Below are 113,829 nucleotides of genomic sequence, written 5' to 3'. Positions count from 1 at the left end.
ACAGAAAACATTTGTGATGCACAAGTAACAGCCAATGCAAGGTTTCCTTTCCCAGCTGACTTTGTGTTATAAATATGAAAAACAGGTTGTGTTGAGTCTTTTGAGTCACACTTGGCAAAAATATTTGCACCCAAAGTATTTGTTGCCCAATGAGACTTCTTTTTGCTATGCATGCGTGTTAGGATGGGCAGATTTGTGACCAGCTAACATTTGTGTTCACACACAGGCATATACACACACACATCCATACCACACACCAGAAGCATACTCCACATGTTTTAGTATACCCCTGATTTACTACCTCCTGTCTCCATGCATTTTATATTCCATTCTCATCTCTTCCTGCCCAGCTCATATTTTCTTGCTTGTTCAGAAAATCTTTTTTTAATGAAACTGCATGTTGTTGCTTGTTCTTATATGCTGAATTTGATAGGTTGAATGACAGAGGCCAGTAAATGTTTAGTACAATAAAATCACATGGCAAGAAAGCATAACACAACACAAAAGGTTGGGGATCAGGTTTTTACATTGTCTCAGCTGATATGTATATGTCACATTCTCTTATACTAACTGAAGATGCTGTAAAGGGTTATAACCCAACAGTGAATGGTTGATGTCTTGCATGTGGAAACTGCTGAGTGCAGCATCTGGATTAAGATTGTATCTGAATGATCATCTGTTTTATGTTTGACAAAATGACAAACAGCTTCAAGGATGTCACAGACATGTCCAAGCCAGCACTAATCTAACAAACTCTCCATAGTCACTCATTATGTCCTGATAGCTCAGCTTTTTGCAGAGATTATCCTGCAGAGTGAAGGCAGCATATGTGATAGGAAAAGTCAGGTGTGTGAGGCCTTCTCCAGTATGTGACGTAAAAAAAAAAAAGGGACCATAGTGGGGCAGAATTTCTTCTTTTCAGTCATGCTGCATTCTGAACTTAAAGGTAGTTAATGCTTTTTCTGACTGGGCATCAGGTTACCATTTTTAGTTTGTTTTCTTTTCACTCATAGTCAATCATCCTTGAAGCCTTTCTCACCCCTCTTAGGACTTCGTATTTTGACCTTCGACCTCTATACCCAGAACATGCAGACCTTCTTCCCAGGGGGATGGCTAAGACCTGGACTGAAATATAAACCACAGAATGACAAACTCAGTGGAACAACGCCATAGTAAACAGATGAAACAAAAAGTGACAAACAAGGCATCTCTCTCTTTTTCTTCTTTATTCTCTTTTAATTATTGATTCCAACTCATCGTTTGGCACTTATTTCTACACATCTCCACGTTTTTCCAAGGGGACTGACTTATCAGTTCAATCTGACTCGCTTGATCAGACCTGGGCTCACTGTAGCCAACCGAGAACCCCACAGACAAAGCCTCCTCTCTCACATGGGGCTAACACACAAACAAGTAAATCAATAGATGAATAAATAGCTCTCTTCACCACAAGAGGACCCAAAGGAGAAATAGAGGAGGGGAAGGAGAAGGGCAAGTGTGCATCTCGTAAAAGAAAACTTGCCCTGAACCAAAGACATGCAGGGTAGTTTTGCTTTGATGAAGAGAGGCTCTCTCTCTGAATTGAACTAAGGAAGAGAGAAAGAAAAGGTTAGCAACCAAGAAGAGGAGAATCACCTCAGACAAATAGATTACTTCATGACTTATTCATGCACCCTGTGTGGCTGGTTAGAGTCCCGGGGGAAGAATTAGATGGGAGGCAGTGAACTGTCGATGTGTCCAGCACCATGAGGTCACATGTGACGCAGCTAGCAGGCAGCTAGGTCTGCCCTCCACCGACCTGTAATACCAAACCGGCTAGACAGCACATCAGAAAACAGAATTACATCCTCATAGATATACAGTACAATATCTCTTTGGGATTTGCAGTTGACCACAAATTCAACACCATCTCTTTGTTCAGCAGATGCCTCTCCAGATCCGTGTCAACTTAATGAGCGTTTCATTCATTTTATGAATTATTTGTATGCATGAAAAAGTCTTTGTTCAATGCCCAGCAACTCCAATTCCTCCCTTTGGTGTCTGTTATTTGAACGTCAAACAAACCTAACATCAAAAATGGACAATGTTTGTTTAGACAAACAAAAACATGGCCTCCGTTGGCTAGGGGCTTCAGCGCATGCCTGGGAGTTAGCCCAGTGATTGCACTGGCTGCAGAGTGTGACAATCCAAACCATACCATGCAGGGTGAGGCAGAGGAAGGCATCATGCTGGAATGACATTAGCAGATGGATATAATTCACTGTGTAGGAGCTCCCTTGGTTGACAAAACGTGGATTCAAATGGCTCTTGGTCCAACTCCAGCAGCCCTAGAGCTGCAGTGCTTTTTATCCCAGTGAGAATTTCATGGGACTCAAAACTGTGGTGTTGACTCAGTCAGATTGTCTTGGTTTACTGTGGTAACCATTCATTTTGGTAGGGCCTTGTGAGTGCAGACAGCACTCAACTATTCGTTTGTCGAATTGATTGGAATATTTAATGCTGCTGTGTTACTCTGTGGTTGTTTGCTCTGCTGGGAAGCGCACAGAGTTAAAAACAAATATGTCTTTGATAAATGTTGTCTTGGCCTCAGAGACAAGCATTTATATGATGCAACCTCAGAAAACAGTGAAGACGTAATCAAATTAGTATCTTCAAGGCACTTAAATGAAGGGACATAAATCATGCCTTTGCCCCAGAACACATGCTTTCTTTGTTCCCTGTGACTCAGGCCTAATAAAAAAGTATTCCAATGTTTTTTTGGCATTTGTCTCTTAGCACCTCCCTTTATTGCTCCTTCTGTCTTCCCATATCACATTTATCAATGAGTGTTTAGTATAGGAAGAGAACGTGGAAATAACTACTGGTATAAAACACACATGCACAAATACTGACGAAATAAGTAATAATATTGCTTTCATCTAATTCTTAATCATTTAAGGAGGACAGGCATAGAAATAATGGCAGCAAGATAAAAGGATAAAATCATTTATAGTTTTAACATGTTAACATACAAATAGCTTTAACTATTGTTACTTCATTATTATTCTCCTCAAAAGTGGAAGGTTCAATTCACTTTTAGACCGGCAACAATCAAATTATATTCAATTCCAAACAGGAACAGACAACAACCATCTACCAATAACAATGAGGAGGCTGAGGCAACATTTTAGATAAAAATGATTTCAGTACACATCAATAAAAAACAAACCCAAGTGTTACATATGAGAGGGATCAGATCTGGCCTTTACTAGGGACATTTTAACTCATAACACCACAGGACAGTTTTATTTGCAACCAGAGAGAGAGAGCTATGGGGGGAATAAATACAGTATAGCCCGCTCACATTCTAGTCAAGTCTCTGAAGCTCCAATAAAGAGAATCTGTGCTAGGGATAGGAGATACAGAGAAAAGTCTCGGATGAGAGGGAAGGATGGATAGAAAGAGAAGGGCAATAAAAGTGTTCAGGAGGGATCTTTATTTAGTTTAGGACTCAGACTCTAAAGTGAAAGCAGATGGGACTCTAGTCTGGAATAGTTTCCACTTGAAGTCTTGGACTCGTGTTTGCTCTGCTCGCTGTTTCTGAGCCCATTCCAGTTTTCTTCAACCTGTGTTTCTGGGCCTTCAACACGAGGTTTTGAACCACAGATAGGAACATAACACACAAACCCTGCCTGCGCTTACAAGAATGTAGATATGCGCACAAATGTACACAGACTTTTGAGCATTCCCTGCAATGTGTACAAAGATGTGCATGAGGCATAATGCTTTACAACAAAGCCAGAGTTCGCCGTGTGAGGTCAGCTGAGTGGTATTGGAAAGACCCTCCGCAGTGACAGGGTGAGCGTGAGAGAAATCCGAAAAAGCAGAAACAATAAGATGTCTGGCTCAACACTGCAGCTAAACAATGCTGAGTGAGGTTCATGAGAGGTCAGTTGACAATATTGCTGGGTTGGCACACAATAACTTACAGTAACAGCTTACAATACTGAGGCAGTTTATTTTTTTCCCCCTTTAGATGACAAGAATGATGTTTGCAACATGCACATCTGTAATGTGACCCAGAGTAGCAAAGTCAGGGAAATAACCATATTTATCTTTGTATAAATGCACAATGCACTTTTTCATCAGGCTGTGCAAAGTGTCCAAGCCAGCTGTGTGATCTCGCCTCGCAGAGTTCCCAAAACAAGTATCTAAATGATATGTCCTTCATCTGCATCCTCCATCTGACAGGCCTGAGAGTGAAGAGCGCATGGGTGTCCCAGAGCCCGCTTTCAGTTTTGACTGTAAAAAGATCCATATATGTATTTATAGCTAACTGTAAATAAAGTACAATCAGCGCCTGTTGGATTCTCCAAACACGCACAGGCTGGGCCATGAGTGATAGTCTCAATCTACAGTTTTGCTCAGTTTGGCTCTTTGAAACCCACTCATTGTATGTGCACTGAATAGCCACATGCATTGCAGACACAGCCAGACACACACACACACACACACACACACACACACACACACACACACACACACACACACACACACACACACACACACACACACAGTGTAGGGAATGATTAAGCTGTTTTCAACATCTCTTGCTGTACTCTCTAGAGAGTCACTGTTTTGGTCACCTTCTCCATCACTTAGAGCTGTGCTTGTGTAAGTTTTATTTTTAGCCAGTGATTAATGGCACAAGCGTTTCTTTTGTGAGCACCCTCCCATATACCCATTATTCAGTGGAAAACAAGAGCACAGAAATAAAGTAATTCTGCTGCTGTGTGTCTGAATTCAGACAGAACAACTCTTTTCACATACGATTCAGGAGGTCGGGCGACTTGGCTCTAGCTGAAGCTTAACCTCATGGTATGCATTTTTCACAAATCCGAGAATCTGCTGCCCCGAGGATTACATTGTCCATCAGCCTCAATGTTTTTTCCATGTCAAAGGCCAGAGTTTGTGTTATGCCAACCTTGGTTTTGACTGTTTTTCTGCTCTTCTACTATTTTAAAAGATGCAGTAAGTAGTTTAGTAGAAAATAGAAATTCTATTCAGGTATCAGTCAATCAAGCAGACCTTATTTGTAAAGCACTTCATTATACAAACATGCAATGCAAAGTGCTTCACACAGTAAACCCAAACTTAGAATTTAAACATTTAAAATTGGTCTTAAATATATCCTCTTACAGTATATCAAATTTGTAATATAATTAATGTTGGAAAATATATGCACAGGTATTTTAACATTAGTGTGCCTATACTTTAACCCTGTGATGTTTTACTTTTTCTTCAAACGTGGCCATGTAGAAAAATGACTCCATGACTGTAGGTACAGTTTGCACCTTTGCATCAGTATAGAGTATAGAGTAGTATAGAATATGACCTGTAACACATAAGTCAACTTATAAATCCACTTAGACTATATTAACAGAATACAAAAATGCCCAACTATTGCTTTAAACTGTATTCATCACAAGTGTTAGCCGCTGAACATCTTTTGTGGCAAATTAAAATGCTGGGATTGCCTGATGTTGAAACACAGCTGCTGATTTAGACGTTCACTATCTGCAGATGTGGAAAAAAATTCATAGTAAGCTGAAAATACTTTATGCCAAAATAGTAAGAAAAAAAAAACTCTTTCCCTCTGACCAGCTTCTGTAATGAAATGGAATTCTCACCTCATCTATCTTATTCCAACATACAATCTCTTGGGCTACATTTTTTTCCTTCTCTCTCCCTTCTTCATTCATGGCTCGCTGGCCTTGACATCTTACTGTTCCTCAGAGTGACATGCCACTCTGCCAGGAATTCAGTTCATCTGAGCTATGTACAACCACAAACCGTATCCTTTACAACCTGGACGACTCACACAGCGGGGGCCAGGAGAAGCGAGAGAAAGAGGCGGACTGAGGTTCAGTGCTAAGAGGGGGGTAGAAGAAAACTTGCCTCCTGTCAAAATCCCCCCCCCGGAGTTCCTCTGCAATGTGAGGGGAGATAGTGTTTTGTATTTACTTGTATGTCTACAAATAGCAACCGCATGTGCTGAGCATTGGTGTTCTGACCGCTGCTCAACAGAGAGAGGTGGAAAGAATGTCACAAGGCTGATAGAGAAACTTGGACGTTGCTTATTGTTTTTCTGTTAGCCGGTCACCATGGATGTTATTATGTAGTTCACAATAGTCTAAGATTAAAGTTTCTGACCTCTCAAATCAGTAGACAATCTTTCTCTTCAAGATTAGACCAAGAACTGACAACTTTGGCAGGACAAATCTGAACAAGTTTTACCTACTGTAGTTAAAGAACCAATGTGTAAGATTCAGTGGCATCTAGTAGTACAGTTGCAGATTGCCACCATAATGCAGCTCAGTCTGCCAAGCGTGTTGGAGAAATAGCAGTCGCCACGAAAGGCCCTATCTAGGGCCAGAGTTTGGTTTGTCTGTTCTGGGCTGCTGTAGAAACATGGCAGTTCAACATCGGCCGCAGTGGTAGAGCACTCACTCCCTCCAGATACAGAACGGCTCAATTTAAGTTCACAAAAACAAAACCATTCTGTGATTATATATTAATGAACATACTATTACATTAATTTTCTGCCAATGGCTCCTACATGTTACACATTGGACCGTGAACATCCACATTTTTATTTCTAATTTATTTGTATATATGTCCAACAAAGCCTTTTCACTGTCAGTCAAGATTTTACATTTGAAAAGTCCTACTTTTCATGTCTTAAGACCAGGATTGTAACCATAATCCTAAATAAACCCTTAAATAAACAGTATTTGGGGAGGTTTGGTGAGGAAAAAAGGGATTAACAAGAGTGATGTTTCCTGTGTGAGAAAAAATGTGTCTTGTCAAGGGAGTAAATTCATATACTTCCAACTTTCTCAATGTCAGCATGACCTACCAAATAGTTTAATCAAGAATAAGATAGACACATGGACCTGCGTGCACTGTGTGTCCACTCCCCTGCTGGCACTATGTCATGTTTATGTTTGACTATTAAAGGCACACTATGCAAGATTTTTACCCTTCAGACCCTGTGTCCATTACAATGGACGTCACATGACAGGGGCTTCTTTTTTACTTTTTGCAACATTTAACACCACTTGAACCCTCAAGTCCATTGACTTGAACGTTTAACAACCAATCAAATGGCAGTATAGCTTTGCTTGTTGATGTATGAAAAAAATCTACCACACGGAAGAGAGGCATGGCAGGGCTTCACCCCACACGTCGAAGTAAGGATCATTTTCAACAGTTTACTCACATTTATAGATATTTGTGCCAAGATTTCATAGTTTTGATATAATATTGAAAGATGGAATGTATGAACAGAAGTGTAATATCACATGTTTCAGTGCAAGTCCTTACACAGGATCTTTTCAAATAGAAACCATGTTATTGAACTCAATTGGCCAGTATTGATGAATGACCTTATTACTATAAAAACAGTACATCAGAACAAGAAAATGAGTTGATCAGTTGAGAATATTCCAAATGCAGAACAAACAAACAAACAGAAAAAAAAAAGAAGAAAAAAAAAGAAAATTAAAAAAAATTATATTTTAAAACTGTTTGGGCCTTACAAAATAAACATCATTTGAACTGTTCAAGTTCATGTTCCATGTGATGTCAATAATTATAAGACAAAAAATAGGTATGATGTTGTCATATGATGTTGGTATTTTAACAACTGTTTGGACCCGATGTCCATTGAAATGGACAAGAAAAATAACAATTAAAGAGTTTTGATAAAAAAGATGGAACATAAGGCGGGTCTGAAGGCTTAGCTTCTAAGTCATTTCGATGGTAAACGAACTCGTAGTATAGCGAATCATCCCGATAGCAAAGCAGGAGAGGGCAGAACCAGCAATGCAAGTCTGAAAGGTGGCGTCCCGCCAAATCTCGCAAGAATCACAAATTGCTTTACGGCGCGACGTCACATACATCAGCGACATAAGAAGCAGCCTCAATGGAAGACACTAGCAGGCATTCACTCAGACGTTACCTGGTCAGTAGACATCTTTGGAGTCTATCTTTGCCTGCTCGATGTCCAACGCTTCCATCCTACTGAACATGTACCGGTATAGAGGGGGGAGGGGATCAGGCCGTGAGTGCAGAGACGCAGAGCCATATATAGAGACGGCTCTGGTGAGTGGTATTTACGACAGTTAACATTAAATACAAGTACTCGGCAGCGACTCTAGGGGTAGCTATTTGACAAAACCGGAAAACTGCATAGTATGCCCTTAACAATTTGGCCAATAAAGCCCACATCCAAATTGTCCAGGGGAAAGAGTAACTGTGCAGCCATCTTTCACACTGACATTGCTGGAAAACAAACCTTGAAGCACTGGTACAATCTTCATTGTGTAAAGACTTAAAAATGAAAGATGGCTGAGAAAAAACCAACCAGTGTCAAGTGACTGTTAGGGTTAGGGTTATCAGAAGGAGATAAGAATCAATCAAAACACTGCAAGCAGCACAATGACTTGCAAAAATAAGTGTTTTTTCCCCATTTTTCCTTCCTTCCCTGCCACCAGAGTCAGCCAATACTTGTTTTTCCTCAATCAGCAAGTGTTTCGGCCTGTGTTTTTCCACACTAGATATAATTCAAAATGACAGTGCACTGTAAGTATGATAGAAAGGGGCTTTGGAAAGGTGCAATACCCTGATGCATCTATCTAAATCTCTATAACTATCAGAGTTTGAGGAGAGGGGAGGTAAAGGGAAGCTGCTGAGGACACAGTAGGGGAGGTGGCCATGAAGAGAGTGAACTCTCATGCTAAGGTTATGGAGGGAGTCTACTTACTGGACATGACAGAAAAGGTGGGAGTCATGGGGGATACCTCGAAGATATCCAGAGCGCCCCCGTAAATCTTCATCATTCACAGCTCACTGTGCCTGATATCTCTATTATGTGGTCTGTCATTGGTAAATAATCCAAACCAATTCATCCAGAGTTCAACCATTCATTATAATGGTAAAATGAAGTCTAATGTGACTCATTTTATCTGTAGCTACGCCACCCACTTTGACTGGGACAATCCATTCGGATCTTTAGACCTTTCAATCACGTAAATAGCTGCGGAATAAGCCTCATGCAAAGCTTAACACTGTCATAAATCAATGAAAGTAATCCATGTTTTTATCAGCCAGAAAACAACATTTTTGGAAGTAGCAAAACCCTAAACCTTGCTAATTTATATGGATATTCTCTTTCTCTACTCCCTCTCTCACTCCTTTCCGTGCAAGAGAGAAGAAATGTGGTTTCATTACTCATGTGGGCCAAAACAGATTGTCCTTTTTTTCGTATTTTATTCACTGAAACAGCCTGTGAGAGACACCCTGGGAGACATGTGGAGCCCTGAGACACAGGGTTATAATCAAACACAGGAACCACAGTATCCTGACTCAGCTACTACTACTACTGACAGCTGCAGTGACTCAGTCCTTTCAAAGAAACACTTAGCTGGCATTTACAGTAATGATTTATTATATAATGAGCCCCCTGGACCACTCCCTGCTGATTTTCTTAAAGGTGGTACCCCATGATGCCACATTTCAGTGTATCATCAGTCTTACCTGCATCAGTACAATAATGAGATACAAACAACATGTTCAAAGAAATGTGTGCTTTGATAATACTCGCCAGCTTGGTTTCAGTCTCTATGAATCATGACCACACCTATAGTTACTGGATGTGGACCAACCTCCCAATTGGTTCCCAAATGTCTGATTGAATCGTCCACAGATCTACTGACGTTGCCAACCAGAATACAAGGAGGCAACAAAATGGCAGCAAAGCTGAGATGTTTGGGATTTTACTGGTAGAAAGCCAAATCTTGCATTGTTAGCTCTGTAGAAATGTAAAAACAGCTAAAATAATAAAATAATTTGGACAAGCAATGATTGTGCTAAATGCTAAGTGTAGCTCAAAGGAAATAAAAATCGTTCAGTTTTTAACAGTGTTATATGCTGTGTGTTTGCAATATACTTTAGAGCAACCATAACCATAACTGTCATTATACCCAATGTAGTTTTAAAAAGTGTGATATAAACTAAATAACTGAACCACAGAAAAAGTGTAATCCGTTAACCCATACTGCAGGGAGCATGATGCTGCTGCTTGTAAGTGTGTCTGTCAAACCTTGGAGTCAATTTATCCAACTGCAACTAATGTGGATATAAGCCATGCTGCTTAGCAATACTTTTTCCCTCCAACTTAATCTAAACAAAGTGTTGAGCAAATTTTTTATGCCTAGAGTACTTAAGCAGTCAGATGCTTTAAGCTGAAACGACAAGCATTTGGCTTGTCTCAATGATAAGCCTGATCCACGTTTCTTCTTTGCCAAAAACTTCCATACAACTGATCTCCCTCTTACTGTAAATACTCCCTAATTCCCTGTTTTACTTCTCCACTTTGGGCGGACTCATCTGAAGCTATAAGACTTGTCCGTGTTGAAGACGGAAAGACGAGCAGTTCTTCTCAGCCGCAGGAGGTTTGCAAGATTGAGATTTTTTGGGGGGTCTGAAGACAAGCAGAACGAGTGAGAAACAGTTTGGAAACACATTCTGATCTGTGAAGTTTGTCAAAACAACAATAACTAATTTTGTTCTATGAAACATATTGAATTTCTACATGTTATAGACATTTCTGTTATTAACACAGAGGGGACACTTGTAAGAAATATACCCTGCTATTGAAAATGAAAGTTATGTATGGTTTTAATCAATTTCAAATGACAGTGTTTCATTTTCATACATACATTTTCAGACTTTAACTATATTTAGATCACTCTAGAGACTACATTTATTTTGTGTGGGTAAAAAACAAAATAGTCTTTTTACCAAAATCACAAAGAAATCTGAATTGGTGCATGATACCTGAACTATGGCAAAAACCACCCCGACTTTATTACTTACTACTGAACAGCCTTCTCACTCTTGCTCTCTGTTGTATGGATATCACACTACTTCCTGCACTGGCAATGAACACTACCATCAAATGTAAATCACTGCTGCAGGATAGATGCATATGAATGTAATTCACATGGGACATGGTTTGGAGAATTGCCAGAGAAGGAAGGAGAAACAGAGACCTGACCAATTTTTTTCTAATTTTAAAGTAAATCTGAATGCAAATCATCATAAAAATAACTTTGTTTCAAAGTTAAGCTTCATGTGGTTTGATGTGAAGCAACATCTCTGTGGCTTACACTGACAGGTCTGATTTTGAAGGATTGGTGCAGTTAATAAAAGTATAGAATAGTATAGGGGTTCCTTTGCCTTATGCCCATGGTATGTTATCAAGGAATATTTATTACCCTTGTAAATTATAATGATTAGCGGGTGAACTACTGGCTGTGTCTCTGGTAATGCTCTTCTTTTGACTGCCTCTGTATCTGAGCACATGCACTATAATACAAGTCATAAAACAGCTGTACTTCTCACAGTCTCATGGAGAGACTCTTGCTTCAGGCTGACGGGCACATGCCGGTAAATTTACAAGTTCAGAAAGCCAGAAGTTGTTTACAAATGCCAGTGAATAAATCAAATAATTAGAGAAGAATCATAATAGAACTGAGTGAACAGAACACTGTAAGCTGGTGCACTGCTGGAAACTAATTATGCATGGCTTGAGTTTCTCTGAATAAATTCTTGTCAGATAGCAGTCATGGAAGATTAGAATAAAATGGGAAGTTAATTAAAAAGGAACTTTCAGAGAACACTGTGACTTTGTAGAGCAACTACTTTCTGCTATTGTTTTCACCGTGCATGGCCAAAATGCAAAACAATAAGTGAATGCTCTGAGATCGGCTGTCTCCACTGATTTGCTCTGCTCTTATTGAATCTATTACGATGGTTTACATGCGTGAGATTTTGCTCAGGAGTGAGTAGCAGACGAATAATCTGGATGGAATGCCGGTTGTAACCCCACAAGTAAAGCTTGCCATTATTGTTTTTATTTGAAAAATCTGCCGAGGATAATGCCTGATGTTTCCTTGACAGTGAGGGGTCAGTGGCCTGCACCTCCTTACAGAGCTCTGGGGTGAGCTCCACACACAGTTGAAAAACATCAGGTGTGCACGTGATATGCAGAGCCACAGGGAAATAAATGGGCAACTGTGGTGTTTTAAATTGCTGAAAACGCTCGGCGCAGAATATAGAATTTTTCCCTCTTAGAAAAATCTTGACTTGCAGTCTATCAATCTATCAATCAGCATAATGGCTTGTAATGTGAAACATATTTTGCCTCCACCACATTCAATCTTTCCCTTTTAAAGGCTTGGTGTAGCCCTGTTTTTATTTGCAGTACTGGAAAGAAGTGGTTTTGTTGTCCTGTTGCTTTCCTTCACTGCCTATGGTGTTGGTTTAACCTTTCTTATTGAGGGCCAAGAGTGTTTTCTTAAGTTCGGTATCTCCGTCAGACCTCTGGCTCACATCTTGAACACAAACACAAAGGGCAAAGATAAATTGAGGCTGGGAGAGAACAAGAGAGGGTGATGGGATTTTGACAGTGGGATGGATAGAGAGAAATGTCGAGGCATCATAACTGATGCATGGGCGCAAAAGCATACGTGAAATGAAGAAAAAAGGTGAGCCAGGAGTCCAAACCTTGCTGTGAACTCAGAGTAAGCTGCTGCTGACATTCTGACAATCCTCACTGACTAACAGGCTGACAGGCAGTCGGACCGGGACCAGCTCTCCTGCTGCAGTCGCCTACCGTAGAAACACATAATGAGAGAGAAAGCAGAAGAGAGTGAACAGAGAGAAGGGATGAGGGAGAGAAAGAGGTATGGAGTCCATTAGAGCTTTTGCAGAGCAGGGAAGATTGAATAATCCTGGCTCACTCAGCTTCCCTCCCTTTCCTCTATACCTTCCATCTGGGTGCCATCCACACGACCTTTGAACTCTGTTATTCATGGCCCGTAATTCGTGCAAAAAAAGAATTACTAACTAGAAAGGGCACCCCACCCTATAATGTGTTGGCTGGCGACACCACAGCCTGAGCAGGGTTGAATGGCCCATTCAGGCACAGAGCATGAGATCATGAATAACTGGGTTGCTGCTCTTCATTCTTCACAATCAGTAAAAGCAGTGGATGGCTGCAATACATGGCTCTGAAAGTTTAATGTATTTAGACTTTAGGGTGATGTACTAGGTACATCACCTGACCTTATTCCAATCATTTACTTAACACATAAGATGAAAAATCTTAACCACAGGATTGTTTGAAATGCTACTAATCAAGAAAGCAATACAAGTCAGATTATCAGCAGACCATGGAAGCTGAGAGTGGCTGTGATAGATATACATTCATTTAGGTTCATTATGTCAAGATCTAGTAACTATCTTATGAGCTTAATTAATTTAATAAATTCACATCCCCACTGTTAGTCAGTGATGGCTAATGATGGCAAACAGGAAATGGTTATTGCTGTGTAACTGACATCACTGAGTCAGTCCACTGATTTCAGGACTCCTTTCTACTGGTGCCACTAATACTCAAAAGAATATTGGAAAGTAAAGTAAACCTTTATGACCAGCTTGTTGAGATCCATAGTTGATAATATGTTGTTCACTTAGGAACATGTAACAGTATAAATGTATTTCTGAATATCAATCAACATTAAGATACCATAACTTGGTTGTGTAGCATTTCCCAACCTGAAGATAAACTGACCAAACTATTAGACAGTCTGTCATTGTTGTTAAGCTCATAACTTGATATTTGCACTCTAAAAGTCTCAACATAGCTGTAACATTTGTACACTCATTAATAGTTCTTGGAACTATTTGAATGTAGTTCATATTTCATGTCTTGCCTGAGGTACTTTAGCCTCCTGAAAGCCAACAGATTGATTGACTAACCATAAACTGAAATGTTTGAGTTTGAGTATCTGACACCTGCACACTCTCACACGGAAACATTCAGGAGCTGTGGGGAAGTGAGCGTTTTTTAGAAGCACTCTGTATTTTTCATACATTTATACTTTGCCTAGCTGACTGATTGCTCCGTGCTGCAAACCAAAGAAGAGTTTATTTTTTTAAGATTTAAAGACTTGATTAATGGTGCTATTTTTAAATTACGTACAAACAACGTGCATTAAACACTCCATCAAAATGGCAATTAGAAAGGCTAAAATGACAGCAAACTCTCAGTGGAATTATTCCCTTCAATTCTTGTAATTTCTCACTAATTAACAATGTGGCAGAGTTCAAACACTAGCCCGTTATTTTGGCTCTATAGCACTATAGTCTGATTGCATTTCTACATCCAAACAAGTACTGCGATAAACTACGTTTTGTTTCTCTATCATTCTCCCCTCCATTTCACTCTCCTCCCTCCTGCAGCGTAAAGTGTGAGTGACACTAGTGAGGGAGTCCTGTAACACAAGGTCAGCACAAATGAGAACCAGGCTCACACTGACTCAGCTGGCTCCTTTCTCCTGACATTTTTTCTCCGCTTGATGCCGCAGAAAAAAGTGAAAAATCACTAAAAATAGCAAGTGGCCATGAGCCAAACAGCCCCAGTGACTGTTTTTCCTCCACGAATCCTGTTGGTCACGCAAGCGGCTCAGCACAAAAGGGAGGCAGAAATTACCTCAAAGTTGCTTCAGTTTTGCTAAATTTAAGTTTTTTCAACTTTGGACTGTGGTTGAGACAATTCTGCAACTCTTCCGGTTCACAAAACTCAAGTGACCCGATCACGATGATCAATTGTAAATCAAGGTTGTTTCTCAAAAATTGATATGTGGAAGTTTACCACATGCCAGCGACCACAGACAGGAAGGCATACGGCTTGTGCACAAGCATCACACTTTCTCAGCACATGTGTGCACAGAACACACGCTAACAACATTGCAATGGAAAACAGTGAGAAGCTTTTCCTCTGCCAGCAGAGATAACAACTGACAAACAGCATGAAATTGGATCTTGGCACCAGAGGTACTGCTGAAAGCCTTTGAATGTCAGTATGTTGGGATGTATGTGTTCATGGTAATTTCCTGGTATGGGAGATGCCAGAGAGGGAGAACAGATTCACTGGGGCCCACCTGACCTTTGAGTAAAAGTTGTCTTAGCCAACTTCCACAGGTCCTGTTTGTAGTTCTGGGAAACTCTTCAAAGAGATTTCTTGGGTGAATGGGTCACTATGAATAGATTTTTAAACTGAGATAGTCTTATCTAACCTTACATGGAAATTTAACATTGCTGACTTGAATAAAGTGAAAGGCAAAATGATGGACAATCTCCTGATTGTTAGTGCAGTCAGCCCAGTTCAAATAGACCCTTTCAGTGAGGGAGCATGTACAATACAGAGCACTGGAACTAGCTCACCTAAATGTAATGCAGCCATCATTGTTATAAATTCCAACTGTTCTTTTCCTGCTTTGACAGTGTCTGCATTGAGAAGAGACTATTGATACTCTTGATGTCATGAAATGTCTTAACTTTTTTTTTTTAAAGTATATTTTTTGGGCTTTTATTGCCTTTATTATAGTGACAGCTGAAGGCAGACAGGAAAGGAGGGCAGAGAGTGAGGATGACACGCAGCAAAGGGCCGCAGGTCAGACTCGAACCCTGGGCCACTCTGTACATTTATTTTTGCACTTCCATAAAGTTAGTGGACTCACAAGAGACACATTTAATAAATAACAGTCAAAATCTGTGTGGCACAGGCTGATATATCCTTTTAGTCCCATTATGGGTCAAGCAGCAATAACACTGATCCTACATTTCCCATTGTGCAATTAGACTCTCCCCTGCCTCTGAAAGGCCCACTTCTTTCAAGCATCACATCTCCAGTTTTTTTAATGCAGACTTTTTGTTATTGTGATTTAAAAAATCAGATCTCTGATGATATCATCAATGGTATTCTTTTCAAACTTTGGAAAGCTCCCTCTAGAGTCACAGAGGACATTATAGAAAATTTAACTTTTTATCAGAATGAATTCAGTTTAAGCATTAAGAAGGGGCTGGTCTATAAAAAAAATATTCACATCTCTCAGATGCTTTCAGTCTTTTTCACAATAACAACAAACTCACACAATATTGCTACATGTGTACCACAGACACTGCATTTGGGTCTTATTTTAACAACAGTAATGGAAACTTTACACTGCTTCTGACAAATAGCAGTCCAGAAAAGTCCCTGCAGGAATCGTTTTTTTCTTTTGCTCTCTTTCTCTCACTGACCTACATTCCTGAATACTGTATCTGGTGCCATGCATCAATATTTGTCTCTAACATACAGTACACAATACTTCATATTTAGCAGCTGCATGCATATTTTGTGTTTTAGTAGCTGTACATTAATGTGCATGCACTGATTCATCATTTAATACTGATCAAAGTCGGAATGAAAGAGCACCTGGATACTAACTACAGTGTGGGCCAAGTCTAATACGATGTTTACAGGCTTGATTCCCAGAGAGTGCAGCTGCAGATTACGCAGACCCACTGGAAAGAAAACGAGGTCTTCAACAGAGTGTGCTTTCTTGGAATGTTTTTTGGAGACTGACATTTGTGGAGAATAAGATTTATCAACATACATAATTGTGTTTTCTGCAAAGCCTTCACTTCTGCTCCAAACTCTTAGGATGACTTTCCTGGCAATTACAATTAAACAAATTCCCACAGCTGTCAGTGAAAGTGATGCTTGAACTTTTGTATTTGTTTGTTTGCAAACAGTGATACATTAAAATGGATCCATTCTCTTGTTTGTCATTTGAAGTCAAATTTAGTGAAATTGTCTTTATCGACTATTTAAAACATTTACAAATATCTGTCTGATCCTAGACTATATAGTAAATTTGGCATTTTACAGTAATGTTGACACTAGAAGGATACTTTCACATTCTGAAAGTGGAAAGTTTCTCTGCACTCTGTGCTTGGGGCGGGGCCTATGAGCATGGTTTGTGACATCACAAATCATTTTGAAGTCAATTCTGGTTCAATTTGCAACTTATACAAGTGTGAAGCTGCCAGTGCACATACACTAAGAATGGTCTTTGCAGTGAAATCTGAGACATCTTGTGTCCAGCGGGAAAACTTTAGAAATGAACAAAAGTTGCATATTTATAGATTCTGGAATTTTTTAATGAGGTAAAAGGAGCACATGCCCTTTTAAGGATTGTAATGTATGAATTATCCTTTTTGTGTAAAAAAACATATCACGCAGATTATTGTCCCAAACAGATTATTTGTGAGTACACTGTATTGTGTCTGTCTTGTTCGCCAATACTGTCTCACAGACTCAACATTACGGTAATCACACACACACACACACACACACACACACACACACACACACACATCATAGAGTACCAGTAAGGATTTCATATTTGGCATACAACTTCTCCAGGGCATACACTTTTGCTCCACACAGATTTCTCCCAGATTTTGTAACTAAAGAACCTGCCAAGTATGTGCCTCTAGGAGCTGGACCCGGGCCAATATCAGCTGGGGAGATTGTTGTGGGCCATGCGTGTCACTGTGTAGTAGCCTCTAAGTATGTGTGTTTGTGCATGCATGTGTGTGCTTGTGATTATTTGGAGTTGTGTGAGGTTCATGAAGGAGTAGGCTGCAAAAGCAGTCCTGTGACAGCAGGCTGTAAACACAGCTGTGTGTTGAGGTGAACGTGTAAGTGAGTGCAGCAACCTTTTTTCCTTTTTTTTTCAGAGGCAAGACTTTAGTTTAATTATGTTCTTAAATTAGCCAGATGAGTTACAATTGTTTGTATAATGTAGGAAGAATACATACCATGTGTAATCATCCTGTGAATTGTACAATTGATTCTCACCTGAATACAAATGTAATTTTGTTCACTATATAAATTACATAATCAAAATTACTGTATTTCAAATATGTCATTCAAAATCACCTCTCATTTCAAGTCTTGCGTGTCACATTGGTACCACAGGAGCTTCTGTTTCTTGCACCTTGTCAAAAATCCCATGTCCAGCTCCTCCTGTACATAACAATAACAAAGAAACACTTCACGGCTGTGTGTGATGACCAAATGAGGCTGAAATCCCCAGCAGCTATACAAACACGTCTGTGTTTCACATGAAATAAATGTTTTGCAATTATTCAGCTACATCCACATCATATGCCTTTATATGAGCTGGAAGATCTGAATCCACTGTATCTTGGCTAGGTCTCAGGTTCATCGACACCAGTAAAAGCTAACCTTTACTGTATCTTGTGATAGAAAAATTATTTTCCCTCAACTTTATCCAAGACGGTTGCAAGTGAAAAACAATTATGGGCAGGAGAGTGTTCTGAGGTGAGCATTTTTCAGAATGGGAAATTAATTCAGTTTCAATTCAATTCAACTGAAATTAGTGTAAGAACTTATGGAATCCATCTAGCCATCCATCCATTATCTGTACCTGCTTATCCTCAATTTATGGAACATAAAACTAAGATCAAATGTCATCTTGATACCAAGTTATACACATAGGGTTTCAATGTACAGATAATATCAGTCATTGTTGTATTTTACAGTTATATTTTATTGTGTGATCTATTTTTCTTTTAGATGTTATATATATATTTATCTGTCTTGGTTTTCTAACATCTTACAAATAAGGCTTCTTTTTTCTTAAATGTTACCCTTGGATTAAACAAAACCAAATAATAAATCAAATATAACAATGCTAAAATACTGTATTAAGTAATGCATGTAGAGCTCCTGTTAAGTTTTACCTTCAGGTGAATATGTGCTGCTCTTGAAAGCCAGATGGTGACCATACTGGATGTAGGTCTCTGTGTCCTGGCACTCTGCCCTCATAAGGTCTGCTGTGATTCTGCCCAAAGCCAAGTCTGCCCCTCCCTTTAGTAACAGCCATCTCATAAATGACTGAAGTTAACTCCAGCTCTTCAAAGTTACCATTCACAGCCCAGATAACTGGAACACTGAACACTTTAATTACTTTTCAGTTCTTCCCTCAAAGTCTTGGTTTGAATTCTGAAAAAAGATGAAGACTGACTCCAGTTTGTCAAAAGAGATCAGTAGGAATTTATTATTTGCTTTAAATACATGTACAGCTCTTTTTCTTCTGCCACTGCTCCACTGATCAGTCACTGGCAGTCATCTCAAACTGAACTCCAAATGGAGGTGCTCCAACACAGAAATGTTTCTGAAACAGCATAATTATGAGTCAAGAGCATGTTGTGCTGAAGTTAGGCTCATGGCATGTTTAGCTTTTAGCTGCAGTGCCAGCTTTGCATCAGGCAATTTGTAGGGGTATGTTGAACAAAGAACAGAGGTAGAAGCCATCTTTTGAAAACAAGAGGACATCCAATCACTGCAGTTACCCCCCAAAAGTTAAAAACAGGCCAGAAGGATACATACACATAGAAGAATGACAAAGACAGTCTCATAGCTTTTTGTTACACAAGCAGATTGCTAAAACTGGATCTGAATCAATGAGAGAAAAGAAAGAAGGTACAGATGATTAGTTAAACACATGGAAAAACCCATCACCAGTTTGCTGGCAGTCATGAACGAATCACAGAAATAAAATGCACAGAATAGAGAGTTAACATGGAATATAAATACTCCACTGGTTGCTAGATCGTACATTCATCAGGGCTCATGCATTCAGACTTTTGCTTCCCACTTGTCTGGCTCATGTGCTACATTGCCATTTATGCCACTTTCCTTTAAGTATCATTCATTGCATGCTATTTTTGTTGTGCTGAGATGAACAGCTTCACAGTAAAATGCATTTAAGTTCATGACTGATGTAATTGACTTCAGGAAGCACTTTCTTTCAAAGACACAGAGGTGATCAGAAAATTGAGTTTCCCTGAATAACAAAGGGAATGTGCTGTTGTCCATAACTGCACCTCACAACTGAGTGCTGAACTGCTGGAGAAGCAGGCATTTAGATTGATCACAGGTTTTCATCTAGTTGCTGTTTTGGATTTGGGATCTACAATTTGACAAAAAAAAAAGAAAAACGCTTAAGGTAACAACACAGCATAGCATGAGCTGTGTTTGTTTTCCTACTGTCAAAATGTGGCAGAAAGTCCTCTTTTCATATAAATAATGCTAAAAACACAAGTCTCCCTCTCACACACATCAGAACTGTCACAAGAGTCTCTAAAAACCTAGGAGACACATACAGTACATAGCATAGCCTGCATACATACAAATATACATATATGCAAATACACAAAAACAATAACCTCTCCATGTGGAATAATGGCATTTCTGGATCTGAAATCATAATTTCATACAAAAATATATAAAAATAAAAGTAAAAATCAAAAGAAGTGTCATCTGAATAGGTGAGAAAAACAATAATCTCCATTGCTCAATTCAATGAATCAGTGTCTTTGTGAACACACACCGTTTTTCAGTCCATGGGATTCACACACATGTCCAGAGGCCATTTTAGAAGCAGCCAATAGATAAGTTTAATACTGGAGTGTAAAAATGTCCACAGACACAAAGAGAGGAACAAGGTCCTTAGCTCTCTGGCCAGCCAGCGAGGTAACATGAAAACTACACATTTATCTATCTACACACTAAGGGATCTCTGACTGCAGGGCATGGTACAGTACGAGCACATTCCCATGAGGAGGTCAGTTTACCTCTTAACCCTGTTCAGTTCATGGAGACCTGCGTCACTGTTGACATGGAAGGGTGGGCTGGTCCTGTCAACCCAGGCACATGTTCCACTATTCCTGTATTTCTGTAACACTGTCGACCAATGGAAATCCTTCAAAGAATGCAAATATTCTACCAGGAGAAGGTTAAGTATGTTTTTGCAGGTGTGTTTATTGTAAAAAATTCATATGGTCGGAAACTTGAAACAAATGTCACTATCTGGACATTTGCGAGACCTTCAATCTTATGATGACAACAGTTACTTCGGAGAACGACAGTACAACTGACATCTCTACTTGTTTTCTTTTGTTCCATTAAAAAGAACAGCCAAAAGGATGCTCTTTCATGCTTTGTTCAGGTTGTCTGTCTTCTTTCTTCCATAAATAGTTTTTAAATGTTTCCATCATATTCTCATCTCATGATCAGGACTCTGGTCCAGTGAGGGCTCCCTGGTGCTAATCATGGATGCTGAGGGCCCTTGGTTGACTCCAAAGGGCGAAACAGCTGGAGATCGAGCTGCCAGAGGGGACAGAGATGGGGAGAAGCTGGGGGACATTGCTGCTGATGAAATGGATCCCTCATGACTGATAGGGGACCTGCGGAGTGAGGCTAAGTGGGGGAATGTCCGTCCAATCACAGGGACTTTGGGGGGAACTGACATGGCCCCTGGGTGGGCCACTGACGTGATGAGTGGTGGAGGGTCAATTCTAGGTTTGGGATCCATTTTGTGCTTTGGCTGGAAAGGTTGGCGAGGGTTCTGGTTCTGCTGGGCAGTTTCATCTTTGAGCCTGGCGATCTCTGTGAAGACATTAGCCAGGGGCTGGAACTGAGGGCACCAGTTGAGCAGGTAATCCCAGTTATAGCTTCCACGGAGCTCCTCATCACTGGCAACAATCGCTGTGAGGGAGCCATCCACTGAAGGTTTACCATCCTCAGGGAAGGCGTAATCCTTGGGGAGGGAAATGTTGAGGCCACGGCCTACTCCTAAGTACCCACCTCCCTCATCCCTATAGACTGGTAGCTGGCCAGAGAGCAAGGTTCCACTGAGACTGCTTCCCAGTTTCTTTCCTTTGAACCAGGTGCTACCCTCCAAAGCTGCAGGCTCACAGGAGATATCAGAGAGCTGGTCAGCATCCTGCTGAATTCCAGAGTCTGGTCCTCTGGCTGAGATGTGCTCCTGCATGGAAGAGGTGATGGAGGCGACACGGGGATACTCGTTTATCATCCTGATCTCATCATCCTCCGCTGCCTCAGCTGACCCTCTTCCACTGGAGTGAGAAGGATCCAGAGAGCCACCTCTAGTGTAGGGACCACCACCGGCCCCACCCTGATCTCCAGCATAGCCTGGCAAGGCCTGGTGGTAGATCCTCTCCCCTCCTGGTCCTGACTTGCAATCATCCAATTTCTGCAGGGCAGTTCCTGAGGCAACAGTTCTATTTCCTGCCTCCTGGCCTTTCTTTCTCCTGCGTGACTTGACAAGGAACACCACCACAGCCATGACCACAAGCAACACGATAAAACCAAGAGACACAGCAATGATGCTAATCAGCAGGACATTCACATCGGGGGCCAGGCCAAAGTTGGTGTTTGTGACGTCAATGGAGACCAGGGCTGTAGTGGTGCGAGACGCATCTAGAGGACTGTGAGCTCTCACATCCAGGGTCATCAGCCTGGGTTCCTGTTTGTTCCCGCCAGAGCCGCTGCTACTGCTGCTGCCTGAACCGTCCAACTTCAGGAAAATCACTCCAGTGGTTTTGTTTACATCAAAGAACGGAGAGCTGGTTGGAAGAGAATAGAGAACAATACCATCCACCCCTCCATCTTCATCATTTGCTTGGACCTGGCCAATGCTCTGGCCTTTCTTAGCTCCCTCTGGGACTTCAAAGGAGAAATCAGAGGATGTGAAGAGTGGGTCATACTCATCCTCACCTGTGACAAACACTTGTACAGTTACAGTGGCTGAGTGGTTGCCTGAATCAACTGCCATGGCTACAAAGTTAAAGGAGTTGATCTTCTCAAAGTCAAAGGGAATTCTGCTTTTGATTTCTCCTGAATTCTGGTCCACAGTGAAGCTGTCCTTTCCTGCACCAGACCGCTCCACCATGTAGTACTTGAGCTGGCCAAAAACTCCTGTATCATGGTCTATGGCATGCAGAACAGTCACAGCTGAGTTTGCTGGTTGGTTTTCTCTGATGCTGGCTGTCAGGACTTCAACAGGGAAGAACGGATGATTGTCATTTACATCTTTGACATCAACAATGACTGGAGCAAGTGCAAAGTGACCATGTCCATCTGTGGCCTGGATAATCACAATATGCGTTGACTGGTGCTCACGGTCGAGTGCTTGCTGAAGTCGCAAGGCTCCAGTCCACTGGTCCATGGTAAATAAGTTCACCTCATCACCAGAGCTGATAGTATACTGGACCTCAGCGTTGGGAGTTGAGTCTGTGTCTGGCAAAAAGACAACAACAGAGTACAATGAACTAACTGAGAGACAAAGTAACTGGAATAACAAGAGAGAAAATGAGAAATAGCCAGACAATGAGAGAAGACTTTTTCCCACCTGTAGCAGTCAGTCGTATGATCTCAGTCCCAGCGGCAGCTCCCTCACTCAGTGACACAGTATATTCTGCTCTACTGAACACTGGAGGATTATCATTCACATCACCAATGGTTATCACTGCAGCAACACTAGAGCTCCTCTGGGGCACACCACGGTCTGACACCACCACAGTGAGATTGTAAAGTGGCTTGGTTTCGAAGTCAAGCCCCTCGGCTAACAGCAGAGTCCCAACTGTCTGAAAGCCCCGCCCCTCCAGGAACCGCACACTGCTTTCAATCTGGAATGCATTTCCTTCATTCCCATTGGCAATAGCAAAGTCAAAGCCACAGTTTTCTCGAGAGAGGTCACTGTCAAAGGCCTCAAAAGTCAGAACTGTTGACCCCGGAATGGTATCCTCAGAAACTGTAGCCCTGCAGACAGAAGAACATTATATATGTAAGGACCACTGTTGAGGTTATACCATAGTACATCTATAATCTAATGACTGTAGACTGACCTATATTCTGATTGGTGAAACACAGGAGCATTGTCATTGACGTCAGAGATTTGGACTTGGACAGTGGTGAGGGAGGAGAGTGAAGGCGAGCCTCCATCACAAGCTTCAATAACAATACTGACTGACGGACGTTCAGGGTCAAACTCAGCTCGGTGATTGATGAACAGGGTTCCTGGATACAAAGGGCATTGAGAGGGAGTCAGACATTGTGTTGGCAAAGTTACTTTTAAAATGTAATGAATCACTTTCTTTTGAAACTGGAGCTACACTATAACAAGAAGGAAGGCAAGGTTGTCTACCATTTTTGGGGTCAATATAGAAACCCTCCTGGGTTGATGACATCACTCTGTAGGTGATCTTTCCGTTCTCTCCAGAGTCCCTGTCAGTTGCTGTTACTGTGACAACTGCACTTCCTGGTGGCGTGTGCTCAGGCAGAGTTACCTGGGGTGCAGAGATATTAATAACAACATTTGAATATCAAAAGAAACAAATACAACAACGGCTCACAAATAAAATTCCCTAACTCATGGTAAGGATGTGACTGAAAATTGCATTTTATATTGTCGTTCCTGTTTTTCCTGAGCTTGTGCTAATGTTGAGGTTATTTCCTGAGACACAGAAGTACATATTATACAGGCTCATCTCTGCAACAATTCCCCAGTCAATATTGGGCAGTTAACTTTTATCACCTCTACTGTACTCTACTCACTTGCACATGATGTGTGTTTTTCACAGTATGTGTACTTGTCTACGAGTGCAATTTTCTCGCTAATGATGAAGTAGTCTTCTAGAGAGAAACTGTTTCTTAAGTAATTCAGTTCCCTATCAAACTTTACTAGGCAAGAAATAATAAAAAAAATTAAACACATATTTGGTGCATTTCCTCAGCTGGCAAGTAGCATGCAATGGACACATCAGATTTCAGATTTAGTGTAGTTACAGTGTACATTAACATAAAATACACAACAACTAGGGATTTGAATGAATGTCAAGCAATTGTCTTTTAAGATGTATATATGATTATGTGAGAAAAAGATATGCATGACACACATTTAATTTGGTACCATGAATTATAAGCCATCCTACCTGATAGAGATCATGGGTGAACGCAGGTGCATTGTCATTAATATCTTCCACCAGTATTGTAATGTTTGCCTCAGTTTGGTGCTGGCTGTCTGTGGCTCTGACAGTCAAGGTGTACCACGTCTTCTCCTCAAAGTCTAGAGGGGCGTTGAGTGATACGCCTCCACTGTAGCGGTGAATCCCAAACTTGCCTAAGGCTGTTGGGTCCAGCTGCAAGGAGTACGAGAGGGCAGGACTGGAGTCGACATCGTTACCCGTCACAAGAGTGATCTCTGTGCCAATTAACATATCTGATAGATAGAGAAAGAGCAAAAAAAGAATTATTATGCTTTTTGTAGTTTTGCACAGCCATGGTGCACAACTACATATCCTTAGACAGGGTTTGTCAGGTGACGAAATGTATTTTGTTAATTGAATGGACTGGAATATTAAGATACAAAGCCAGAAAGTACAACATTCCTGAAAATTAAAGCACTTACTCTCTGGGATGCGGACCTCTTGGGGCAAGGGTATAGTGGGACTGTTGTCGTTCTGGTCAACAATAATCACTGTCAGTGTGGCTGAACCAGCCAATCGTGGGCTTCCTCTATCAGTTGCTGTAACTACTAGCCTGTAGGTGGGCAGAAAAAACGAGGTTGTCCAAATGAGTCTTCCTTTCTCTTATTACATGTGTAGTTTAAAAGTTTAATTTTAATGTTGGGGATGATAGAGAAAATGTAAACATATAATAATGTCTGCTTGATTTTACATTTGTTGCCTTTTATATTGTTACGAAAGCAACACACAAAATGTTACAGTGAACAGGAGTTCAAGTGAAGAAATTGCTGCTTTGATACATCTGGCATGCAGATATAAGTTTGCACTGGCGCTTATATCTTCAGCAGACTATATAAACCTCCTCACCAGCTATATAAACACAAACTAGCAGAGTGAATATGATTCATGATGTGCTACATTTCATTTTTTCCTTCTATACATGTTTATCTGCGTGTATACATACACTGTAATGGACTTCTTTGTACAACACCATGCAGCAGCTCAAACATTTATCACAGGTAAAATGTATATCCATCTTCAAAATGTGCACTTAGAATGGTTCTTGGTGAAGTTTATTCAACCACAGATCTGTTCTCACTTGGTCTGGGTAAAGATCTCCCGGTCCATGATGGCTGCTGTGGTGATGCTTCCTGTCATCGGGTCAATCTTGAACAGGCCGCTCATGCCTGATGACTGGATGGAGTAGGTCACCTGACCATTTTGGCCCTGATCCACATCCTCAGCCATCACCTGGGAAAAGGTGGAGGAAGGAAAAGGGAAAATTATGAGAATGTGTCTTTACCCTTAGCAAAAGTTCAGTAGTCAAAATACTTCTGTGATTTTATATTATCTATTGTGCAGTTTTTATATTTGGAAGTACCTGTATGATTGGCATTTCATATCCCTGTGCTTCTCTCATGTAGGCTACATAATTTTGCAGCTGGAAGCGAGGAAGGTTGTCATTAACATCCTGCAGAATCAAGTTTATAGCCATGAAAGAAGTAGAGGACAGAGTTTCAGCCTTCACAACCAGACGGAGTCTGGGGGTGTCTTCAAAGTCCAGCCCATTGGAGCTCTGCACCCTTATTTCACCTGGAGGACACACATATTTAATTTATTATAAAATGAGGATCATGAGATCATCAAATGACAGATTAAACAGATATGTTTGTGTATCTGTAATCAAACCTGAATTCACATCCTTTAGGACATAATACTTTATGATGGTGTTTTATTATATTTTTCACCTGTTGAGGAGCTGATAGTGAAGACTCTCTTTCTGTTCCCACTGAAGAGGCTGTAGGTGATACCCATACGTGTGCCATCTGGGTGTTGAGCCTGAGCCTGAGCCACAGCTGTGCCTGAAGGTTTGAAGTAAAGCAGAAAAAATATTCCTTAGCTGTGACAGCAATGAGATCTTCAAAGTGTATAGAGGGACAAATTGACTGAGATAGTGAAGTACCGTATTAATGGCAGACCTTTTGCTGCGTTCTCCTGTATGCTGACGTCTCTGGCATTCCTAGAGAAGCGAATGCCGCTGTACTCCACCTCCTTCACATAAATCACCACCACTCCCTGTGCAGATTGAGCTGGACTGCCCTGGTCCATGGCCTCTACTATCAGGGTCCTCTGAGCCTGGGTCAGATCCCCCAGTGGCTCGGTGGCCTGGATCTCGCCAGTCAAGGAGTTGATGCTAAAGCCCTTCACTGGTGTGGCAAAACGGTAAAACACAGAACCGTTGGCTCCAAAGTCCTTGTCCTCAGCCTTCATGGTGGCTAGAACCCGCTGGGAACGCCTGCTGGACACTTCAATGACCAGCGGATCCTGGATGAAGAAGGGAGTGTTGTCGTTGACATCTAGGATGGTGACTGTCACCTAGAAGGAAGAGGTCACATGATGTAAGTGCAAAATGTATTGCTAATGTGATGGACATAATCTTTTCCTAAATCCAACATGTAAATCATAAATTCAAGGCATTTTTTATCAGTCACCCGAACACCTGTAACATCTAACCCTTAATTTACCTGAGCAGAGGCGTTCCTGGGTGCAGCAGGTGAAAGGTCAACAGCAAACACCTGGAAGCTGTATGACGCCCATTTTTCCCGGTCTAAAGGTGCTGATGTGGTGACAATACCCGTATTCTCATCCACAGTGAATGCTCCATGTGCTTCTCGGCTCAGGAAATACAGAACCTTCCCATTCAGGTCATCATCAGCATCTATGGCTGAAACCTGAAAATAGATACATAATTTTTTAGGAATAAATTAGTATTATTGACATATGAAGTGATATATACAGTTTGTTTGAAAAAAGCACTGATTCTCTGATCATTTAAATTCCCATTTCTACTGACCTCCACAACTTTGGACCCCTCTGCAGCATCCTCTGACACTTCAACAGAGTAGCTAGTTTTGCTGAAGACAGGGCTGTTGTCATTGACATCCAGCACTTTGACTTCCACTGTGACAGTAGCGCTGAGTGAAGGGCTTCCTCGATCCGTGGCCACCACCTCCAGAGTATATTCAGCCTTTGTCTCCCTGTCTAGGCCATGGGAAGTGGAAAGGGCTCCTGTGCTGGCGTGGAGGTGGAAATCTCCATCAGGGTCCCCAGCTGGATGGGGAGTTCATGAAGCAAAAGAAAGAACATCTTTAAAATTCAAGGCTTTTCTGTGGATTGAGTGTTAAAAGAAGACTGGAACATTTGTGCCAACTCTGCACTTAAGTCTGAATGTGCTCAAGATAGGTATAAGGAATGCACTATAATTGAAATAAGAAGTATATCAGGGGTAGCTGCATACAGATCTGTTCATATGAGAAGAATAGGGCACTGTCCGAAGAAATAATTGGTCCAAACGCTGCATGTATGCCCTCCTTACAAGTCCTGCACACTGTCAGTACAACTTCAGATGTCACAAAAAATTGTCAAAGCAACAAGTGTGATCTAACTGAAATCATCACATAAATATACACTGAGCGCCAATTGCAATAATCTGTCAACAATCTGTAAATTTAAACTTGACCATTTTAAGCATTAAAAAACACCACAAATGACAAAAATTCACTGCCTCTCCCAAAATATTGTTATTTTCACATTTGACACACCCTGAAACAGCAATTACAGCAATTGTGGCAAACTAAATTGCTCTTTAAATCTATTCTAATAAAACACTTAGGGTTAGACACACAACACTTTCTCACCAGTGATCCTGTACTCCAGCTCTCCACCAGGACCAGAATCAGGGTCTGTGGCCTTAAGAAAGCAAAGCTCTACAGGGCTCTGGTTCTCTGGCACATCCAGCCCATACCATAGCTTTGCAAAGACCGGAGCATTGTCATTCACATCCTGCACCTCCACACGGACAACAGCCTTGGCAAAGTTAGGAGGCAGCCCTCCATCCCTGGCATACACTGAAAAGAGATGGAAATTGTTAGGCTGATGAGATGTTGGATCCTGTACTAAAGGTTAAACTGAAGTACTTGAGGTGATCTGTGGAAATAAATGAGCTCATTTAGTATATGATAAGGAGAATAGACCATGGATATAGAAGTACCAGTGAGTGTGTAGTGGTCCCGTAGCTCTGTGTCCAGTTCCTTCGTGGTGGTAATGACTCCTGTCACCGGGTTGATGATGAAGCCTTCCTCTGTCACACCTCCATATGTCACTTGGCCATTGGAACCTGCATTGAAACACAAAACAGACACAAATAAAAATAAATGGCTGGGCACGCTACAAAAAAGCAATAAAGAAAATAGGCAACATTCAATGTAAGAAGGCATTTATATTAATGAATCCAAATCTGCACAGAACCACTGGCAAGTCCTAATGAAAGCTCCAGGAATACAACGCTATGGACGATGACTGTAACCACACATTTTTATTAGCATGAGCTTGTGGTTTGGTTTAAAGGGATTTGGTTTCTCAAAACCATTTATGTTTCTCTATTGTTTAGTTCTCTGAACTTCCTAATGGAAGCACATGTGCTGTATATCAGCTGTACACTTTTACTCATTCTTCCTGCAGTGAACTTTGGAAACTTTCTTCTTTTCTTTATATCTTTTTTTATTTTATCCGACCTTCATGCTTTCTGACATTATTCATAATTCTTACCGGCTTTACTTGTTCCTTTGGAGGCTCATATGAAAACTAAAGACACTACTTTAACGTTTTGTTGAAACATGTAAACCAACCTTGATCCCGGTCAGTTGCAGTAACTGTCAATACGGTTGTTCCTGGTCCTTGATTTTCCATCACCTGGACTTCAAATTCCGCTCGCTGGAACACTGGAGCTTCATCGTTCACATCAATCACCTGCACAGACAACACCTGAGAGGTGGAAAGCTGGGGTATCCCATGATCCTCTGCTACAATGGTCAGATTGAAGACTTCCTGCTCCTCCCGGTCTAAGGCTTTAAGGATGAAGAGAGAGCCTACAAGAGAGAAAACGATTCAGGGAACACTAAATAAGAACTTTCTAACACTTTCCAGATTACTTCACTTTAAACCTTTATTCTCATTTGTTTGTCTGTTTTTGGCTCTTGAAGATGTGTACGTATTTTTGCGTCTGAGTGTGTTTGGATTATTTTTGGGAACATGTAATCTTGTGAATAGTTAAAAGAGTCACTAAAGGACCAGTAAAAACAAAACCCTTGCAGCTTTGCTTTATGAGAGTTTCCACAGTTACTTCACACTAGCTATTCTATTCTGCCGCTGTTTGAATCCGTGTACTGCAGTTCTTTATCACTGAACGTGTATGACTACTGCATGGTTGCCAACTCATAGCAAACTATGACCTCCCCTGAAATTTGGTTAATGTTTTTTTTTTCATATCTGTTTGCAGCATTAATGGCTCAGATAAAGTCTGTGAATGAGACCACCACTTCCCAGTCTTTCTCTGGTTTCAGTTACTTTCCTACCTTTTAACGTCTACACCCCACACCTTTGTCATCACCCAAGCTACAAGCAGGGTCAGCCAAAGTGAGAGGAAATATGAGTGTTTGTTTTCTGTGTGTGTGTGTGTGTGTGTGTGTGTGTGTGTGTGTGTGTGTGTGTGTGTGTACTGTTCAGTGTACAAGTTTAGCTGGCATGCGGTGCCTGAGAGATGTGCATAATTTATAAATGCCACAGCATGCCAAATACATATATTGTGTGTTGACTGTTCTGTGAGGCTGAGGCTCAGATGTTCCAGTGAGGTTTTGTTGCTCCCATGTTTTGGCCAAATGCTAACAGATGCAAAACATTTTCTGTACTATTCCATCCTCCTCGGTTGCCAATTTCATTTTACTGATACAGTATCAACCATGTGATAAAAGTGCTTTTACCCTCTCTGGATTAGCTTTGCTCAAACTCACATGAAACTTTATTTTAATTCTACCAAAGATCTTAAGCTTTGCAAAGATAAAAAAATACGACATAGGAAAATAAGCATAATATACTGCACAAGACAGACATAGAAATAGTCATAAAAAAATATGTCTAGGATTTGATTCTTTTATACTGTAAGTAGGACAACGATTTAATGATAGAACAAGCAGTCATAAAAATATATATATAATCTCAAACAGCATGAATAAAATGTTTTGTCTAGTGAATAAATGAGGAGACATATAAGAAACATTAGCTTTTAAGTGGTTAATAAAGCTAGCAGTAAAGAAGCCGTAATGGGAAATAACAGAAAGTTCATGTTGGCAGCGCAGACATATAATTTATAAGCAGTAATCAGGCTAATGATACCCCCCACATTAGCCAGACAGTTTGGTAAATGTCCTCTCAATACAATGATAATCTACAGTTACAGCTATTATTAACCATAAGCTTAACACCACACTGTCTGAGAAACAAACCAGAAGTGAAATCAACCCAAGCTAATACACCCGACACTTGACAGTAATGAAGTAAAGACTTTCTTCCATCTGGAAGCTGCATTAAGTGTCTGTCTTATGGTTCTTAATCCCATCTCAGCCAGATCAGAGCACGCCCACACCACCAAGCTCTGATGATGAAGAGATTACACATACACACATATATATAAAATATCAAAGGTTGTCCACGTCCCCGGCCCAAATCGGTTCCCATGAACAAATCCGTCAAGAAAAGAAAACCAAAGCATTATTCAAGTGAAATATTGCTCTAAGGCATTGAAAGATCGTCTATTAAAGAGGGTTATGAGGGTTATGAGTGTTTTAGCAGTTGAGACCCTGTAGGCGCAGCACTTCAGTGGATAATTACGATCTTCTGGAAAGTTTTGTTCATCCAGGGGGCTTCTATGGGTGGGATGCTGATTATCTATCAATCATGAAACTCCACAGAAAAAGGCCACATAGTACTCCTGCTGTGTTAAATCACTCAAAGCAGGGTTGTAAATGCATGAAATGATGTGAATTTTACCCTAATCATTTCTTGATGGAGTGTAAATTGGGTATTTATGGGAAATCCCCAGTCTGCACAGACCCTTTACATTAATGTAACATTACTATATTTTTAGATGCTATGTCTAATGCCTAAATATAAGCTTACCAGTGTTGGGGTTCAGGCTAAAGCGACCAGCGCTGTTGCCTGTCTGGATTCTGTATGACACTCTGCCATTTTCTCCTTCATCTTCATCTCGAGCCATCACGTACAAAATCACAAACCTGCCGATAAGGATACAAACAAAAAGTCAGAAGACCACTTCTACTTGCTTGGAGGCATGAAGTCAATCTATTTAATTATTTTTTAACAGGCTTCTTGGATGTTCTTCTTTTGCAGCCTAATGGATGAAATCGAACAGAAATGTTTGTTAAGGTATCAAAAACAGGCCACTCACCCTACAGGCTGATCCTCCATGACGCTGACTGCAGATGGAGAGCTGAAGACCGGAGCATTGTCGTTTTCATCAGTCACAAACACTCGGGCAGTGACTGAACCCCAGCGCCTCTGAGAAGGATCCACTGCCTGGTCTGTGGCCCGCACCACAAGGTAGAGGGACGGTGTTGACTCACGATCTAACTGCTGCCCCAGGGACAGGACTCCACTGGTGGGGTCGAGGTTAAGGAGGTCAGGTGTGTCAGGCCAGTAGTGTTCGATGGAGTAACGTAGCTCACTGTTGGGTCCACTGCCATCCTATAAAAAAAGGAAAGGAGGATGAATTATACAATGAATGGAACTTTTGATCCGGCAAGGAAAAACACTTAAAATCACAGCATGAAAGCAAGAAAGGTCATTCTTATCCTTGGAAATAGACGTTATACAAAATAATCTTAACTCATGGTCTACTAACTAGTTTCCAGAGCATTTAACCACATCTCACAGTGTTCATTTGTGAATGACGTTTGCTTTATATAATTAGGTCACATGTTGACAATTGGGCAAATTCCATCCTCTGACTGTGAGACGCAGTTGAAAGCAGGGGAAAAAAAACTTTAGTTGAGAACCTTGAGTTAAGATTATTTTGTAAAACTTAAAATCATGTCGTGGTAGTGTAAAATGATTAGTTGATCCACAGAAAATGAATCTTCAACAATAGCTTTTTCAACAGCTTAAAAAGATGAAATCATTTGTAAGGCAAATATTTAAAGGTTCCAGCCTCTCAAATGTGATTCTTTTCTCTGTTATATAGCATTTAAATTGAATATCTGTCTAACAGTCAGACAAAACAATCAAAGATGTTATCTTAGACACCGTTGTAGGGAGCTTTTTCCTCTGTTTTCTGAATCAATTGGTCAGAAAAATAATAAATTGACTAATCAATAATAATTTCATTTTGTTCTAACAAATGATGGCAGATCAACTAGATCTGATTTATGGTGTTTGTTCAAAAATATATCCATCTTATACATAACAACAAGCATGAATCATTGGTCAACATCATAACTTTGCTTGCTAATATATTCAGTTTCACACCTGATCCAAAGCCTGGAAGGTATATATGGAAGCCCCTGGCTCTATGTTCTCTGGGATCACAATGGTAACAGGATCCTCTGTGAACTTGGGGGCATGGTCATTGCTGTCCTGGACGTTGATATCCAGCTGCACCAGGTGGCTGCTGGGAAAAGCCTGGGAGAAGTCAGAAACCTCGATGTGCAGCGTGTACCTCGACCCCTTTTCATAGTCGAGCTCACGTACCAGGTACACGTCACCCTTTAAACGGTCCACCATGAAAGTCCCATCTCGGTCAGTTCCCCCCACTACCAGGTACGTCACCTGGCCTTCCAATAAAGCAGATTCCTGCTGGTCATGTGGGCGGACAGAGCCAATAATGGAGCCTGGAGCAGTCCCTTCGACTGTGTTTAGGGTCATGGAGAGCATGTTGGGTTTGGGGTTGGACCTGGAAGAGCTAAGAACCTGAAGGAAAGGAAACTAGGGTCAAAAAGGCTCATTTTAATGTCAGCATTTGTTGTAACTTTCTACTTTCTAAATCAAACTGTGAAAACTTGTCAATATACAGAATTATTTCAACCAAGCATAGAAGGAATCTGTTAAGGCTGTGCTGTGTATGTTACTGGATCTAATTTGCTTTGGTATTCTGCAGACAATGGAGCTATATGGCTCTCACCCCAGCCCATCCCTAAACATAGCCTTGGTCTGTAGTCTGTTTCTGTTTTGTTGCTATTACTATAATAACCCTCACAGGCATTTTCATTGTGCATGGAGACATTATGTACAATCATTCCAGTAAATATCTTGACACTGCAGCATTCTGGCTTTAAGATGAGAGTCAAAGTTTGTGACCTGTGACAAAATAAGGAAGGGTGTAATGGGTAGAAAAAATGTAAATATTCAATTTCAAATAATGCAGGGCAATAAGTGCAGCCTCCATATGCCGCAGTCTGGTCAGATGGGAAACAAGTGTGTGCCAGAGGGCTTTCGCCACTCTGAGCAATAGCCTCAGGGTTCAATATTGTTCTGGGACAGATCAAAGAGCTCTGAAGACAGCAAACAAAAGCAGATTTTAACAAGCTCTGGAATCATCATCAAATAACTCATACATACACCATCCCTCGCTTTCATTACCGAAATCTGTTGCAATGACTTGCATCTCTCTAGTGTCTTTCTAAAACATGAATAGCAAGGATAAATCTAGAAGCAGAGGAAGGTGATGTGGATAATGTACATAATTTTGCCTCATTTGCTGACTACAAAGACGGACTCTATTTGCAGACATTTGCAAAGGTTGCAAAGGACATCCTGTTACTGACTTCTATTTTTAATAAAGGCTACATAACTGTGTTTCACTGCAGTGATGCAGCAAATAAAAAATACCACCATATATTTTCCAAATGTGTTGATTTGAATTACTTTCAAACTGGATGTTATTTAAATATTAATCATATAAAAGTGCATATAAAAGTTGATGCACAATTGAACTGTATGTTCAATTGTATAATGTTTAGTTTGATTCGGTCATGTTTGCATTCATACTACAACCAGAAAAAGCTGAATTCTCCAACCATTTATCTACTACTTTTAGTGATCTATTTCAATTATTATCCAAACTATCATCTCCTCACTTTGCTAAGTAACTAGTTTTCGAAGCATTCTTAATGGCAATAACACCTAAATTAATTGTCATAGCTCATTCAATATGTCAAGGTATTTTTTCAAATTAGCTGAGCTACTCTTCAATTTCTTCACGTAACGCCTGGCAACAGCAGAGGTACCCCCGGTTAGGAATCACTGCTTTACCAGACAGTCACAGCAACTTTACTGTACTGTACTATTTGTACTTTTCCTTGATTTGCCCTAATGCCATTTTCCTATATAAGCCAGCTAGTGTGTGTACTATAGTACTTGTGGTGTACAACAGTATCCCTGTGTCTGATTTTACCCACAGCTATGTGAAATGTTATCTCTAAATCATTATCTGGAAATGTTACCTCATGAGTGCTTGAACGTGTCGATACAGGGAGCGTGCCTGTGTGCGTGCATGTACCACTGCCTGCTACCGTACAGTGGTGTATTCCCTTTCTCTCTGTGTGATTTGATGCAGCTGGCTCTCATCAAATCTCATCTGGGAGCATTTGATTCCAAGGTGCCTGTTTCCCCTCTGTCTAATCTCAGTGTTGCACAAGCAGGGCGCAGGCGAAATCTAAGGCAAGCACTCCCACTGTAATTAGCATCCTTTTCCTTTCTGAAATCACATCACATAAAAACACTGAGCTCAAAGCTCCACAGGCAAAGCAACCACCACCCTTCTCTGGCCAAATGCCTCTGTGGCAGACCTTTTATTCCTTGCTTTTAAATTCCTGATATTGTATGTTGATATGCAGGATTGACCTCCAACAGAAAGTTCAGAACAATAACTCAGTCCAGACCAGCTCCCACGTGCAGCTCAGAGTTTCTCACCTTGGGTTTTGGTTACCCCACTAACTTTTGGAGCAGGAAACACGCACTAGATTGGATAGATGCTTTTGTTTGTATAGGCACAGGTTCAGTTTCTCTCCTTCTCATATTTACCTCCTTTTCCAGTTCCTCTGACAGTTATACTGTTCACTTTGAGCACAGTTTGAGGAAATTACTCGCAGCAAGGAATGTGAAAGGACTGAGGTAATGTGTAGATGTGACAGTTTTAGGTTTGGTCACCAGATTGCCCTTTGTTTCCAATTGTCTAATGCCTTGAAATGTTTTGGAGACAAAACAAATGTAAAGGCGCTTGTGCACGCAGCTGGAGGAAGGATGATGACTATGAAATTGTATGGATTATGTTTACCTGTATCTGTAGCTGGCAGGTGGAGCTGAGGCCTGGGGTGCCGTGGTCAGCAGCAGTCACTGTGAAGGTGTACTCGGCTCTCTCCGCCCATCTCAGGGGGGAAGCACTTCTCAGCTCGCCACTGGTCGGGTTAAGGGAGAAACGCTCTGCTCTAGGGCCTTCAGAGGATGCGATATATATCAACTCAAAGTTAAGGTGATAATGATGAAACAATACATAAACATACTTTAACAATTGGATGGTTATGTGGTTAACTATAAGAGGCTTCCCGGCACTCACCAGATAAAGAGTAGTATATGGTCCCATTCTCTCCCTCGTCTGGGTCTTTAGCTGTCACTGTCCCTAGGACTGTCCCAGATGGAAGCCCCTCCATCACCTACAATGGAGAAGGATTGTTATTCATATCAAAGTCTTTCTACAACAAACTTTGTCTTTTCTACATCAAATTCGTCCTATTATGTTTTTATGTATTCCTATTCCTTATCTTGTCTTTGTTTCTTTTCTAGCACTGTGATAGTTATGCTATGAAAGGAAACTGAGAATTGTTACTCATACATCAGGAGGATTAGACTTTACAGCCTTCAAAAATGAAACGTAAGTTTAAAAAACTGTAGCTTTTTTTCAGATATTTATTGGAGAAATCATAGAGTAGGTCTAAACCTTGATTCTCACCTGAAGGAGCAGCTCCCTGTCTGGCATGCCATGAGTGAAAATGGGGGCGTGGTCGTTTTCGTCCAACACAGTGATATGAGCTGTGCCAGTGGCGCTGCGAGGAGGCGTACCCCCATCCTGTACGACCACAACAAGCTGGTAGCTGGAATGCTGCTCTCTGTCCAGGGCAAGACGGGTACTGATCTCACCTGAAGAAATACAGAAAGAGAAAAGGCCCTTCAATAAAAGCTACAGAACAATCCTATTTTTTTGTCTGTGTTTCACTGCAGTGATGTAGCAAGTAATCAATATCACCATTTAGTTTCCAAATGTGTTAATTTGAATTACTTTCAAACTGGATGTTATTTAACTATTATTCATATAAAAGTGGATAAACTTGTAGATGTTACAATTAAATCGTAATTGAAAATTGAACATACGGTTGAATTGTGAAATGTTTAGTTTGGTTTAGTCAAGTTTGCGTTCATATTACAACAAGAAAACACCGGATGCTCCAACCACTTATCTATTACTTTTAGTGATCAATTTCAATTATTTATCCACTACCTTTACTAGTTTTCATGCACTCTTAATGGCAATAACACCTAAACGAATTGCTATAACTCATTCAATATGTCAAGGTATTGTTTTGATCAACTCATTGATTTATTTTTTTCAAATTAGTTGAGCTACTCTTCAGTCTCTCCATGTACCCTCTGGCAACAGCAGAAGTACCTTCTGGGGTACAAGTAGCTGATTGGGAATCACTGCTTTACCGGACAGTGCCAGCAACTTTGCTGTGCTATACTATTTGTACTTTTCCTTGGTTTTCCCAAATGCCTTTTTCCTATATAAGCTAGGTAGCTATGCCTTGCAGTACTTCCAATAGTCAGGGGTAATTACAATGTGAATTTAATTGACCAACAGCAAACTATTAATTGCTCAAGGGAAATCATGCTGGTATTAGTGCTGCTTATGTAGTACTACATTTTATCCAGGGCAACACAATTACAGCTAACCGCTTCAAGAGTAGTATTGCTGTTCTTAAATTCAAGTAAATGTCAGAGTGTCTATCTTTACCTGTTTGTGAGTTAATCTGAAAGTGCCTGTCCGTATGCAGAAGCCTGTAGGTGAGTCGAGCATTTAGTCCTGCATCTCTGTCTGTTGCAGACACTCTGCCGAAGCCTGTCCCTGGCAGCAGGTTTTCTCTAACAGCCAGGAACACCCTCTCCTGGCTCAGTCTTGGGGAATTGTCATTCTCATCGGTTACCGTCACCCTGACAGTGGCACTGCCAGTTCTTCCTGTCCCTCCGAGGCCTGAAGTGGCCAAGACGGTCAACAGGTACATGTCTTTGACCTCTCGGTCCAGAGAGCTACGAACAAACAGCCAACCGCTATCTGGCATTATACCAAAACCGGCAGCGTCACCATCAGGCCTAAGGCGGTAGGAAATAGAGGAGGAGGAAGATGAGGAGGAGCTTCCACCATTCCCAGAAGCCTCTATGTTGAGTGCTCGAACCTGTAGGAAACGTGTGTTGAGAGGTGTATTTTCCCGTAGCTCCACACGGTAGGTCAAGGTGTCAAAGTTGGGGCCTTGTGCATCTTGTGCTTGGATGTGGACCACAAGGGTGAAGGTGGAGCTAAGTTGAGGTGCGCCGCCGTCCTTGGAAACCACCTGAAGGTCATAGCGTGGGACAGTTTCGTATGACAGACTCCCAATCAGACGCACCTCCCCGCTGCCCCGGTCAACACCAAACGTCCTCTGGCCAGTACTGCCTGCAGCCCCAGCAGACACCAGATCGAAGCTGAGCTGACCGTTATGACCAGAGTCCTTGTCGGTGGCCTGAATGGTGTAGATAACAGTCCCCATTTTGGTGATCTCGGGTAAAAGGAGGGACTCTGATGAGGAGGGGAGGAAGGTAGGGGCGTTGTCATTGACGTCTGAAATGGTTATTCGTACGCGGCTGGTTCCATATGCTGGAGGAGAGCCAGAGCGTGCCTGGATCTCCAGGTCAAGGCTGGAGCAGGTTTCATGGTCCAGAGGAAGGGCCGTGCGAATGGTACCAGAGGCACTGTCCACGGTGAAGTAACCATCAGGGTCGCCGGAGGAAATGGAGTAGAAGATATCCTTAGAAACACCTGCATGGAAGACAGAGAAACAGCAAAAGAAACAAAGGGAGAGTGAGAAAAAGGTAGTGACAAAGGGGCTGCAAAATTTCATAAAATAGTTCTCAAGCTAAATGAATACATGCCAGACACATAAAAAATCCTGTGACAGATCCATATCCACTTTTAGTTAGTAGACAGGGATGAGGTGTATTTAGTTCTCATCTAAGTGTTAATGGATTCACTCAAAGTGGGTGAAGAGGTAGAATCACTGAAAGCCTTGTACAGTTACACAGACAGAGATAAGTGTTCCTCTGTCCACTACACCGCTTAGTACACTTCATTCTGACTCCCACTCAGAATTACAGCCCCATCCAAATCCATTTCTCCATCATTAATACTGAGACAAAATAAAAGTCTGGCCATAGTGAAAATAATCCCCAGTCAAGCCCACGCTGTGTGATGGATGTGATTTCTTAATGGAGGGTATATGCTCTTGTTGCTTGCGTATTTGTACAACTGTTGGAGTGAGAGGTAAGACATCATAGACTCTCCAGCCCATTAGTGCATTTTTGTCCTGGTACTTGTCAGAAAGATGAAGCCGGGCAAATCACATAAAACAGGTTCCCCTTGGCAAATCATGTAAAGTCAGCACAGGCTTCCTCACCCGTCTTAGCAGCAGCACGGACCACTCCCACCGCCGTCCCCCTGAGAACGTCCTCGGACACAGTGAAGAAATACTGGGCCTGTTCAAACACGGGAGACGCCACTGAGCCTCCTACCACGCTCACGTTTACCCTTGCATTGACCGGTGCCGTCAGACCGCCACCGTCCTCGGCTGATATCACCATGGAGATGACCGTGTTGGCTTTGCCATGGAGTGAGCGAGAGAGAGAAATCACACCTGTAGCATAAAAAAGGTAAGTATAAAAGACAAATTACTCTGTATTCTTTGGTTTTTAGACAAACCAGGCATGACTCACAATATCAATAGCTACTTTGTATGTGTGTTAGTATATACACATTGTATCACATGCTTTTACATGCCACATATTACACACACACACACACACACAAACACACACACACACACACACACACCTGTGTCCTTGTTGAGAGTGAAGAAAGCAGAGCCCCCTCCAGGTACAGTGCGGTAGGTCACCCTGCCGTTTTCCCCAGAATCAGGATCATTGGCTGTTACCTTGACAACGGAGGTTCCTGGGGCACTATGGGTACTGAGACTGACTGTGTAGAGGACTGGATAGAAGGCGGGCCGGTTGTCATTAATGTCCACCACCGAGACTCGCACACGGGCTACTGAGCTCAAACCACCCTGAACAGACAATTCTTCAGGTTAGATTCAAGGTTTGATTCAAGATTTTTGCATTAAAATATAATGTTAACAGAGGTCACATCAGCAGGCACCAATGATGTAATGGTATTATGAACCTTAAGTGACTATTTCACCAAGACAAAGGGAGACATAGGGGAATCATAAGAATACCTATTTTAGTTAAAACCACATCCTCCCTCCCTTCCTGAGCTGTATATCCCTGAAGACAACATTCAATTTGTTTTCTAGCCCTTGGTGAAAAGCGACAGTCCAGGACTTTCATGTTATGAAACTGTGACAATAGATTTATGTCACACTGTAAAGATGAAGCAGCTGTAGACGAGAAAGGATGAGTTCTCTGTTGAAGATCCCCAAAGAAATATGGAGCCAATCAACCGTAGTATGCATTTGTCAGCGAGGAGAAGAGTTTGCACTCATTACACTGTATCTGCGGGCTTAGTTTTATGAGCCCATTAAAAACAGGGATAGTCGAGACGAAGGGAACAGACACTAGCTGAATTGAGCTGGGAATGTGCAGGGGGTGGGGGAGAAAGATGCATTGCGGGGGTTGGCTGGTAAATTATAGACCTGAATTAAATCTTTACGTGAACAGGGGTAAATAAAGAGAATAAAAAGCAGGAATACTACCAGTACTACGTCTAACAATGGTTGTGTACATTATTCTATTTTTTCATGTAACCTAAGTATACACAAGAGAATGAATGCTTTATTGCGCCTTATGTCGAGTTTCAATGCCTATTTAAGTGCATCTAGAGTGATTAATTGATACTTTAAATGTGCATGGGTCTACTGGGAAGATCCTACAGCAAAGAGTGTGTAAATGTGGTCAAGTAAGGCTTCATATTTAACTTAAATAGTATCCTACAGTAAGAGTTCATTTAAACTGGCTGGATCTGTTTTCCTACTTCTTTACCTTTTACCTCCCCACACTCTCTCTCTGTTTGCTCTGATTGCTTTGCCATGCTGCTGCGGTTCCCCTTGATTTTCTGAAGACACACAGTAAGAGACAGGTCGCTGTCTTCTTCAAACATGTCTCTTTGATCAGATTTATTTTCGCGCAGCTGTACACATCTTTAATTTGCCTTGAGCTTGAAGCTTTGATCAGAAGGAGCATTACACAGTTAGCAAGCAATGTGTTTGACCATGGAGCAGAACTAGGGCTTTGACTTTAGCCTAGTTTGTGGTTTTATTTTCATTCAGAAGCACAGATTGCGCAACAAAGGTGCAAGGATAAAGGAATTATTTTTTTGGAGATAAGAAATATGTTGCTCTGTTACCGAGAGTTGGATGACAAGATGCCATGCAAATTTTTCAAAATGTCTATTACTACTCTTTTAGGGATTCATTTGTCGGTATGAAAGGCTTACAGTTACTTCCATTACTTATTGATATTCCTTAGAATTTAGGGTAAGAGTGTTCTTACCCCATCCATTGCAGTGACGGTCAAGTCAAACTTGTCCAATCCCTCATCCCGGTCCAGAGCTGTGCGGGTGCAAAGCTGGCCAGTCTCCTTGTCAATGGTAAAGTGGGTTGGTACTGCACTTCCAGAGACAGAACCAAGGGTGTAGGATATAGCACCAAAGGAACCACGATCCTCATCTGTGGCCGTGACCTGGAGGGAAAGAGACATATAAAAGGTAAGACATAGATGGTCCACTGTTACCAAACAGCCTGTCAGACATAAAGTCTGCGTTGAAGAAAACCTACATGTGTCATAATTATTATATACGAGCTGAGGGCCTTTCTGTTATCACAATAATGTCCCATAATGCAGTCACCTCACAGGCCCATACATCTGCACTTGTCCAAATATCACACACCATAGCACTACTTGTTATGATTTCCAGGGTACTATAAAAACCCCGAGAGCATCTGCAAGAGCAATTCACTTTTATATATCACAGATATTGTTAAAAAAATGGATAGATCTTCCTTGTGGTGTAGAGACAGGTGGTGCAGTGTAACCATGGATACTGACGGGTAACCTTTAGTAAAAGAGAGAAGATTTTATACAGAAGGTGCGAGTTTGGTTCATGGGTCAACAGACATACTTTAAAGAATGCTAAAAGGTCAAGTGACACATTCTGGTTCTTAAATACTCCAACTGGCATTTAAATAAGAAACAGACTGACTGACTGGGAGAGCCACTTAAACACACCACCTCAGACATTAATCCTTACTCCATATTTCTCCTACAAAGGACTTAAACCAGTTTACACAAAGACTCGCAACAGATGGAGGTCTTGACCCGACCTTTGACCTCATTTGCCTGCCCAACATCCTTCTTTCTACTGCTCACACACACACACGCACACACAAATATACATTGCATGTTCCAACTAAATCTATTAAAACACTCAAAAATCCAATAATACAACAAAAATTTCCTTGCAAAACACAAAAGGGAAATGTCCTCTGTGCCCTAGGGTCCTGCCTCTGACTGAAGTTTTACACTGGTCCATAACATTGTTTGGTGGCGTTTATGGTGCTTGTTAAAAGTAGCATTCTCCCTCAGATCTCAAAGCCTTGAAGGTGAGCCAAGATCCATGAGGCTTCATGACATCACTCCCTCTCGGTCATACAGTTTCTTCTCAAAAGGCAGTAGTAAGATATCTGAAGTGTTTGATTTCCTAGAAACATTTACAGTGGTTTCCATTTTGTTTTTGTGTGAATACTGTTTAAAATATTTCTGACGTAGAAGGATATTGTGTCCAACTGAAATAATATTTGTGATAACAACAATGCAATATACAAAGATAGAACAATGAAGATAAAAGACAGGTTGGTAGTGTATGTAATACGTCTGAGTATTTGTATGTTCTGAGATTTCAAGTCAAATAAAGTCAGATTGTATTTTTATAGCGCAAAATCACAAATCACAACTTCCCTCAGGGGGCTTTACAATCTGAATAATATTCAACACCCTCTGTCCTTAGACCCTCGATTCGGGTAAGGTAAAAAATGTTTAAGTATACATAGCGATATCACAATATATACAAATTTTATAGAGATTTTAGGATTAAATATTTTTTTAAAAAAAGTCAGAATATGTGGAGAATTAACTTGGGGACACAAAAACTGATGTCTCATATAATGAATCTTTTTTTTAAATGACATTATTTGAGACTTAATTTATTCTCGTAATAGGGTGAGTATAGAGAAAATATTGTTACATTATTCTCAAAATCCCTGGTTCTCCTTTTCAACAGTGCCCCAATATTCTGTTGTAGATTAATATCCTCATACAGTTCAAAGTGCATGGAGGGCTGCTTTCCATAGATACAAATCCACTGATGTTGTCATACTGTTTTCCACTCCAATTAACTTCTCAAAAAAAGGTTTAAATTGAAAAAGATTAGGAAAGTCTGTGCTTGTTGTTTAATGATTTCATCATATGTCTGAATCCTACATCTAAACTTTCTCTGGCCCTGAACCCCACAGAGCAGAAGACCACCATAGCAGACATCCGCCAACGAACTTCCTTCCGTCCCACCAACACATGTCTTCACCATTACACTTACCTACTGGCTACAGACAGGACAAACAGACAGAAACATTACCACCTTGACTCATACTATTGCTCCTATAGGATATTAAAACATAGGAATATTAGAATGGCCCCTTCAGGGTGTTTTATTTTAGTGTTACCATGGCTAGACGATTGTGGTTTCTGAGGGGTCACGCTGTACCTCCTCCTTTGGTCAGTGTTTACAGCTGGGGGTTTTAGATCATTACTTCCTAGAGAGTACAGTGTTGAGACTAACACTATCTTTGGGATCTAGGCTCATGTTTTTTGACTGTCTGTGATGGATTAGCCACCTGTGGTGATGAGAACTGGATGTACGTGTTCAGGGTCACACACACACACACACACACACACACACACACACACACACACACACACACACACACACACACATACACTCACATATATGATGACCCCATCCTTTTCACTAAATCTAATTAAAGAGGCTTAAACACCCATGACCGCCCACCTGGCCATAGGGTGATTTCATCCTCACATCAATCTTTAACCTAAAAAGTCTGTAGATCACAAACAAAGGCCAGGGAATGGGTGTTCTACCCTGGATAAGGCAGCGAAGGAGACTGTTTGTTGGGTTTATATGAAATATAAGAGTTGGGAACAGTATAAATGAATACACTTGGAAGTCGTTTCTGAAAGGAAGTTTACGCTGGGAACAAGAAGAAGAGCAGGACATTGATTCTCCACACGCTTTAAAATTTAAAAACCCTCTGCAGTATGGTATGAATTCTTCATGCTGGAAAAATATGCAAGACAAACAGAAGGTTGCACTAAGACAACGCCTATGTAAGCACACTTTCATGGAAACCTTGGGAGCTATAAAATAAAAGATGTAATGATTCCACGTTTTCTGCTGCAACATACTACATACAGTGGTTATGTGGTTCTGTACTTAAAATGCCAAAGTAGAACATTAAAAGAATGCACTGGGACAACAGACAGACAAACCTCTTGGGCTGGAATACGACAGAGTTGTCAAAAACAAGAGTCTAAAATGTGTAGCGGAAGAAAATCATATCAACCCTCCTGAAAAGACAGGAGCTTCTAAGGATCAACTCTGTCATCAGTGAATTTCCCTCCTGTCAACCCATCTGACAACACAGCACCGATGTTCATTTTACACTATACAGGCCATAAGGTTGAGTCAAACTGACATGCCGATTCGATAACAAAACCCTTTCCCACAATTCGTTACCGTATCCTTACAGAACTTATCTCGACTAAAAATAAAGTAGCACAGTTTTAAAGCCAATAAGATAATCTAGTAAACACACACACACACACACACACTCGACACGTCTTCTTAAATCAAGAGATCTGGTAGCCCAGACGAGGGTGTTTGCCAGGGAGAAAATTCCTCCCACGCTGGAGTCTGTTCTCTGATCCATGACCAGCCAGCCAGCCTCGGCTCTGCACACCTATTCCTCATCGTACTCTCTGGAGGTATCCCGCCTTGATAAACATACAAGTACATAGCAACACATACGCAGACAACAGTCCATAGCTTTCAACATCTAAATCTCTTGCTGTTAAGTATATACTTGTGTAATGCTTGTCTCTGAGATGTTTGTGGTTACAACTTTATCTTTTTTCACATTTACCAAGACTTTTGGATGTGGGTGTATTGTCGATGGCAGGCGGGGTCGAGCAGTCAGAAAGCCTGTTTTTTAACTGAAAGGTCAAAAGTTTGGTCCTCATGTTTTTGTAAGGCTCCAGAGCGGACCACTGAACCTCTCCAATGCATCATTACTCACTGTAACTTGTTTTGGATAATGCAGCATTTACAGATATGAGCTGTAGTTGAGTAATACATTCATATCCTATGGTGGTCATTATTATATTAAAGGACCATAATGGTGGTTTTGCAAGTAGATTTTCACACAGTATTGGCAAGAGTTGAAACTAATGGCTGCCTTAAGGTGGTAAATGCCTGGAGTGTGGTTCTCTTTGGAATATGATCTGCAGTAATGCTAAGTATACACAATTTGCAGTTAATGGGCTTTAACGTGCAAAACCGCCAATGTGGTTCTTTTCTGTGGGCGCTATGATATCCCACCTGGTGGGAAATGCAGCAGTGTGTGAAGACAACATTTCATTTTTGATCAATGACAAAAGGTTAAATCAAAGGGAAGACAGATATCAAGTCTATAAAAATTCAAAATGTTATGTTTATTCCAGTACAATTAACTGTAACTATGAAAAACAAGGTGATAGTTTATTGTGATCCATCCTAAATAAAAAAATCTATTGGATGTGGGTATTCAAAGACCATGGCTCAAACATGTCATGTAAATGATAACTGACCTGCTGAAGAAGAATTTAAACTTGATAATCACTTCTAATATGCATTATTTGACATACCAGCTGTGTAGTTTCCTTTTTCACTTTGAGGATATGTACTGGCGTTTCAGAGAATTCATCAACGGAAAAATCATCAAGTGCACTGCACTTCAGTTAAGCATCTGCCAACTATCTGAACTTGTACTACATGAAGTATAAATTCATCCAGCATGCTTTCAGCTTAAGATTTTCATACAGTACTTGATTTACCTATCGCATAGTGCATTGACCGGTTACACAGCCTAAGTCTCACACAGCACACGTCAGCCTGGTAAGGACTATGTGAAAAACAGTCAGGAAGAGCGTGCCGAGTATCAGATTCAGCCAGCACTCAGGCCCGGAGCTTTTTCGTCCATAGAGAGCCATTCATCCCTGGCTGGGACGGTAGAGGAGCGATCACTCACTGGAGCATTAGCAAAAAGATCCAGACCTCATCATTCATTTACCTCACTCCTCTTCACAACACGCTCTCTCTTTTTGTCTCTTTGTCTCCCTACATTTCCACTTAGCCTTGCTCTATCGTATTCTCCCACTGTCACTCTGATTCTCCTTCTGCAGATTCATGGGTGGATGGCTCTCCAAGGGTCCACTTAGATCTCAGACACACCCTTTCCTATTTGAAACTCAAGGCTCACGCACATCACCCACAGTCATCTATCAGTGCTATTTAATGCTGCAGCGAAGGAGCGGTCTCCTGTCTGGGATGTGGTTCAGATTAACAGGTAGTGTCTAATGTCACCAGTGGGCCTTCTCCAAACCCTATGAGTGACAGGTATGACATCACCTGACTTGTTTTGATTTCTAGGCTAGATTATGTTTTTTGTCTTTTGTCCTTGTTCACCCTTTTTCTTTCTCTCTTTCATTATACTCATAATTTTCTCCCCTTTGCAGTATTGCATCTCCTCTCTCCTTTTCTCTTCCCTATTCTCATCTTCTCCAGATGTGGGCGCTGGTCCAGGCGGATCCTGCTGTTCTCTGCAGTTTGTCTCTGTAAAACATCAGTTAGTGTCAGAGGGAGTCTGCGCACGGCTTCTCAGATGCAGCTGCAGTTCTGCTGCGGCTCTGGACTTTTATAGCTTCTCATGAAAAAGAGGGAGAGAGAGATTCTATAGGCTTTCATAATAAAACCTGTAAAACACAGAGAGTTGTCCCAATCTACTCTTCCTCTGATGTTTACAAACCTAATATTAATACAAATGTTGTGCCACCATATGCAGAATTAAAGGATAATTCTATTCTTTTAATAGGTTTATTACAACTTGGATGTTACTTGAGTAGCTTTGGCCATCATTTCCATTGGTTATGCGGTTATGATGACACTGTTCTTGCATTGAACTGGAACAGATTTTTAATCTTGTTTACTTAACCTTTGATCAGATCTTTTTAAATTTATTTTAGACTGTATTTTTTGCAGTTTAACTTTTTTTTTTTTAAGTTTGGCAAATCTGGGAGTTTGTTTAAAATCTGGTTTCCTTTCCTTTTTTTAGGGATGTCACTGTATTCCCAGATCTCAGAAAACAACTTGATGAGCATAATCGTATTATTACTGATTTAAACAATGGCAGAAACAATGAAAATTAGACCCAAGATGTAATAAACCTGAATTATCCTTTAAAGCCACAGGAATTGCCATAAAAGAGCATGACAGACCTGGTGCTTGTGAACTGAATGCATCATTGTTGGATAATTGCACACAAGCTGAAGTTATTTACAACAAACTGAAATAGAGGTCTAGATTTAAAGGCAATAACTGTGTTGGAGTGTAAGATAGAGCTAAAACATTCATTTAACTTTGTTGCTCTTTTTCCACTGACACATTCCTTTGCTCTCCAGTGAGCTGCAATCCTCATATTAGGCATTCTGAAGTCTCCAAATCAATTTCTGCCTTTCTGTTGCCGATGAGTTGAGGCACTATGGGTACAATTAAGATATATTGCAGGGAAGGGGAGAAGGGAGGGGAAGGTGGGAGAGAAGGGGGGAAATAGTTGGCAAAGGAACAAAAGGCAGGGCTAATGATAACATGAGACCTTGAAATGGGAACGAGGAGGACTGAGAATTCATCTTGCTTCTTGTTCAATCTCCATTCCTCCCTTGACCTCCCCTTTATTTTAGCGTCTCCCCTCTTTTCTGTCCTCTCCCTCACTCGTTCTTTCGGCACCCTATTACAGCAAGTGCTTGTTGTCTTTCATGTGGAGTTCACGGCTGGAAATGATTAGGAACATCAAACCACTGAAGGGAAGCGGAGGGGAGGGAGGTGAAAGAGACGGAGCGAGAGAGATTGACTTCTATATTTGGAAGAAAGAACGCTAATATTATTAATGAACATAATAAGGGGTGATGGCCACTAAAATTCTCTCTGCCTCCTTCTCTCTATCTTTCCTACAAATGTGCACACTTGTGCATGCATACACTCAGTAGGACACATTTGTAGATGTTCCACATTCAAAGCTAAACAATAAACTATACCATAGAGTTACAGCTGTAGCCCATGGAGTTTAACATGCAGACATGTGGTGTGTGTTAGGAAGTTTATCTTTGGGCTGCATCTCATGTTAAAGGACACAGAAGTCGTTGTTCAAGCATTTTCACAGTTTGTTTTTTTCAGTTATGTGTCTGCTATGTTTTACCTCCAGTCGCACTCAGACAAATCCTTCAAATTGAAATGTGTAACTGGAAGATAGTGAATCATCAGCAGCAAAATCTGTTCTAAACTAGAAATCCCCAAGACTACAACCCAGCAGTTATACCAGGTCTGTCACCATTAGCTCTATGTATCAGGAACAAGCTGTCATCTCTTTTCTGAAAACAGGTACAGGAAGAAAGAAGAGAGAGTGGACTGTGAATGGAGGTTAAAAGTGAGGTCAGAGGGAGATAAAAAGCTAGTTACAGGGATGGACAGAGGGATAGAGGATAAGAGGAACACAATGTGGGATGACATCACCTTACTGGACTCTGGAGAGTGATAAGAGACGCCGGGGATTTAGATGGTAGTGATCCTATCTTGTGCAAAGCCCTATGTGGCAACTCTTAACCCGGGTGTGCAATTGTGTGTGCCTACTGTATGTGTGTTTCAGTGTCTCCTCTACCCTCCCATTTAAAGGATTCTCTTCAAAGTGAATCCTGTGGGTCCTGACTGACAGCTGGCCTAATCAGCACTGAAATCGGCCCTATTTTTTACTTACTGTTAAATATTTATAGCCATTAAAACCCTGTCTCTCTGTCTGTGTCCGAGGCCTCAGCGAGACTCACTGTGGCTGGTGCAGCAGCTGCTAGCAACTGATCTGCATATCTGTGAAATGCCATGGGGATTTTATTGTCGCTATCTGCTAACAGAGAAGCTAATGAGGTGCTTAAGGTCAGGTGTCAAAGTTGAAAAGGGAATGTGCACATTCACCACCCACAGAGACGAATAAAAATTGTCACCATATATTCACGGTTGTGGTCATTAAATGCATGGTCTGCACATGATAGAAGCAATATGGCCCACAATAATCGAGGTCCTTCTAAATCAGCGGAGAAGCAAAGTTGTTTTTTGTCAAAGCATAATTAGGGAAATCAACATTGTGCCCCTGTAAATGATCCTTGGTCAGCAATCAAATTCAGACATTCATGCGCTTAATGAGGCTCAACGCTGTTACATTGTTGATGAGCAGTGCAACCTTTCTATTTGATCTATTCCAAAAAATATAGCAAAATACTGTAAAAATGAAGCAAAGATTGCTGAAACAGAGAGAACAAAATGCATGAAAGAACAGCTTTCTCTAGGCCGTCATCTCTTGATTTACACAGTGAGGTCTGCCATATGAAGTGATGATTGTCATTTATTGTCTTCCAGTTGTAATTTTTGCTCCAGAGATGAAGAAAAAAACAGTAATTAAGGAGTGAGAGAGCACAAAGACGGACTGGAGCTGAACCTCAGACGTGGGACCGCTGTCTGAGACTGTCTGAGCTTTTGGGTTTTTGGATGAATGAGAGGATGAGTAATTGAGAGTGAGCAGCCCATGGTTGCTCCGGGGACACCACTCTGGGTAATTTCAAATGCTCTAACTAGCTAAAACAGCAGTGTGTGTTTAGGAGGATGCATCTGTGTTCCTGTTGCAGCATTTCTCTCTCTGTGTGTGTGTGTGTGTGTGTGTGTGTGTGTGTGTGTTGTGTGTGTGTGTGTGTGTGTGTGTGATATATATATATAAATTTTGGGCATTTCAGTGGTTTATCCAATACAAACATGACAAAGAGATGGAGAGAGTGTGGAATCTGTTTTGTTTTTTTTCCTCCACTGAGACACCACAGGATTTTATTTTCTCTTTGATGAGTGTGTGACTCTATGACCATTGTTAAAAGTATATCATTGGGAGCGGGCACTTGGAATTTGAGGGTTAGCATCTTGTTGACGGTTATTGTTTCTAATTTGTATTTTATGTTCAAAGCATGTCTGCATGGAAAGAGAGGGAGGGAAGGAAAGGGGAGAGGGTAAGATGGCTCATACTGAAGCACAAGAATAAACTCCGTCATCTACTCGGTTGGACATCTTTAAGTTTGTGGGCATTGCAAATTAACAAATGTTGTGTTATGACACCTAATCTATGTGTGTGTGTGTGTGTGTGTGTGTGTGTGTGTGTGTGTGTGTGTTTTTCTGCACAGACACAGTGAGCAGTTCTGATTATGAGTATTGATTAGTCCATCTGTCAGAGCAAAAAAGCACACAAAAGAGGAGATCAATAGGTGTGATTTGAACAATCTATCATGAAGACAGCTGCTGAAGGAGTGAAGAAAGTCAATGTCAACATCCTTCAGAGATCTAAAATATTCTAAATAAGATTCTGTCATCAGCAAGACTTCAAAGTCTTATCAAAGTGGAGGCCAAATGTTTAACAGAAGTTAGCGTAAAGCTTTGAACTGGTAGTAAATCGGGTATGTGCTGCTGAGAAAACCATCTGTTATCTTCAAGTTTACATTCTGTGGCTGAGTTTTTTTCTGATAAAGCTGATGTCTTACAGTCTTAAAATAAACATTATTACCACCATCACTATATTAGTCTGAGATGTTTAGACAAAGTTTTCCAATCTGGTACCAACAGGCAAAAACTCCTGCCCTCTCAATAACATGGTTCAAGTTGACACGCAAATAGAGATACACACAATACCTTCTAAACGTGCTACACATAGGTTCAGGCTTATCCCTGTTGATTGCACGGCTTCGCTCTACTAAACCAAAATAGTGTCTCTAAGCCTCTGTAGCTCTCCACTCATTTAGTCATGCTTCCTGGATGTGATCCCTGAGGCCATGGGACATTTTCAACATGGCCCCATCAGTCACCATGTTAACAGTAAGCTCTAACAATAGGGACAATGGAAGGAAATTAATTGACACCAGACTTCAGCCAAATAATGCATAATTTTGGTTGTGGCGGGTACATTTCTTTAAAAGCCACAATGTTACCACGTCACCATTTAGCCTTACAAGTGGGGCTGGGCCATAATTCAATATCATTATTACTTTCAGTGAATCATGATGTGATTATATGGTCGTATTATTTACTATTGCAGTCCACTATCCAAGCAAGTTGTGAGTGAAAACAAACAAAATTATTCACTGAAGGTAAAGAGGTTTTTGTTCACACATTCGACGAGTTTTGTCCAGTGTGAAATATAGCATTAGCTTTGTAATGTGCTAATTTGAAAATCATGCTGGTAAAACTGCAAAGCAACTTGGGAATTTCTGGATGTATCAATTCACTGTGGCCACTAGACAAAAAAATAGTTTTGTCTAGTAGAGTTTTCTTATGAGGTGCACACTTGTTTGAGAGAAGAACCCAAACATGAATCACTGAAAAACCACAAACTTCTCTTTACCACTCCCCACTATCCACCAAAAACTCAAAACATGGCAGATAAAAATGGCTGACCTCATTCAAACACAGAGGTAAACTCCAGAAATCATTTGTCACTGCCACAATGATTTCTTGTATCTTACGCCTACGGCAGTGCCACGGTTAGGGTATTGTTGTAAGTTGCCATATGGAAGCCTTTAACTCAAAGACTTATTACATTATTTATCTATTACTATCTCTGCCCAGGGGCTAAGAATACAATGAATCTAGCCAAACTTGAGTTAAAGGATTCTACACTGACATGTTTCCAATTCAAACTAAATCACAGGTTTATAAAGTAAATCTGAGTGAAACCAAGTCCCCCTCTGTGGAGCAGCAGCAGGCTCTTTGTAGATGCATACAGACTTCCAGGCTAGCCTGATTTTCTCCATATAAACATTTATGTTTCAGTGTCATTTTATTTCTCGGTCTGTAAACCAACATGCAGCTATGTGGGAGGTTTGCACTAATAAGGCAGAGTGTGTTTATCATTATAAGTAACATAGCTAGGCTAGCTTTATTTGTGAATCACTAAAACACTTTTTCTGCCCTCCAGAAATGGTCAAACCAAGATCCAATACTCATCTGACAATATTAGTTTCGGGGACTACAAAAACTCCCTGTCTATGCCCATTTGTGTGTCTGTGTGATCAAATCAATGTGAGTCTTAAGGGTCAAAGGTGAACCAAACTTCCAGCTGCGCCTTTCTTTTCTTCACCCCTAGAGACAAGTGTGTGAATGTGTGTTTGTGTGTGTGTGTGTGTGTGTGTGTGTGTGTGTGTGTGTGTGTGTGTGTGTGTGTGTGGTGTGCGTAACAGGTCACCCATGATGGTTCATGAATGTGTCACTGACAAAATAGGAGAGAGTAACACCTGTTATCTTTGTACAAAAGGACAATCTGTTTTCAAGAATTGATTTCAGGGAATCAAATGGAAATCTGTGTGACACTCCATGGTTTAGCAGGATTAATCTCACTTGATGAATGGCAGATCAGCACACAGAACAGATTTCTCTCTCTCTGCTTTTTACACCTACATACACCTGAAACCTTTGTCTACATGTGTAGTTTCTCCCTCTTTCCCTTGTTCTGCCTGAGGTCAGACATTTGGCGACCTCCACCTCAGGGAAGTGACAATAGTAAAAGATAGCAGGAGCACCCCTTGAGCTTTGAGCTTACATCTGGTGTTGAGTTGCTCTGGTAGTTGTTGACTGCAGAGAGGCAGAGCAGCTCCAGACCAGAGGTTCTGTGTGTGTTTGTGTGTGTTTGTGCACAGTTTTACACAAAGTCTGCACACTTCAACAGTAAAGCAGAAAACAAAACAATGTGGAATGTAATCCTATAGTGTCCGTGTATTAAAGCAGTCACATCTTCAGGAAGAATATACACAGTACATAGCATTGATAAACAAGGGTGAAAAGTAGGTCAGGATAAATAAGTAAACCACTGTAAGGACTGTATATGACAGCCACATGTGATAGGTCACTCGCTCTTTGTTCCTGCAAACACGTACACATATAGCCGTGCAACCACAGGCATATTTTAACACCAGTGATTATTAGACAAATTGAGAGCTCCATAAATGAAAAAAAGGCAGATTTACACCGAAACAGACATGAATTAAATGTGAGATATTTAAATAAGCTACTTAAGACAGTTGGCCTTTCAAAACCCTTCAAAACATTTTACTCAATAAAAAGTAAGTAAAAATAGCAAGTTGCCACACAGAGCAAGGCAATTCTTCTCAGCTCTCATAAAGGCAAACAATCAGCTAATGAAGTAGAATAGCACACAATCAGCTTTTGGGCAGTGCTGTGGGATATGACCATATGCTCTGTAGCTCCATGTGACACTTTTAGTTAAATGATTCACAATACAAACATTTACATTTTTCAAAGGTGTTCTTGCCCGCTGTTGATGCCTCAGTATCGTTGCTCCCCTACAGATGTTTGTATTTTGAATGAATGCAGGCATCTGTTAGTGGTAGACGAGATCTGCACCAACGGTAATAACGTATAACCGAAACTCATGTGCATTCATGCGTGTCTCATCGTTTTTTCGGCTACAGCACTGTATGTTACTGTGCACAACCTTGACCTTTTGCATTTTCTGTAGTCATGTGTAAGATAACAGTCAACCAACATGCAGCAAAGCTTAAAGGCTGCTAATATTGGACCTCAGACTGACAATGGAGCTAAGTTGATTGTGCAGTTAGGAGTCACAGGCAGCTATGATAACTGGATTACCCTCTCATTGACCTCGACCTGAACCATAGCCAGAGTCAGAGATGGGTCACCCGCTTGGTGACTGTTGAGAGAAAAATATAGAGGTTCTTCTGTCTGCGTTAATGCTCATTAGCATCAGGGTCGACGTTCAAGATGAAACTTAACACGGTTAGCAAATGTAATGTTGAGAAGGCTAAACTACATGGGTCCCGTGCAAGACCCTGAAGGTCACGAACTCCAGCAGCTATGCATGGTGTGTGTTGCTGATTTAAAGACAAATGAGTGCAGTTAAAACACATAACTCTCATTAACCCACACACACGCGCAAAGACACACACACATGCACACTATGCACTCATACTGACAGAACTGCTGAATGGTCAGCTTGCAGTCAAAGCAATCACATCTTAATGAATTCTATTGATTCAATTTATTCTGCTGAAGGTTCAGGAGCCAAATCCTTGTCTGTTCTACACACACACGCTGACACACACACATGTGCCTACACTATAACTAAGTTCTGCCTAATTGACCCACAGAGACACAAAATGCCTCCATGTGTATGTGCGGGAGGAGGATATTAGACACTGCGATTACATATTCATACACAGCCTGGGGGGGTGAAAAACTAGCTTATCCTTGTTAAATTAATTTCCTGACTCTGCACATGTGAGGTGAATATGAGGAAGTAGTGAGAAACACAGTCCGGATTCCTAAAGCACCTGTTAAATCACAGTTCGTGTGGGACCAAAGCCTGATACCCAGAATTTGGGCCCTGCTTAGAAGAGGCAGCCAAGTTGTTCTCGGGATAAACCGTTCTGTCTAAAGCTACTTTAGCTGCTTAAATCATCTTTGTCTTTCGCTGTTGTTTTTACTTTATTCGGTACTCACGGTTTTCATCTCCTCTCATCACTTTCTTGAGAGAGGATTAAAGTTAATTGTCCCTTTGGGTCGGCAACTTTCCCTCTCATTTGTTTCTCTGTCCCTTTGATTTCAGCGCACACAAAAGACAGTCAGTGTGGACAGTGATGGCTCTGGCAAACAGCAGGGAACCTATCAGATTAAAGTGAGCACCGGAGGCCTCATAAAACCCAAAACACACTTGGTAAACCAGGTTGTCAGTGATGTAGGGCACTCATTAAAGCCACATTCATGTGCACAGGGCTAGCGCACATGTGCGCAGTCTTCCTCCCCATTATGATCCCATCCTCCACAGCTAGCTCAGCCAACTGGAATTTCCAAGAAAAACAGGTTGGATAGGCATGATGCAGCCCTGGGGTCAGAGACACAGCCAACTCCTGCAGGGAGCGAATCAGGCAGGGATGAGGAAAAGGGAAAAGAGAGAAAAAAAGAAGAGGGAGAAGGGGGTTTGCGTTGCACACCTACAGACGTGTGGAAAGAAGTCTTAAATCAGCTGCACGTCCGCACTTCATCAGTCAGCTCACTGGGAAATGACTTCTCAACACAAAGACCCACTGCAAGCACTGTACAGCACAGTAGTAGCTTCAAACACAAACACTGGAGACATGAACTGGGCAGACAGGGCCCGAGCCACAGATTACTCCATTGTCTATAATAAAAAACTATAAGAGCACACCACAGGTATTCAAAGGAATGTTGAACGCTTACACAGTTGCTTTATCTGAATGTTGGGAAAATGAAAATCTTAATTGCTCGAACAGAGGTGAAGAAGCGGAGATAAGCTGGGATGAAGATTAATTTAAAGTTGAATAGTTTCCACGTAGAGAGACTTTAGCTTCAAAGAAAGAAATAATGAGACTCCAGTGACTCTGATTAATTGAGGGGCCTTTTCTATCTTCATCACTTCATCGTTCCTGCTATCTGTATCTCTGCTGCTTTCATTCACTGTGCTGAATCATTAACACAGCGTCCCTGACGTCATTACAGCATAGGAGAAAAAAAAAACTGTACTGATTACCTCATGCATAAAGTTTTAGCTAAATTATGTTCATAGTAGATAGGAAAACTATCTCCACAAGAAATGTAGAAAATGGTTGGTTGTAGAAAAAGTTGGATGGATTTTATAATGTCTCTGGCTCAGTCAGCGGAGACCGGCAGCAACACAGATGATATTTCCAGCATTTCCGAGTCCACGTCTCAGTGGACACGATCAGCTGCACTCTGCTGTGCAAGTTATGATGCACCTGTCACTGCATTCCCAGAGAAAAAGAAAGAAATAGGTGTAAGCCCGAGTCAGGACTGAAAGGGATGAAAGAGAGATTCTACTAATGGGTCTGATACTGAGAGATGAGGTGATGATGTGCCAGTGAAAGTGCCGCATACAATATGTCTCAAGAGGAATGGAAATTGTTAGGATAAGAGGTGTGTGTGAGGTGGATAGCAAAGGGAGGGAGAGAGGGAGCTGAACTAATGTGGTGTTTTGGAGATGTGAAACAGAGGGTTTAGGAGGACAAAGCAAAGGGGAGACAGGAAGTCAAAGAGAATTAACACTTTGCCCAAAAAAGATGAATATTATACTATTTATGGTTTCAGGAAGTGTGCATGATGGAGAATGTACATTCTGTGACTCTTCTTTAGATGTCTATTTTGGCATCATTTTCACCCATGAAGGAGGAGAGGACAGGCGATGAAGGTTGAGAGGTTTAGCTGGGAGTTAGATGGGAGATTAGCGTAAAGTCACGAGGTAAACAGACCTCCAACACAGTAAGCCACGGGGTTCAAGGTAGGAGGCGCTGACTAAGATGCACTAAGCCACACAGTAATGGGAAATGATGGGGTCCCAACTATCACATGGCTGGTCACACCAAGGCTGCCTGGGAGAAGGGTGAGAGGGTTGCGGTAGATTGGGGGTGGCGCAGATTATTACCCAGATCAAAGCCACGTTTGAGTGGATTTAGGTTTCACAAATGGGAGGGGAACAGGGGCAGAGTGTAAGACGAAGTGAGGGCGGAGATCTGAAGATACAGTAAACAGCATTTCAAAGAGGTTAAAGTAGCCTTGCTAAACCATAACCTAAATCTTGTTTTCCAAATGCTTTCAGTCATTATGCACATCAAGTCCACATTATTAATTAAAAATGTTCTTACATATGCTATTTTTCCTCTGTAACTAAACCACTAATACGGCATTTACTATTTCTTTCAGCATGCACCTGCTATGACAGATTTGCATCCCGCTGCCCCCCATTTCCCAACCCCCACTTTCATGCATTGCTGCCAAAAACAGCTTCTGCCCATACTGCCTCTCTGTTTGCTTACCCTTTAATGTATTTACTTGACCTCCAAGAGGCATCCACATGATGGTGTTTTTCTCACCCCCCCAAACTCTCCCCTCAGCTCAGATAGCAGCTTTGTACCTTAGCCAGCAAAGCTTGCTGTCACCAGGGTCACATTTAGCACAGCTCAGCACTTACAGAGGAGAATCACAGAGGGACAACTGATACAACTGCAAGAAAAAGAAGTGGGATAAGATACAATGGCCGAAAGAGAAAGGTAGAGGTAGAGGGATGAAAATGAAAGAGGGATGGAGGTATACAAAGCTATTCCTGTTGTCTTTAAAGTTTTTTCTTTCATTACAAACACTGTGCACACTGCTTGCCCCCTGTGGATTAACTATACTGACTTGACCCACACATACATACACAATAAAGCTCTAACTTATATGCATACTTAAACATGCATGAAGGTATATGTGAAGACTCACACACTGCCTCTGTTTCCACATCATAACAGTGATTTAGCTTCTTTTTAATCTATAATGTTAATTACAAAGAAAAAGTAACATCAGTGTGGACCGGATGTTCCACTTGGTAGCAAGCCCCCAGCATGCAGAGAATTGCCTCCATGTGAAAAGGTAAACATCCCTCCTGTGTCTCTTGTGAATGAAGCATGAAAGGAGAGCGTTTACACTGAAGGAAAAGACAGCAGCTTCTTGGACGATGTAGAAACAAAATGCCCCTGTAAACTTCTATCTCAAACACATTGCTCCCCGAGGGGCAAGTCAAAACAGGCCTGTCAAACCCAGTTAGCTGGCCACTACAGACGCACAATGGTGCCTTGTATGCGGGGGCCAACCAAAACGTTCCCCAGGTTCCCCCTTGTTGGCCCATCTCTGCACTGAATGGGTATTTCCCTTTAAACATGCTTCCTTTTTAAACCTCCACTTCCTTCTTATCAATTCCTCCTCTGCTCTTTGAGTCCCTTTCGATCCTTGTCACCTCAATCTCATCTTTAGGGCCTCTCGCTATCTTTAGCCCTCCTGTCTCCTGACTCGGTTTTATTGGCAATTTGTCCCCACTGGATTGAAGTCTTAAGGCAATGTGTGCAATATTCTTTGCTGAGAGTAAAACCTGGATAGCCTGGGTAATTGCCTATTTAACTGCAATGATTTGTTTTCCCTTTGCCCACTTTTCTCTTTTATTTAATTTGGTTGCAATCCCTCTCTGCTTTGGAATTTTAATCCTTCTATCCAACTCTATCTTTGTACATGCTTCTGCATTTCAGGTATGTATATTTTTTAATTTGCAGTTTTTCTTCTGTTTTCTGTTTTTGGTTACAGTTTACTGTCCATTATTTCACAGACAGGGTGTGTCGCATTCATTTCTGGATGTTTTTTGCTACAGTCCACTCTCATTTTGGTTTTGACCAAGGAAGAGAACCCAAAAATATTTCTGGTTGATTTTTATTTTATTTCAGTTACTTTGGGGTACACTGTGTTTCCTCTGCTGTGCATTAAATTCAGCAGCGGTGGCACCGCACTGCTGCAAATTTTAAGAAAATGGGGCAGATAATCTTCAGTGTCATTGTCTTCCCAGAAACACGTGCACAAGTCATGTGTGTACTTTAATCTTAATAAACATTTAAGCTTGTTATGTTTCTGAACTGCAGCCAGCTCTGAAAGTGGAAATGGTGGGGTGGGATGGTGTTGTGGTTTGTAAATGGACCACAAACCAAAATTGAGTCCAACTTCTGCTGTTCCAAAAGGAGAAAACACACACATACAGCACACATGCACCACATACACACTGTAAACAATGGATTTCTGTGATGAACAGATGGAAATGTTCAGTTTTGTTCCGGATTTTCCACATATTTCAGCTTTATTTCTGATGTCTTCTTCACAAAATTCTGGTTCTGCAGTAGCTTCAGTATTACAGTTCCTACAGTTGTGTGGTTGGTCAGGGCTGAAGATTAAAAGCCTTGAATCATTTGAGCCTTTTTCTCAACAGTCTTTTACTTCAATCTATATGACATTAACAAGGTTGTGAAATATCTACATGTACCTTTTAAAAAGCACACAACCCAAAACTGCTGCAACTGATGCCATTACTAATATGAAAATGTGTGACATCATCTGAACGTAATGGACAAAAGAGCAGCCAAAAAAGCCTTTTAAAGCAGGAAGAACCCTGTTAAGCCTTCAATTCTTTCTCACTCCTATCCCTGCCAGGTCTTTTTTATCCCCAGTGTTTTTAATCTTTGTTTTTCCTCTTTTGTCTTTTGCTTCCCACTCTCCTCCTCCCTCATTTTCTCCATACTCCAGCCAGTGCCAGCCTCCACTCCCTTTGTTCTCCACTAGGTGTGGCCGATGACAGAAGGCTAGGGGGCAGTAAACTCAGGCATTGCTCTAACACTGCTTCACTGATTCGCCGCTTTGATGCTCTCGCTAATCTCCAGCACTCACTGTGGCACATACTGGCACAGGGCTACACAAGCTGTGACTACACCACACACATGCATACACAGGCCTGTGCACACACTAGTGCTGTGAACAAAGGATAAGGGCACAAACAGGCTACAGTATGCACAGTGACAGCAAGCAGGATCACAAAGACATACACAGAGTTCTAAAGAGGACACTTGCAAACTTATACATATCAGAACAATTTCTGTACAAAACAATAAAGCAAAATCTGATCTTTCCAATCAGCACAATGCATATTGACAACTCATATTTGGGCTTACAACAGCAGATCACCAGCTGCAATGCGCCTTCCATTAAAGAACTGGCTCCATCAGTAGATACTGTGTTTCCCTCGCTCAGTGTTTCGTCCAGAACAGCGAACTGAGCAGTGTCAGGTTCAGAAAACAAAGAATCAAAAAAGGCTGAATGGACACACACACACACACACACCCAGATGAAGCTGATTACTTACTGATGATGATTAGTCATCTTCATTGTCTGTGATTGGGCCTTAAAATAAATGGCAGTTATACAGAAACATAATTCACAATAGAGCTGACTTCTCTCTTCCTCTACTGATACAAATATACATATCACAAAGAAGGATATGCGCTTAAAGAATTCTATTGCAACATGAGATATCTGCCATTTGAAAACACTCTCTAAAAAAGTTATGACTAATATTGTGAATAATGGAACAACTGCTAGGACACCACGACTGCACTGGTTTTACTGGAATATGAGGAAAATTTGCCACAGCTGGAAGCTAAATGGATTTTTGTGAAACAGAAAATATGAGCGCACTATGAGTCATTATTTCAGGGCACAAAATGTGTCACCTGACATCCTCAATTCAAGTCTTTATGCTCTTATTTGCCTTTTGGTAGATGGGTATTTTAGATATTGAATTCTCTGTCCAAGATCATTGCAACAGCAGAATGTAAATCCTGTTTTTGTGGATTCTATCTTTAAACTGAAGTCCAATTATCAAAGTCAAGAGAGGCTCTGTTTACTACATACCCACCATTTGTATCTGGCCCCTTTGTTTGTGTTGTTTGTTTTGTTATACATATTATTTTCCTGCCAATAGATCCTCCTCAATGTTACACATTGGACCTTTAAGTGCCTTTACATACTAAACTCTAAATTCTAAACTATTATTGAAACAGCTAAATTGAATATAATTGAATTCATATTTATGTTTTTGTCATACTGTCTGAGCCATTTTGGCCCTTCACTTGATCCTGATGAGCCCATGCACGATCAAGCCAAATGTTCTAAATACAAGGAAATAATTCTACATTTACAGTATGCCAAGTTTATGATTGTATACTATATGAGGGAAGCTAAAATCAGCCAGGAAGATTACACACAATCAGTGCATCATTGCTACATGGCACTACAAGAATGTTTTCATTAGACCGGGTCCCCAGGCAAGATGAAGTGTATGACAAAAAGAAAGGTCCAGGCAGAACTGCACAACAATAAATCATTCCTGCTCAAGTTTAAGTCCCTGTCATTACCCCTGGGTTCAGTTTTCTCCATATCCCTGGCAAGGGAGTGAGTGTTGGATGAAGAGCAGGACTAGATGAACTTGTCAGCATTGTGTTAGGTAGTCCTGTCCCTTTCTGACCTGTCTGCATCACGTACTAGTCTTTGCAGCCTTCAACACACTCCGCAGCTGCTATAAACAAGGCTCTAGGCCAGGTGTATCAGGTGACTTCCCAGTCAAACCCTACAGAGGGATTCAGCTTTACTGGCATGAGTTAATTCAACAATGATGAAACACAGCCAAGTAGAGCACCATGGTTTTGTCATTGTTGAGTATTATTGAATGTTTGCCTTACATGGGGTTTGAAACAAACCCAAAGACGAAAGAGAAGCGAAGAGTTAAGAGTTGGATGAGAAGACGCGTTCTTCTCATCACGCTGGACCACCCGGCCTGTGGTCTTTGATCCAAAACATGAAGATGGCTGATTAAAGCCCTTCTCGAGATCCATTCTCTGTACACGCACGTCGCAGAAGAGCAACCTTACCTGGTCATGTGTCCTTACCGATAACCGTTACCAAACACAGGAGACATGAGCGGAGTGAGGGAATTAAATCAGTCACTCTTGTATTGTGTCTGTATAGATCCAAAATGTCCAAATGTACACTTTCAGCTATTCAGGTATTTACAGCAATCAGTATTGATTTTACAGCGAAAAGGGACTAGTGCGCTTGATAAGCAATTTTAATACTGACATTCATTCTTTTATTTTAATGTAGCAAATCCTTGAACTCAGAGGTCGGATGTGCAATACCTAAATTTGCTTTAAAAAAAGAAAAGACGGTTGTTACCTTGTTCCTATATGTCTGTTTGACATAGATAGCTGACCTAAATCACTGAATTACAAGGCAATTTGACATTGCCACATGCCATTTAAATGTGAGATACAGGGGGAATTTTTTCAGAATAACTGTAACATTTGAATTTTACGGTGAGCTGACACCATGAAGATGACCAGATTATGTTCCTCGGGCTGAATGTAATGTGAACAAGGACATAAGTTCATGTTTTCCTAGTTAACTGAGGAAATAGAAAAAAATATATGTGTATAAAATCATTAAATTTAATTTATAAAATTAAATTAGCTTTGCCTGATCCTTCAACTTTTACCCTGTCCTTGATTACTTTGTGGCTTAGGGGTGGATTTCCAGTCTCTTGGATCGGACGCAGTGGTGTGAGACAGTATTAGAACCAAGACAGGAAATGATGCGATAAACGAGGAAGTTGCCACTATTGTTGGGACCGAAAACGGAAGTTCTGCTTAGAACGATATGCTCAGGAACTGGATTTCTATGCAGGAATCACTCAAGAAAGCACATGGAAACACCAAACACACACACAACTTCACACACTCGTAGTCAACAAAACTATGCTAAAATTGACATATCCTTCAAGAAACTTCCTTCAAGGACTTCATATTTTGCATTTGATTTCACATCCAGGTCTGTAGTTGCTTTAAGGTGTTTTTGATTGATAAAGAAGGGGAAAAAAAGCCGGCACAACGATTCTATGACAGGGCTATTAATTGACTTTCCTCATGCTTTGTGATGTAACAAGGTGGAAACACTGAGATCATAACTTAACATACTAATAAACAAAGCCAACAATGAGTTTATCACCAAAGTAACACACTGTGAAACTCTGACAAAGAATGAATCACAAGTACAAAAGCATGATCATATATACAAAAAATCTTTTTATAGGAGAAGGCCTGTGATTTCTGGCTACAGAATAACACGTTTATCTACAGAGGCAGAATAATCTGTGTCTGGATAAGTAGCGACTTGTGCTTCTTCTAAAGCTCACATGTGGACAAACAGCAATGTCTTTATTCACGTTTTTTAAAACTCCAGATTCAAGATCTGAATCCGACAGCTATTCTGATCTGACTCAACAATCCCTACAGTTTACTGAAATGCATGTCACACCTCTCCTCCACAGATTCAGTTACACCTTTTTACAGTAACGCCCCAGGAAAAAACATGCACATGCCCCTACTATGCTTTAACCCCCCACTACCAAAAACGTGACTGAAATGTTTTTTTTTCTTTCATTCAAGACTCTATGTTGCATAGCATTTATTTACACATCTAAGCTGTGCTTAAATTCCAGCCATCCCAAAGCCTCTCACACAGACAGAGAGACAGACATGTAGGAAATATAACTGGCATGCACAGCATGGAGCCATCAAATGGCTTCAAGCTATCCCATGTTGTGCTGCGTTGAGCATGCTCTCTTTGTACGTCTCTTTCTTTGGCTGTCCTTTACTCTAACAGATTTCTATTCGCCAGACAAACCTCATTATGACCGAGGACAAAACGGATGCTTGTCAATCAGAACATGATTAAATGGGATTTTTGCTGCTACCCACAGCGACAGACAAACTGTGTGTGTGCACATGCGTGTGCAAATGTATGGGTATATTTGTATAAGTGAGCACCCGACAGTGACAGCCAGACTGTATAAGGCGTAAGGGAATAGGTATGAAAACCAATCTCTACCAGCCATGACCAAAGCTCTGTAAAATAATAAAGAAGAAAAGCTTTGCAGACAGAGGCTGAGATGAAATAGTCCTTTCATTGGTTCATTATGGGCGCCGACTCACAGGAGAACACATCTGGATTACTCATACAGCCTTAATCAAACAGCTGGCCGCGACCGGTTCAGAAGGAGACTACAAGGTTAATTTATGTCAGCGTGAGTGTTTGCGTGTGTTCTTTCATGTGCATCTCATTTACAGTCAGCTTCATACTGTAATGTGGCTAATTGTGTAAAAATTGATGTTTCCACTATGGTGAAAGTCAACTTAGAGATGGTAGAGAATGCCCCCTGATGTGACCGTCTCCTCGTTTGTTACTATGGCAACATGATAGTCACACAGACAGACTGTGCCGCTCACAAAAGCTCATGGGAGGGAACTGGGTCAGATACTATTAGCAAATGTATTTCATTTCCTTTGGTTGTTTGTTTTAACTCGCTTAGATGCCACATGGGTTTAAATACTAATAGGAAAGATGGGGATATTTCATTTAGGGATATTTTGTCTGACACAATTCTGTGATAAACTGTGAATCTTGTACTACAACAAACATGAACTTCAAAATTATTAGCAACAGATAGGCTCCATGCTCCTTCACAGTGTGTAATCAATGTAGCTGTTTTTCTATTCCTTGTTCCATCTTGCTCTCGTTATTCGAGGAAACAGTGCAGTTAGTACATAATATAAACCAAACCTGGTGTTTGCTTGTATCCCTACCTCTCTATGAGCTCCATATCCCCTTGGGAAAATGTTTTGATTGCTGTGTTGACAATGCATAGCACACTATACAACAGCTTCTGCAGTGTACATAATATTCTTGACCTCCTCAGTCACTTATTCAAAGGAACTACAAGGTTGTTTGAGGACTGATCCTTACAGTTTTGAAACTCTAAATCAAAGGGCCTCTCTCAGCATGGGGCGTGTGGTGAAGGAATGAGATACGAAACAGAAATGTAACACAGCTTTGATTTCATCAGATGATTTTGAATTTTGGCACACAAGGACGCTTAACTTTCCTTGACAGAAGACTCTCTCTTCAAACAACCTGCTCCTATCAGCTCAGGCAACACACAGCCAGGAAGAACTGAACGGGTTGATTTGTCATCAGAGTTCGGGAGCGAGAGAAGTCTTTGAAGCAAGGGCAATTCCAGGTAATGATTTCCAGAGTGGTTAAGTTCAGAGAGATGGGGAATAAGTCTGGTACTTGACTTACCAAGGTTAGAGCTATACACTGCAATGCACATGTACTCTGAATAACACAGACAAAGGCTACAGCAAGAAGAGACATCGTATAAACACCCAGCTTTGGTGCTTTGATGCCTTGTGTCTGGTTTTGGGAGGGTGGTCTTCTAAACTGCCCCCTTCATACCAGCACATGATCAATAGGCCTGTAAATGTTTTAGCGCTGGCGCTACAAGGGGCATAAAATATTGAAGCGACAGAGTGAAACACAACCTTGTGGGATGAGGGAGGCTTTGTGTGTGTGTGTGTGTGTCTGTGTGTGTGTGTGTGTGTGTGTGTGTGTGTGTGTGTGTGTGGGTGGGTGTGTGACGTATGTAGAGGGGGTTGGGGTAACACTAGAGAGCCAGTCAGCATTATAAACTACCCTATCAGTCACTCTACACCAGTGTTTGTAAGAAGAGTGGAAGAACGATAGGGAAGAGAGATTGTAAATGTCAGAGAAATTTAGCCTAAAACTCTTAACTTGCTTAAATTGATCTTTAAGTTGGCAAAAGTTGGTTTTCTGATAATCTCATCAATAACACTTGTCTCTCTCCTCACATGACTACACATAGAAATACACACAAACACAGGAGATTCAAGGAGATTACGTATTATTTGTTTACATATAAACTATTACGTAGCTCAAACTCTGGCTTCCCATTCAACAACTGATGACAAGAGAGATTACCTTTAACTACTCCTGTTTCTCCACTCACAAACACTCCACTCAGCTCAGGCTCCACATGTTTTACTTGAACGTATACATACAAAATGAGCTCAAATCCAAACATGTCTGCTCATACACTAACAGCATGCACTGCACACGCATACTTCAGGTGACTTCAAATGCAACCTATTGTGCGGAAGCAGAGCTGGCCTCAGGTTACGATGGGTGTTAAATGACAACTGGGCATGAGTGACTGGAAGTTGGGCCTGAATGTGAGTCCAACTTTATGACAGGAGTAACATGATAGGCTGCGTTTATGACAGAAGAAACGGATCTCGGCTCAGTAGGAAGCTTGGCAGAGGGAGATTAAATCAAAAATTGACGATTTCAAGGAAAATTCTCGTTTATTAAAACTTGGATCTTATTTTTGTAGTTTTAGCCATCTTTCCTACTGGTTATGATAACATTTAATATTGCTACAGCAAAGACTGGAAGGGCAAGAAACATGAGCAGTCAAACAGATTAGACAGGTTATAAACAATCCCCCAGGTTAGCCAAAACAAGGGCAAGCAATACAACTATGACAATAATAAGTTCTAATAAACCTGAATTTTCCTTTAACCTAAGAAATGAGCAAAGAAATAAGGGTGTGAAACTCCTTTTGTTGTTAATGTCCAAGTATTTCCCAATCTATGGACTTTCCTTTAACCCTTTCCTTTAACCCTCTTAACTTGCGTGACCCTGTGACACCCTCCGAAACACAGGAACATGTTCATATTCTCAATTCTGTGGTTGTGAATTTTCTTTACCTTTTTGGTTGCTTTTTACACTCACAATTGTTATTCCTCTGTTAACAACTCACCAGATGACAGATGAAAGCCAATATCTAGCACTTTAGAGAGTAAAAATTTCACTGATGCCAATGCATGACATCCTCTAGAAAATGAGTTTACACAGGCATTATGGCCATGAAACCTAATCAGCACATAAATTACCGCAAAATGTTACAATCCAAGAAAAACCGGAGTTCCAAAGTTTTTCCAGTAAATGGCAGGATTATGTAACAGGAGTTTTGTCTAAAGGGTTTCAGTCACCCTCACTTTCCTTCTGTGTGTGTGTACATTATGTGAGAGAGACAGGGCTGACAGATGGCTTAGGGTCCAAACTCACCACCTCGCGTGAGTAGCGGGCCTCAGACCCAGCTCTCACCCCAGTCTTTGCCCTGGGCCCAGGCCTTAACCCAATCATGGGAATGGATAAACCAGACACACATATGTGGATATTTACATACATCTGCTAAATCTATCCCTTAAGGGAGATAGGATTGAGAGGATGAGGCAGACAGACAAATAGATTGACATGAGGGGCGGAACAAACCAAGACCAAAGAGACTGGAAAATATAAATTCATAAACACTGTTTTCCTCAGGTTTTTTTTACCATCTCTAAACCAGATCATAGTCCTCTCCTTGTCCTTGTCCCCTCTTCAATTCCCTGTCCCTGCAGCAGTTAGTTGCTGCAAATTGAGACCAGTAATTAGGCTAATTTACTCACAGCTGACTCACCCTAGAGGTGGTCAGTATTAAACTGTATGCCAGATGGAGAATACAGTGCTGAGATCATTGTTGATAATTCACTTTTTCCCACCATTCAATACATGAACACTGAGTGATGGAAGATGTGAGAGTGTTCGTGTGGCGTTGTGTGATTGCTTCCAAGTGTGCGAGTGAAAAAGCAAAAGAGAAAATGAGGCAAGGACGGCCAAAATATTCAGCCACTTATCACAAATTCGTTTTTTACTTAAAAGGACATTTTTCTTGGTAAATAAATAAACCACCAATGGACCGAAAATGACTAATTCAGATTGTGATGAGTGGAAAAATGGATGTTGTATGTATGCAAATGATTGGAAAGAATAGCAAAATACTGGCACTAAAGAACCAATGCCACTGCACCACCCTGATCTGATATGCAGCCAACATCCAGCTACACTCCTGTCCACATTCTTCTTCGCAGAGAAATTAGGCAAACAACTGCTACACTGCCAACTTTATCGTGACAAAAATGGTCCGAGGAGATGCAGTGAGAAGGGAAGAATGAGGGGAGGTGCCTCATGTTATTATAGTAGCTGTAATTGATCAGGACATTGTAGTGAGGTGGGGGTGGGGGGCACTGACGTTAAAAACAGGGAGTAGTGGGTTACATAGGATTTTGACCTAACCTCAGAGACCCTGCAGGGAAATACTACACAGACCCATGTGTGTACACAGAGACCCTGAGGTTTACTGCATGTATAAACATACCGCATATACTGTATATGGTGGTTTCATTATTGAACTCATGCATGTATATGTCTGGCTCAGCACACAGGTACGATAAGACAGACAGAGTGAGGAAGAAGAGGAAGAAGAGGAAGAAGAGGAAGAAGAGGAAAAAGAACAGACCCAGAGACGCAGACAGTGCAGACTATTTGAGACCTGTCCACAGTAAATCACAGTAATAGTTCTCTTTGAAAATTCCCATAAGAGAGGATCAGCAGAGGGACGCCGCTGGCCAGCTTAATAGCACAGATTAAATCTCTATAGCTGGACTATAAACGTACGGCTCTCTGTTTCCATAGGTCTGCTATAGCCTGCATCTCACATTACCTCTGTCCCTGCTCTGTGGTCTACCGGCTAACCAAACCTGACTCCTAACTCTAACTCCTTCTTCTCCAAGGTGGTGTTCAGATTAAAGCAGAAGGTCCTAACCAGGGGTCCAGACACCACAAGGGTAGCTTGATGGGACACTGAGGGGTCCACAATCAGATGAGGAAAGTTTGTCACTTATATTTCGGTTTCTGGAGATTAGAACAATGACACAATAAAGAAGGATGTCTGTTTTGATCGTGTCAGGACACCCACTGTTACCTCTCCACTTGATTCGCTTCTAAATTCAGCGCAGTTGCTAAAGTTGGAATTGTCATATGACACTCTTGGGCCCAAAATACTCTTTCACAAAAACAATGAATATCAAATAAACAGCTGTAAAACAATGACAAACAAAAGTTCCATCATAATTTGATCCATTAGGTCCAATAAAAAATTAAACGTGATCATATCATTATACTATTTTTGTGCCAGTAATATGTGCAAAGATCAAGTCTCTAAAGGACTCTAATGTGCATGTGCTATGGGCCCAAAAGTGCAAAAGCCTGAACAATGCACCCATAATTCACTTCCATTGGAATGTGCCATCTGTATCTACATCTCCACTACTCTATGAGAATCAAGCCAAAGGACCAAAATGAACAGTTACTACCAACAGTAGTTTCCCCAAATAGTAAATAATTTCCACAGAAGATTACATGGAATGAACACTATACTACATATACACTTATATAAAACTCCACAGTTCTGGTCTTCCATAAAAGCTGCAATGTCTGCAATATTAAGTAAACTCTACATATATCTGATATAAACATGATATCTTTCCTACATCCTATGTCATAACCAATATAGGATTTAAGTTTTGTGCCCATTTGGGTGGACACTAAACCTGGCAACTCCTGCATGTAAAAACTCTGCTCTGCATTCTTTCACCTATTTCTTTTCACATAAACTGGCGTCAGCCTTTGTCCGTCCAACGTGAATATGAATTTGGGTGGAAGTTGCGGCTAAGCCTCAAGGATGGAGCTGTCAGCTATAATTCTGTCACAGGTGTTGGGACGTAAATGTACCTTTGTCTCTCACACCTGAGAAACCCCAGTACATCTGACAGAGTCATCCTGTTTTGCCCAGCTGAGCCCAACCCCTGGCTTATTGCAGGACACAGGGAGAACCCCACCTCTCTTCTAATGTAGCTTTCCAAAAGTGGGAGAGACTGATGGCTAAACCAGGCAGTATGTTTACGCCCCTGATCCAGGTCTCAAATACCCGGTCCTTTGTCGCTCCACCCAAGAGTGGAATCCAAACGAGTGTGTCTCGGCCTGAGGACAACCCTGACAGATGAAGGAGTCTGAACTGTGGCATTTTTGGTACCACAGTTAGGTCACTTCAGAATGCAGCTGTCAGCCATGAAATAAGTGTGTGTGTTTTTTGTTTTTTTTTAAGTGCACACTTCAGCCAAGGTGACCTCTCAATGAACGTGATTATACAAGCCTCTATATTTTATATTTTTGAGCCTGCATGCATATGTGTGCCTATGTGTGTATGACTGCGTGTGTAAAGGTCAGCAGTGTCGGGGGAGGGTGCACAGTGAGCGCATACATACAAAAATGAGTGAATGACTGATTTATTAGGTGTGTAATTGCCACAACTCTCCTCTATCTTGGCTGTAGATCTCTGTTGGATGTTCAGTTTGTGTGTGTGTGGTGCTCGTGTGTGTGTGTGTGTGTGTGTGTGTGTGTGTGTGTGTTGGATTGGGCAATGTGCAACATAGCAGGATTAATGGAACACTCAGCACGCTAACTCCATGCAGACCACCAGCAATGCATTAAACTCGTATACCAAGATATTGAGACAAAAAGACCATGAAATCCTGTGTATAGTTGAATATGAGCCAGCTTGCCAGTCCACCTGCATGCTTGTCCATCTCATTTTCATCTCTCAATCCTCTTCCCTTTCTCTTTTTTGTGTGTAAGTGCAGGGTTTTTAATCTTTTATTTTAGCTTTTATCCAGCATCTTCTTGTTACACTCCCCCCCGAAGAGACTCAGGCATCATTTTATCTGTTTCCCTGGTGACTCAATGTATCTCATTTAGGATTTCAGCCAAATGCTCTCTGGTGTATATCATGCCTCGCTGATGTAAGGCAAAAAAGAGAGAAGCAAAGCTCACACACATACACTCTCAGACGCCCAGAGAGCTGTGCCAGAAGAAGTCTTATTCATCAAACCTAACCTTGTGAAAATGTGGACCTGACTATAGTCCTCTAAATCACCGGGATGAAATGGCAGGGGGAAGAAGAAGCCAAATCACTTTATTACACAGTGCACAAGCTGAGTGGTATTGGAGCCATCACTGAAACCAAAATGAGATGATATGAAGAAGGGCGGTTAGGAAAATAGAAAGCTTTCCTCCAAAAATAGGAGAACCTGTTTTGTTTTTAGAATAAATGTAAATCTAACTGAAGGATATGGCTTAAACTCATTGACAAATTACCTTTGCCAGATTCTATGATTTATTTGTCTTATTCTAGCCCAAGATTTTCTCCCTGCAAAATCTTTCCCATAGAGAACCTACACCTGCTTTAGAAATACTAAATGAGCCACTGATTGGACCTCAAGTCAGGGTTCAAGTCCTCGCTCTTTTGAATCTTAAACCAATAAAGACAGCTCTGAATTCTGAGCCCTCATTATGTTTCTTCTGGGCCGTGCAGCAGGAGGACATTAATTAAGCTAAACAATCCTTACTCCACAAAACATCTCGCAGCATTCATCAAGGAACAAGGACGAGAATTGCTCCTGCAGTGTGAAATATAGGTGTGCATTGTATGGAGCTGTGGGCAGCCCGGACAACGCTACAGGGTTCACTCCACTCCACTATGAGAGAGAGGCAGCTGGAAGAAAGGCCAGACTAATGTGTAAAATGGAGGATGTGTGATTGGACTGAGAACAGGACGTCTGCTGTGCAAATAAATATAAAAGAATAATCACCCGCAGGAAGAAAAAAAAAGAAAGCGCCCACTCTATTCCATGTTGTAGTTTTCCATTTTGGAGGTAGGACCCTCCCTCCCGCCTTCATATTTCACAGACAGGGCTGGGATGGATGGGGCTTTCTAGTGGCACTCGGGGATTAGAAACACACATATAAACACACACAGACACACGTACACATGCTTGTCCTAATATCTACATGCTCGTGAGCACTACACATCCTTAAACACACACACACACAACCAAGAGACTGAGGCAGCCTGTGAGGTGATTGTTACCAGATGAGGGGGGTCGTCCATCCAGCCTCACTCTGTGACAGACAAAAGATTGCACTGACTTTTTCTCATTCTCTCCTCATTGTTTGTGTGTGTGTGTGTGTGTGTGTGTGTGTGTGTGTGTGTGTGTGTGTGTGTGTGTGTGTGTGTGTGCACGTATGTGTGCATGCAGATGTGTGTTTTAGGGAAAGAGCGATTTTTCAAGCATGTTCAAGTAGTCTTGTTGGGGGGAGGGGGGTTATGTCTTAAATGAATAAGGGCTAAACCCCCCATTTCTCCATTGGGTTAGCTGGCAGCTGGCATATGTGTGTCCCATTCAAATAGAGTGACATGTTTAATTTGACAATTAAGAAAACAAAGGACTCCATTTAGGGCCACAGTTGGAGGCTGTGTACACTGCGTGTGTAAGTGTGTGTGTGCGCTTGTCAAGAATACTGAACTGAAAGAGACAGAAGAGGAAGTATTGTAAATGCAGGAGCCTAAAAAGCTGGAGCAAAACTGAACCGTCAGTTTAGATAAGCAAGAAAAGAAAAGAAGCTGTGAGTAAAAGCAGGCGTTAAGAGAATGAACGTGAATTTACATTGCTGCTAACTCAAACCACTAGGCCTAACCTACTGCTGCGCCAGTTATTCTGGCTCATGCATAGACTATCTACAGTTTTGGAAAGTGGGGTAAGCATTACCTCAGTTTACCTCAAAGCAGCGGCAGACCACAGGGATTTAAAGGTGATGCAAATAAAACAAGCACATGTTGTTTCTTTTTCAGCTGGCTAAGGATCGTTTACCTCTCATTAAGTCACACTTTAGGTGTTGGAAAAGCAAGCCGAGCTCTTACACACCTACACATACATTATCTGTACTGCAAATGTGCATGAAATTATGCTACACGAACAAATTGCTGATACGTGCACACAAAACATAACACGTTTCCCTCATGAGGATGGCTGTATAGTATCATGGCCGCTTTCCTAAGCGGTAGAAGAAGAAGTATCTACCTCTGTACCCACTTACAAGGCACTATGGGAGCTGTTAAAAAAGCTAAAATTGCATGGAATTCTGTTCACAGTATTAAGCACACATTGTATTTATAAACTGAAGGGTATAAAGAACTGCAGCCTAGTACTGAGTGATTTTAATTAGCTTTTAAATTTACTCCAATTAGTATGTGGCCAGAAAAACCAAACTGCGATTCCATTTTGGCTCTATGAGGCGCAGATTTACATCATCACTTATCATAAGATACAGACACCAACCCCACACCCCATCATTCCCTCTGTCTCCCCCCCCCCACTACTCTCTCTTCCCTCCCTGTGGTCCTGAGAGTCCTGTTACTATGGTTACAGCTGAACGATGGCTCCAACCCTTTGAAAAGCTTCCCCCCACCACACACATGCACATGCTATCTGTATGAAGTAATGGCGGTCATCCTTCACATGGGTGAGTGTTCATATGAAGAGTCTGCCTTCTCCACTCTGTGCCCAGTTACAATAACACGACCCCACTCTCCCCCTGACAGCAATGAAAAATACTTTAGGATGGAAGATTCCTCCCCTACACACACACATGCGCGTGCACACACACAGACACACCATCCCATCTGCACATGGTCATTTCAATTTGCAAAGATAGACAGAGTCCTTCATTGCACCTATTATCATCTAATCAATAGTATTCATAGTGAAGGCTTGTGGCATTTTGTGATACCATCTTCAGTCTGCATGAGGTAGAAGATAATGTCATGTAAACAATAGAGAGGAAGAAAGGCTGCTTAAGGGTAAAGAAGACAGAAAAAAAGATTTGTCTTCATTCTCTCTTTCTCTCTTTTATCACACACACACACACACACACACACACACACACACACACACACACACTGTGTCTCTCACACTCCCTCTGGTAAATGCTGTGTTAGACGACCTGCATGGCTGCTCTGCCCACTACCAGTCTGCTCCACATCCAATTCTCCACAGCACTGCTCTACTTCTTTTATAAATATGTGTGTAAATGTGTGTGCAAGCCAGGTACAAGAGAGAGAAATAGCATGTTTCAAGGGCGTACTCAGACAGATAGAGGTGAAGTCCCACAAACACACACATACAAGAGTAAGCGGTGATGAATTGGCTCGGCCCCACCTCCCCTGACCCGCTTCTACGTCTCTCATTGTCATGGTAACCATCAGCACCTCCGCTGCATCCTGCATTCACGCTTTCACACCACATGCAGCCATCCTTTTCATCACTCCCTCTTCTTTTTTCAGTACCCTCGCTTGCTGCCTAAAATATGCTGAGTCCTGCTCTCTCCATATATTTAGCATCTTAAGCATTTCATTATGAAGTATTGAGATGTTCACGCAAGAGTGTTAAATTCCCCACTAATTTATACAGCTCCATAAAATCACATACACAACATATATATATATATATATATATATATATATATATATATGATTATACACGATTGGACTAAGGAATGAGTTAGTGAGATAAGTTAGATTAAAGGCTGCATATATCTGATGAAAATATAATTTTAATATTGCAGTATACAGCAAAAAACACATATGTATTGGTTTTCTATTACTACAGGGGTTATCCAATTTCACCTCATTCCATGCAGGTAAATACAATGTCATTATATGGTAAGTCATCACCATGATTTTGATCAGTCAAGTTCAGACACTTACAATTCATTACCAGCATTGCATGCTTCATTTCAACATAGAGAGTATACATCGCGTTACACTTAATTCACAAAGTAAGCAGTATCATCTGTTCTGCACTTCCTGTGATCTCAGTTGCTCCATCTGCATGACTTGAAAGAACCATTCTTTAGATAAGAAACAAAGGCTTGAGAGAAGAAAATATCCTTCGATGGATTCACATTAGCCCTTGTATCCGGTATTAGAGCGGCAGATCCGGCACTCCAAGATTCTTGCAATCAAGCAGCTCCTTTATAATCGTCCCCTGGAGCAGGGCACAAAATACTCTTAACAGCCCGCCAGTGGTGTGGGTTTTTATCGATGTGCACGTGTCTGTGTGTTTGGGGGGAAGCATGAATGCATGGGGATGCCTAAATGTCTGTGTGTGTGTCTGTATGTATGTATGTATGTATGTGTGTTTATGTGCGTGTGAACACCACTTTACATCAGAAAGCACTTCCAGCTCTCTAAATTAATATACCCCTACTCCCCTGGCCAAGATACCAATGTTCTGATGGAGTGACAGAGAGATTTTGCATCACCAACAGAACAGGGTTCCTCCATTAACAATCCAGGCAGACAGAGTCCTGAGAGGAATGGTTTGTACGATAATTGGCAGACGCAGACACAATAGACTGTCTCTGTTTACAATGTCTCTTCCACACACCACAGAAATGATACAACACTACAAACTTTGCATTGATCTGCCATAACCACCATTCAAAACACTAATTACCTATTCAGATTTTCCACATAAAGTTTTAGAAGGTCCTTTGTGTCTAGTATTCTTTAAGCTTGTGTTTCATATGCATTGCCTGTTTTATTGGTCTTATTTTAAAGGCATAATTTGTGTTTCTGTCCATATCTACCTCGGCATGAGGTTATTGATGAACCAAAACCATTTTAACTCCCCTCTGTATGAGAATGAGTTAGTAGGACATCAGATTCAATGAAGAATGTATCCCTTTTCATCTTCCAACCAACCAACTGCTCCCACTTGCCACAACAGTCCCGCTCTGCTGAGCCATGATGTGAAAACACTAAGCCGTGGTGAGTGACAGCAGCTTGGACGCCAGATGCTGACATTTAAAGATGGCTGGTTCAACTCCCTCCTGTTGTCAATTTCTGTGATCCCTTTAGTAGGAGCAGACCAACATCTTCAAGCTAAGAAAGTGTCTGCAAAATCCAGACTCAGACTCAGCAATGTACCTCTGTCACAAGTTTGTTTACAGTAATGTACACCTTACCTGCATTTCTCTCTCATGTCTGTGCACTTTGACTTGAGAATATCATCTAGTTGCACTTTTACAGCTAAATTCTGTGAGATGGACATGTTATTTCAAAACCAAGAGATTTATTCCAAGTAGTATAAAGAACTTCCTAAACTGCACACTGCACACCAGGGTGTGTTAGGCCGCAGTAAATCTGATCCAAAACCACAGAGCTGAATTTGGGCCACATGCACCAGAAATGTTGGTTCTCCTAAATTGACATTAAATCTGACACATCCTTACTCTAAAAGTTAAATCACTTACAACAGCCAGACAGAACACAGGCCAAATCATATGATTTACCTAACCTCAGCCAACACCTATCGCCCAGGCCAAATGCCTGTAAATGTACTCAGTGTGAGGTTAAAACAACACATAGTGACTACTGTTTCATGTCAGAGAGATTCATATTGGAGTCCTTACATGACTCCAACACAAACACCTTATACATGACCTGACTACAAGACATGCTCCTATATAAAAAAAAATGCCATAGTCCTTAAAAATTGTCATAGTCCTTTGTCCAAATTGCAGAGTGAAAATACTGAAAGGCTCAGCAACAGACAAGATGAAGAATCCTTTTTCCTTAATAACGAGGTATGGTTGGTCAGAAAAAGATAGACCACCCTGAAGCAGCTGAAAGTGGCTTAAAGCAAAATGTTTAATTGACCAGGGTATAAAACCTGCAGTCCTCGTCAAAAATGTTTAAACCCAAAAGCTTATAATCAAAGCCATTATTGATAAACTGTAAACTCAGAGGCATGTATTTATAGGTATATTATTAGTTTTAATGTCAGTGCAGCTTTACAAATATTACAGTGAGTGTTCATTCAAAATCATATCATATGAGCTGAAATGACTGATAAATTAGACCTTGGAGAAAGAATAGTTGAGACTGCAATAAGCAAAGTGGTAGCTTCTAAAAGTTCCAACCCACACTGAGCGGGTCATCAATTTAAAGGGAAAAGACACTGAGGTTCATTTCTCATTCCAAGGCTGCTTATTAAATTAATATTCTGCTTGTCCTGCATGGACGGGTTTACTGAGTCCAGAGGGCTACAGTACAGAGGAACCTTGAGAGCGTGTCGGAAGATGGGACTAAAGGAAAAAGGCAGGAGCTTGGGATGGAAAAAAAGTTAATAATCAAGCTCTATAAATAATTTTTGTCAATTGATTTTCTGTTCCAACATTTTTTTTCTGTTCCTTTTTCTGATCACCTCTCCATTCGTTGTCATCACGCTTTCATTCATTCCCGTCCCGTCACCCTCATGGCTAAAGATTTGTACAGTTCATCGAAACAAATCACAGCAGTTGCCCATGCAAACAGTAAAGTTATTTCCACTCATGTAGTCCTTCCAACCCTGTCTGACAGACCACAGCCAGCGACCGCAAACACACATGTACGCTCACATGCACGGAGGCCCACAGTGGAAATAAGTCTCCGACCTTTCTGTGGTTTTTATCCCTAAAGCCAGTGCACTAGGGTTTCATGCTGTGCTCCTTTTCTTCTCTGTACAGTTACATGCATTTGCTTAACTGTATACATCTAATGTTGTTTAATCACACATATACAGCAATCAAAAAAGAGGGAGAAAAGGGGAGGAATGGAGGTTATAGTGGGCAGGTGGGAAGTAGTAAGAGATTCCACTCTGGGGGAGTGGAAACTTTCTTTCACTCTTTCTGGTGTTGCTCTAACCTTTAATAGACATCTCATGGTGAGAACTATCCTTATAAAAGCTGCAGTCCAAAGAAAAGACAATATGAGGTGCATGCATGACCGAAATGCATCTGGGAGATGTAAAGAAAGTGAGAGATGTGATGTGGACCATATTGAATATAAAATGCTTTTTGTTAGTCGGTGCCATTTCTATGATCTCATATAGACCAGGCAAGATCAGCTGTATTGTTTAATATTGTGTCTTTTGGCACCGTGGATGCAACACTAGATCTGGAATTCTAATGTCCGTCTCTCTGCTTCTCTCAGCATCTCTCCACGTTTGAGTTCCTGAGGTGAGAAGGAAGACGAAGAGGACAAGTGAGATGATTAAATGGATGATTCATTTGAGAAAACAAACATCTGTAGCTGCACAGTCTTTGACCCCTGAGAGGAAAATAAATAGCGTGGGGAGAACTGGGACAGACACAACACCAGAGGAGCAGAGTCAGCCAGATAACAGCTCCGAGGCTCTCTCACGCACACAGACACACAAACAACAACTGGAAGTCATGCTCTGGAGTAGTGTAACAAAAAAGACAACATAGGAAAATGAATTAAACTGAAATCATTCATATCTTTGAGCACACACTCTTTTGGTCACACCCAACTGTGACTTCAAATCCAACATCTACAGTATCTCTCTGTAAAGCCGAAATGACAGAATCTGATACACTGGGAAACAAGCGCTTCCACCGCTCTTCACCCCTAACTTATTGACCACCTGCTGTCCCAAACTGCAGAACCCCTCCCAAAGCAAATACAATCTAGAGAAACACAGGAAGCATACTAATTTACACCAACTTAACTCAATGTGTCATGAAATTAGATTAGTGTGACCAAATGAACTGTGGAGAACCTCAGGATCACCTGCCGCTTGTGTGTGTGTATGTTAGTGTGCGCACTTTTTGTGTAGTGCATTCAAGCGCAATGTGTGACTGTGTGTGTGTTTATATGTGAGTTTGTTCCTTTCACTCTCAAACTCCAGTGCTGAAGCGTGAATGAGGATTCAAGCAATAAGAGATGAGACATTAACAAAATGGAGTCCCAGATAGAGAAAGAGAAGACATCTGGATGGCAGATAACACGATGCAAAAGCCGCCCAGGAGAGCTGGAATAGAGAGATAGGCTGAAGGGAAGAGACATATAGAAAAAGTGTGCATGTGTAGCCTCACACACAGTTTTGTTTGTGTTGTGTACGAGGGATCCTGTGCCTGCAGCTGTTTGATAGTCCAGCAGCTCTATCTCGACTGTGTTCTTGCTCAAGCTGAATGTGTTGTCCACCTTGTCAGTTTCAGACTTTGAACAGAAATTCGCTGCACTAAACACAAGCTTTACAATTCAGAAATGTCTACATTTTGTACATTTGAACCCAGAGTAGCCAGCAGTGTGTCTTGGTTAGATCTATTTCATAATGCTGAAATAAGTGTAAATAATTGATTAATTGCAAACTAATCGGGAAACATTTTAAAAATAAGTTGCCAGCCAGTTAAATGTGAGGAGTTGTTGCTTTCTCTGATCTGTACATTGAATATCTTTGGGCTGTTGGTGGGGTAAAACAAGCAATTTGAATATATCACCTCGGGCTATGAGAAATTGTAATGGGATTCATTTAACATTTTATAAACTGAAAGATTAATTGATAATGAAAAGTAAAGTAAAAGTCCTATCAGTAGTAAAACTGATAAGTGGAGTGATGTATTAATACATTTAATATTGGCACACTTATCTTAAAAAGGATGAATTCACATTTTATTTCTCATTTATGTTATTTTTAGAGAATATAAACACTGAGTGTCACTGAACCAGAACAGAGTATAAAATCCTGCCTGTTCTTGTGTTAAGAGCTGCAACAACAACAACAAGCAGCACACTACAAAGAAAAAATACTTTCCATACTTGATAGTCTCACTCACTGACGGGAGATTGATCCCTTTAAAATAGCAAAAGAAAAGATAAAGTTGAGACCATTGCAAGAGCCAAAAGGGTAAAAGCCTCTGAGACGTGAGGCAAAACGTAAGGGGGACAAAAGAATGGAAAGTGAGATACTCACTAACAGATGAGATGAAGAAATTAAATAGAAACAAGTCAGACTGGAGAGAGACAGAAAGAAAGAGAGCGAAAGAAGAAAACCCCTCACTGCCATATGGTACAGAGTATTGGGCTTAATGAGGCGTGAGGCCATCCCCTCCACAGAGGCACTGGCCAGTCAGATCACACATGAACGAACACTCTGATAGGTTTAAAACACAGCATATGCCAACAGCTAGTGATATGGAACCAAACTACTGCTTCTGAGGGAACAAGGAAGACAAAAGAATGATTTGCCAAATCCAGGCCAGAATCCAAAACCCACCAAAGAGCTGAAAAATGCTCTTGCAAAAAGAAATCTGTCTGATAAGAATTTAACATTTCAAACTGAAGATTTCACTGAAACCATTCAAGCAGAAAGAAAGATATCGTCAAGATCCGTGGAGAATCTGGGCTCTGAACTGGTGCCTCTGCAAATAAATTTGGCGCTAATTATTTGATTTATAGAGTGCACAGTTTCAGTCTTACTTGCCTCTGAGATGTTGTGAGTAGAAGTATAAAGCAGTGTGAGTGTACAGTGTGTGTGCAAACTGTACTTAAGAACAGTCCTTGAGTAAGATTCCCCCACTGGAAACACCTGTGGTTACTGAAGGTAACAGCAATCAACCACTAGGGTCAGAAATCAGTCAGAAATACAAGAAGAAGAAATATAATATCACGAAACGTCAACCTCACGGTGGTGCTAAAGTTAGGGGATCTCTAAAGTCAGTAGGATTCATCCTCTAGGGACAATGAATGTCTGTAGAAAATATCCATCCATTTAGTCCAGAAGCATTAAAGCATGGTAAAAAAAATCGGGGGTTAATATTAGGGCTGCACGATATAGTAATAATATCACATTGCTATTATTTTGACTTTGTGATTGGGATTTGATTCCCGATTAGTGTGGGAATAATCATTTTTGCACCACAATTTTCATTTTCACTGGAAACACTATTAAAATAATGATGATGTGACATTTTGGGAGGTCTGTACAGAACAAACATGTTTTCTTAAATCTGGATCAAAATGTTAGGATTGTAACCTTAATATTTCTAAAAAGAAATTCAGACCTTCTGATCTTTTAAGAAAGACCTTTCTACCATAAAGTTAAAAAATAAAGCCCCCCTCATTATGTAGAAAGTTCAGAGCATGAAAGTAAAACCAGTATGAATTTAGTTCATGGCTCCTGAGCCTTCAGTAGCAAACAGGTGATAAATGCGCCGCAAGTGTTGATGGATGTTATGAGAATAGTTCACATAGCAGACACACCATCCTGATCCCTCGTCACACACATCCTGTCAACATCGCTGGCAGCTGAGAGATATGTGAGTCGGTGAGAGAAAGAGGGAAACAGAAATACAGAACCAGAGTAAGAGAGTAAGCGTGTCAGAACACAGGCCAGCTGTTAACAGCATGAAACGATTCACCAAATTTTTTATCTCGCTGGTGTCTGTTTGTGTGTGAACTCGACCATTTCTCATTGCTGATCACCTGTTAGATGCAACTGAGACGTGGTAACAGTGATCGCTCCAACCTGCGGCCTCTCTTCACTCAGAAATTGATCCCAGCAAATTAAACACACTGACAGATTAATTAAAACACACAAGATAAACTTTCAACAGAACAGAGCCGTAGTAAAGCACAGCTGCCACCGTACGAGAACAAGCCGAACGGAAGACATCAAGCGGACAATAAATTTCATCTTCCCCCGACATTTTCAAGCTTAATAAAAACTAGAGTGTGTGTGTGTTGTGAGTCTGGGCTGGAGGAGAGTTGCAAGCTCCAAGTAGAAGCTGTGGTTTGGTCTGGCCCTGGTTTCCACAGGGGCTGGATTCAGCGTGACACCAGCAGATTGAGAGAGACTAGTCCGGTGTTACAGGAAGCTTAAACTGAACACCTTCCTGTTTTCTGTGCGTCACCTTATGTCTCTTGTTCTATTGGTTTATCAAATGCAATTAGTCTCAGTGTTCATGCGTGTGTGTAGACTATGTTTCAAATGTGATTAGTCTTTCCTTATAGAGCCATATAGACTTTAGCCAATGGGTCCCAGACTTTGGACTTCACAACTAAAGGGCTGATTTCTCTGGCAGGCAGACGTGCTGTGTTTATTTAAATGGTTTTGAGGGAAGTTCAGGAGGACTAACTCCACCTGTCAAAAGAAGCCTGTCTCCTTTCCTACATGTTTTTGCTCTATTTCAGTCACCTTCACACCACACTTTCATGTTATTATTGACTTTCTCTCCTTTTTTTTACCTGACTACCAGCAAGGCCTGCTCAGTAGGCGAGACAGTCTGTCTGTCAAGAAATGTGGCAAGATATCATCACATTCAACTGGTGAGACTAGAATGAAACCGCCATCCGGTCAAAATTTCCCCTTGACCAGCAGTTTGGTGCATAACAAAGTACCTCAAAAAAGAATATCAAAATTTCCAGAAAATTTGCTGTTCAGAGTCATGGTCTCCAAATAATTTACCACCTCTAATTTAATGGGAAGACTGTAAATACATTTACTGATCTATGCGTCCCAGAGAGTGAACAATTTCTATTTTGGATACCCATAAACCACTTAATCTCAGGTTAGAAAGTCAGCTTTGTTAGCAAGTTATATTATAATCTGGGGCACATTCATGTTACTTTGGGGATTAAGTTAAATTTTAATTTAATTTTAAGTTTAATGGCTCCTCTCTGCAAGTGTCACCGTCATGGCAAGCTCAACAATTTTATCCCCAAGGCTAGCAAGGATGGACGAATAGCAAAAGCATCAGCATGTTTTACTGTGGGGTGTTAATACATTTGTAGCCTCTTTTCAATTTATTTCCCTCCCTTTATTTGTTTTGATTCTTAAAATCATGGATTTTTAAATGTCAAACAGTGTTAAACTGAACTCTAGCAACACAGTGCTGTACCATTATACTGTTGTACTGCAATGCCAGCAAGCCATTCTCCATGTCTTTGTCCAAGTGTCCCAGATGAGCACATCTGTGTGTCTGTCAAGATGATCGAGTGTCGTTTAACAGGCTTGACCAGGAAACCACATGCTGAACATCACAGGGGAAACGCATCACCTGCTGAACGTGAGTTCTTGGCTTCAATAGTGTACACAAGTACACATACACACAGATGTATGACGTACAGGCATGCACATGTACATATACCACACATGCAAACACTTTTTTCTGTCTTGTTCTAAACTGTCTCATTCTCCCTTTTGTTTTGGTTTATTCAAATTTAATTTGATCTGATTTTCTTTATTCTTTGATCAATTTTTCTTTTAGCTTGTGGCCCATCTGTTGATGTCTGTCGGTACTGCGTTTGTGCCTTGGCAAGAGCATGTATGTCACTGCTTGTGAGATCAGCAGTGGCTTCCCAGCGGTCAGGTCATGCTGGAAGTGAGCATGTCATTGGATTTGACAGTCACTCTGCGAGGCACAACCCACACAGGAAGAGAAATATGCTTAGACTCTGAAAAACACAGATTACGTCCAAGAAAAAGAGCAAGAAACCTGAAAGTAATCATATCAACAAGTGGCATTAGCAAACTTTGCATGCAAATAAGAATGAATATGCTCCACTATAAAATATGCTTGTCACTTTTCATCATCAGCCACAGTTCCTGCTGTTCTCATGAGCTCTACCTTTGCAGGATATGAACCTGAATCAGATGGATGTGCGCGCCCACACACACACACACACACACACACACACACACACACACACACACACACTGAGGCACCATAACCTCTCCTGCCTGGGAAATACTTTAAGGAAGCAGGGGAAGAGGAAAGCAGGGAAACCAAGAAATAAATAACTCCTTTGTGTTGCGGCTACATAAACAGTGCAGCACATTACAGATTACTACAGCCGACCAGATAAGAAAAACTTCCTACATACTATTGCCGCATGTGTGAGTGGAGAGTAAGACAAAGCAAAAGAGACATCATGAGAAAGATATAAAGGAAGAGAAACAAAAAGAAAGCAAATATGAGAGAAAGAAAAGAGAGATATGGGAAAAAGAAAACCTGGAATTAAGGGATGAAAACTTTGGCAGAGAGAAGCTGTTCCTTACCTTATGTGCGCATCTGTCCCATTCCTTCAAACAATTCTTCTGATAACATATTTCCTTGCTTAGATATTAAACATTTGCTGATTTTTCCCCCATTTTTACACAAAGTGTCCAAAATTCAGGCCAAGCCAGCCAGTATAATAATTCCCAAAGCTAAATAGTGATTGTTATCTATTGTAAATATTGGTACAATTCTGAGAACATTGTGCCTTCGTCTCGACTCTGTTAGGAACGTGACTATATCTCATAACCTGATTTTTGTGCCAAATAACATCACGCAAAAATGTAAACTAGGCCTACTGGACCACCTGACCCAATTCTTCATTTTATCACTATCTTGACAGAGTAAAATACCAAATGCTCCACAATCTTGACAGTTGGCTGGCAGGCAAATGGAGAAAATACAGAACAAATCTGGAATGACATCCATTAGGCTATGATGTCAGGGCTAACATCATTTGTGTGTGTGTGTGTGTGTGTGTGTGTGTGTGTGTGTGTGTGTGTGTGTGTGTGTGTGTGTGTGTGTGTGTGTGTGTCCTATCTGAGTAGCCACATATTCCACTGGCCCGAAAAAAAAAGTTTACTCCACCTACCACAATCCTACAAATAGCATACAAATAGCAGCCCCTGTGGGGAGACTCTCGCCTGGAGAATCTTGGCTCGGTCCAAGCGAGCCTTGAGGAACGTGCCGGAATGAGCAAATCAACCCTTATTCACTCACTCTGGCATACTGAAAAACCACCCGTGATGTCTGGCATGGGATTACCTCTGCACTTAGTGCCAGAATAACTGCCGGCAAGGATTAGAAAACGACACAACAGTTGATTACAACTGTTGCAACCACTGGAATCGAGGTCCAGGGTGTTCATTTAGTTGGTTGAGTGATGTAATAAATTCAACAGAGCAGCCTAATTAGGAGCAAATTACAAGGTTCAATAATTCAGCAATGGACAGGCTGTATCTGTGATTGTTAAGACACCTCAGAAATAAATCATGTTATGGCTGTATGTATCCACACCATCTTTTTCTTTTCTCAATAGGTCTATTCACCTCTATTCCCTTCTTTTTATTTCATTTGCATCTCATATAACTTCTCTTCATTACATTCCCTTACCTCCCTCATCTCCCGTCTTCCCTAAGGAGTAGGCTCATATGCCAGTTTCCACAGATTACCATCCAGCCATCCTTTCCAGATACAAGTTAAATGAACCTGCAAGAATGTGAATGTCAACTATTTATCTAATTCCAGTATGGTTGGTATGATTAGGGGTCCAAAGCCTTTTATTGGAAGCTCTGCGCTTTTAAGTTCTAGCAGCAGGCTTTCTTAAAAATGCTGAAAAACAGAAACGCTTCTTTTCCTTCTCACCCACTTCACGGCAGAGGGGTAAAACCAACCTGTAAAAACAGTTGGTCTAAACGGTGCATGATGCCAAGTTAAGACCTTCCTGGAAGACAAACAGCCAGTCATCCTTTTTCATTTCTCAGGAGAGGTCTGCCTTATACACAAGAGCGGCTGGAATCAAGATAAAAGCAAGACAGCTGAGCTGCCGCGGGATAGAGCACTGGTACCACGGGGCTCACCCTACGCTGATGGCTTGGTTACCACGGCAACCCCACGAGGTGAGAGAGAGGACATACCAGCACAGAGTAAATCTCCTAACAGTAGCTTCAGGAATGCAGGTGAAGTCGTCCTCCCCGTCTTTCTCTCTCTTTCTTTTTTCTCTTACCTTTATAAATCTTTTTCCCTCTAAATGAACACACTGAATAGCTTCACTTCTCCTCTCATAACCCAGTTTTTATGAATCACATCACAATGCATCAGTGCTTCCAAGTGCACCATCTTTTCTGAAATAGGACTTTTCAATTCAGACATGACTTTGATTTCCAGACACATATATATTGTTGTATAAATCAGGCTATTGCCCAGGGAGTAATCAGAGATAGCTTAAGGGAAGGGTGTGAGTAAAAAGAGAGAGTGAAGAAAGAGAGACAGTGAATACTTGGTTTTGGCTGCATAAGTAGGACAATAGTGTTGCGGCCAACACACTGCAAGATTGAGCATCATGAGAATTAAAAACGGCAGTTCCCCTACAAAAAAAATAAAGAAGAGTAGAGAGAAAGAGAGCTGGATAAAAGAAGAATGAGAGTAAGAAGGCTAAAGGCAGAAGAAGAAGAACAAGAAGAAGAACAAGAAGATAAAACTTTTTCAGGGTTTCTCTTACCTCTAAGAAGCAGGTCCCAGCTGGGGTGTTCTCCTTGATGGAGGCATTGTAGAAGTTGCTGGAGAACACAGGTGTGTTATCATTAACATCCTGCAGCACAATGTCTACCTTCGCTGTGGATGACAGTGGCGGGCGGCCATTATCCGTCGCAATAACAGTTACACTTGGTGCCGGCTCTGATTCGAAATCCAGAGCTGTCGCTGTGGTAATGATCCCTGTGACCGGGTCGATGGAAAACCAATCAGAGTGAGAGTTTTTGCCCTTAAGAAGGCTATATCGGACGTCCCCATTGGGGCCTTGGTCCTTGTCCCTGGCAGTAACCTGGAGAACAAAGGAGCCAGGATAGACAACCTCAGGAATAGTCTGTCTGTAGGCCTGCTGGTCAAACAGAGGGGGGTTGTCATTGACATCAGTCACCTGAATGGTGAAAGATGACTCCGCTCTGAGGGGAGGTGTGCCGGAGTCTGTGGCCATAACCCTGAGGTCATACGAATCCCGTTCTTCTCTGTCCAAGACCTGGTCAACATATATCAGGTAGATGATGCTGTCCTTGGTCGTAAGAGCAAACTTCCCATCGCCTCCCTCGAGGGACACATTCACGTTGGCGTACTCTCCATAGTCTGGGTCGGTAACAGATATCCGAGCCACGTACTGGCCTGGTTGGGCTCCCTCAGAGATCCTCGGAGAACCGTCCTCACTGAGGAAGATGATGGTCATGGTGGGCTGGTTGTCATTGTAGTCACGGACATGAATGGTCACAAACGCATTGGTCACCTGGGAAAATGGTACATGATTCATGTTACCTAGTGATCAAATCATTTTGTGTCTCATTACAGTAGTGGACTACTAGGGTTCCTTATTTATGTCTTACTTTTAAAAAGGTAGAAATTAAATTTTAAATACTATCTACACTATGAGCTGTATTCAGCTCATTTGCAATTTCTACTATTTTTCTCTTAATTCCCTGATAGCAGAAGTATTTTCTGAGCTGTCAATGCAATGCAATGTTTACGGCAAGAAGGCAATGTTTACTGTGAACTGCAGTAATCAGTGTCCTCTTGCAGCAGGAAACATATTTTTGAGGTGTGTTGTGACATAAAATACAGGGTAAAAAAAAAACCTGTATGTTTTTCTGTCAAAATCAGTAATACCTGAAAACAATACCATTATTTAATACACTGTATGTTTAATACACTGCAATGAATAACCATAATTCAATTACCTCAGGGTGGCTGGCATTGTCCCTGGCCTGGACTACCAGTTCATGTACCCTCTTCAGTTCATAATCCAGGGGCCTATTTAGAGTGATGACCCCAGATTTGATATCCATGACAAAGTAGCGTTCAGGATCACTTTGACGCCGGTTGATTTCATAGAGAACCAGACCATTATCGCCCTCATCCTCATCTGTTGCAAACACCTGCAAAGATGAGTAAGTTAAACAATGAAATTAAAATTACCCTGGAGAATCTGGATTTACAAAAGCAAGAACTATTATTGAAGTAATGAGTCACTATCTGAACAATGACAAGACCTAAACTAACCTGTAGGATGCTACTGCCTTGTTGCAGACTCTCAGAGATAATTGCGTGATATCTGCTCTGATTGAAGAGCGGCGCATGATCATTGATGTCGGTCACAGTCACTTCTAGGGTCATGGATCCCATTCTTCTGGGTGAACCCCCATCAAAGGCCTCCACAACCAGGGTGTAAGATGAGCGTTTCTCTCTGTCCAGCAGTCCATTGACCACCAGGTCTAGATACAGCACCTTGTTAGCAGCTCTCTTGGTCTCCAGTCTGAACGCCTGGCCTACATTGCCTTCTCGAATAGTGTAGCCTTGGGTCGTGAGCTGGTCCTTGTCCGCATCCGTCGCAGGCTCCAGGGAAAACCTTGTCCCCACTGCTGTGTGCTCAGGGATCTTAAGAACAGCTTTCTTTTTGGAGAACACAGGTGCATGGTCGTTGATGTCATTGACAGTGATTGACACCTCAATAGTGACTCCCGTCATTGTCACAGCGATAAAGTTATAGTGGTCCCTCTGCTCACGGTCCAGACGCTGTGCTGTGGTAATGATGCCCGTGGTTTCGTCAATGTTGAGATCACTGCCAACGCCTGTGCCCTCATGGTCCGAGATGAAGTAAAGAGTTGCAGTTTCACCAGGTGGTAACCCAGCACTGATGTCACCAACGATGGTCCCTGCCGGCTGCTCTTCATCCAGCTGGAGTTCCAGTGCTCCAAGGACAGTTGTAGACTGAGCAAGAACAAGGACAATGCAGAAATAAAAGAGTGGCTTCCATCGCCAGAGACTTGAACACACACAGGGTCCGCTGACCCAAGCCCTCCGTCTTGACCCTTTACTTGTTAACGGCATGGCTGGGTACTGCTACACCTGTGAGACAGAAAAAGAGAGAGAGAGAGAGAGAGAGAGAGAGAGAGAGAGAGAGAGAGAGAGAAAGAAAAGAATCAGCCAAAGAAAAGATGTATTTCTGCATATATTTTATGATGTGTGAATTGAGCAATTCAACAGTTTTTTTCAACATCTTGAAAATGCCCTTGCTCTCTTAGTACAAAATGAAAACAAATTATTCTTTTTTCAAACCGGGTATGTTTTTTTTTTTTAACCTATTTTAAAAATTCCTTATTAATTTTTTCTTTTTTTCCAAAAAATGGATATATATATAACATTTTAAAGCTGTCAACAGAGCAGTCACACAGTGAAATCTACCAGGCCCAACCGAAGTAAAACTATATTTATCGAAGGATCACAAATTTATCACCGACCACACAGTGAAATCCCAAGGGAAAACACATAAGTAGGCATCACAATCCTTTTTAAGACAGCAAATGCTTATACACACTCACAAATACATGGAATGCATGGGAAAGTAAGTCTATAGCTGTTTCAGAAGGGCCTTTATGGGGAATAGCAGTCATTTAAGAGTGTAAGCTTAGCTCTATGTTCCCCAAACTCTAAATCATGCACAAATCCATAAAGATAATATTCTCCTCATGCTAATGCTAAATCAGCCATACTCATAGACTGCATCTAATCATGAACAGATCCACATACTGTAACTGTCCACGAAGTCATGCATCAGTCCAGGGTCAAACACTTTTTTGCAAAAAACTGTTGGATATAACTCATCAGATGGCACAGTGACTGCATGAAAGATAATCACAAGAGTTTAAAAGGCTATCTAAAACTCACCTTACACTGTCTGAGTTATCCAGCAGTAAATCCACCATCTGGTACTTCTAGCAAGTTTAAACAAACACCAATAATTATTAGCAAATGGTATTTGACCCAGGTTTGACACACATACTTTCACACACTACCACATAATTCTGGAAATACGCTCATAACTGTTCTGGCAAATTTAACCTGTATGGCTGCCCTAAACTCTCACGAGATAGATGCTCATTTTACCCCTTGATGAGGTCTACAAATATTTAGATTATGTTCAAAATGAGACCAATTGTTTATGCATGTTCCTCTCGTATTTACAAGGGAAGATTTATTGAGCATATAACTCCTGCAATGAGGAGGACCATCTAGCATTGACATAACTCATTCATCACACTTGGAGACCAGAGGGACGCTGCTTTACCAATGCATTTGCACTGATCAAGTTAACACCTAACCTAAATGGAATGTGAATGAATCCTGCCTCTTTTAGCCAATGTTTGTTACAGATGATCAAAAGTATAAATGTGCGAGGCAGGCAATGAACTAGTAGCAAACAGGAGGTAAGTTGTCAGTGGAGGGTGTTGCTGGCCAGCCATATTCACCCAGACAATCACTCCCCCTGTGCATGTATAATCTGGACAGTTAACTTTAGGAATGTCTTCCACCTCTAGAGAAAAAGCCAGCCTGCTGCCGGCTGCAGTATTTGAGCATACGTTGAATTGAAGCATTCACTCTGCAAAAATACCATAGACTGACCTTGAAGGCAGATGGAAAGGATGACTGCTATTCCATATACAATAGTTAATTGGAGTGAGGTTGCACTCAGTAGTATATTCACTGTATCAATCACCATAACGGTGACACACAGAAATGTTGAAATATTTGTCTTTAAGCTGAATATAATGAAAATTTACAAATTTTCCTGTTCCTTTCTGTTTTTTTTCAAGGCTGCAGTCCTTAAAAATACTTAGAAAATCATTATTCAGATCAGATCACATGCAATGGTGCTTCTGGGCAAAAACTACACTGTTACTAATTTTAGATTTACTCCTGAAAGAGTGTTTGGAGTGTACATGACATATAAAGTAAATAAAAAACATGATTTTATATGGAATAAATCCTCCTGCAATCATCCACCCGACCAGTCTTTCTACTGACCCTGACCTCCTGCGGTAGTTTATTAGGCCTCTGAGGCGGAGAGATTAATAAAGTCTATAGCTCCACTGGGACAGGGAGAGGGACACTGATACTGGCCCCTCTGGTACGGTCGCTGACCTCTACATGTGGTCCAGACGGCTGCTCTGGACAGTTGCTCCAGTCCCACACAAAGGGGGAAACAGAGCTGACACAGAGCACAGTCTACGTACACACCCTTCTTTTGTTGTTTTTGTTTGTGTCTCAAAGTAGTTGTGAGTGTTTGTGTCTATGGGTCAGTCTGTCTTAAACAAGAGCAGGAAAAAAAAAGAGAAAAAAGAGAGATATTGAAAGAAATGGAACAATTAGGGGCGTGATGATGAAAAGAAACCCTTCTACTGCTCTAAGCCTTTAGAGACCCTGCTCTGACGAAATAAACCCACAGTACAGAACCATAAAGCAGCCATTGAGAACACCAGAGAGAACAAAAAAAGAACAAAGCAGAGAGATGGAAAAAGTGGATTTAGGACACAATAGAAAAAGTTACATTCTGAGAAGTGATTACAGTTTGCTTTGGCTTGACGGCCTTATTGTCTTTAGGGACCACTGAGCTGTGTAGGCAAAACTTGTGATTGAAGAATGAAGTCAGACAGGGTGTACACCAAAGTCTGTGAGTGTGTATGTGCGCCTTTTTTTACATCCTCTCTCCCTCACTGCTTCAGTCGAGTGTCAGCGAAAGGTTATATTGATGAACAGATCGCACGGCTGCAATCTGTCACTGTCAATGAGCAGTCGGACCATGACATCATCTCCCTTTTGACATGTGCTGTAATACACTTCTGTTTACCCTGGAAAACACAAGCTGATGAGGAATGGAGAGTGCAAGGGCTAAAATATAGCTCATGCTGAAAGGATACTGGCTTGAACAGATGGTCAGTGGAGAAAAAGACAAGCACCTGATTCACTCCCTCTAGTGGCACTCTTTATAACAGTATGCTAATTATGATAAATTATATTTCTAGAAGACTAATTTTTATCTAAAATTAAGAAAATGTACATAAAAAGGAGTAAAATGCAACAAATGTCCACCTGTCTGCCTGGTTGCATTGGTTTTTATATGTCTTTGTATGCCTGCACAACACATGTCCACGCGAGCCGTGACATCATCTCTGTGCGACCACACTGACAGACAGGGCAGACCCCGAGGGCTCCATGCAGTCTCAGCCACATTATTATCTGGCATTGCACCCCCATAATCTGCCTCTGCTGTGTGCAAGCCTCAAAGCCTCAAATACATGGGGCTCCACTCTTAAGTGCTGTTACCATATAATAGAAAACCATAGCGTTTTCTATAGGATGGGACCATTTGAAGCAGTACAGTATGTGTATGAGGATGTGTGTGAGTGTGTTTACACTGTCACATCTCAGTTGTGAGGAATAGCTTTTCCTCATGCAGTGCCAATTTTAAAACAGGCCTCTCTATCTCCCTATCCCTCCCTTGTCCGTCCCTCCTCCTTCCCTCCGTCCGTCCCCTTTAATGGATTTAGCAGATCTAGTTGGGCACGCCATAGCTACCCGTGGCCAAGCTAAACACGACCCAAAGTCACGAAGTTCCAAGTAAAAAATGGCCACTCCACACCGCCTCTATTCCAGCTATGTTGTGCTTTGATGGAACAGCACACGGTTGCATTCAGCTAGTTCCTCAGTGGTTCAGAGGTCTGGCATTGCCTGGAGATAGTTGGCAGCCACTTATTCAGCCCTGCAACTGCTTCTGTGTCACCCAGAACAAACACTGGCCAAATCCTGTGATTGACAGTAAATTCAGACAGGAAGGAATAAAGGAAAAGGCTGTCAAAATGAAATACATAAGATAACATCAGAAATATGCCTGCCATAAAGACAGACACTAGATACAACCTTGCCTTTGCATATTCAACCGCAGATTTAAGGAAGAATTTTCACTTCTTACAACAGCTTTCCTGCAATCCATGTCATGAATGTGCTCTATATAGTGTTAATACACTAGATTGCAGTAGTTTTGGTGCCATGTCTAAGTGTAAAAAAATACTTTTTATGGCAGTTCTCAGCAAGTGTACAATTACAGGGTGGCTAGAGGAACACCAAATCTTAAAATGACTGAGAATGAAAGGTTAGGCCAGGTTGTGGTAAAACAGGCTGTAGCGGTCTGCAGTGGTAAAAAGCTTTGTGAGGGGAGGGAGGGAGTCTGATGGGGGGTAGAGGATGGAGGAATGCTTTGCATCTCAGTTTTCATGTCGTTTGGGTTGTGTGTGTTTAGGGGGACGACAACTATGACCCTGGTCTCCCCTTGAGTCGCCTTTCCCCGGATCTCTGGATATAGATGTCCCATTTCCAACCCCAGCTGTCACCAGCACCGTGAGCATATGTGTTGTGTGTGTGTGTGTGTGTGTGTGTGTGTGTGTGTGTGTGTGTGTATATATTTAAGTCTTTCTATGCCTAAACCTATGTTCATCTTTTTTTTTCTTCCATTTAAGAGTCTACACTAAAAGTTGGTATCAGTTTCAATGTATTGTTTTGACTCAATTAAAGCAGAATCAAACCTGATCCAATGATCCAAAGTATCGTAGCAACAGCCCCTCAGACAGCCAGACGACCACTGTCTGGACAATTACACACACACTAAAATATACATGCACGTGCTGCACCAAGCACAATCAATATTAAAACTGCTATGCGCATAGAGAGTTCATGACTGTGTCATACAATTGGGTTATCTCACCCAGGGGAAGCAGCCGTAAAAGCTCTCACAACCTGTGAAACCCAACCGAACTGGTTTGTGGAGACTGGTAGCGTCTAAGTAAGTAAGTTTGAATTAATTATGATGAAGTTCCTTGGCTAGGATGTAGCTCAATTGGCTGATCTAATACAGAGTGACAACTAATCCAGCCACAAATACACACTGCAAACAGGAAAGTGAAAGAGAAGTCGGTAAAACTGAGCTGAGGTTCAAGTCTCATCCAGTTCACCATCACCTGTCTTGTAATACCTTGTTTTCAAATTTGATCACGACTTGTATCTTTTAATATCTCCCTTCATTTTTCTTATCTAATTCAGAACAATATCAGTGAAACTCAGGTACCAAGGAACCAAACTGCAACATTTTTCTCAGTTTAACTCAGCTCTATGAAAGCTTTTGTTTTTAATTCTGTCCATGAAATGCTGCTCTGGAGTTTTATTTTATTACTTATTTCCTACATAAATGTCTATGTCAGTGACATCAGTGAGGCTGCAGAGGTTGAGTGTTGGGGGGAGGGGGGGTGACCACGTCATCGCAAAGACTGGTCCTTTCACAGTGAGAGTAAGCCTCGGTGCCAAGAGTATGGCTCAAGTCCACACTTTGTTTCCATATTGCAGTTTTTGTTCTGTTCTGAAGAGAAGAATATAAAAGATTCAACTAGACGACACAAGCCTAATTCTCTGATCAAGGAAGTAACTATTTGAATGAGCATTTTTTGTTCCAATCCGAAGATTTTTGGAGAGTGAGATATTTTTTCATGGTTTGGCTCCATACTCTCATTTGGATGTGAAACGATGCGATGAAAATGAGGTTAAAGTGCTGACTTGTTGTCTAAATTTTGTTTTATTCGCGGCCATAAAACACCAGCCCTGGTTGTACATTGCATGTCCTCATTTTGGGGTCAGTGCTATTTAGGATAGTATTCAATAAAATAATTTTTGGTATGTTGCATCCAATTGCACTGCATGCAAGACAACCATCATCAGGTTCTAAGCGCTCTTTGTAGCGCTTTTGCATCTTAATTCATCTGAGTATTGAGCTATGGATTATATTTGATTGATCTATTCTGTAGTGTAGCACAAGTCAGGACTGGTTGAAGCTGTTAAATCAGTCTTAATCCACTATGCTGTTGCAACAGAACTTTAAAGTATGTTACACAATTTTTGCATCTCTCCACTAACATTCTTTGTCAACTCCATGGGGATATTAGCTGGGGAAAAACAACTGCAGAAGACTCAGAAACTCTGCAGCAGTTGCATAACAATTCAAAGCTGGTGTGATGACTCAGATTTGTTTATTTACCCACACAGAGGCTGTCAAGCTGGAATACTGTCACACACACTTACAAACTGCACCAGGTCCCCTGCGACAAATCGGCCCAGATTTTACTGCCCAACAGGGCAGAAGAGAGAGAGAGAGAAATGCTACAGTCAGAGATGGCAGGAGCACAGGAAAAAGTGGAACTAAAGATGCAGGAGAAAAGTTTGATTCTGAATGAGGTTTCCTTAAAAAATATTGCCATGGTGACAGAGACAGATACATGAAGTTCAACTTAAGTCTGAGTAATGAAACACACAGTAGCATGCAGACTCACACGCACACACATAAATAATGTACCCTCTGGACCATCAGTGAAGCCATGGAGCAAGTGAAAACACAGCCGGAGGTGATTCACTAACCTTCAAGGCCACGCCGCCGAGGGAATGTGCACTGATTTTTGTTTCTCTGATTTGTATATGTATGAGTATGTGTGTGAGTGACCATTTGTTTTTAAAAGAAAAATGGATGAAGTGGGGAGGAATGTTGAAGAATACGAGGACAAGAAAGAGTCAAAAAACAAAACGAAAAAAAGGCATGACGAGATGTCCCTGAAGGTGAAGCAGCAGCTGCCATCTACCGTCACTCATCACCCCTCCCCATCAGAGCATGTTTAATATCCCACAAGGGCAAGTTGTTGAGCTGAACCAAGTCTATGACTCCCTGTCAAACATCATTACCTCACCTCACTGGTGAAACTAAGATAAATACCCTTATAGTGGCTCAAACTAATGGTTTCTCTGTTCACAATTTGCATTTTGAGTTCTATTTGTAAAGTGAACACCGATTCAATTCTCGGTAGTGAAAAGCAGAACATTGACAGTTGTGGGTATTTATTAGTTAGTTATTTAGGTTATTTTGTTAATAATATGTACTAGCAGAGTATTATTAGACAGTGTCTAAAGTTGCATGCCTTGCATGACGTGTTGGCGCTTGAGAATCATTACATTCGGATCTTAATGAAATGTAAATGCAATGCAGTTGCAATATTTACCCAATTGTGTGCGTTTTGTGCACGATCGTGTAGTGCTGATACCCACACACACTTGTAAGGATAGTGTATCTTACATTAATTCCCTGTGGGGTTATCCTAACCTTAAATGCTTAACCCCAACCTTTAGCCTAACCTTAACCCTAAAACTCGTAATTCTAAACCTAAAACTAAAAAACGAATGTTTAAGTTTTAGGGAATTGTTCCCATATAGGAGGTTAACCCCATATGTGGCAATATGAACAGACTTTTATCCCCACAGTGTGATAAATAGATTAACACACACACACACACACACACACACACACACACACACACACACACTCAATATTATATTAAAGGAATCACAGCATTCATTAATGTACAAATAGAGGAAAGGTTCAAAGACAAAACACTCAGCTGATAGCCAAAACAGGGTCTGGAGAGGGGAAACTTAAACGCACACACTCACACACACGGTGAAGCACACACTTTCATCTCTTTCTGCATTCCACTCAATGAAATAATCAGTGACATGACCTAACAGCAGACCAGGCACAAGGTTGTATCAGGTCATGTTAGTGTTTCACAAAACACATAAATATTAATCAAAGAGATAAAATGTTTTGTTGAAAGGTTTACCAGCTAACAGAGACATTTTTTTTATGGTGAAAAGAGGTCATAGCTTCCTAAGAGAAATGCTACAGGCTTAATTTCACTGGGAGAGAATGGGAATTTGGTTGTTCTTTGGCTGACAGATCTGGGAAACTATCAAAAACTGCAATTACTCATCTCTAGCTCAGAATATGGAAATATATGAAAGTGACTAGGCTTATTAGTTATTAAATTCTCTATCAACTCTTGGGTTAGTGGCGCGTCGACAGCTGTTCTCCAAGAAATGCCTTTGTATCGTGTTACTCCATTATATTTCTGTGGTAAGCCTGGGAATTAAGTCTGTCTGTCTTTGTTTTAATTTGTTCTACAGAGTTAAACAGACATCAATACTCATCAGTTAATAATGAGCAAATTAAGTTACGATAAAAAGACGTGAATTGTGATGGATGGGTTTGAGGCTCCAAATGAAACATTTACGTCTGGACTGATCAATAGCTCTTTGATTCTCTGACAGAAATATCATGACAGAATTTTTTTTTTTTTGATTTGTAAAGGTCACATCTTTCAATTTTCCCTCCTTTTGTCTCGCACCACCCACACACATCCAGTCTTTCAATCCCTTAACTTGCATAACACATTGCACTACCTAAGCTGCTGTGCCCTACATGCGGCTCTGAGCTTGGTGCGAGTGTTTGAAGTTACCAGAAGCTCAGATCATCTCACTTACTTCATTAAAAACACATGAGACGCTACACAGACAGGCTCTCTCTCTTCCTCTCTCTGTTCGGCCTGTTTGCCTCAGAGCTCAGACACTTCTCATCCATCAAGCTCCCAGATGAGCAGAAGTTACCACATTTCATTTATCTTTGCTCACAGCTATTCCCACATTTATCTCTTCGTGTGACTAATGAAATTAATACATCACTTCACTTCATTCATGTGTGCAGTCTATGGACACATGCCTGCACCAGTGGCCCCTTCAATGGGGACGAATCGATGAAAAGATCAGAGCACGATGTCTCTGCTGGAATCTGAAAGAACTGACCAGGAACAGCTAATCGATTAGGGGATAAACAGAAAATGAATCCACAATTAAGACATTTATCGAGCAAAAATGGTACCTGCTGGATAGAGCTTTGCAAAAATGAATATTTACTGTGCTTTATATAATTGTACAAAGAATAAGTTTGATTTTTGGACTGTAGGACCAGTGCATTCTAAGGCCAAACACTTGCTTGCGTACATGCATTCATGCACAGAAACAATCTCACTTATTCCATCCATCTACTGAAACAACGAGAAACCCAGACTTCCAACGATCTGGCCACATTTTGGCACTCAGGAGCCAGTGTCACAGGTCCAACCCACGGCGGAGAAGCACAGGACGGGGAAACTCGAGACAACACCAGGCTTTAGAAGACTTCCATCTGCAGCTTTCTCCAGGAATATAACAACCCATTTCCAGCAGTCATTATCCCAGATCCTAATCATTAGCCAGCTAAAGGCATGATCTGGCTACGCCGGCCACTTTGGATCAACGTCTGTTGTCAGATTTGAAGATTACATTGTACTGTAGCAAGTTAAGACGTTTGAAACTTGGTATTGGTATGGAGGACAGTGGAACAAAACCAGTCTCCTCATAGCCTTGCAGACAGCACCTATACTGTCCTGCACTGTAAAGATGTCTTCTTTTTTTTATTCATCCAGTGTCTGTAGTCTTTCCCATTCTGCTGACCTAATCATTACACTAACAGGATCCCTACTATTTGGACAAAGACCATGAATAATGATGAAGGCAGTTATTTCAGAACTGGGCTTCAGAACAAACAAAAATGGAATTGCACCATCTCAAAACTTTAGCTAGTCAATCACTCTGCGCCTGACAGGAGAGTCCAGTCATTTCCTTTGATTGGTTGAGTCATGCGTACAGTAATATCTTATCCAGAGCAGCAGATAAATGGGTCTTCATACTGTTAGTCGGAAGGTAAGATCTGTATTTCCCGAGGGGAAAGACTACTGTACACTGTCAAGAAATGAGCTTCAGTCCGAGCTAAAAGATGAAGTATGACTTAGGATGATTACATATCAGGGTTTGATTCATTTTGCCAGAATGTATTTTATATAAAAACCTAACTACAACCACAAATTGCAAAGTATGAACCTCATAATTCAAAGTTCAAGTTGTAGAAGCATGAAGAGCGAAACAAGCAAGGATGGTAACTGCTTAGAAATTCTTTTATAAGGATATACAACCTGATGCTTTTATCTTCTTTAATTTTTGTTATTTATTGAAGAAATTCCACCAATGCATTGATACTTAAAACTTTGAGGTTTTGGGTACCACTTTCTCTGCACGCAAGCGCACACACACAACTCAAATTTTACAATGTTGTAATTAAATTTCACGATTATAATCACAGCAAGATGGTAGACTTGGTGATTGTAGCTGCCATGGCAACCAAGAGGCCCTGAGGGTGAAGTTAATGAAATGTGGAGCAATCAGCAAAGGAGATTCCTTATCAATGGGAATTTTTTTTTCGGACTCTACAACTAAAGCTATTAATAATGCCTGGCCTTCCTGTGGAAGGATGATGCAAATAGAAGCGGCTTTCCAGGAAACTCCCTCACACAAAATGCTGCAGCTTAACACTGGTTATAGTTCACTTGCTGCCTTATAAACTAAAATTACATGAAATCCCCTCAATATTGAGTCTTTGGTTTATGTTATGTCTGAGACGGTGGTCTGTGAGGTAAATAAAAACACGAACACTAACCCCAGGCATCAGCAGCGTGCAGTCAATGAAAGATGGAGGGTAAATATTTCCACTTGCTACTTGTGGAGCCAGGGAAGAGGAAAACAATCTTATTTATGTTACTTTAGTTTTTTGGGTTTTCTTTGGTTGTCATCTGCTACCCATTCAACACTATGGTGAGCGTGTGTGTGTTGTATGTCTATGCTTGTGAGGGCAAATGGTTATTTTGCCTCTCCTTGTCTTCAAGGTGCTAATTTAGCATTCACAGCAGGTGGTGTTAAGAGTTAGGATTTGGTTTGGGGTACAGGTCACATTTAGGATTATAATTGAGTAAGGTAATGTTAGGCTTGTGGAGGAGAGTAGGTTGTGTATATGCCGTGTGTGTGTGTGTGTGTGTGTGTGTGTGTGTGTGTGTGTGTGTGTGTGTGTGTGTGTGAGGGCGAAAGAGTGAGAGGGAGGGAGAAAGAGGGAGAGCCTCTGAGTCACTTTCCGATATTTGTACTCAGACGCTGATTTCCCATGCATAAAAAACAAAACCCAGGAAAAAACAATTCTGGGATACAATTAGACAGATTTTTGTTTGAGCTGCAACATTTGGGTGGGAAGATGCTTTCTGATTCCCTCACTCTCTTTCTCCGTTGGCAGCACTCCATGATTTGAGTTGATGAGCTGAAGCAGATATTACACCAAAGCCTTCACTCTCCACAGTTTTCTCTGCAATACTTTATGTGTAGTGTCTTTGTATTCTTAATTAACAGTTCAAACATTTGGCTTTGTGTGAAAGGGGTTATAGGAAAATCATGCACATAATAAAATTTGACTGAAAAAGACAAATGTTTCCTCTCATGTGGGCTTTGTGGGAGCCACAGACAGGACAACAGTGTATACAGTACAAGAAGGGTTTCAGTGTCAATGTGGGTGGTGAATGCACAATTTGATTACACTGTATATCTCCAGGGTTTAAAGTAAACTCTACAAATTGTTTGAGATTTGCAGAAGAATAAAGCTTCAACTTGGACATTCCCTAAAGTAATACTTTGGAATAAACAAAAAAGAACCTTAAAGACTGTGGATGGTTGTATTATATTTAATCTTGAAAAAAAATAAGCTTAATTAAAGTTTGAAGCAGAGATTTAACAATGTTTTCCTGAATACCAGCATGATCCAGATGTAAGAGTTCAAAATTCAAGCAGCACAACACAATGCCCAAACCTAGCCAAGTCTGATGCCAGTGGGTACTATTTAGTCAGTTCCCTCAAAAAGTAGCAATATAAAGTATTTTAGCAGAGGCTGATGAGAATCAAGCCCCTGACCCTGTCAGTGTCAGTATGTGCTCACCCATTCAGCTGCACAGAACCAAATGAAGTGCAATGTAAACAGCACACTGTTGACTTTGTTGATAAGGGCCACAAAAAGACTTGACACTGAACTGAATGAACAGTCCTCTCTGCCTTGACATGACAATGTTAAAAACACAAGTAGTAACGGGAAACACATTAATTATCATAGCTCTTCCTGATAATTAAATGAGGATGAATAACAACATCTTTCACAGGGAGGTCAGGGGTCAAGGTGCACCTCATCTGCCACACTCTGAAATCAATACCACCCCCCCCATCACACAAAATGGTGGTCTAGGCTCAAACTTGATTTCAAGAATCAAACCAAATATATACAATATAACCAAAGATATAACTAAACTCTCTAAAAATGTCTTAATTGCCACAATTGTGTAAAGTATCCAGAGTTTGTTACAGTCCTGCTCCTGTTCCTCTAAGCAGGTGATGTGAGTAATCATACGTTGTTTGTACAAACATAAGCTCTACTCGGTTGCAGCCGCACCAACGGATATCCATATGGTTCCTGTTAGAAAATGTCTTGCTGCACGCCTCATCACTCTGCAAGAAACCAAACTCTTACTGGTTGTATGCAGACCAGCGGCAAAGGCTGTGGCCGGTATACTGCAGAGCTGAAGCACACGGGACCATGTAAGTGGATAGGGTAATAATGCAAAGATCCGTATCCCTCCTTACAGCTGAAAACCAGGAGCTGAGGATGCCAGCGGACACCAGATTTGACTGGAATAACTATTGTGGTTAGGTACTTAAATATGCCCCTGGATTCCCATTTTTAGCTTTTGGCCATGTAAACATATACAGACAGAATGAGCTGCTATAAATACACTTTAAAAATACAATTGTGTCAGAATCTATTTGTTGGACAGCAAAACTAAAATCCTCTTGGATTTCTTATTTTTGTATGTTTAAGGTATTACATGGTCTTTACTGTCTACCGAGATGGTCCCTCTGCGATCTTTTGGGTTCTGTTTTCATAATCACACAGAAAAGAGGAAACCTACACACGTCATCAGCAGACCATGCCCTGCTGTAGCTAATGGTCTAAGTGCCTTGCTCAAAGGCACACAGCAGTACTTCAAATTCTCTCCACTCGTGACGCCTCACAGACTCCCTAAATCCTTCCTCACATCAGTTGGGCTTCCCAGGAAAAAGTCCAAAGTATCCTGGCTTCATGGTGTTTCCCATTAAGCGGTTCGGTCCTCTCTCCAAAACAAAGTGTAGTCGCTCTAAGCTGGCAACCCTGGGAAGGAAACCACTGACTCACTGTTATTAAATAGTTCCATAAGACATAATAAGCTTATATACTAACCCATTAGACAAACCTCTCTTTCATGTTTGGCACTCATTTAAAAAGGGGCTCCACTCTTTTTCCTTTTTCCAAACCTGGCTGTTCAGCTGGCTTGGCTGTGAATGGTGATCAATAATCAATCTGAGGCTATGCCACATCACCATGATACATTGATCGTGCGATACTATTGTAGTCTCTCCGTAGTATGGTCTCCCCACATCTCAGTGGCCAGCTACCGGCTCATGCATGCAAGGTGCAGATGCAGGGTGCAACCCCTCTATAAGGGGAAAGAAGAAGCTTCCACCCAACAAGAGCTCCATTCTCCACATATTATCCCGCACTGATCAGATGCCTCAGTGAGCGCGAATGTACAGAGGATGAGAATAAAGAAGCTGTCACTTACATTCATCCGACCCACTCCGCAGCTTCTGGATGTGCGCTCTGGATATTCTCTCCAAAACTGATCAGTATGCAAACCGGTTTCCAATCCAACCCCCCCCACCAACGAAAGACAATCCACCAGTTCAAAATCTTGAATGGATCCGTGCTGGCCAGCTGGTTTAAGCCTCTTTTTTTTTTTTTTACATAATATCCACACAAATGACAGTTGAGACAAATCCAAGGATTTTCTAATCCGGCAGACAGTTACTCCTCCAGTGAAAGGGTCTCTTTTTTTTTTTTTTGCGTCTCCGTTCCCGTGTCAGGTGAGCGCGTTTGGATCAGCTGGAAAGCTCTACGGGTTCTTTGCTGTCTGCAGAAGAAGGGAGCCGTCTGTGGCCCTGCAGTGCTCTCTCCGGTCTCTCGCTGATCTTAAACGATTCACTCCTCTCTTTCTCTCTCTCAGCATCCAGTCACTCAGACACGGTGTATGTGTGTGTGTGTGTGTGTGTGTGTGTGTGTGTGTGTGTGTGTGTGTGCTGAGACAGAGCCGCTTCAGGGCACCGTGCACCTCACCGACTGAAAGCCGACTCCTCCGCCACAAGGCCCAGCCCCCCTCCCCCTGCACTCTTCCTCCTCCTCCTCCTCCTCCCTTCACCGACTTGGGTTGCTAATTTATTCGGGTATAGCTACACACAAAAGGGGGGACAGAGGAGAGGGAGGCTGTGGGATACAGTGGAGAGAGGAGATTGGAGAGCAGACTTTGGTGCCCCCCAGCTCCGTTCGGTGGAAGTAGTCTTTGAGACAAAGGAGTGCACCGTGTACCATCAAAAGGGGAGTTTAGCTCAGCATGGCACATTATGCATGGAAATGAGTAATTAGCATCGTTTTTATTCTCCTTCTTCGTGGAGACTTAATATTATGCTGCCATGTAAAAGGACGCCACACATTTCACAAAACTATATAAATCTAACTTGAGGATTTAGATTTTTACTTAAGAATAAGAATTAAGAATATAATCAGAATTAAGAATTATAATAAAATATTAAGGAAGTGAGGCTTCTATTAACTGAGCACAAAACCAGTGGTAGCTGAAGTAGTTTAAAATTATGTTTTTTTTATACAGAATTAAGCATGTGTTACTAAAAGCAAAGCATATGGTGTAATGTTTCATGAAGGTTAGATGAACACTGTAGGTTTAGGAAAATTCTTAATCAACTGCACATTTTATTAATTTTTTTTCTACATATCTCAATCACAAAGCTTTTAGGACTGTAACCTGTAAGAGGAAGCAGCAGAGCAGGCAGAGCTGAGGTTTAGACACACGCACATGTAGACACACACGCACATGTAGACACACACGCACACACACACACACACACACACACCGTTTAGACTGCTAGCATCAGCAAGATGGGAGTCATTCATCACCCCAGATTTTAGGTCAAGCCTCCACCTGCATCACTGAAGCAGAGCAAGGGAGGAGATGTGGGGAAGGGAGGGATGGTGTGGAGGTGGGAGGTGAGAGCATGGGGAGGGGGTCTGCGTTTGGGTGTTGGAGGCAGTGGACAAGGACAGCAATCAATCCATCCCCTCTTGCTCGTCCGATGAGTGTGTATGTTGCAGTCAATGGAGGGAAATAATACATTTACTCTTTTACCGGCAAGTGTCTACATTTAAGCACATTGACCATGACAGAATGACCAGACAGTGTGGATTCAGGCTCACTAACTCTGTAGGAGACCCATTTTACATCAACTGTTTGGTTAGTTGTGAATGCAAAAAGCAATGAAGCAGAGAAAAGCAACCTGAATCAAGTTTGTTTGTTATTATTTTTTACACTTTATGCTTCTACTGTTGGTACAATTTCATCCTCTTAGCTCTTCAAAGCTATACATATTATTTATCAGCTGCAAACTATCAGTAAAGTGTTTGCCCTCCATAAGAGGCCAGCAACATAATTCTCAACAATATTCAACATCTACTTCATTATATTGCTGGTCTTTATTGTTATCATAGCCGGTTAAATTTGCTGTTTTTGGATGATGGCATGCGATAGATAAGATTACCAGTGGATTCGATGTGTAAACCAACTCCAGTTCTCCCTCTTTGGTTCTAACCTCCTAACAGAACTCCAGACCCCAGACACGGTTGCATTTCTAAGAAAACATACCAAAGGGTTAACATGAAAGATGCAATTTATGGTCGAGATAGAAAATGATCCACTAGTTGATTGTGCCTTGCCCCTGTTGGCTGTGAGTTACGAAGAGTCTACTAATGCATGTCTTTGGAAATACTTGCTGCATTTGAAAAAGGCCTGGTTGGCAAAAAAGACCCGACCGCTTAAAAGGCAAAGTCCTTTTTCTTTATTTCTTATATATTTGTTACTATTTAGTAAATGGATACATAAATACACATCTACTGATGAAACAAGCCTCCAAAAAACCTGCACTCCACTTTCTCACATCTTATGTCTGTCCTTGTCCTTGTAGAGTCTGCATTTGTCCGTGTGTGTTTGTGTGTGTGTGTGCTGTCTATGTGTCTGCGAGTGGATTTATTCTGCATCGATCTTGTTGTGTGAACACTTGCCACAGAGTTGCAATTACACAGCTTTAACCAATAGCAGATGGCTGAGAAGTGACACTTTTGGTGGGGCTCCCCACGACGGAGGAGACCAGTGCATGATTTATATTGCTGCCGCACACATTCATAAATGTAAAATTTCTCTCTGCCTCTCCATCAAATACAAACACACGCGTATACACATACACTCACGTGTACACATACAGACATATATCATGAAATGGAGTACTGTCAAAGGATTTATTTGGCTCCTGTGTCTATCCTGTTTGTCTGTTCCTCCCTCTAACCTCAAAATCCACAGCCTGACCATGATAACCCCGGTGCACATTTCAAACCTTTAGCACACCTCCCAGATTTATCATCTGTCAAGTCTTAGATAAGCCTTGCATTCATTCCAACTCGATGCATTTATAACGGAACTGATTAAACCAGAGTTGTAAATTCCCAGAAATCCCCAAGAAATGACTTAATCTGGCCTCATCTGATATTCTGTACTGATCTTAATTATCTTGGACCCACGGTTGATGAGCACAAGAGAGAAATAAGTGTGACATGGTGGTTAGCTAACAACTGGTAGCTGTGAGGTCATTTGGAAATGCATCGTTAGGAGCTAATGGAGGGGCCTGTCTATATTGGCTGTATGAGTGGACTTGTTGGCTGGATCTCTCTCTCTCTCTCTCTCTCTCTCCTCTCTCTCTCTCCTATACAAACACACACAGTTGACCGCAGGACTGTGATGCCTCTGATGTGAATCAAAGCACCAAATTAGCCAAATTGGCATGTTTGCATGTGAAGTGGACTGAAACTAATTTTTTGATTTCATCACTATTTAAAAAAAGACTAATAATGTAACATAACAAGTATTGTTCCTCTGAGCAAAATTCTCTGGAAAATATGTCTGTAATAATTCCTTGACTGGCGAGCAACACAATATCCTAGTTCCGTATATTCTGGCAGCTCCATCCCCAAAAAATCTTAATGTGTCCTTTTCCACCATGTCTTATTTCATTCAACTGTTATCACTTCATCTCTCTGGATTCAGTCCCTTTCCTGACACACAAGTTTATATCTACAGCGCCGCACATACATACACATACATTAACTTTCTTAGTTTTGTCACTTAACTCTGTCTCTTTCTCCCTCGAGCATACACATATGACCCCGTGTCCATGCAGGTGTCTGTCTCGTCTATCTGATCCACCTTTCCTGTGCGGCAGGATGGGATGAGGTCACAGTTCCACTCAGTGACTCTGTGCCAAGAAAGGAAAGAGTGGTGGCCTAATCCGACCTTCCTTTCCCATGGCCAAAATATAACTTCTGTCCTTCATAACGGTTTCATTCAAAAGCTGTTTTGCATCGAGAAAACTTTTTATTCACAGTTCAGTGCTTTTAAAGGATGAGTCTGGCAATATTCTTTTTTTTTTCTTCTTTCTTTTCCCATGAAAAGACCAAAGTGAACAATGAATTGGTTCTGAAATATAGTAAACCTATGTGTGTAGCTCTTTCTTTCAACTGAAGATCTACATTTTCAGTTGAAATTACTGGGCTTTTGGGTGCCACAGTCAGAAAGTCAGAAAATATGTGGAGATCAAGTAACATGATTTGGTCTTTCCATGGTATTTGTTGACAATAAGATTAATACAGTATAACAGCATCTGTATCCTTTAAAAAAATTTATAAAAATACTTTTTGTTAGCTTAAATTAACTTTAGGAAAGTTCAACAGCAATATTATAGTATATTCACACTAGAAAGGAGTATGTCACATTTTTTTTTCAAATCCTGGACATTGCAAAACTACACTGAAATATTGCTCTAGCTTCATCTCTACTCCACTCATGGGCACTGTTTTTTTCTCATGTTTCCTTTGCCACTGGCAACAAATAGAGTTGTATTTGTCTTCATCTGTCCCTGCAGGGTATTCTTAGGAAGATTATTATAGCTTACTTTACTCTGAGGCCAGTGTGCCTATAGCATGCAACCACACACTGCCCGATGACTTTGGCTGTTGTTTCAAAGCGACTACGTTATGCATTTCAGCAGATGTCACTAAAAGGAGACCAAGAGTTAAGTGAAATAAGATGTATTGAATGTAAATCTATGGTAGAATTGATTTTGTACTGCCAAAAGGAAGAAAAACAAATCTGTGTTTCCATTTTGGTGGGTGTTGGCACCACATTTCCTGTTGGTTATGTGTGGTTTCCTCTGGACGTTTTTAGCCATTTCAGTGATTTTTACATGTGCATTGTTTATGTCAGTTGTCTGTATGGACGTGTGCAGCTTTTGGACTATTTTAGGGGGAGACTGAGGATTAATAGACCAAGGGATGACAGAGCAGGAAAAGGGCATTGTTATTAGGAGCACATAGGAGTAGTGCTTCCCAGAGCAGAATGAAAGCACACAAAATGTTTCACATCCAAAGGGAAATTATGTGATATCATCATGGCAGCTACTCACCCCTAAAATACCTGCTATATACAGTATAGTACTTTCTAGAATCCATCATTAAATCCTCTTTTCACTCAGTGCAGATTTCTGCTAATTCGGAGTTTCATATTTCAGCCTTATCTTGAATTACGTCATTTCCATAATGTGCTTAGAGTTGAAAGAAATGTTAAAACCTGTCTCTCCCTGAACTTCAGAGGCTCTTCTTCAGAGGCTGGCCTGCTTCCACTTGGCAAGCATCATCTGAACAAGGCCTCCCAGCATTAGCTGAACATTTGCTGAGAAACTTATCTTATACGTTCAAGCATGAAGGTCATAGGTTTTTTTCTTATCAAGCAGTAATCTTTGTGAAGAGAGGGAAAACAGGAAAGCAGCAGTTCAGGTTCTATACTACAGTTGTGTATTGCCCCTTACACTCTCTGTATCTTTACGCACAGGCTGATATCAGAGAAGGAGATTAAACAGTTCCTCTGACGAGCTTCCAGGTTTTGTGTGATGGAGGAAATTTATGGATCATAATCCACCTCAGGTTTTCTCACTTTGTTGGGAAGCTCATTGCACATACTTCTATTATATCTGTCTCATGAACAAAACCTTACCAGGTGTTATCCTGCTTTACACAACATTTCTCTCTCTGTCTTGTTGAAAACAAGGCATTATCACACATCTGTAAAGTACAGTAATCTCATTGGAGTCTACCACAGGATGCAGATGTTAAGTTAGCTACATGGTCTTGCTCCAAAGAAATCATTCTGGAAGCCATGGAAACTGGTTTAAATATCAGTGTCTGTCTCTACGCTTTGGACTCTTTTTTTGCGATGACACCTTTAATAACTCTCTCATTCCCTCCTTTTCCTCTCTTTTCATCACTACCCCAATCTTGCACAACTTTGACATCACATAAACACAATACCTGCAGGCTGCACCCTCCTCTTCTGCACCCTTGTCACACTCTTCCCCTCCTTTGTGAATTTATCTCTCCACGACACCTCCCTTCCTCCCTCTATCGAAGTGTTTTACTGTTACAACACAAATACACTAAGCAGGCATATCCACTAAATCAGGACGGCCTCAATTTAAGAACTGAGATTGTTTAGGTTGTGAGGAAACTATTTAGTTGCTGGCTGCTGACATGCTGTAAAACCTTGGTATGATACATGGGCTTAATGCAACTAAAATGACTATTTTCCAGAAATGTGTCCTCCTATGTATGTATCTTGTTACACTAAGGAAAATATAAAACCTATTGTATGCATGATAGCTATATCAACTGTACACCTTTGTGTGGCTTTGGAAAACAGTTTTGCCACTATTGATCAAGGACTATTCAAATAGGAATAAAATGAGGTAAAGCAATGTCTGTGTGCAGAAAGTGGACAATCAGCTACTAAAGCTATAGAATACTCTCATACTGGTTCATTACACTTTGTGAATAGCTGCTGAAAGCCTTCTCTACTCCACAGTGTGCTTCTAATACAAGCGTCTAGCAAACAGGAAGTAGCCAAAGCTGAGAACTTCCTGTATGAGCCCATCTACTGACCAGCTTCTGCTCTATGGGCACAGGAGGTTCCTGAATGTGTCCTTAGTGTGTGTGTGTGTGTGTGTGTGTGTGTGTGTTTGCCATTCAGCATTCCGTCCCCTCTGCTTCCTTCCCTGCCCCTGGCCCGCTGATGCACGGCATCGTGGGAAAGAGTGAGTCTCACCTCTGCACACCATACTCGCTCACTCACCACACACATAAAGCAGCAGAGACGGGAACAGATTTAGTGAGTGTTGTGAACCAGATGTGTTGCCGCGTGGAACTGTTGTGAAACTGTGCCGTTAACGTGCCACCGTGATTCCATATTTAGAGTGAATGACAGATTGATAACGAGTGTGTGTGTGTGTATGTGTGTGGGTTGGGGGGTTTGGGGGACTGAAAGAGAGAGATGAGAAAGGAGGGTTTGATTTTACTCAGCTCTCCTTTGTTACATTCCATTTTATCATCTAACCTGATCTTTCTTTGCATGCCAGAGGTTAACGACCCGAACCGGATTCATGACGCACACACCCCCTTCCGTCGTCCTATCGTCCTCCTCAAAATAAAATTTGCGCCTTTACAGTATGTGACAACAATTACTCTTTTGTTTATGTATGTACGTGTGTGGTGCATGTGTTATGGGACGTCTGAACCTTGGCTCAGCCTGTAAAAAGTGTGTCGGAGAACTCAGAGGAAGAGGAAGATGAGCGGGTCAAGTGCGTCGGGGGAGATAAGTCGTTCCTCACGGTGCCCTTCTGAATCAGCTGCTTCCTGTTTATTGTTGTACTGAAGTGTTGTCCTATGAAGATAACAAGGCTTTGACCTTTGACTCCGGCGGAACAGAAGCACATCCTGCAGCGGATGCCATATTGTTTCGTGCCTCGTCACACCTCATCACATGACCAGCGTGACCTGCCATCTACTGACATTTGGACAGTTTGTACGTCATAGTGGACCATAGTGCAGCATTGATTGAATGGCTTCCTTGACATTTTTGTAAATTCATCAATCAATCACCATTGTGATTAGAACGTAATTATTGTGGGCCAACATTGAGTGCAAGCAGGATAATAATTACCTGGAAGTAGAAAAATAATTAACTTTGTAGATTTAAGGTTAACACTGACCAACCTTTTATTTCTCAAAAGCAGCTAGCAACAAATCCAACACCTTTTCCCAACCACTGAAACAAACTTTGCAAAACACAAACACAGCTTTGTTTGAATTTATGTAATTTGCCTGTCTTATCCAAAGCTGTATTAAATGCCTCTCCTACACTGAATAATAAAATCTGACTGTAACATATAGGCTACAGAACTGTCCCTTAAGCTAAATCTGTTATTTTTTCAATAAGGTTGAGGGTGTAAGTTAAGACAGAAGGAGTTGATAGATTATATTCAAGGTTTTACGATACAGTGTTCTCAAAACTTTGCCTATCTTCTTGGAATCTGAGAGCAGGAACTTTAGGCCACTTTGGGTCTGGAAAATGGTCAAGAAAAACTCCAAAATCGGCTTTGTAACTCTCACAGCTGTCTGTGGCTGGAGCCAGGGCAGAAGCTGGAGAATTTTCTGCGTCCTTCCTACAGTGTGATTTATGTCCAGACCGGTCTTCTCCCAGTGCTCCGACTTTGTTTGATTGTTTGTTTTTTTGGAAGAGCTTAGGATTTCTTTTCCAATAAATTGCTCACTGCAGAAGAACAATAATCAAGATAAGGTAATGCTGGTTTCCCAACCAGTGCCACACGCAGTACAGGTCACTATATGTTTACATTATGAAGGGCTGTCTGAGCTTTTAGAGGGATTAGGGCCAGGCGATGGAAGGGCTCCAACAAAGCTCATATTTGTTCATAAGGATGTTTGGCAAAGTGACAAAAGTCCAGAGAAAAACGAGCAACGGTGAAGTTAGGGCCACAGTCCTTTTAAAAAAAGGACAAACCATAGCAACTCAGGTTCTGTACAGGAGTCATTTTCATGTGATCACTGCTATTCAAAAGCATATTTTATCTGTTTTGGACTGCTGTTACGAAAAGGACTCTACTGCTGCAGCTATTAACAAAGCTCGCGTGAGCAGAATATGGCAAAATAAAATCCCACAAAAGGACGTTCCAAGGGTCTAAAAAACAAGCTGAGACTGATTTACTTTTGATTCTGAAACCCCCTCAGCACTGCAGAGTGTCTCTATTAGATCTGCTTTGGAGCATTCAAGGCATGTCGACCTCTAAACAGGAGGGTATTCATCTCTGTTTCATGAAGTACATCTCTACGGATGTGACCTGCAGTGCGTGTCTGACAACATGTGACCTGGACCGTGCAGTCCGCATCATCCAAGGTCTCCTCTTTACTAAATTGTTCATAAAAGGAACACACACAGAGATACAAAGATTATTTTGTAAACACATCTAAACAGTCCTGGGTTGGGGTGCATAGTAAACATGGTAAACAAGGTTAAGTCTAGACTCCACACTGATAAGCGCTGGAGACGGACAGGAGCCACTCAGGATGTGGTGTATGTTTTCTAAAGCCAGTCGTCCTTCTTTCTAAAACTAAGTCAGTTATCTAGGTAAAAGGAAAGGAAAAGGAAAGTGATCTTGTCTCCTTATTTTATGATTTCTGTCTGTTATTGTGCTTGTTAATCAGTACTTGGGAAGAAATAAAAGAAAGTAGGCTATATACAGTAACAACACACTCCAATAATTATCAGTACAGCTTATATCAATTCTCATGTGATGCAGTTATACTGTTGCATATATCATAGTGTAAGAAATCACATAGGGTCCAGCTCATGCCGTGTTTTGACCGGAGAGTCCGTCCTCAGAGGTTTTAACTCTCTCATCCCCTGGCAGCTTGGCAGTCGGTAAGATCCAAATATTTACTGCGCCTTGTCTGCCATCTAAACACCCTTTCTACATGACATATTTATTCAATTATGCTTCATTTCACAAAGACAAAAAGAGCTCTGCAGGTCCTTGGCCAAGTTGTGAGCATTTTCCACCAACAACTGTACAGTCCCGATGGCTTTGATTCAAAACAGACGGAGAGAGATTTTGGATGCATGTATGACATTTGTTAAATACTCTCTGTAAACCATTTTGACTGGTGAGGAAATCATAAACACTACTTTTGCACGATTCAAGGTCCAGGTAGGCCGCTTAGAATCGACAGTATGGTGAGGTGTTTTTTGGAATAAGGCCTTTGGCTTTACAAAGAGCACTGTATGAGCTACCAGTGATTACCTACCACAAGGGAGGTATTCTCCAATTTACAGCCTTATTATTCTTTTATTGAACATTTGTTTTTTTTACCATGCATAACTCATGAATAGTCGGGCCACAAAGTAGTGAGTTTTCCAACTTGCAGTATAGATATTTGTAACTGTTCCAAAATATTTCTTTACAGCCATAGACTGAAAAAATGTAGTCTTCGTTTCCATAATTTAAATATCTTCAACAGCTATTATTTTTTTTTATATTTCTTTTAAATAATGACAAATGAGATGACTATAAATGTTAAAAGAAGCCAACACTGGCAGCTAATTTGTCATTTTTTTCCCCCAGCATGCCTACTTCCATATGAGTTTGGAATATAATACATGTGGTTACATGGTTCGGCAAAACGTAAAAAATTACTTTAAAAAATCACCCTGACATCTTGGCTAGGAAGCCCTTTGATCAAATTTGTGTTGTAGAACAAGAAGAGTGGTTTCAGTTCCACCTCTGTGCGTCCGGTATCTGTTTATATCACTACACTGCATTCTAATACTTAGTTATTCTGTGTATGATTAGCAGAGGGTTCAACATAACATTGCACAGTGACTACTAAACATATGGGATAAATCCGCCTGCTCTGATGTTGGCTCGTGACACTAAGCTGTGAAAGAAAGTGTTAATTTTGTAAAATGCATTTCTCTCAGGCTCTGTAAAACTGTTCCTCCCTTTTGTTTGTGTGATCCACTACCACATTTTGTTTATTTTGAGTGCTTTGAGAGGAATCCACCCATTTCTCAGTCCCAAACTTAACAAGGCAGTCTTTATATCCCTGTTCCCTGTTCCCTGTCTTGTAGTAATGGTTCCTATCAGACAGACAGTGAATTGCCAGTCACCTTTGAGTATGGGGTTGACATCATCATGACTTCATTTTGCCTGCTCTCTGGTTTTCAAAGTCACTCAAAGTCAGAGAGATCTGTAAACCTGGATGCTCAAGGGTGCTGAAATTTTTTTATACAACCCATGTGGTCCCAGCTGGCATCCTTCTCCTTTTTTCTTTTGTTTTGCTCTCAACGTCTTTTCTCTCTGTTGCTACCCTCCTTTCTTAACCTAATTGTTGCTTTTCTTTCTGAGTTCGCCTTAACGCTTCCTTCTGAAATATCACTGTGCCTTGCAGAGGCAGTCTTTTTCATGTTGGTGAAGTGTGTCGGGTGAGGGGTGCAGGGATTTGGGGGATATTGAGGTTGTGGCAAGGGTGCTTCACTCGTCTCTCTTGCAAGCAACCACTGTTTTATTCTCAGATTTTCCATGCATTAGGCAGTTATTATTTAACTACTGCAGCCTCTTTTCATTCAAACACACCATACACGTGCATGCCCATGCTGTAGAGGCGGTGGTGCACAGGGCTTACATGGGGACAGAGTGGTCACTGTGTTTCCCATCATTCTCTGCACACACCGATAGCCCTAAATGGAAAAGCAAGGTGGTGTGTGTGCAGCCGCAACCAGAAAATCTGCTGCACCGCTTAGGATACCCACCGGCTGTCCACATCACAGTGACCACTGATTTTTGAGCTCTGTAATCACTGTACACAGGACTATTTTAGTGCAATCTGACTATGGATTAGACAGCAAATTGCCAGGGATAGTGAGCGTTTCCATGGAGAGGATGGAAGTTGCTTGTAAGGAATAATAAACAGAGCTAGATTAAGATTAGACGTGACAGCGTCAGTGGCAGCTGGAGGAGTGTGTGTTTGAGTGTGTGTCTATGATTTCCAACGTTGTGCGTTTATATATATGCATAAGGAAGGGAACAACAAGGTTTTTATATGGGACAGAAAATTAGAAAGCTGAGAAAAGACAAAAAAGCATTTTATTTCATTCTCACACTTAATCACCTCCATTTGTGCATGTCTAACTGCTGACTTCTTCCTTATCCACTATTAATCAGCTGGGTGTAATGACAAGCTGACATAGCCATAAATGTTTATACTCCGTCAGGCTCACACATATGTGACCCAACTTGTCCCAAGTCTTCCCAAAATTGAATTAATTACAGAGTTTGCGGTTACCACTGTCATGAAAGTCAGCTCAACCCAACAATTAGCTCCTTTAATGAATAAAAATATGAAAACTCTGTCAGAATCCCTCCAGTCTTAAACGTTCCATCATGTATTTATTAAATGTGACTCCCATCAACTGGCAGACGGCTGAGAGACTGGCGCACATGTACAGTATGAGTCAGCCACATATACATACACACAAAACAGAAAAATATATAGATAGCATGTGGAATATCTGTCAAAGAATCAGGAAAGTAAACTATAAAACGTGCCTACACACACAAACAAACAAAAAACTCAGTGATGATTTGAACTGGAAACCTCAACATGCATTCCTTAGCATTGCCACATCCTCTTTCAGTTGCTTCCAATCCACCACAGCAACAAAATATAACCCATCTCACAACTTTAGCACTATATTTCAACAATAACAATTGAAGAAGACAGCCATCTTTTTCTGCTTCTGCGTGGAACGTTTTCTTAAGTTGTGATGAAATTCTACAACATGATGGATAAGAATTCTATTTTGCCCTCAACTTTAAAGACACGTCAGACCTCATTTATAAGACAAGGGATCCAGAGT

At 41.2% G+C, this 113,829-nt stretch overlaps 1 protein-coding gene across 1 annotated transcript; it reads right to left on the bottom strand.

Annotated features, from left to right (window-relative positions):
- Positions 1 to 18,997: 18,997 nt before the first annotated feature.
- Positions 18,998 to 102,048, bottom strand: LOC127364152 (protocadherin-16-like). Its single transcript, XM_051401399.1, has 29 exons — positions 101,461 to 102,048; positions 87,203 to 88,048; positions 86,881 to 87,078; positions 85,659 to 86,432; positions 41,518 to 41,706; positions 39,842 to 40,073; positions 39,408 to 39,644; positions 37,715 to 38,773; positions 36,656 to 36,843; positions 36,263 to 36,359; positions 35,984 to 36,141; positions 33,178 to 33,618; positions 32,102 to 32,397; positions 31,813 to 31,928; positions 29,487 to 29,726; positions 28,850 to 28,975; positions 28,497 to 28,706; positions 27,653 to 27,909; positions 27,324 to 27,530; positions 26,778 to 27,174; positions 26,547 to 26,660; positions 26,180 to 26,391; positions 25,898 to 26,049; positions 25,242 to 25,372; positions 24,766 to 25,052; positions 23,979 to 24,120; positions 23,680 to 23,851; positions 23,184 to 23,593; positions 18,998 to 23,071 (listed from the first exon to the last, which is right to left on the bottom strand). The coding sequence occupies exons 2-29, from the start codon at positions 88,028 to 88,030 to the stop codon at positions 21,024 to 21,026; spliced, it is 9,918 nt and encodes a 3,305-aa protein (XP_051257359.1). The 5' UTR covers positions 88,031 to 88,048; positions 101,461 to 102,048; the 3' UTR covers positions 18,998 to 21,023.
- Between the last annotated feature and the right edge of the window lie 11,781 nt (positions 102,049 to 113,829).

The sequence above is a fragment of the Dicentrarchus labrax genome, unplaced genomic scaffold (genome assembly GCF_905237075.1).
Source record: "Dicentrarchus labrax unplaced genomic scaffold, dlabrax2021, whole genome shotgun sequence".
NCBI lineage: Eukaryota > Metazoa > Chordata > Actinopteri > Moronidae > Dicentrarchus > Dicentrarchus labrax.
This window is presented reverse-complemented; position numbering and strand designations above follow the sequence as displayed.

What these genes read in the sequence shown, in the direction of transcription:
- LOC127364152 (XM_051401399.1), bottom strand. Translation starts at nt 88,030, where the DNA reads ATGCCGTTAACAAGTAAAGGGTCAAGACGGAGGGCTTGGGTCAGCGGA. An exon ending in AGGGGTCCAAAGTTGTGGAG is followed by an intron (nt 27,531 to 27,652) that starts GTCAGTAGAAAT and finishes ATCTATTTTCAG; the next exon opens with GTTTCAGCCATAGATGCTGA. An exon ending in CCAGGAACGCCTCTGCTCAG is followed by an intron (nt 27,175 to 27,323) that starts GTAAATTAAGGG and finishes TCTTCCTTCTAG; the next exon opens with GTGACAGTCACCATCCTAGA.